The sequence below is a fragment of the Acomys minous genome (genome assembly GCF_964271855.1).
Source record: "Acomys minous genome assembly, chromosome: 12".
Lineage (NCBI taxonomy): Eukaryota > Metazoa > Chordata > Mammalia > Rodentia > Muridae > Acomys > Acomys minous.
This window is the reverse complement of record NC_140493.1, coordinates 107,411,268-107,515,086: the sequence shown is the minus strand read 5'-3', so window position 1 is coordinate 107,515,086 and position 103,819 is coordinate 107,411,268. Positions and strand designations below refer to the sequence as shown.

Genomic DNA, 103,819 nt, shown 5'->3' with positions numbered 1-103,819 from the left:
ATCCCCAGTTTCACCCCCTCATCATTAGATAGAAGAGAAAGAAAAGTGGAGGGGGAGAGAGACAGAAAGGGCCCCTGAATCTAATTTCTTTCTTCTTACTTCTTCTTCGCTTGTAGCTGGTCTTTGCAAATCCAACATATTGTGGATTCTTTTTTTCCTCATCCTTTATCTACCACTAGATAGATGGATGGGGACGGGGAGAAGAAGAAAAATCTCTCTCTTTTTAATTTTTTTAAAATTTAATTTATTTGCATTGGTGTTTTGCCTGCATGTATGTCTGTGAGAGGATGTGAGATCCTCTGGAACTGGAGTTACAGACCATTGTAAGCTGCCATGTAGGTGCTGGGAATTGAACTCAAGACCATTGGAAGAGCAGCCAGTGCTCTTAACTGCTGGGCCATCTCTCCAGCCCTCGCTTTTTTAATTTTATTTTATTTTATTTTATTTTATTTTATTTTTTAAAGATTTATTATGTATACAGTGCTCTGCCTGCGTGTGCACCTGCCAGCCGAAGAGGGCACCAGATCTCAGTATAGATGGTTGTAAGCCACCATGTGGTTGCTGGGAATTGAACTCAGGACCTTTGGAAGAACAGGCAGCGTTCTTAACCTCTGAGCCATCTCTCCAGCCCTTTTTTTTTTTTTTTTTTTTTTTTTGGTTTTTTAAAGACAGGGTTTCTCTGTGTTTCTTGGCTATCCTGGACTTGCTTTGTAGGCCAGGCTTCGAACTCAGTGATCCAACTGCCTCTGAGTGCTGGGATTAAATGCTTGCGCCACCACACCAGGCTGTGAATTTTCAATCGTTAATTCTGTGTTGGCAGAGAGCTAAATCCTGGCAGGATTTTGGTATTGTCAAAACACCAAATGTCAAAATGCCTCACCTGCCAAAGGGCAACCCAGAAGAGATGCATCACTTGCTGCTGATTGGCTCGCTGGAATTGTGTGACTTTTTGTGTAATAAAGAGCTGAGGGCCTAGAGCTGGGGCAGGAAGTATGGGGGCGGAACTTCCAGGCAGGCCAAGCCGCAGGTGAAAACGCTGAGACTCTGGCTGACTTGAGGGACGAGGAAGAGAGCCGCTGGGGTATGAAGAGGCAGGGAGAGACAGTATGGCAGAGAGTCGGGATACATTTAGGTAGCTAGCTGGGAGCCAGCCCCAGCACAAGGCCAACAGCTTTACACTATATAGAACTCTCCCTGAGTTAACTAAACTGTTCGCAGGATTCTCGAAAGCCCTGCTAGGTCAGATCTCCTAGAGCTGGAGCCAACCAGTGTGGGTGCTGGTGGCAGAGCCTGGGGTCCTATGCAAGGGCACACACTGCCTCAACCAGTGAGCCATCGCTCCAGCCCCAGAGTGTCTGTGTGTTTGTGTGCGGAGGAGTCCGGCTGCGGGTGGAGAACAGAGGAAAACCTTTCCTGTTCTGTTTTTCCAGGTTTGTGTTTGCTTGATTGACAAGTTCTCAAACAAGGTAGGCTACCCTGGTTGGTCAGAGCGCTGGGGGGGAGGGGAGGGGGCGGCTGCTTACCTCTGTGTCCCCACCACTGCCAGGGTTATAAGCACACATAATGAAGCCCAGGTTTTTGGGTTTGTGTGTTTGTTTGTGGGGGGAGTTGAGACAGGGTTTCTCTGTGTAGCCCTGGCTGTCCTGGACTCTCTTTGTAGACCAGGCTGGCCTCGAACTCACAGAGATTCGCCTGCCTCTGCCTCCCAAATATTGGGATTAACTTTATTTATTTAATTTATTTTTTTACACAAGGGTTCTGGGGTTGAATTCAGGTGCCCATTGCACAAGAAGCACTTGACCGACTGAACTATCACCCCAGGCCTGGTCTTTACGTCGCCTCAGTACCATTCACCAGCTCATCCTATGATCACCCTCAAGATACGGGCACATCTGGGGTCTCCTCTTGTGTGCCATTTTTCTCTCTAATTGAATAAGTCTACTCTCAAGGGTTTTTTTGTTTGTTTGCTTGCTTGTTTTTTGGGGGGGGGGTTCTTTTTTTTTTCTTTCCCCATTTGTTTATTTTGAAGACAGGGTCTCACTCTGTAGCCCAGGCTAGCCTAAAACTCACTATGTACCCCAAGCTGGCTTTAAATTCACGGCAACCCTTCTGCCTCAGCTTTAGGATTACAGGAGTGAGCGACCACATCTTCTGGTCCCTTAAGCTGACGAGCCCCATACTCCTGGTGTGTTCTCTCCTAAGGCTCGGCTTTTATTTATTTATTTATTTATTTATTTATATTTATTTGCTTGTCCAGCTGTTTATTTGGCATCTCCACTTTCATGCCTCTGCTAAGCAGCCAGCACATGGGTGTGCAGCTCACACTCATGGCTTCTCCCCTAAACGTTCTCTCTCCAGTCTCCTCCGCTTTGCAGAGGTGGCTCTGCAAACACCCAGCCCTGAAGCTGAAACAAGGCGTCTTGGCTTCCTTTCCTTCACTCATTAAAAAAAAAAAAAAAAAAAAAAGGAAAAACAGGAGACAAAAAGCCAGGCGTAGTGGTGTTTATAATCCCTGTTCTGAGGAGGCAGACAGCTGGATCCCTGAGACTCTTGGCTATAACCAGTCATTCTAGCCTGTTAGGTTGAGTTCCAGGGTGTTGGCAAACCTTGTCTAAAAAATAAAAATAAAAATAAAAATAAATAAATTGACACCAGAGGAACAAATGACACCCAAGGTTGTCCCCTGGCCTCCATAAGTACACTCCCACCCACACACAGGGACACACACAAAAGATCAAGGCATGGTGGCGCACGCCAATAATCCCAGCATTTAGCAGGTGGAAATAGGAAGATTCTCAGAAGAAACTCAAGGCTGCCGGCCACAGCTATCTAGGGAGTTTGTTTGAGACCAGTCTGGGCTACATGAGACCCTGACTGAAAAGAAAAGCCAAACAATAGAAAGATGCTAGTGGGCCTGTAGTTATCTGACAGCTTTTCCTGAAAGATAAAAAAGAAAAAGAGTTACGTATATGTCTACCCCATGCACGCAGGAGTCTGAAGTAGTCAGAAGGGGGCATCAGATCCCTTGGGACTGGAGTTCCGGGCAGTTGTAAGCCACCTAGGGTGGGTGCTGGAAAGTGACCCTGGGTTTTCTGTAAGAGCGGTAAGCGTTGTTAACCACTGAGCCATCTCTGCAGCCTCTGCCTGAAAAGGTGCCCTGAAAACCCAATGCAGTAGGATGACAGGAAGCCTCTGTTCCCGTTTTCATGGCCCCTCTGTAGAGCTGTTTGACCTCAGGACAGAGCTTCGGGCTCCCTTGAGAACCCATCCTGTAAGTGAGAGCGAACCAGGAGCTTCAAGGTATCAGCATCTGTACTAAGGAGTTACGCTCTGTCACTGGATGCAGAAGACCCCACAGAGTGAGGGAGAGGACCACTCAGCGAGGCAGTGCCCAGAGGCACCTGGTCTTCCCCCAGGCCCGGCTGTGTTTCCACAGTTCCTGCCACCCTCCCACGTGCTCCCCAGGTTCCCATCCACTGGCTTGTTTCCTTTTATTTTTAAATTTTATTTTATTAATTTATTCATATTACATCTCAATGGTTATCCCCTCCCTTGTATCCTCCCATTCCTCCCTCCCTCCCATTTTCCCCTTACTCCCCTCCCCTATGACTGTGACTGAGGGGGATTACCTCCCCCTGTATGTGCTTATAGGCACTGGCTTCTTTTCTTTTCTTTTCTTTTCTTTCCTTTTCTTTTCTGTTTTGCAGTAGTTGTTCCTACAGCCAGCCATTGCTGCCTTCCCCAGGAGTTCCCCATACTCAGAATTTCCCCTCTCGGAGAGACCTCCCTGACCTCAGCCCTGACATACCCCCCAGGCACCCTAGGACTAACCTTCTCTTTTTCAGCATACTGACCTCTGCTTGCCATATGTTTTTTGTATGTTTATGGGATGCATCCTGTTTCCCTGTACAGGGATCCAAACTTCCTATGAGCAGGAAGTCAAAATTGTATGCATTTTAGCGATTGCTCTTTTCTTAGCACTCAGAACAATGCCCGGTGCACAGTCATATAACTTTGGCAAATGCATCAGTAAAGGGCTTTCCTAGGTTGGATGCAAATGAAATCTACATGGTGGCTAACTCCTATAATCCAACACTTGGGAGACAAAAAGGCAGGAGGATTACTATGAGTTCAAGGGCAGTCAGTCTGGGTCCCATAGTGAGTTTCAGAGCAGCATGGGTTCCAGAGTATGACCCTGTCTCAAAAATAAATAATAAACAAATCCCAAAATAATGTCACCTGTCAACAACCAGTGTTCAAACACGTAGGGAGACCATCTTCATCCAGTCCACAATATCATGTGTTCCTCTGTTCTTTGCTACCTGTGGTCATCGCTTTTCCAGATGGACTTTGTTTTAATTTCCGCATACAGCGCCTGTCTGTCTGTGACCAGCTTATTTCAGTTAGCGTACTGTCCTCCACCTCAATTTTGTGGCACATGACAGGATTTCATTATTCTTTATAATTAATACCCCACATTTCCTTTATTAGCCAGCAGGCATGAGGTCGATTCCATGTCTGTTTGTTTGTTTGGTTGGTTTTTTGGTTTTTCAAGACAGGGTTTCTCTGTGTAGCCTTGGCTGTCCTGGACTCGCTTTGTAGACCAGGCTGGCCTCGAACTCACAGTGATCCACCTGCCTCTGCCTCCCAAGTGCTGGGATTAAAGGCGTGCGCCACCACGCCCGGCCAATTCCATGTCTTGACCCTGCATTGTTAACCCTTATTCTGATTTTTCCCATGTACTCACACTGTGTCCCAAATCTCTGTGTAATAACTGTCACCCTTATTTCAGAGATGAGATGAACAGCACACTCAGTGCACTGTGTGACAGGACTCAAGGCTGGGAGTGTCAGAGGCAAGCGTTGTTCATATGTACTGTGTGGTTGTGCATGTGTCTGAAAAACACCCTTACTGAGGGGTGGAGAGACGGCTCAGTGGTTAAGAACACTGGCTGCTCTTCCAGAGGATCCAGGTTCAAATCCCAGCACCCACATGGCAGCTCACAACTGTCTGCAACTCCAGTTCCAGGGGATCCAACACCCTCACACAGACATACGTGCAGGCAAAACACCAATACACATAAAAAATGAAAATTAAAAAAAATTTTTTTTTTTTTGGTTTTTCAAGACAGAGTCTCTCTGTGTTAGCCTTGACTGTCCTGGACTTGCTTTGTAGACCAGGCTGGCCTTGAACTCATAGCGAACCGCCTACCTCTGCCTCCCGAGTGCTGGGATTAAAGGCGTGCGCCACCACACCCGGCAAAACTGTCATTATTTCCTCCAGCAAATGGGCTGGGCCCACTTGGCAGTACTGGCTGCGTGATCAGTGTCAGTAATAAACACAGACACTTCCCTGGGAAAGCAGAGCACGTGTGCTCCTGGAAAGGAGAGCACGTGTGTGTGCTTGGGAGGACACAACAGCCAAGCCGTTTTCTCAGGTGAAAAGGTTAGCAAACATAGTTGTTGCCTTGGTTTTGTTTTTATTTTATCACGGGGTGTGGCTAGCACATTATCCAGAACTGCAGGACCTTTACAACTCCCAGTGTCTTTATTGGGCTGAAGTTCAGATCTGTTTACAATTCTGTAACACATCCTTGAATTTATACGCGTTGCATTTAGGTCCTCCAAAGCTTTTCCCCAAAGCCTGCTCCTCCCTTTATGTTGCTCTCCCAGGGACGTGAGCTGCAGATTAGTGACACAGAATCTGTGTTCTAGAACGCAGGAATGTGAGGCAGATAGGCCAAGAGCTTCACTCAGGTTCTCGGAGTAACTAGACTGTGGCTCAAAAATAAATGCTAAGCCCATCGCTCGTCACCCCACTCACAGTGGGAGAGGTCAGGAGTTGGTGTCTTCTTCGTCTGGGTTCCCAAGGGAAGGGGCAAGCTATTTTAGGAACAGGTGCATACCATACCCACCCTGGGCAATCCCAGCTGATTCAAGTGTGCCATTCCAGCTCCTATGCTACAAAGGAAAAGCCAAATTTATCCTGAAGGTACCAGATGCCACCTTGTTTTCTGGTTTTTGTTTGTTTGTTTGTTTTGTTTTGTTTTTGAGACAGGGTTTCTCTGTGTAGCCTTGGCTGTCCTAGACTTGCTTTGTAGATCAGGCTGGCCTCGAACTCACAGCGATCCGCCTGCCTCTGCCTCCCGAGTGCTGGGATTAAAGACGTGCGCCACCACGCCCGGCAGAAAAGCCTCTTCAGCAGAGGTATGTGTCTAGGGGTGGCACGGTAATTGAGATTTGGTTGGCAGTGTCCACGCAGAACCCACCAGGGTAGGGTAGATGCCCTGGAGAGAGACTGTGATGGCTGTGGCCACTATACAGAGCACTGGTTCAGGTCTGACTAGGAATGACTGAAGTTCTTGTGGGAGTGAAGTAGATTTTTCTAAGAACATAATGGCTGCAGAAAAGAAAACTGTGCGGGGCTCTGGTATATGGCGCATTGGTATCTTCTGGGGCTCATGATTTTATTGGAAAAAAGAAGCATCTATTAACTTCAGAATGAGACCTAGGAGGTCAAGTTTACGGATTCATTTAGTTTGTATTGTAGGTGTATAGAGGTCTTGCCTGCATGTATGTGTGTGTGCCATGTGCGTCCCTGGTGCTGGGGAGGCCAGAGGAGGACTCAGGAGCCCCTGGAACTGAAGTTACAGATAGTTGTGAGTTGCCATGCGGTGCTGGGATCCGAACTAACTCAGGTCGTTGACAAGAGCATCAGGTGCTTTTAAGCACTGAGCCAACTCTCCAGACCCAGCTAAGAAAGTTTTAGAGATATTGTTAGGATTCTGCTTCAGTCCGCCTACTTGTGATGTCATTGCTTACCAGCCATGGGGGGGGGGCATGCCCTTCGGGGGCCATATAAAAGGACACACCGTCCACATGCCCCTCCCCCACTTCCTTTACCCCTCTCTCTTTACTCCTCCCTCTCTTCTCTTCTTACTCTCTGAAGAACCTCTTCCCCCTTTCCTTCTCCCCCCCATGGTCATTTAACCCCTTTCCTTCTCTCCCCCCCCCCACCATGGTCGTTTAATAAACTCCTCTACGACATAATATCTGCTGCCTGGTACCTTATTACCTTATTATCTTATTACCTTATATTACTGCCTTAATTATTAAACATAAAAGATATCCCTATCGAGAGTAAGATGAGCAAGGCGTGGTGGCACAGGCCTTAGTCCCAGCACCAGGGAGGCAGAGGGACACGGATCTCTGTGAGTTCAAGGCCTGCTTGGTCTACTTAGCGAGTTCCATCCATCCAGAGCTACATAGTGAGACTCTGTCTCAGAACAACAAAACTAAATGGAGAAAAGACTAAATTGCATCATTGAAATAAGGAAAAAGTCACTAAACAAAATATTTACAGTCAATGGTTTTGGTTTTTTCCTATTCAGCATTGCAATGCCAGTTGCTGGATACAGCTCCTAAGTTTTGAACTAAAAATGATTCCTGAAGCCAGGTGTGGTGGTTCACACCTTTAATCACAGCACTCAGGAGGCAGAAGCAGGTGGATCTCTGTGAGTTCTCAGCCAGCCCAGTCTACAAAGGAGTCTAGGACAGCCAGGGCTACACAGAGAAACCCTGTCTTGAAAAAAAAACCTTTAAAAGTTAAAAATTAAAATTAGGGCTGGCGAGATGGCTCAGCCATTAAGAGCAAGTCTCAGCAACCACATAGTGGCTCACAACCATTTATAATGTGATCTGCTGCCCTCTTCTGGCATGCAGGTGTACATGCAGATAGATCACTCATACACATTAAAAATAAAGATATATATATATGTGTGTGTGTATGTGGTGTGTGTGTGTATGTGTGTATGTGTGTATGTGGTGTATGTGTGTGTATATGTGAGTGCATGTGTGTGTGCTCCTGTTTTGTATATGTGTGGGTGTGGTGCATGTGGAGGCCCAATGTTGATGTCAGGAAGCATCCTCCACAGCTCTTCTGCCTGTTCACTGAGGCAGTACCTGTCAATCAACTAGGAGCCCACTGATGTGGCTGGTCCAGCTGGCCAGCTTGCTCTGGGGATTCCCTGCCTCCACCTCCCTGAGGCTGGAATCGTAGGTAGGCCAGCCCGGCATTTCTGTGGGTTCTAGAGAGCTGAATTCTGGTCCTTATTTGGCTGCAGCAAGCAGTTGGCCCCAGAGCCGTTTCCCAGCCCCAAACCTCTGTGGTTAATTTTAGAACAATATGCTGGGTTGGAGAGATGGCTCCGTAGTTAGGAGCGCTGGCTGCTCTTCCAGAGGACCATGGTTGGATTCTGAGCACCCATATGGTGGCTCACAAAAGTCTATAACTTGAGTGCCAGGGGACTAGATGGCCTCTTCTGGCCTCTGTGGGCAGCCCACACACATGGTGCACAAACACACATGCAGGCAAAATACTCATACAATCAGATTTAAAATAATAATACTAACAACAACAACAATTAAGAACATTGTGAGCAGGGCGTGGTGGCGCACGCCTTTAATCCCAAGCACTCGGGAGGCAGAGGCAGGCAGATGGCTGTGAGTTCGAGGCCAGCCTGGTCTACAAAGTGAGTCTAGGACAGCCAAGGCTACACAGAGAAACCCTGTCTCGGGGGGCAAAAAAAAAAAAAACATTGGGAATGCAAACTTGGGAAAGGAAAGCAGAAGAAATCTCTTTCATATTTTATTCTGGCTCCAGCTGAATTACCATGATGTTTTCTTTTGTTTCATTGAGACAGGGTCTTTTTTTTTTTTTTTTTTTTTTTCTTTTTTTTGAGACAGGGTCTTCTTACCATGTTGCCCAAGGCAGCCTAAACCTCAGTATGAAGACTAAGCTTGCTCTACCTGCCTCTGCCTCCCAAGTGCTGGGATTAGAGGCGTGTGCCACCACACCTGGCCCGGCTCACTAAGACTGTTAAACTCAAGTATGTGGCCCCTAATACTCTACCCAGGACAGAGCCTGCTGACCTGGAACCTGCCCGCTGCTTCCTGGGTCTGCTCTTCAAAGGCAGCTTCCCTCCCCAGGCTGCTTGGTGAGATGTGCAGAGAGAGGTTATCCGTCAGCCAGACCAGGAGGTGGGTGGCTCAGCCCTTGCCTGCTCCGGGCATGTGGCAATGCTTTAGAATAATAGCCACGTCTATCAAGGATGTTCTTATAAAGCATCCCGCTGACAGTGTGACTAAACTGTATGTAGGAAGGTAGGATTATTTAAAGATTTCTAGATTCCTGTCTCGGTTGTCACTGCAAAGAAAAAAAAAAGGGTTAGCATAATTGACGACTGCTGATAAAATGCCTGTTCTATCTTGGGGTTTTGTGAGAGTGTATGAAACGCTATCAGCTGTTACTCCCCCTGGCCCTTACCCAGTCTCATCTCAAATTGCAGGCTGTGTGGTTAGTGTTTTTGTTGTTGTTGTTGTTGTTGTTGTTGTTGTTGTTGTTGTTATTATTGTTGTAATCTTGTCTTTTCTTCTTGTGTCCATAGAAACAACCAGCACTGCGGGGAGCGTGTCCTGTGTTGGGTCCCTGTGATTCTCATAGCTTTTCTCAGCGCCCAAGAGCTTGGCCCTTAAACCACAGGGCTGGCAGGTCTCTGGGTGGCGTCTTCTAGCTAAATCCAAAAGGTTCCCCCCCCCCCCCCCCCCCGTTGCCATTGAATGTGGCTTACAGTGTATTGAGAGGGTTCTTGTTCAGAATTCATTTATGTGTGGATCAGGGACCCCAAACTTCCACAGACTATGCATTCAACATAAAAAAACACACGCCCTGGCTTTGCCATCAAGCAAATTATGTGTGGACTTGACTGTCCTGGGACTCACTCTGTAGATCAGGCCGGCCTCGAGCGTGTTTCATAATTTTTTTTTTTTTCGAGACAGGGTCTCTCTGTGTAGCCTTGGCTGTCCTGGACTCACTTTGTAGACCAGGCTGGCCTCGAACTCACAGCGATCCACCTGCCTCTGCCTCCCGAGTGCTGGGATTAAAGGCATGCGCCACCATGCCCGGCTCGTGTTTCATAATTTAATGCTCTTTTTCATCTTGTTCTTTTTGTTTTTATTATTTATTTATTTATTTATTTTGGTTTTTCGAGACAGAGTTTCTCTGTGTAAGAGCTCTGACTATTCCTGTATTCCTGGACACTCTTTGTAGACCCGGCTGGCCTCGAACTCACAGAGATCCGCCTGCCTCTGCCTCCTGAGTGCTGGAGTTAAAGGCGTGCGCCACCACACCCAGCCATAAATGTCATTTTAAATGTATCATTTACTTTGGAATAAATAATGCATGCAATCAAATATTCTACAAATATAAAGAGGTGCCAGGCCCAGTAGCACACACCTTTAGTCCCAGCACTGGGGAGGAGGCAGAGGCAAGCAGATTGCTGTGAGTTTATGGCCAGCCTGGTCTACAAAGCCAGTCCAGGACAGCCAAGGTTATACAGAGAAACCCTGCCTCAAAAAGCCAAAAAGAGCCGGGCATGGTGACACACGCCTTTAATGCCAGCACTCTGTAGGCAGCGGCAGTCAGATCAATATGAATTTGAGGCCAGCCTGGTCTACAGAGTGAGTCCAGGACAGCCAAGACTACACAGAGAAACCCTGTCTCGAAAAACCAAAAAACAAACAAACAAAAAGTTAAAGGAGACTTGGGGTTATAACTCAGTGGTAGAGCACTTTTCCACCATGCCCAAGGCCGTGGGCCCCACCCCCTGTACCTGAAAAACAAGGAAATGCCTTGCTAAGCATATGGCAGCGTTTGATAGTAAAAACAGCTGCTGTGCAGTCAGTCCTGTCGGACCCTAAGTATAGGGGGTATTTTGACCGCGTATTTACTGCTCTGTGGTCTGTGCCAGACTAGATGAAATCTTTCTGGCTATAATAAGACACATGGGCCCAGAAAAGCAATATGATTCAGAAGCGGGGATCACAACTCCCAAAACAAAGAGCCCCTCGTTGGGAGTCTCCTGGCTTCCATCTTTCATGGCGGGTGTCAGGGAGGGGCTAAGGCAAGCATGCAGATCTGAGCTCTGCACTGCCGCTCATTCCCGGCATACTCCACTCGCCAAGCCCACATAGTCTGCATTCCCCTTGGCTTAGCTTCTCTTCTTGCCTCCCCTCCTGGACACAGATACTTGAGGTCACATAGCTTCTCCTTCAGCTGCTGGAGGGTCCCAAGGAGAGGCTTGAGGGGACAGGAATAAGAGACCTTATGAAAAACCCGAGGGTCCCTTTCTTGGCTGTTGGGTTCCATTGCGGCTGGGCGGAATGTGGTTCTTTGAGGAATTTTTTTTTTTACAGTGTGTGTGTGTGTGTGTGTGTGTGTGTGTAAGCAAGCACCACAACATGTGTGGGAATGTCAGAAGACACTTTGGCTAACTTGGTTTCCCCACCCACCCACCCACCGACGGTAGGGATGGAACTCAGGCTATCAGGTTGGAGGGAACGCGCCATTACTCGAGCTGTATTGCTGGCTTCAGAATGCAGATCTTTTTTTTTAATTTTAATTTATTTATTATGTATACAGTGCTCTGCCTGCATGTACACCTGCAGGCCAGAAGAGGGCATCAGATCACCTTATAGATGGTTGTGAGCCACCATGTGGTTGCTGGGAATTGAACTCAGGACCTCTGGAAGAACAGCCGGGGTGCTCTTAACCTCTGAGCCATCTCTCCAGCTCCAGAATGCAGATCTTATATTAGACGGACTTGGTGAACTTTGGCCGGTTTCAGTCCTAAGGGCATGTGTTCACTGGGCAAACAGGGCTGTCTGCTGTCGTGCTGTTGATGGGTCAGCTGCATGTATGTATGTTGATGGGTCAGCTGCATGTATGTATGTTGATGGGTCAGCTGCATGTATGTATGTAGGAGCTAAAAGGGTTCACGTCTCCAGTGTTCTGCCAAGGGAACAGTAACTAACCATCCCAACTGAAAGAGGGTCTGCAGCCTCAGAAACACATTGTAGTATTCAACGTTTATATTTTTTAAAAGGGAGAGGTAGGCTGCTGTGGCACATGCATACACACACACACACACACACACACACACACACACACACACATAGTAATAATAAATTAAAAGAATCCCTGGGGCTGGAGAGATGGCTCAGAGGTTATGATTACTGTCTGCTCTTCCAAAGGTCATGAGTTCAATTCCCAGCAACCACATGGTGGCTCACAACCATCCATAATGAGATCTGGTGCCCTCTTCTGGCCTGCAATCTTTACATGCAGACAGAACATTGTATACATAATAAATAAAGAAATATTTTTTAAAGATTTCTTTCTTTCTTTCTTTCTTTTAAAAAGTGGCTGGAGAGGTGGCTCAGTAGTTAAGAGCGCAGCCTGCTCTTCCAACGGTCCTGAGTTCAATTCTCAGCAACTGCATGGTGGCTCACAACCATCTATAATAAGATCTGGCGTCCTCTACTGGCCTGCTGGCTCACATGCAGGCAGAACACTATGTACATAATAATAAATAAATATTTAAAAAAGAGCTGGGCGGTGTTGGTGCACACCTTTAATCCCAGCACTCGTGAGGCAGAGGCAGGCGGATCGCTGTGAGTTCGAGGCCAGCCTGGTCTACAAAGTGAGTCTAGGACAGCCAAGACTACACAGAGAGACCCTGTCTCAAAAAACAAACAAACAAACAAAAAAGAATCTCAACAAAAGCCGGGGTCTGGTGGTGCATACCTTTAATGCCAGTACTCGGGAGGCAGAGGCAGAGGCAGGAGGATCTACAAAGAGAGTTCTAGGACAGCCAGGGCTATTATACAGAGAAACCCTGTCTTGAAAAATGAGAGAAAGAGAGAGAGAGAGAGAGAGAGAGAGAGAGAGAGAGAGAGAGAGAGAGAGAGAGAGAATATCCCAACAAAACAAAAACCCCAAAACAAAATCAGACCCACTAAGCTAGAATATGTCTAGTTCCCAATAAGAAACAGATCTCTGTGCGTTCCAGGGCAGCCTGGTCTACAAAGCAAGGTCTAGACCAGCTAGACATAGAGATATCCCGTCTCAAAAAACCACAACAGGAAGAAAAACAAAAAACAGTGGCGACCTTCTTTATCAATTACTTATCTATAGCATTATCTATTTATTTATTTGTGTATATATGTATGCCTGAGGTTAATGCTGAATGCCCTTTTCCTTCCTTTCTTTTTCCCTTTTTCAAAAATAGGCTATCTCTGTATAGCTCTGCCTCCCCTGGAACTCACTCTGTAGACCAGGCTGGCCTCAAACTCACAGAGATCTACCTGCCTCTGCCTCCTGATTGCTAGGAGTAAAGACGTGTGACACCACTGCCAGGCTGTGTGCCTGGATTTTATTTTGTTTAATTTTCATTTTATTTTATTTTTGGTTTTACGAGACAGGGTTTCTCTGTGTAGCCTTGACTGACTTGGACCAGGCTGGCCTCAAACTCACAGCAATCCGCCAGCCTCAGCCTCCTGAGTGCTGGGATTAAAGATGTGCACCACCACACCCAGCTATTTTTATTTTATTTCATTGTTTTTGAGACAGAGTTTCTCTGTGTAGTCCTGGCTATTCCTAGACTCACTTTATAGACAAGGCTGGCCTCGAACTCACAGTGACCCACCTGCCTCTGCCTCTTAAATGCTGGGATTAAAGGCGTGCGCCACCATGCTGGGCTGCCTAGATTTTTATATGTGATCCAAAGTCAGGCCCTCTTATTTGTGTGGCAAGCTCTTTTTACTAGCTAAGCCATCTCCCCAGACCCACGTTTTCTCTTTAATAAGGAAGTCTCATCCCAGTCCTTCCATCCTCCATTGCGGGTCATGTCTAACTCCTAACCCTAACTCGTGAGCTTCAGACCTGTCCTCCTCCAGAGCTCACTCCTTCCTTCCTCCCTTTGTTTTTTGTTTGTTTGTTTGTTTTGTTTTGTTTTTCAAGACAGGGTCTCTCTGTGTTAGCTGTGGCTGTCCTGGACTCGCTTTGTAGACCAGGCTGGTCTCGAACTCACAGCGATCCGCCTGCCTCTGCCTCCCGAGTGCTGGGATTAAAGGCATGCGCCACCACAACCGGCCTTCCATTTGTCTTTTTCTCCCTCCAGAACCTAATACCTAATGCATTCTAGACAAGTGCTCTACCACAGAATTACACCTTATAGCCTCCCCGACCCCAACACACACACACACACACACACACACACACACACACACACACACACACACATGAGTCTCATTGGATTGAGGCTGTAGAGATGGCTTAGGGGTTAAGGGCACTGGCTGCCCTTCCAGAGGTGCCAGGTTCAGTTCCCAACCCTCACATGGCAGCTCACAACTGTCTAGAACTCCTGCTCTAGAGGCTCTGACACCCCCTTACAGAGATATATATGCAGTCAAAACACCAATATACATAAAATAAAAATAAATGAAAAACAAAATAAGAACACTTGTTGCTCTTGCAGAGGACCTGGGTTCAGCTTCTAGCACCTACATGGTGGCTCACAGCCGTCTGTAACTTCAGTTCCAGGAGATCTGACACAGCTTCTAACCTCTGCAGACACCAAGCAAGCAGGTAATGAATGCACAGACACCCACGGACGCACAAACTCAGTAACATGAACACATCTAATAACTCACATTGTACGTCCCAGGCCAACCTCAAACTTGCCGCAACCCTCCTCTTGCCACAGGTCCTGAGTGATGGGGTTGTACGTGTTTGGCCCCATGCCTGCCTCCTTATAGAGTCATGTGCTATTTTTTGTTTTGTTTTGTCTCTTTAGGCAGACTGGATATGAATTTATTACTAGACATGACTTGAAACCGTCAGAAGTGCAGGGCGCCGCTTGTCCAGGGAGCCATGATTTCTCGACCCCATAGTTGCCAGGGGAAAACTGCTTCCTCGTCTCCTAAGTCCACAGGCTCCTCTACATTAAACTTGGCAACGCCTCACTTCCTTGAGATACTGACCTTCTGGTGGCCAGGGAACTTGACCTTGGTTCTACAAAAAGTCTCCGTTATATGTTTCTTTCTTTCTTTCTTTCTTTCTTTCTTTCTTTTTTTGTTTTTTGTTTTTTGAGACAAGGTTTCTCTGTGTAGCCTTGGCTGTCCTGGACTAACTTTGTAGACCAGGCTGGCCTCGAACTCACAGCGATCCGCCTGCCTCTGCCTCCCGAGTGCTGGGATTAAAGGCGTGCGCCACCACACCCGGCTCCATTATATATTTCTCATTCTGCAGCTTGATACAAGGAAGATGATGCCCTGGCCTAGCCATGGTGGCCTGGAGCTTCCAAAAGACGCCCCAAATACCTGTCTGGAGTCTAAATAAGGGGCAGCATTGTGATCAAAGGTGTGAGTATCCACAAAAAGACAAAAGAAAGAAAAAGAAAAGAGGGGTTGGAGAGATGGCTCAGCGGTTAAGAGCACTGACTGCTCCTCCAGAGGTGCTGAGTTCAATTCCCAGCAACCGCACAGTGGCTCACAGCCATCTATAATGTGATCTGATGCATACTGTATACATAATAAATAAATCTTCCTTAAGATTTATTTATTTATTGTGTATACAAATCTCGTTATAGATGATTGTGAGCCAACATGTGGTTGCTGGGAATTGAACTCATGACCTTTGGAAGAGCAGTCAGTGCTCTTAACCGCTGAGCCATCTCTCCAGCCCCGCATAATAAATAAATCTTTTTAAAAAAAAAAGGGGGGGGGGGCTGGAGAGATGGCTCAGCGGTTAAGAGCACTGTCTGTTCTTCCAGAGGTCCTGAGTTCAATTCCCAGCAACCGCATGGTGGCTCACGACCATCTATAATGTGATCTAACGTGCACTGTATACATAATAAATAAATAAATCTTTAAAAAAAAAAAAAAAGAAGAAGGAAAGAAAAAGAAAAGAAGAAAAAAAACAGTCTCCAAATCCCACAGGGCCGCCTGGACTGCCAAGGAGGCTGCTGTTTGCAACCATTGCATACCAGGCCCCCAAGAGGAAAGAAACCTGGTAGCCTAATTGGCTGCAGACATGGCCTGCATCTTCCTCATCTCTTTCATCTTCCATGTATGGAAGCTGCTTGCCCAGTGCATCTTTGCCTGTGTGTACATAAGCACAGCTATATAAAGCGAAAGCCTTTCCCCATCTGACATACATAAATATCAGGGTGAGTAATACTGTCCCTTCTGGTTGCCAGGCAGTTCTGGTATTTATATTGATTTTTAGCTCATGATGCTTATAGAGATTTAATTATCCTAAAAAAAAAAATCTAATGTTCGTGTTCATTTGGGAGAGGATAGCAGTTTCATTTCTTGCAGAGCCAAACATTTGAGAGCTGGTTGACTCGTAGCTGCAGAAAAAGCTGCCAGCAAAACCTTGGAGAAGGGATTCGTGCGTTTCCAGAGGCTTGTACCTGGGTGAAGCCTCCTAAGGCACCTAAAATATTCAGGGGAGGATTAGAGAATGAAGCCTTGGAGCTGATAGTAAGCAATCCTACTTGTGTTTTTCTTTTCTTTTCTTTTCTTTTTTTCTTTTTTTTTTTTTTGTGTGTGTAGCCTTGGATGTCCTCCAGGCTGGTCTCGAACTCACAGCGATCCGCCAGCCTCTGCCTCCCGAGTGCTGGGATTACAGTTGTGCGCTACCATGCCTGGCCCTGTGTTTTTCTTTTTGAAACAGGGTCTCATGTGGCCCAGGCAGGCCTTCGATTTAATATATTGCTGGGAGTGACCCTGAGCTTCTAATACTCAGGCCTTGATGCCTCAAGTGCTATACCTGCCTGCCTCTAGTTAGTTAACTTTCAAATGAAACAGACCTACAAAATAAATAAATGAATGAACAAAACAGGCTATACATGGTGTCCTTACCTTTAATTCCAGCATTCTTTTTTTTTTTTTAAGATTTCTTTATTTATTATGTATACAATATCCTGCCTGCAAGCCAGAAGAGGACACCAGATCTCATTATAGATGGTTGTGAGCCACCATGTGGTTGCTGGGAATTGAACTCATGACCTTTGGAAGAGCAGTCGGTCCTCTTAACCTCGGAGCCATCTCTCCAGCCCCAATTCCAGCATTCTCATCAGATGCAGGCAGGTCACCTTGAGTTCGAGGCCAGCCCTACCTATATAACAACTTCCAAGCTGGGCCCTCTGGAAGGCAGAGGTAGGTGGATCTCCGTGAGTTTGAGACCAGTCTGGCTCCAGGACAGCAATGCCTATACAGAGAAACCCTGTCTTGAAAAACCAAAATAGGGGCTGGAGAGATGGCTCAGAGGGTAGAAGCCCTGACTGCTCTTCCAAAGGTCATGAGTTCAATTCCCAGCAACCACATGTTGGCTCACAACCATCTATAATGAAATCTGTATACATAATAAATAAATAAATCTTAAAAAGAAAAGCCAAAATAAAATGGGGCGTGGTGGCACATGCCTGTAATCCCAGCACTCTGGGAGGCAAAGGCAGGTGGATCTCTGTGAGTTCGAGGCCAGCCTGGTCTACAAAGGGAGTCCAGGACAGCCAAGGCTACACAGAGAAACCCTGCCTCGAAAAACAAAACAGAACAAAGCAACAACAAAAAAAGGACACTAGTTGTGCTGGCGCAGGCCTGTGATCCCAGGGCTTAGGAGGCAGAAGCGAGAGAGTAGGAAGTCCAAAGTTGTCTTGAGCCACATAGCGAGTTCGAGGACACTCTGAACACATGAGACCACACCAAACAGCAGCCATCTCCACCAAGGGAAACTACAATATTGAGGCCAGTTGTTATGGGGGGGGGGTGGAGAAAGAGAAAGACTGACTTTTCTCAGAAGAGGAGGAAAGAAGGAAGGAAGGAAAGAACAGGGCACTAGATCTAGACCTTGCCCCTGTATCTTCCAGAACCTGTAACGGTTGAGACGTATAGAGAGCAAGTCTTGCTCTGGGCCCTAAAGCCAGAAAAGATCAAAGCTGTGTTTCATTCAACTCAAGAAGGCAGGATGGAAAGGCAGCCATGGAACTTATTAAATATTAGTTCTGTTCTTTTGGAACAGCAAAGTATTGGAATTTGTGGCGAACAAAGATTCTGGGGTGAGAGGGGAGGGCTGTTCGGTCGTGTTTCTGGTTTGGTTCCCGGGAAGTCAGATTTCCATTGCATGGGACGCAACTGGATATTTCCTCCGTCCTCCGCGGCTGGGACCTGGCAAACATTGTTTCCTGGCACTGGAAGAGTGGCAAGTCCCAGCAGCGGAGTTCAAATCCATTTTTGGAGCCAAACAGCAGCATTCCTTTACAGTTAGTTAGCTTTACAAACCGCCAAGGCCACTCCTGCCGGTCTGGTCTAGAGTGACCTCTAACGGCCACAAAGGGAACTGTTCCAATTTCCCTGCGCGCTGGCTGGATTCCCGCACATGTGTCTTGATTGTATCCTTCAGGAATTACTCTCTAATTGATAATGCCTTCGGGTTTTATGGCTGCGATGAAACACCATGACCAAAAGAAAAAAAAATTGTGGAGGAAAGGGTTTATTTGGTTTACAATTCCATATGTTTGTTCGTCGTCGAAGGAAGTCAGGACAGGAACTCAAGCGAGGCAGGAACCTGGAGGCAGGAGCTGATGCAGAGGCCATAGGGAGAAGCCGTTTAATGGCTCGCTCCTCCCTCATGGCTTGCTCAAGCCTGCTTTCTTATAGAACCCAGGACCGCCAGCCCAGAGGTGGCACCTCACGGGCTGGCTCCTCGCCGCATCAATGACAAATTAAGAAAATGCCCATGGGGAGGTCACACATCTAATCCCAGCACCTGGGAGAATAAGGCAGGCATATCTCTGTGAGTTTGAGTCTAGCCTGGTCTACAAAGCAAGTCCAGGACAGCCAGAATTACAAGGAGAAACCTGGTCTTTAAAAATAAATAAGGCCGGGCGAGTTGGCGCACGCCTTTAATCCCAGCACTTGGGAGGCAGAGGGAGGTAGATCATTGTGAGTTCGAGGCTAACTTGGTCTACAAAGGGAGTCCAGGACAGCCAAGGCTACACAGAGAAACTCTGTCTCAAAAAAACAAAACAAAACAAAAACAAAAACAAACAAACAAACAAACACCCACCAAAGGGGGCTGGAGAGATGGCTCAGAGATTAGGAGCACTATCTGTTCTTCCAAAGGTCCTGAGTTCAATTCCCAGCAACCACATGGTGGCTCACAGCCATCTATAATGGGATCTGTTTCCCTCTTCTGGTGTGCAGGCATACATGCAGGCAGAAACACTGTATAAATAATAAAAATAAATACATCTTTAAAAAAAAACACCAAAAAAACCCCCACCAAAATAAAATAAAATAAATCAGGCTGGAGAGATGGCTCAGCGGTTAAGAGCACTGACTGCTCTTTCAAAGGACCGGGGTTTAATTCCCAGCACTCATATGGCAGTTCACAACTGTCTGTAACTCCAAGATCTGACACCCTCACACCGACAGGCAAAACACCAATGCACATAAAACAAAAATAAGATCAAAATCAAAAAGGAAGGAAGAAGGCGCCAGGCGTGGTGGCGCACACCTTTAATCCCAGCACTCAGGAGGCAGAGGCAGGCAGATGACTGTGAATTCGAGGCCAGCCTGGCCTACAAAGCAAGTCTAGGACAGTCAATAAATAAAAAATAAATAAAAAGGAAGGAAGGAAAGAAAGAAAAGAAAGTCAGGCAACGTGGCAATTTTAATACCAGCACTTAGTAGGTTTGTGAGTTCCTGGCCAGCCAGGGCTGTTACACAGAAAAATTCTGTCTCAAAAAAAAATAAAAATAAAAAGAGGAAGAAAAAGAAGAAGAAGAAGAAGAAGAAGAAGAAGAAGAAGAAGAAGGAAAGAAAGAAAAAGAAAATACCCTACAGGCCTGCCTCCCACTTAATATTTATTTATTTATTTATTTATTTATTTATTTATTTGTGGTTTTTCGAGACAGGGTTTCTCTATGTTATCTTGGCCATCCTAGACTCGCTTTGTAGACCAGGCTGGCCTCGAACTCACAGCGATCCACCTGCCTCTGCCTCCCAAGTGCTGGGATTAAAGGCGTGTGCCACCATGCCCAGCTTACTTTGTTTTTTTGTTTGTTTGTTTTTTTTTAAAGATGATGTTCTATTGTTTTTCCCAGACTCCAGGACTCAAATGATCCTCCTGCATTCTCTTCCCGAGCATTCCGACGACCAGAGCCTGAGACAGCGGCTCTCAGCCTTCCTAACGCTGTGAGCCTTTAATGCAGTTCCTCTCTTGTCTTTAATCCCAGTACTCTGGGAGGCAGAGGCAGGTGGAGCTCAGAATTTGAGGTCAGCCTGTTCTACAGAGGTAGTTCCAGGACAGCCAGAGCCACTATTTTGTTCCTACCTCATGAGTATAATTTCACTGCTGTTATGAATCATGTTTCACTTAAGGCCCATGGCAACTCTGCGGAGCAGAGGGTTTGGCCTAGGCCCATTTTGTAGATGGGAAATTTACTTTGAGAAGCCTGGGTTCTTCAGCCCCGTCCAGCGTTACCACAGAGCATTGCCTACGATGAGAATGGAAAATAAGCCTCATGCTCTGTCCCAGCGGAGATCGTTGGTTATCCTGGCGGGGTAAAACATCTTCAGAGTTCAGATCAAAAAGGACATGGAAGAAAGACGACAAGATAAAAGCGAGGACACCGTGAGCCTGGAGAGGTGGCTTGGTGCTTGAGAGCACCTGTTCTTGCTGAGGGCCTGGGTTCAGGTCTCAGAACCCACAGAGAGGTTCACAACCATCTGTAGCTTCAGTTCCAGATGATCCAATACCTCCCCCTCCCCAAGCTTTACGTATTTATTTCTTATGTACACAATGCTTTGCCTGCATGTACACCCGCAGGCCAGAAGAGGGCACCAGATCTCACTATAGATGGCTGTGAGCCACCGTGTGGTTGCTGGGAATTGAACTCAGGACCTCTGGCAGAACAGCCAGTGCTCTTAACCTCTGAGCCATCTCTCCAGCCCAATCCAGTACCTTCTAACCTCTGCAGGCACCAAGCACACATGTGGTGCACAGACATACATGCAGGCAAAACACACACAAAATAAAGTAAATAAATGATTTATTTATTTATTTATTTATTTTTGGAGAATTGAGGACATGAGCCTGCAAGGACTGGACACTTTTCTTTCTTTCTTTCTTTCTTTTTTCTTTTTTCTTTTTTTGAGACAGGGTCTCTCTGTGTAGCCTTGGCTGTCCTCGACTCGCTTTGTAGGCCAGGCTGGCCTGAACTCACAGTGATCCACCTGCCTCTGCCTCCCAAGTGCTGGGATTAAAGGCGTGCGCCACTACCTCCTAGCCACTTTTCTTTTCCCTTCCTTTCTTCTTTCCTTCCTTCCCTCCTTCCTCCTCCTCCTCTTCCTCCTCCTCCTCCCTCTTCTTCTTCTTCTCTTTTTCTGGAGCTGAGAACTGAAACTCAGGGCCTTGTACTTGCTAGGCAAGTGCTCTACCCCTGAGCTAAATCCCTAAAACTACCCCCACCACCACAGCCTGGGCAACTTTTTTAAAGTTTGGCTGGAAACAGAACATTGTTTTGCTCGCTTAGATTTGGACAAAAGAATTTTTATTTATTTATTATTTTTAGTTTCTCCAAACAAGGTTTCTCTATGTAGCCTTGCCTGTCCTAGACTCACTTTGTAGATCAGGCTGGCCTCGAACTCACAGCAATCCTCCTGCCTCTGCCTCCCAGGTGCTGGGATTAAAGGTGTGCATCCCAGCCCGAGGAAAGAGATTTTGTTTTGTCTTGTTGTTTGTTTTTGTTTTTGAGACAGGGTTTCTCTGGGTGTAGCTCTGGCTGTCCTAGACTCACTTTGTAGACCAGGCTAGTTTGGAACTCACAGAGATCCGCCTGCCTCTGCCTCCTGAATGCTGAGATTAAAGGTGTGAGGCAAGATTTTAAATGTGAGATTACAGCATGGCATTTTGTATGTACAAAGAAGTTGCTAGAAGAAAGGATACAGAAAGTGAAGAAAATATTTGCTCTTCATCAGTTTCTGTGGACATGAAGCAGAGCGTGAGAACAGATGCAAGTCAGAGGCAGCAGCGGGGAGATGTCTTTCTACTCTTGTGACGGCTCTTCCTTCAGCTGACTGGGAGAGAGCGGTACCTATTGATAGAGCAGGAAGGTCCCGGGAAACCTGCAATCTGAGGGCCTGACACTGTCCTTTTAGACAGCAGAGGATTAACAGATTCACAAACATCACAGACAATACAAAGGTCCCACTCAAATTTGAAGTTGTAAATTTAAAATAAAAAGTAATTATTATCATTATTTTACTTTATGTGGATGGGTGTTTTGTCTGAATGTATGTCTGTTTGTTCAGATCCCTTGGAGGAGATCCCAAGTGGAGTGAGCTGCCATGTGGGTGCTGGGAACTGAACTTAGGTCCACTTACAGGAGCAGCCAGAGCTTTTACCCACAGAGCCCCCTCTCTCTAGCCTTCGAAACTGTACATTTAAAAGAGGCCATGGAAAGCCAGGCATGGTGGTGCACGCCTTTAATGCCAGCACTTGGGAGGAAGAGGCAGGCGGATCACTGTGAGTTCGAGGCCAGCCTGGTCTACAAAATAAGTCCAGAACAGCCAGGGCTACAGAGAGAAATCTTGTCTTGAAAAACCAAATAAATAAATAAAAAGGCCATGGAGCCTATTGAGTGCATTTTAAAACCTAGCTGTGGTTTAGAAGAAGAGAAAGAAAAGCAGGAGACAAAAGAAAGGAAGGAATCTGGCCTCAGTGTCCAAGGGCTACAGTTTCCGTTTGAGATGAGGAACGTGGCCTGAGCACTCCCCTGTGGTCCCAGTTACCCTGGGGAGGAAGGTCACTAGAGTTGAGTGCTTCACAGACTGGGGGTGTGGCTAGGTACAGTGCTTGCCTAGAATGCAGAGCCTGCTCTGGGCAGGTTGTGGTGGCACAGATGGGTGAGCTGAGCGTGATGTGGGTGCTGAGACCTGGACCCAGATCCTATGGGGCAGAAGGGGGCGCGGGGGAAGCAGTAGTTCCTCTCAGCCACTGAGCCATCTCTATCTCTTTAATGATCAGAATGTGTCCTAGGAGAGATGTGGACCCAGAAAGAGAAGGAATGGAGAAGGGCCAGCCTCCTCCCAACTTGACCTTGCAACCCCTTCGGAGAGCTGTCAAGACTAAAGTCCCCATGTTCACTTGGGCTTTTATGCTTTCATGAAGCACCAGCCAGCCCCAGGCCACACCAAAGTACTTTCCTAGCACCTCCCAGTTGCAGGCAGCATGAAGTCCAGGGGTTGGGGGGGGGGCAGAGAGGTGGGGGTTGAGGGACATGCCCCCAAGTTCCCCCACCTACCCAGGCTATTAACATTTTGGCTTCTGTAATGGAAGACACAGAGGATTCCCAAGAGTTATGTATTCAGAAAGCGTTGCCATTTAGGGGTGGCTCCAAAGGTGACAATCTGAGAGTCATTTGAAACTGCTTGTTTAAGGCTCATATTTCTGGGTCCTTCTGAGAATTAATGATTGGAAATCACTGGGATCCTGGAGCCCGAAACAATCACAGCCTATGTCCCCTGCTGGGATGTGCTGCTATTGACTTCTATTCTTCAGTCCTCCTAGAGCTTTGCTCTGCCGTATCCCACTGTTTGGAGGTGAGAGTTTATTACCACTACTACTAGCTTATAAAGTAATTGTGGACAGTGACTTACAGATGGCTCAGAGGTTAAGAGCACTGGCTGTTCTTCCAAAGGTCCTAAGTTCAATTCCTAGCGACCACATGGTGGCTCACAACCATCTATAACGACATCTGGTACCCTCTTCCTGCCTGTAGGCACACATGGGGGTAGAGTACTGTATAAATAATAAATAAATAAAATCCTTTTTAAAAAATCATAGAGTGGTGAGTTCGAGGCCAGCCTTGTCTATAAAGTGAGTCCAGGACAGCCAAACTACACAGAGAAACCCTGTCTTGAAAAACAAAAACAAAGCCGGGCGTGGTGGCGCACGCCTTTAATCCCAGCACTCGGGAGGCAGAGGCAGGTGGATCGCTGTGAGTTCGAGGCCAGCCTGGTCTACAAAGTGAGTCCAGGATGGCCAAGGCTACACAGAGAAACCTTGTCTCGAAAAAAAAAAAAAAAAAAAAAAAAGAAAAACAAAAACAAAAAAATCATAGAGCAGCTGGGGAGGTAGCTCCATGCATAAGAGCACTTTTATTTTATTTATTTATTTTTTTGAGACAGAGTTCTCTGGGTCACCATGGCTGTCTTGGACTTACTTTGTAGACCAGGCTGGCCTCGAACTCACAGAGATCCGCCTGCCTCTGCCTCCCAAGTGCTGGGATTAAAGGCGTGCGCCGCCACGCCCCACTGTGGTAAGAGCGCTTTCTATGCTTTCTATGAAATCTCCAGCAGCTATGTGAAAACTGGACATGTGTGTCTGTAACCCCAACTTTCAGGAGTAGAGCCAGACAGATCCCACAAACTCACTGGCCATCCAGCCCAGCCAAACTGAAGTCTTCAGGGTTAGTAAGCGACTCTGCCTCTAAAGGAAGGTGGAGAAGCCCAGAGGAGGATGAGGAGGGGTGAGTGAGCAGCAGCCTTACGATGGCTGAGCGATCAAGGCCAACTGGGAAAACGTGAGTAGAATTTTGAAGGAACCCCTAAACAGAAGCAAGAAGATGTGGATGTCTCAGAAGATGCCCTCTCCTAAGGAACTAAGTGGTCAGCAACAGACCGGCAGCCAAATAGTAAATTCCAGGGCAATACCCGGGTCTACCTGCAGGTGGCAGTATGATAACAAAAGTCACAGGCCGAATCCACTCCTGTCCTCTAAAAGTAACCCCGCCCCCGTCTACAAAATCAGCACAAGGGGAGTGGGGCGTGGGGGACACACTAGATGCTTTTGGTGATTAATTTTCGTTCAGAAGTGGTTGATTTGGTCAGCAATTCCTGCTACAGTTTTCACACCAGAGTGTCACATCTCCCTACCCACAATTGCAGCGGTTGGCCACAATGACCGTTACTTTCAAATAATATGTTCCACCGGTTGCGGCGGCGCACGCCTTTAATCCCAGCGCTCAGGAGGCAGAGGCGGGCGGATCGCTGTGAGTTCAAGGCCAGCCTGGTCTACAAAGTGAGTCCAGGACAGCCAAGGCTATATAGAAAAACCCTTTCTTGGGGGTAGGAGGAAGAAAAGAAAAGAAATTTCATATCTGGTGTATTTTCATGTATTTTTACACAGACACACTCAGAGTTGATTTTTTTTTTTTTTTGAAACAGTTTCTCTGTGTAGCCTTGGCTGTCCTGGACTTGCTTTGTAGACCAGGCTGGCCTCGAACTCACAGAGATCCGCCTGCCTCTGCCTTCTGAATTCTGGGTTTACAGGCCTGTGCCACTGTACCTGGCTGCAGCTACATTTTTATCTCTGTTTACCTGCTTATTCACTTTATAATTGGTACCAAGGATACAAACATGGGGGGCTCAGACTTTAAGAGCTGACTGCTCTTCCAGAGGTCCTGAGTTCAACTCCCAGCAACCACATGGTGGCTCACAAGCATCTATATGGTGATCTGATGCTCTCTTCTGTCCCGCAGTTGTACATGCAGGCAGAACACCGTATGCATAATAAAAAAAATAAAAAATAAATAAGCCAGGCGGTGGTGGCACACACCTTTAATCCCAGCACTCGGGAGGCAGAGGCAGGCGGATCGCTGTGAGTTCGAGGCCAGCCTGGTCTACAAAGTGAGTCCAGGACAGCCAAGGCTACACAGAGAAACCTTTGTCTTGAAAAACCAAAATAAATAAATAAATAAATTAATTAATTAATTAAATAAATAAAAAGAGAATACAAACATGAAAATGTGGAATTGTGTCTGACCCAAAGCTCCAGACTTGTGTGGAATTAATGAGATCAGAGGTATAATGGTGATTTCTTTTTTCTTTTTTAATTTTGCAAACATTTATTATTTTTAATTATGCCTATGTGTTGACAGGGTTTATGCATGTAAATGTGGGTACCCACAGAAGTCACAGGCTTCACATCCCCATGGAGATGGAGGTACAGGAGGCTGTGAGCTGGTCCTGTATCGATGCTGGAAGGCAAACTCGGGTCCTTTATGAGAGCCGTAAGCACTCTTCATCCGCAGCCATATCTGCAGCTCCGAGAAAGCGTCTGCGAGAGCTCAGGCAGGCCTTAACCATGCTATGTGCTGAAGGCTGCCTTAACTCCCTGCCCTGCCTCTGTGTGCTGGAAGTGTAGATGTGCACAGCCACACCTGGGCTTAACAGGAGTGTTGAAGAAAACACCGACATGGGCATCTAAATATAGGGGGGAAAAGGCCAACTGAATAGAGGAAATTGCATTTGCAGAGATATGGACGTTCAAAAGATATGGCACCTTCCGGAAACCACAGTAGTTCAGTGTTAAGGGAGTCGGTACTGGCTGTGAACTGAGAGGAGAGGGCGCCCAGGCAGCAATCTTTAAGAGTCTTGCAACAGACTTGAAATGTTCTTTTGTAGATGATAAGTATCTTAGTTCTAATTGATTTTTTTCCACTCTGCATTCACAGTGATAAAGTGGTTTGAAGATGAAAATCGGGCTGCGGCCAAGCCCTGCATCAGAGCGCCATAGAATGGAGTCGGCGGGCCTCTCTCTCTGTCGGACCCCATCCTGCGTGCTTCTGTATCTTGGTTCCCCCACTTCCTCTTACGCTAACCAGAGTTAAACCTCAGTTCCTCTGCCTTCCTTGGTTCTGGAAGAAGTTAAGTTCTCTGTTGTTTGTCCCCAAAGCCACCAGCACCACCTGTGCCACAGTCTTAGAACTACGCCTTCTACGTTCAGGCTCAAACTCTAGGCAGAACAGTCCTGCTCACTGCAGAAAGACGCGTAGTTCCCAGCGGTAGAGGACAAATGCAGGCACACTTTGCATAGGTCTACCTATCTGAGTCTTAGAGTGTTGCATTCTCCCTTCAAAAACCAGCTCACCAGCCGGGCGTGGTGGCACATGCCTTTAATGCCAGCACTTGGGAGGCAGAGGCAGGCGGATCGATGTGAGTTCGAGGCCAGCCTGGTCTACAAAGCGAGTCTAGGATGGCCAAGGCTACACAGAGAAAAACCCTGTCTCAAAAAACCAAACCAAACCAAACCAAACCAAACCGAAAAATAAATAAATAAAGGCATGTGCCACCACACCAGGCCACAAATGTAAATGTTAGAACAAGGCACAACTGGTTTAATTTTGGGCATATTATATTTTGTATTCCTTATTAACATCTTTTTCCTTAGACTCAAAACCCCTTTAAAACTATTTTATTTTATTTTACGTATGAGCATTTGCCTACAAGAATGTTTGTGTAGCGCGGCGTGGTGGTGCACGCCTTTGATCCCAGCACTCGGGAGGCAGAGGCAGGTGGATGGCTGTGAATTCGAGGCCAGCCTGGTCTACAAAGTGAGTCCAGGACAGTTAAGGCTACATAGCTACATAGAGAGACTCTGTCTCAAAAACAAACAAACAAACAAACAAGAATGTTTGTGTAGTACATGTATACTTGGTGTCAGAAACTGGCCTTGGGTCCCCTGTAACTGGAGTTAGAGATGCTTATTAGTGTCCTGTAGATTGCGGGAACAAAGCCTTCATCTTCTGCAAGTGTTCTTAACCACTCAGCCATTTCTCCAGCTCTGTCGACTCAAAAGTCTTGCTCCTCTTGCCTCTGACCTCCCAGCGAGGGGCTAACAGGTGGCGGGGCGCCGCATCTGCCCTCTCCTGCTCTGTGTCTGTGCATGAAATGAAGAAGCCATGCAGTCTACTGATCCTCCTCTTATTGTCACTTGCCACCGCTATCTACTTCAAAACCTTGAGGTCGCACATGCCCTGACCCCCCAAAACCTAAGATTTGCACCCTGACTTCACCTCTCATTACTCCTCCCCCAGACCCTGGCCTCTACCCAACGTGAGGGAAATACCGTTGGATTCTGCCTCTCTCCCTTCAGCTTTCGCGTTGCATGTCCAACTTCATCTTTCAGATTACTTCATCACCGAGTAATGGCTCCTCTTCTGTAGCTGGTCACTCTGATAAGACGGTCGGCGGTACTTAGGGCTGAGTTCTTCCCTTCCAAACCAAGTAACTCTGCCTGGATTGCAAACTGCTGGAAGCTGCAGCGGAGGCAGCTTCGGCAGCTCCCTCTGTATCTTCTTTTACCCTGAAAGACACTTTCAATGCAAATGACGCTCTGTCAACACTTGGTGAAAGAACAGTTCACTTCCCTGGTGTCCTCTACTGTATCAGAAGCTTGAGCCTCCAGAGAACACATTAACATTAGCTGCCTTTGCGCTCCCCTGGAACTGGAAAGGGCTTCTGGAACTGAGAGCTATTTCTCCAAGCGTCATCTCTCCCACTCCCCCACCGTCAGCAGCCCCACACAGCACAGGAATCTATGTACTTTGCACGGCACAGAACACGACTTTCGCACGCCTCCATTTCTCTTGTTCTTCTGAGCCATGGCTTTTGCGGGCTACGCTCTTACCCTGGCTCCTGAGCTGCGGAACTCCTACTCACCCTGCAGTAGCCAGCTTCTCGTCACCTTCTTTGTTAAGTCTTTTATGCAGTGGGCAGAGGAACAGAGCCAGACTTTCCCCATCTTTTTTTTTTCTTCTTCCTCAGCACTTCCCCCAAAGTGCTATAACACTACTGGGGCATTGTTTATTTATTTAAATGTTTAGAAAAGAGTTGTTTTTTGCTATCTTTAACTATGCGTGTCATAGGCATATGTGTGTCTGCATGAGGGTGTTTGCAGGTGAGTGCCTGTATTATGAGAGACCAGCCGCACTAAACCCTCTGGTCTGGAGTTCAGACAGTTGTGAGCCATCTGATGTGGGTTCTGGGACCCAAACTCAGGTCCTCTAAAAGAGCAGCAAATGCTTTTAACCTCTGAGAAGTCTCTCTCCAGTCCAAAACATTATATAGGCTGTTTTATTTTCTTTACCTACTACAGTGCTTACCTACACTAGATTTGTGGATCAGTCAATGAACAGACTAATCAAACAATTCATCGAACACTGCAAGTCGTACGAATCAGATTCTCAAACATTTCTACAATTGGTTCTCTATTCGGATCGAGCCCACCTGAGATGTCTCCTCCCTCTTCGAGGCCTCTTTTGCCTTTGTTTGCTCGAAAGGCAAGGAACACGAGTGTGGAAAGTGTTTTTCCTCTAGGGCAGAGATATAATTCATTTGCTCCGGCATCCAGAGGGTTACAGCGACCCAGGGGCGGAGCCGAGTCCGTGCCACCTGCTGGGGGGCGAGCTGACGCATGCGCAAAGCCATCCGCTAGGCTACCTGCCGGGCGGAGCGGAGGAGGAGCGCTTGCGCTCTGGGTCTTTTCCGCCGGGGGAAGTCTCGCGGGGGCGGGGCGCTGCGGGGCGGGGCCGCGTGGGGAAGTTCTCGCGGGACCCTGGCGAGGAGCGGAAGCTAGGCTGCTCTGCTGCTTCAGCGATCGGGCGGCGGCGGCGGCGGCGGCGGTAGTAGTGCGAGCGAGGCTGAGGCGGGCACGGCGGCCGGGGCAGCGGGCGCCGCAATCGAGGAGCAGCAGCGGGGTTGGCGGCCGCGGGCGGCAGCGTAGGGCGGGCCGGGCTGGGAGACTGAGCGGACGGCTGCGCCACGGTGAGTGTAAGAGAGCGGGCGGGAGGAGAGCGGGAGCTCCGTCGTCCCCGCGCCGCGGCGGGCATCCCGGGCCCGGTCTGCTCGGGGTTGCCGGGGCGGGCCGCTCGCGGCCCGGGGAAGGCACGGAGCCGAGCGCAGTTGCTGTGCCGCCGTCTCCGCGTTTCCCCTTTCGGGGCGCTTCCTTCCTGGTGCCAGTCTTCCTCCCTCTTGGGGCAGAGACCCGGCTCGGCGGTGAGGTCTCGTGCCGCGGCCGTCCGGCTTGGCGCAGAGGGAGCCCGGGGCAGCCGGGAGGCACAGTGTGCTGCTCTGAGTCAGGCTGACTGAGCCCGGGAGGCGGGGGATTCGGTGCCGGCTGCTAACGTGGTGATTGATGCTCCTTTGACCTGCAAGGCGACCACGTCACCGTCTCTTGGCATCTTGCGGTCGAATTGTGTGCGGGAATCCACCGTGAGGTAGAATGGTTGTTACCCGGACCCGTCGACGGGTCTTTTTGTCAGAGTTGGGAGCTTGCTTCTGTTTTAGAAGTTCTCGAAAAATACTTGGGGGAAAAAGTAGCAGCAGCTGATGAGAATGCTGGCAGGAAGGATTTCAGCGACAGAGCCCCGCTGGTTCATGCCCGTTCGCAACGCCCCTAATTCGTATGGGTTTTGTAAGCCCTATGCTATGAGCTAGAGTTTGTTTAGAAAGTGATTTGAGACTGTCTTCAAAAAGCTACAGCACTGCAGTTTGCAGGGGAGCCGAAGCGCGCTCAACGTCCATCCTGTGATGCTGTTGACGCTCAAAAAGAGTTTAGAGGAATTGTCTTTATTTTGACTTCCTCACCCCCTCTTTCACTTTGTTCTCTAGTTTTTGCCTTCTCAGTCTCCTTCGCACTCCACTAGGGACACGAAATGCCTTTGTAACGCTAGTCATTGGCCCCTCCACCCCCCCCCCTTTAAAAAAAAATAATCTACTTCCCCTTCTTGCTGGTCCTCCGCTATAATTTTCAAAGTTTCTGTTCTTTTTGGCACTGTTAATTTTCTCCGTCGTTCTAACATACCCTTTTCTTTTTCGGGAAGATATCTCCTTCCCCGTTTGCATTCCTTTACTTTTAAATGTCCTCTGTGTACTTCAGCCAGGCAGAAGGGCAGCTAGGGAGGCACGGGATGGGGCGGGGGTAATGCTTAAATTCTCCCCCTGGGAACTAGGAGACTCAAAGGGCTGAATTCATTCCGAAGTAATCGATAGTGCCACCAGATCACAAATGGCTTTTTGCCTGGTCGCTTGTATTTTAGTGTTCTCTTCACAGATCATGCTTCTGTGCCTAGTATTTTCTTTCTTTCTCACTCCTGTTTCTCATCACTGGTACTCAGGAAGAGTGAGTCAGTTTGGGAGCCAAAAGACTTCTTTTTAAGTTTTCAGTGTGGCAAACAATTGTTAAGTGAAAACCATCTCTGGAGTTTGTGAATTAAGATAGCTTGAAAAATACAAGGCAACACAACTTTAGGTATCAGTGAATTAAAGCCTGCCTACCCATCTAGCCACCGATCTAGGTCTAATCAGGCTTCTGAAAAGGATTTTGGCAATTTTTTTGGTGCTTAAGTGTATTTTGCCCGCATGTATATATGGGCACCACGTGCATGCCTGGTGCCCTCAGAAGCTAAAGGAAGACAAAGCACCTTGAACTGGAGTAACAGATGGTTGTCTTGGCTGTCCTGGACTTGCTTTCTAGGCCAGGTTAGCCTCTAACTCACAGAGAACCGCCTGCCTCTGCTTCCTGGTGTGCTGGGATTAAAGGCGTGTGACTGCTCTGGCTGCAGCCAGTGCTCTTGACAGTCTGAGCTGTTGTGTCTTTAGCCCACTTGTTCGGTTTTAAGCACTACTTGGTGGTGGTGCTGGGGTTTTTCTTCATGATTGCCATCATGTCATATGCGGGCAGCAACGCTTGTTATGGAGAGCTATGGAGACTTAGGAGAGGTGACTGCAGAACAGAGCCACCACTCTCCCCACAGGACTCAGAGGAGCACCACACCTTTGGCCAATGTTTACTGAGATTTATTGTTTTGTGCTTGTCAAAGTTGATTTTCCCCTGAGTTGTGCCAAGTCGAATGAATATATATCATTTTCATTTTGTTCAGACATAGTGTATTAGCTGAAATGCAAATTCTAAAATTTGCTTATACTTCCTTGATTCAGCACTGATTCTTACAATTTGTTTGTATAAACACTAACCTGCCAATTAATTTTTAAAATTTTGTTTTTAATTTTTTTCGAGACAGGGTTTCTCTGTGTAACAGAGCCCTGGCTGCCCTGGACTTGCATTGTAGACCAGGCTGGCCTCAAACTCAGAGATCTGCCTCCCTCTGCCTCTGCTTCCCGAGTGCTGGGATTAAAGGCCTGTGCCACCAGTCCCTGCTAAAAATACCTTTATCCACTTTTTTTGAGACAAGGTATTGACATATATAGTCCAGGTTGGCCTCAAGCCATTTATTTATTTCGAGGCAGGGTCTCTCTGTGTAGTCCTGGCTGTCCTGGAACACTTATTTGTAGACCAGGATGGCCTCAAACTCACAGATCCTCATGTCTCTGCTTCCCAAGCGCTGGGATTAAAGAAAGGTGTGCACCAACATACTTAGCCCTGGTTTCAGACTTTGAATCACCCTGCTCTAGCCTCACCCTAGTGCTAGAATCCTAGGCTTCTGCTACCGTACTTGGTAGGGGATCCTCTTAAAGTTAGGTTATGGCACAGCATAACTCCAGCACTGTTACGTAATGCTAATGTTCTATCCTGTAGGGAAGATCTTTTATTAGAAGGAAGGTAAACCACTCAAAATAGCTGCACGAAGTCCCCAAACTGACCAGATTCACTAGGCCTCTCCCTGGTAGAGTGAGCAGTGAAAGCAGAGTCCCTCTTAAACTAAGTGAAGCCAAGTTGCAAAGACTCTCGGACAAACACCGCTGCAAAGAAGATTCAAGACCAGGCCAGCTGCTTGGAAGAATCAGAAACAAGCTGAGCTGCCTGGAAGAGGTTTAGACCAGAGTCCCTTGGAAAGGCCAGTCTCCAACCTGCTGAGCTGCCTGCAGGCTGTGCAGGGTGCTCCAGGTTTCCCAGTTTTTGTGAGCTGTCAGCCATGCTGGGGTGGGACTTGGTGACACAGCTGTCTTTGAGTCATTTCTGTTCCTCTAAGTAACCCCTCACTCATATTCCTATAATTCACTCCCACAAAACTCACTGATTTCATCAGGTTGGACTTGGGTGGGTTCCCTGTCTGGTACAAGTAGAGGGGTGTGTTTCGTCATATAACAAGCACGCCCCCCACAATAAATGAGTCCCTGAATGGGCTGATTAAAAAAGATACACTTTTTAAGGTTTGCATATAGATACTTGCATTTTAAAAAATGCTCTCCCCCATTAGGAGGAATTGAACTAGGATCTCAAGCACATAATCTACCATGGATTCACTTCCTGGAGTAGTTAAACACTTATGTTTCATTTTGTGCTGGGGATTGATCTTGGGACCTTGCCTAAGGTAGACAAACTCTATACTACTGTGATACCTCAAGCCCATGATTACTTTTTTTTTTTTATTATTTATTTATTTTTGGTTTTGTCTGTCTACCTTTTTTTCCCCCTTTGAGACAGGATTTCTCTGTAACTTTGGCTGTCCTGGACTCACTTTGTAGAGCAGGCTGGCCTTGAACTCACAGCGATCCACCTGCCTCTGCCTCCCAAATGCTGGGATTAAAGGTGCGCACCACCACCAAGTCTGTTTACCTTTTGTAACCAGGCTAGTTTCAAGGTCATTATATAGTTGAGGAAGACATTCAGTTTCTGATCCGCTTCCACCAAGTGCCTGTGTAACCACTACACCCTGTTTATAGAGTGCTGGGGGTCAAAATCAGGGCTTTGTGCACACTAGGCAAGCACTCTACCAGCTAGGCTACATAATTATTACTTGTATATGTAAAGTAGTGTTAACACTGATGTGGGGTGATTTAACTGTAAAACATGCATGTCTTGCCGGGCAGTGGTGGCGCACGCCTTTAATCCCAGCACTCGGGAGGCAGAGGCAGGTGGATCACTGTGAGTTCGAGGCCAGCCTGCTCTACAAAGTGAGTCCAGGATAGCCAAGGCTACACAGATAAACCCTGTCTCAAAAAAAAAAAAATGTATGCCTTCCTGGCGCCATGATAGAGTTAAGCTTAGTGCATAGAGCATGCTAAGAAACACTTTACCGCACCTCATCTCCCATTTTATTTTGAAACAAAGCCTATCCTTAAACTTAGTGTATAACTGAGGCTGAGATTACAGGCATGTGACATCACATTGTGAACCCAGGGCCTTGAGCATGATAGGCAAGTGCTTTACTAATGAATGTCACTGATAGTCCCAGGCTCATGCCCAGTTTGTAATTAATAGCATTGTTAATGTATCTGTCATAGAGTCCTGAGTTTGTATATGTGGGTGCTGGTTCTAGATACTGTCACATGTAGATTTAGAGTTGAAAAGGGACCCATGCTACTAGTTAACATATTAATCATCAAAATGTTTCACTAGGCAGGTGCTGCTGTAGCCTTATTATCCAGTTGGAGGGTACTAGGATTTAGAAAATGTAAATGCTAAAGGGACAGTTAATCCAGGCCTTACACCAGAGTATCTATGAGGCCTTTCATTTGTGTTGTCAATACAAAGTAATACCTACTTACTGGGAAAGTAATGAAGGCACTGCACAGAAAGTAATAGTATTCTGTTATATACTAGTAGAGATGACAATTGATAGGCCTGGCATGGTGGCGCATTCTTTTAAAAGCCTTGCTCAGTATTGTAGGTGTAACTGATAGGATACTTGAATGAGTGACATTTCTTCTGCCTTCCCAGGCTATGAACACTTGGGAGGCAGAGACAGCAGGTATCTCTGAGTTCAAGGCCAGCCTGGTTTACAGAAGGAGTCCAGGATAGCCACGCTGCACGCAGAAACCCTGTCTCAACAAAATAAAACCCCCAATTGTTAGCATAACAATTTAAAGCATATATTCATGTGTTTTGTTGCTTTACACAAATTGTATGATGTATTATTGAGAGGCAGTGTTGGGATATAGCCTTGATATGTGTGGCTCCTGGGTGACCTGATGTGTACCTCAGGTGGCCTCAAAATTTTAGCAATGCACCTGCCTTAGCCTCTTTATTTTTGGTTTTTCTTTTTCTTTTCTTTTTTTGTTTTTGTTTTGTTTTGTTTTTTGAGACAGGGTTTTTCCTGTGTAGCCTTGGCTGTCCTAGAGTCACTTTGTAGACCAGGCTGGCCTCAAACTCACTGAGATCTGCCTGCCCCTGCCTCCTGAAGTGCTAGGATTAAAGGTGTGTGTACACCACCGTAGCTGGCTAAAGATTTTATTTATTTATTTAAAATCTTTATTATTTAATGTACATTGATGTTCTGCCTGCATCTATGCATGTCAGTGTGAGGGTGTCAGAGCCCCTGGAACTGGAATTACAGACAGTTGTGAGCTGCCGTGTGGGTGCTGGGAACTGAACAGTCAGTGTTCTTAACCTCAGAGCCATCTCTCCAGGCCCCAAAGATTTATTTTTATTCAAGTGAATATGCACATGTCTGTTTGTTTTCCAAGTTTGTGCAGGAGGATAGAAAGGTGTTGGCTCCTCTTGGAACTGGAGTTACATGTGGGTTCTGGGACTTGACGCTGGGACCTCTGTAAAAGCAGCAAGTGCTCTTAACCATTGAGCCATTTCCTTTTACATTTTCAAAATACTAATGTAGCAGAAGGATGTGCATTCTGTATCAGTCAGAATCTGAGACATCTGCAGCACAGCTGTACAGCTGTGAAAAAGCACAAGGTCAGGCTACGGGCAAGGCTTAATAGTACATGGTGTGTGTATGTGTGTCAAGATTGGATCCCTGCGTTACTTGAACAGGGTGTGGTGATACATGCACTTGGGAGGTCATCCTCTGCTCCATAGGGTTGGAAGCCAACCTGGGCTACAAGAGGCGCTATCTCTAAACACAAGCAAAAGCTGGGTAGTTCTCACTGCCTGCTTTTCTGCAGCTCCCTTCAGCTCTCCTGCAGCAGGTTCCTGAGAAGAGTCTTCTTACCACATAGCACTGCTTTATACCCGTCACTGTCAGCCTAACACCTGAGAGGCCATGGCTGAGGCGTGCTCCTGACCTCAGGACCAGTACAAGCCACTGTGAAACTTTATCTTAAAAACAAAACTCAAATGTCTAAACGTGTGAAAGTTGACACTGTTGATTCAGGAAGTCAATCACGTTAACAGAAAATCAGAACAGAGGCCTTTGAGGTGGCTCAGCAGGTAAGGGTGCTTGCTGCCAAACCTGGTGACCCGAGTTCTATCCCTGCAATGTACGTGGTGGAAGGAGAGAGTTGGCTTCCAAAAACCATCCGTTGACTTCCATATGTAGGTGCGCATGCGTGTGCAATCACAAAACTGTCCGTTGACTTCCATATGCAGGTGCACATGCGTGTGCAATCACAAAATTGTGAGGATAAATGTGAGAGGATCAAGTGAATACTTTTATGTCTGTAGCAAATAAAAGTTAGTATTTTGTTTAGAAAACCTGAAGGAATTAGATTGTTAGGTTATCCATAACAAAGGAATCCCAATCTTCCATTAAAAGTGGTAACAAAAATCCTATGCTCTACACAGCACTATTAAAGGAAGAACTCTGAAGGTAAACACATATACAGTGATTCTCGCTCACACACACTTTGCAGGGGTCCAGTGTGTTAAGCACATGCTTTCCCGCTGAGCTGTCTCTCCAGCTCCTGCACAGCTGACACTGCTGCTCTCCCCAAGAAAATGAAGTAGCAGGCCACATTAACAGTGCCTAATGAGAGTGTCTGTTAGTACGTGTCTCTAGAGCCCATCACACGCAGTAATGTCTGAGAAAATGCAGTTTGAATTGTTGAAGTGGTAGGGGAATTGTATCTGAAAGTGTACCTAAAGGACTTTATATAGGATTCTGTTCTCATTTTCTCTAAACCAACACACTGTCTCTCTTCCTCTCCCGCATTCATTCCCCCTCCCCCACAAGCTTAATGTTGATTTTTGTGGGCTTTTTTTGTTGTTGTTTTGTTTTGTTTTGTTGTTTTTGGAGACAGGGTTTCTCTCTGTGTAGCCTGGCTGTCCTGGACTCACTTTGTAGACCAGGCTGGCCTTGAACTCACAGAGATCCACCTGCCTCTACCTCCTGAGTGTTCATGGTTTGGGAAGGCAGGAGAAATTCCATTTATTCAAGTATCCTGTCAGTTACACCTACGATACTGAGCAAGCCTTTTAAACAAGACCCAGTTTTCTTACCAGAAAAATGGGATGATAGATACCTTCTATGATACATCGAGCATTAGGAGGGACGGGGACACACACACACACACACACACACACACACACACACACTGGAAGTTAAAAAAGAAAACATGAAATGCAAATCAAAGCAATGACGTATCAGGCATGGAGAGATGGTAGGAGTTTAAGAGCACTCATTTCCTCTTCCAGGAGACCCATGTTTGGATCTCAGCACTTATGTAGGGCAGCTTAAGGACACCTTTAATTTCAGCTCCAGGGGAATCTAACACCTTCTGATCTCCTAGGGCACCAGGCATACATGAGGTATACAGATGCATGCACAATCAAATCATCTATACATATTTAAAAATTCTTAGAATATTGTAGATCTGTTTTAATCTATGAAAAATAACTACAATGAGACCAGGCTGGTCTTGAACTCACAGTAATCCAGAGTTCTGGGATTACAGGCATGCACCACCATGCCTCCTCATCTTTGTTTTTATAATACTTTAATATTTACTAGGTTTCTTTTTGTCATCATCCTACACCCCCACCCCTTTTGAGACAGGGTTTCTCTGTGTAGCCTTGGCTGTCCTGGATTCACTTTGTAGGCCAAGCTGGCCTCAAACTCATAGAGAGCTGCCTGCCTCTGCCTCCCTGAGTTGTGCTATCATGCCCTGGTTCATTTCTTCTCTCGAGAGGCATAAGACTAGCTAAGGTATGGCCTGGAAGAACAAGCCATGGTGTGGCTTATTGGTATGATTGCTTTCAGATTTCCCTGGAGGACTTCCCACCAGGCGATCTCTTTCTCTGTGACAGCACTGATATAAATCACTTGGTCTGAATATTCTCATGTTTGCTGCTTTGGCCATTTGTACCTATGCTTGATTAATGCCCCAACTGTTAGCTTTAGAACAAAAGACTCATAGTTACTTGTGCCCCTCAAGTGAGCTGCCAGCTAGTTGGTAATTATCCAAGAAAGGTACCATTATAAGTAATCTGCCCCCACTATGCTGTGGCCCCTTGTTGTCTGCTATTGTTTAGTTTGTAAGAACTGTATCTGTAAACAGGAATGGGGCTTCATTTTCCCTTATGAATGCAGAGGTCACGGTTATGTCCCCTATTTATGATTACACTGCCCCAGTTCACTGTCACTGGATACACCATGGAGGAGTTGTGACAGAATCTTCTAGTTACAGAATGCCACTTACTTGATGTAGGACTCTCCTGTTTGAAGAAAGCACCGGTGAGGGGGAACCTGGATGAGGCTGGGGTCTGACCATCTGGCGCCCGCCTGTACTTACTTGTCTTCACAGAAAATACTTGAGGCAGAGGACATGATAGCACATACTTGTGGTCTCAGCACTCCAGGGGCCAACCAGGAGGGTCACCCCAAATTCTAAGCCAGTCTGGGGTGTGTGTGTGCATGGAGTTCCAAGTCAGCCATAACTACAGTATAGAAACCCTATCCCCCCCAAAAAAAATTGACAGCTCAGATATGCTGGAAGGGATTCCTTTAAAACATAAAATAGAACTTCCATCTATGCTATTTAGGAATAACGTAGAGGCTCTTTGTGGATGTTAAGCCTGGCCATTCATTTCAAGGAATACGCAGACCCAGAGGCGTGGGTGTCGGGTGCAAGATGGGTCCTCCTCCCCCACCCAGTACTGGGCTGAGTCCTTCTCTGATGACCAGATGACAGACTGGGCGTGAAGGATGCTGGTGCTTATTGTATTGCAGCCGGTGGAATTAAAATGCGGTTCTAGGCTAGCTAGCTCTACCATTTTTGAGAACAGATAGATCAAGGTTTAGTTTCAGTGGGGTAGTGCGGGAGATGTGTGAAGGGGTGCTGGAGCAAAGGCCCGAGACTGACTGAGGCAACTCGCCGGTTCCTGAGTTTAACCCTCAGGGAAGGAAGAGGAAGTGTATTCTGGAATAGCTTAAGCAGCTGCCGCTATTGGCCGCTGGGCTTGTCAGTCGCCTGGGGCTGAAGCTGAAAAGAGGAAGGAGAGCTGTTGCCTGGAAGGGAGGAGGAGGGGGCCGAGCCCTACGAAGCCAGGGGGCGTGGGGGCTGGGAGTGTAGGCCAATTGGCAGGGCGGGGCTGCCTTCGATCTGGCCACTTCTCTTAATCATCGCTTTTCTGATTCAGGGTGGCATTGTGTGTCCCAGTGTGCAAGAATAGCCCCAGAAGAGGAAAGGCTGAAGCCAGAGCTCTTCACAGGGAAGACTCCCTCCCCCCCTGCTTCAGGCTGCTGAGCACTGAGCTGCGCTCAGAATGGAAGCCATCGCCAAATATGACTTCAAAGCTACTGCCGACGACGAGCTGAGCTTCAAAAGGGGGGACATCCTTAAGGTGAGTGCTCATGTGGTGGCCTCCCGTGCTTGGCTGCCTTCCCTCACTGTGGTAACACACAAAGAAGCTGTGCCTGCTTTATCCTCAGTACACACGTTTAACATTTGTCACCAGCTTTGATTGCATGGCTTGCAGTAGATTCTCAGTGAATTTTTAAATGTGGCATGAGAGAGTTGGTGTGTGTGGTCCTTAACTGCCTTTGTGTGAATGTCTGTTTTTCTGTTGCTACAGGAAAAGTCAAAGAAAGAGATATGAGCAGTGGGTTTACCTTGTGAAGTTGTAGTAAAAACAAAAACACAGTATTAAAAAAATCCTCCATGTGGATTATTTATGCAAAAGCATTTCTCTAACCTTACTGTGCATAGCCAGAAGAATCTGCATTTTGTGGTGGGGTGCTAGTAGATTAGATGCTGAAGAGTTCGATGCCTTGATTTCTGAAAAACTAGTGGAGTTCTACATAGTGTTTAACTTGCCCTTAGACAAGTCAGATTTTGGCTTTCTTTAAAGGAGCGTGAGCAATACTGCACAGTAAAGTCTAAGCATAAAAAATTGATACAGTTTAGAAGTGAGTTGCTTTATGCTTTGCAGCTTATTGAGCCCTGCTATGACAGGAGTGCTGGCTTCCCACCTGGCACATGGTAATTTGCCCAGTTGGCTGGAGTAATTCAACCTTTGGGATGTCAGTTTTCTTTCCAAGGGTGAGTGTTGTCCAAGAGTGTGTGAACTTCAGCGAGAAAAGCTTACTTTGAGTGCTGCCTGTGCCTCAGTTTTGATAGTCTTCCCTCTGAGCCTCATTCCGGATTGTTGAGATTTGCCAGATACTTGTTTTACTACCCTGAGTGATAGACATGAAAATGTGGTTTATAGGAGGAACTATACGGAGTGAACCTAGCAGTAGTTTGCCCTTACAGTGAAGGAGTGCTGTGTGACAAGACTTTTGTTTTTGGTGTTTTTGTTTTTTGAGACAGTTTTCTCTGTGTAGCCTGGCTGTCCTGGACTCGCTCTGTAGACCAGGCTGGCCTTGAACTCACAGTGATCCACCTGCCTCTGCCTCCCAAGTGCTGGGATTAAAAGCATTCGCCTCCATCGCCTGGCAAGACTTTTGGTGAGGAGCTGCAGTACACAGGTCTGCTCGGCCCAGATAGGGAGTCCACAGGGACTGAAGTGTGCACACCACCAAAATCCAACATGGTGAACCAGTGAGTTTATTGGAGTGAAATACAGGAATAGGGGTAAGGGGTCACTTACAGGAGCAGAAATGACTGAAAGACAGCTGTGTCACTAAGCCCCACCCCAGCGTGGATGATAGCCCATACAGCTGGGAGCACCCTGCACAGCCTGCAGGCAGCTCAGCAGGTTGGAGAGTGGCCTTCCCCAGGGACTCTGGTCTAAACCTCTTCGAGACAACTCAGGGCTCCAGGCACCTTCTGCTTCCAGGAAGCTGGCCTGGTCGTAGAGTCTTTACAGCTCTTCCTCAGCGAGCCTCTTCCCACGGCTCAGCTGGAGTCTTTGCCTCTTAGCTGCTTGAGAAGGGGGCACAGAGCCCGGGGGAGGGCGGGGGCTAGTGAATCTTGTCAGTTCAGGGACTTCTGCAGTTGTTTTGAGTTGTTTACCTTTCAGTATAAAAAGCTGCTCTCCTATTTCAGTCTCAGAGGAAACTGTTAAGACGTTTTCCATACCAAATAACTGGGCTTTGAAACTATTACTAATCAGGGAGCTGGCTGACTTGGAAGTTCAGGGTGCGGTGCAGTCATTCCTCAGCCTCAGAAATGTCAGTTGAATGTCACATAAGGCAGCGCTAAAGGGCTGTTCCTAGAGTAGAAACCTTTGGGTTTTTGTTTTTTGTTTTTGTTTTTTATATTGAGACAGGGTTTCTCTGTGTAGCCTTGGCGAAACCTTTGTGGTGACACAGCTTTTTGTTATTTTTCCCTGGTTTGACGTGACAGGGTTTCTCTGTGTAACAGCCCTGGCTGTCCTAGATGCACTTTGTAGACCAGGCTGGTCTTTATTTATTTATTATTATTATTATTTTATTATTATTTATTTATTTATTTATTTATTTTTGGTTTTTCAAGACAGGGTTTCTCTGTGTAGCCTTGGCTGTCCTGGACTAACTTTGTAGACCAGGCTGGCCTCAAACTCAACAATTCGCCTGCCTCTGCCTCCGGAGTGCTGGGATTAAAGGCGTGCTCCACCACCGCCCGACTGACCAGGCTGGTCTTGAACTCACAGAGATCCTCCTGCCTCTGCTTCCTGAGTGCTGAGATTAAAGGCGTGTGACGCAAGTGCTTTAAGAGTGGAATGAAACAATCCTGGCTTTAGACCACCAGGGTCTTCTGTTATTGGCTTCTTAGAGTGGTAGAGCTCTGGCTGCTAAGTGACTGTGCCATTGGCACAGAGGTCATTTGCTCTGTGGTGACTGTGCACAGTAGATCATCCACTTGTGCTATCTTACAATGAGGCTGTTTACTCAGACACTCAACATTTGCAGCCTGGACAAAAACCCTTAGAACCAGTTGTGGTTTGTTTTGTTTTGTTTTGATTTTTCAAGTCAGGGTCTCTTTGTAGCCCAGGCTTGCTTAGAACTCACTATGTCGCCCAAGATTATAGGTGAAGTCCACCATGCCTGACTGTGTTTTCAGTATATAACCTTCCCATTTAACTAGCTCTAGTATCTTGGACTTGGCAGGGCTGGCAGTTCATATTCTTTTTTTTTTTTTTTTTTTTTTTTTTGGTTTTTTGAGACAGGGTTTCTCTATGTAGCCTTGGCTGTCCTGGACTTGCTCTGTAGACCAGGCTGGCCTCGAACTCACAGCGATCCGCCTGCCTCTGCCTCCCGAGTGCTGGGATTAAAGACATGCGCCACCACGCTTGGCTTGCAGTTCATATTCTTGTCAGTGTGTCCTAATGCCTGTTGACACTAAAGCAACAAAATCAGGGGCTCCGAGCAACAGCTCTCCTGACTACGGTCTCTTTAAGACTGTCTTGGACCTAGACCGTAGATGTCTGATAAGTTGTTAGTGTCCTGTATGTGGGGAGAGAAACCTCACACACTTGGTCCTTTCTAATTTGGTAGATAACTGGGATATGAAGTCATGATGCCATTACTGCTTTTGAACAGTGGCCATTAGCTCTTTGTTAGTACTCTTGTGGCTTTATTCCATAAAACGAGAAGGAGTGAGGTGCATATGAACATGTGTGCTGATGCAGTGGCTGCCCTTTGTCTATAGCTGTGACACAGCTTCGTGAAGAGGACATGCTCTCTGTTAGGGGCTGTCGGTAAGACACGCCGTTGCGTCCTTTCTGTGGGGAGTAACCCAGCCTCACCACTGCCTTGTATCATTTGGTAGTGCTTGTGAGCCCAGACATGATTAAAGGTGGATGGGACACTGAAACTTTGATTGAAATAGGGAGGTATTTGTCCTCCTTTTTATTCTCCTGTTTCCTGTTGTTTTTGTTTGGTTTGGTTGAGACAAGGTTTCTCTGTACAGCCTTGGCTGTCCTAGGACTTGCTTTGTAGATGAGGCTGGCCTCGAACTTGCTGAGATTCACCTAACTGCCTCTGGAGCCCTGGGATTAAAGGGCTGCGCCACCAGGCTCAGCTTGCTGCTTTGTTTCTCTGCTTGTTCTGTTTTGACATGATATCTGTTGTCCAGGCTGGTTTTAAATTCATCTGCCTTTGTTACTTGTCCTTTTATGTAAGCTTGTGTTTTGCTTGGAGAGCAGGGGTCCTGGGGCTTAAAAATGAAAGGACTCTTTCTGCAAGCGTCAGGCCTTTTCATGATTAAAATGCACTTAAGTTCCTCATCGCTGTAGTGGAGGCTTGGAATGGGCCCTGAGTACACGACTGGGGTTGCAGCTTAGTGGTAAAGGTACTTGCTAGGTGTGTGAGACTCCTTGTGTTTTTAGCTTTGGTCCACATAAAGCTGCCTGCCATGTTGCGATGTATGAGTATGCACCTGCTGTATAGGGATCCAAGGGGCATTTTAAGCCCACAGGCCTTTGTGAATTCTGATAGAGTTATTTGCCTTCTCTGCTTCTAGAAGGGACCCAGCATTATACTCATCCGTGTCTTCTGGCTGGCGCTCACTACCTTCACAGTCTTCATAAACTGCTTGAGAGATAGGTTTTGGGTTCATTTTCTGCTCTTTAAGCATCTGCCTGTCTCTGTTGCTTGGCCTGTAATATAGATGTGACACATTTACTTAGCATGCCTTGAACCAGACTCTAGGCTCATTGCCTTGGCTGTTGGGGAAGAAACGCAAACTACATTTTCTCTCTTCAGCAACTCTGAAAGAAAAACAACACATTACTGTACTAAGGTACTAAGCAGCCCAAGGCTGTTAAGTTACATGGTTTTAGAAGAGGAAAGGCGCCGGACATGGTGGTACACACTTTTATTCCCAGCAATTGGGAGGCAGAGGCCTTTTATTTACCTGCAGGGGAGTGGGCACATGTGCCACAGCATGCATGTGGACCAGTCTTTCTTTCCTCCCACTGTAGGTCCTGGTGGTTGAGCTCAGGTTAACAAGTGTGGTGGCAGGCCAGGCATGGTGGCTCACGCCTTTAATCCCAGCACTCAGGAGGCAGAGGCAGGTGGATCAGTGTGAGTTCAAAGTCATCCTGGTCTACAATGTGAGTCTAGGTCAGCCAAGGCTACAGAGAAAAACTCTGTCTCGAAAAACAAAAAAACAAAAAACAAACAAATTAATTACTTTTATTTGTCTTTTTATTACTATATGTTGTGGTTAATTTAAGTATGGTCTAAAAAATGTCTATTATTAGACTATAGTTATTACGGCGGTATTCTCTAACCCACAGTCAATCAATAAGAGAAACAGACATCTGTTGTATTTTAGAATAGTCTTGGTTCACCTGGGGTAGGGCAGATACTAATCCTCTAAACTATCTTTTGCTTCCCAAGACCCTGTACCATGGCATCTTTCTAATTTCTACCTGGGCTACCTCCCATCCATAATCCATAAATACTTGCTAATGTTTTGCATCTCTCCTAACCACGTTGATTGGACCGTGTGTTCTGTGAGGGTTTTATTTCCTCCTCCAGTCCCTGTCTGTCCTTCCTTCCGAAGATCCTCTCTGCCCCCAACCTGAGAACTTTCACTCCTCCCCTTCCTTCTGCTCTGCCCAGGTATTGGCTTTTTAATCAGCTAATCAGGAATAATTTCTAGGCAAGGTTAAACAGCAATATTTAGGGTAGGTGACAGTTTGCTCATAAACAGTAAGAATGTCGAGAGACGAGCAATTAAATATAAAGCACCAGACCATACTCCAACAACAATACAATGCTATGGAAAGCTGTTCTTAGTACGATGTCATGTGCTTTGAGCATAGTTTCTACTGTTAATGTGTTCCTTGCTCCTTGGACAGTGCAACCTCTGCTTTTATGCCATGGGTATATATCTGTGTATGTATATGGTTTTCTTTTTTTCTTTTGTTTTTTTGAGGCAGGGTTTCTCTCTGCAAGCCTTGGCTGTCCTGGACTCGCTTTGTAGGCCAGGCTGGCCTTGAACTCACAGCAATCTACCTGCCTCTACCTCCTGAGTCCTGGGATTACAGGTGCGTGCTCCTATATGGTTTTCTCCCCCACCCTTTTTTGTTTTGTTTATTGTTTTTTAATTTTTTTTTCAAGACAGGTGGTCCTAGACTCACTTTGTAGACAGAAATCCACCTGCCTCTGTCTCCCTAATACTGAGATTAAAGCCATGCGCCACCACGCCTGGCCTTGTATATGGTTTTCATGTATCCAAACTGTAGGACCCATAAATGAGAGAAAACACATGGCATTTGTCTTTCTGAGACTGACTCAATTCCTTTAATATAATTATCTATAGAGATGCATCCATTGTCTTGCAAAGGCTGTAACGTCTTTGGTTGAAAAACAGAAAACAATCCATTGTTTACATAAACCACATTTTCCTGGTTCTGTTTTTGGACGTCCATGCTGGTTCCATGACTTACCTGTTGTGACTGGTGCTGTGGTAAACACTGATTAAATACCTCTGATATTTGACTTGGAGTCTTAAGAAGATATGAGAGGAATGAGGTAGCTTGGTTGTATGGTCTGTTTATTAGTATTTTCTTTTTAAATTTATCATTGTCTTTAGGTGGTTTTTGTGTTTGTGTGGTGTCCATACTAGTGTCCCAGAGCAACACTCTGAAGTAAATTCTCTCTTCCTTCAGGCTTCTGTTTTGTTTTATTTTAATTCTATTTTTGATCATGTGTGGGTGCATTGTGAACATGTCACAGCATGCATGTTAAAGTCCATCATGTGGATCCTGGGGATTGAACTTGGGTCATCAAGCTTGATGGCTAGAGCAATCTCATTGTCTTTATCTTTAGTGTTTAAGCTAATGCTCATGCTGATTTCCATAGTGGCTGGAGTTGTTTGCATTCCTATCAGAAGTATAAAGGGCTGGGAGGTGGTGGCGGATCGCTGTGAGTTCGAGGCCAGCCTGAGATTAAAGGCATGCACCACCACGCCTGGCCTAGAATTTTAAATTTCTATTTATTTTCTGTATATGAGTGTCTTGCCTGCATGGGTGTCTTTATTCCACATGTGTACAGTGCTTGAGGAGGCAGAAGAGGACTGTCGTCACACTGCTGAGACATGGAATCTCTGTCGTTTTCATTGTGTTGTCAGAGCTGGTGAGGGGGAACATTTGTTCAGATTTTTGTTGACCCCTTGGAGTTTGTTCCCCTCATCTTTTGAGAGGTATCCATTTGTTGACAGGGAGAGTTGTTAATTTGTTTGCATGTTTCCTTTTTGTGTGTGTATGAGAAAGTCTCACTCTGGGACCTAGTCTGGCCTGGAACTCACAGTGTAGCCCAGGCAGCCTCAAACATGAGGTGTTCTTGTGTTGGCCTTCTGAGTACGGGGATGATGTGGACTGTGCCTTTTTCTTTTTCTTTTCTTTTTTTTTTTTTAGACACTGTCTCATTCTGAAGTCTAGGCTGTTACAGAAATCACTATGTAACCAGGCTGGCCTAAAACTCTTGCCTCTGCCTGTTAGGCTTACAAATATGAGCCACTGTGCTCAGCTTAATGTTTATGATAACCAGCTCGTTGTCTGAATTTTCTTAAGGCGAGTAGCTTTGTGAACCTTATGTTCACTTTGTCAGCTGAACTCAGAGTTTCCAAATCTGTGCTGAGAATGAACTTTCAGTTCCTACACATCCTGAGGAGCTGGGATAGAGACCTACTTCCCTCTTCTGGGAAAGAAATGACTGAGGACATGACATACACTGCTCCCTTGGAGGCTTCCTGTTGAGCAGACACCATTCCTGAAGCTCTTGGTGGGTGTCTCAACCTTAAGAGCGTCCCCATGTTTTCTGGCACCAAAGGACTGACACAATTGGACCCATCACGTGAGTGTAGACGTAGCTCAGAAACTAAGGCCAAGAGTTGCTTCCCCTGAAGCTGTGGCCACTCATGGGTCCTGGAAACCAAACTCTGGTCATGATGAGGAGCAGTTGACACTCTTAAGTGCTGCGCCATTTCTCCAACCCTGGTTTTAAACCTTTTAGGCTAAAATGCATTGTAGTTAGTGCTTAGTTTCAAAACTTTGAGACTTTAAAAAAACAAACCATGGGCCGGAGAGATGGCTCAGAGGTTAAGAGCACTGTCTGCTCTTCCAGAGGTCCTGAGTTCAATTCCCACAACCACAGGGTGGCTCACAACCATCAATAATGTGATTTGATGCCCTCTTCTGGCATGAAGCTGTTCATACAGATAGAGCACTCATATACATAAAAATAAATATTTTAAAAAACAAAAACAAAAAACAAACAAAAGCTAAAGGTGGCAGTGCACACCTTTAATCCCAGCACTCAGGAGGCAGAGGCAGGAAGATTGCTGTAAGTTCTGAGGCCAGCCTGGTCTACAATGCAAGTCTAGGATAGCCAAGGCTACACAGAGAAAGAAACTCTGTCTTGAAACCCTCCTCTCCCAAAAAAAACAAAACAAAACAAAACCAGACATGGCAGAGCACGCCTTTAATCCCAGCACTTGGGAGGCAGAAGCAGGTGAATCTGTGAGTTCGAAGCCAGCCTGGCCTATGAAGAGTCCAGGATAGCCAGCCAGGGCTGGAAAAAACAAAACAAATAAACCTTAAGTGACTGAGGAAAAATCTTTCTCCATTTGGCAGATACTCTGATTTTTACCACCTCCTGGATGTGGAATGAGAAACAGTTCGTCAGTATTTCAAAGAGTTAAGCTCCAGGCTAGCCTCTTAATCTTTTTTTTTTTTTTTTTTTAAGATTTATTTATTATTTTATACAATGTTCTGCCTGCATGTGTGCCTGCAGGCCAGAGGAAGGCATCAGATCTCAGTGTAAATGGTTGTGAACCACCATGTGGGTGCTGGGAATTGAACTGAGGACCATTGGAAGAGCAGTCAATGCCCTTAACCTCTGAGCCATCTCTCCAGCCCCCTAGCCCCTTAATCTTAGCTCTTCTACTCACTAGCCAATTGGGCTTATGATCTTGGACAGCTTGCTCAGCAATTTTACATTTGGTCCTCCCATCTGTAAAATGGAAATAATAATACCTGCCTTCCTAGGGCCGCCATAAAGTTTAAAAGAGCTAACGTGTCAGTGTGCTGAAAGCAGTGACTAACACTCATAGGCAGTTGTTGGCTAGTTGCTGCTAATTTCACCAATATGATTCAGGATTATAAGCGGTGTCAGGGAACTCCTAAGTCTTAGGCCTCTATTCACCAAACTGTAAGTGCCTCTCTGCTGTAACCTCAGATTCAGGATTGTAAAGCCCTGGCCCAGCTCAGCTGAAATATGGGCATTTGATTTTAGTTTTGGTTTGTTTGAGTCAGGGCCTCACTATGTAGCACTGGGTATTCTGAAACTTTTTGTGTAGACCAGGCTGGCCTCGAATTCACAGAGATCCATCCTCCTGTCTCTGCAGTGCTGGGATTAGAGGCATGTGCCACCACACCTATACCCTTTAAAGTTATTTTATTGTACATTATTAGAGAAAAATAGGAAACTTCAAATGCTGTATCAGTCCCTTTTAGTATTACTGTTTTAGAAATATGCTAAGCTTTATCACTCACAATGTAGGCCATGGTTAAAGATGCTTGCTGCCAAACCTTATGAGCTGAGTCCCATTCCTAGAACCCACATGGTGGAGCGAGGGCTGACTATTGAACGTTGTTTTCTGACCTTTTTACCTGTGCACCTTGCTTGGCAAGTGCATGTGTGCATGTGTGTAAATAAAAATATAGGTAGATGAAGATGCAGCTCAGTGGCAAAGTCCATGCCTAACACGCACAGAGTCTGTATACCTAACACACAGAGCCCTGTAGTCTCTGCATCACAAGGAGGAAAACATACCACAAAACCATTGTTTATTTATTCATAGTTTTTCTTTTCTTTTCTTTTTTTTTTCTGGTTTTGGTTTTGGTTTTTCAAGACAGTGTTTCTCTGTGTAGTCCTTCCTGGCCTGGACCTCACTGACTGGCCTGGAACTCACAGAGATCCACTTGCCTCTACCTCCCGAGTGCTGGGATAAAAGGCATGCGCCACCATGCCTGGCCTTTTTGTTTGATTTTGGTTTTTGGTTTTTGGTTTTTCTAGACAGAGTTTCTCTGTGTATTCTTGGCTGTCCTAGACTCACTTTGTAGACCAGGGTGGCTTCGAACGCACAGAAGTCTGCCTGCCTCCGTTCCTGAGTGCTGGGATTACAGGTGTGTGCCACCATACCTGGCTCTGAAACACAACGTTTAATTTTTGTACTTGCCATATTTTACTAATTATTTTTAGTGGTTACATAATACATCAAGATAATGTTCTATAATTGACTTTCCTAGTTCCCTGTTGCTGGGTTTCTTGATTGTTTCTATTAATAATTTAGTTCTTACACTCAAGGGGGACATTTGGTACTGTATTGTCCGTTTTCTAATGCCTGCACTAAAGGTTACCTGCTTTAAGACAGTCACAGAGAAGGGCCCCTAATTCTCAGCCAGAACACACCTACAAGTGCACCTTTGCCCCATTCTTAGTCTCCTGGTAACAGCAGGGCATTAATTTAGAGCTTGACACTGTGTTAGGAGACTGTGATAACCAAATTTGTTAAATGTGTAGACAGCTTGATATCGAAAATGCTCACTGTCTTCTGAGGCACATTTTATTTTGTGCTGTTCTTTTTTTTTTTTTTTTTTTTTGGTTTTTCGAGACAAGGTCTCTCTGTGTTAGCCTTGGCTGTCCTGGACTCACTTTGTAGACCAGGCTGGCCTCGAACTCACAGTGATCCGCCCGCCTCTGCCTCCCGAGTGCTGGGATTAAAGGCGTGCGCCACCACGCCCGGCTTTTGTGCTGTTCTTAAAGGTGATTATTCACCTTTATAGCTCTGTCATTAAGTTAATGAGCAATTCTGAGACTAGAGGAATTTGGCATATATTTCTAGATACACTGTACTTTGTTTTTGAGACAGGGTCTTGTTACATATACCTGGTTGGCCTGAACTGACCATGTAGACCAGGCTGGCCCTAATCCAAAGATCTGTCTTTGCCCCTGCCTCTGACTAAGTGCTGGGACTAAAGTTGTGTACCACCAATGCTGACTCTATACTGTGGTTTTAATTCAGTTTCCTTCTTTGAACCAAATGAATCTCTTCTAGACAAATTTCTAACTCACATCTAGAAAAAGGTGGAAAAACAAACTAGGTTTTTAGTTTGTGCTGCAAATGCTCTTCAACATTACAAATACGTGCTGGGGGATTTTAAGAAACAGGTAAATTTTATGCATGAGTGCTCTATCTACAGAAAAGAACACCAGATCACATTATAGATAGATGCTTGTGAGCCACCTTGTGGTTGTTGGGAATTGAACTCAGGACCCCTAGAAGAGCAGACAGTGCTTTTAACCACTGAGCAGTCTCTATACACACACACACACACACACACACAGAAAAACCCCTGTCTCGAAAAACCAAAAAAGGAGAAGAAAAAGGACACCCCTGCGTAGCCCTCTTGTAATCCTCTATGGCCTGAAAGTCACAGACATCCTTCTGCCTCAACTTCCCAAGGCTAGAAATAGGCATGTGTGCCTGTTATAGTGGCTCTACTAAGAATTCAGAAGTTTCCTTTATTTATTTATTTATTTATTTATTTATTTCAGAAGTTTCTTTATCCCATTTTTGGGGTTAGTATCTGGTTTATTGTATGACAAATTCTGGAAAATGTTTGGCTTTGAAAAGTAAATGATGATTTGAAATTATGTATGGCTTTTTAGTGTACTAATATATTTAAAATAAAGTGTGCTGTGCATGGTGGCACTTGGGAGGCAGAGGCAGGTGGATCTCTGTGAGTTCGAGGCTAGCCTGGTATACAAAGCAAGTCTAGGACAGCCAGGGCTACACAGAGAAGCTCTGTCTTAAGGGAAAATAAATAAATAATAAAATGCATTTCATTATTTTCAGAATGTTTATTAGAATCATTTAATAACAGAATATAAGGAAAACGAGGTTATACTCCCTCCTGTGGCCAGGTAACTTTTTTGAAATTAAGTAAGTCTCAAGTCTTCACTGGAAAGTTTATAAAAACTCTGCCTAGTTGAGTGTGGTAGCCCATGCCTTTAACCCCAGCTCTCTGTAGGCAGATGGATGTGAGTTCAAGGCCAGCCTGGTCTACAAAGTAAGTCCAAGACAGCTAGCTACCTGTCTCAAAAAACAAAACAAGCCCCCCCCAAAAAAAGCCCTGCTTATCCCAGCCCCCCCCCTCCTATTTTTTGTTTGTTTTTCAAGATGGTTTCCTCTGTGTAGCCTTGGCTGTCCTGGACTCGATTTGTAGACCAGACTGGCCTTGAACTCACAGAGATCAGTCTGCCTGTGCCTCCCGAGTGCTAGGATTACAGGTGTGTGCCATCATGCCCATCACTCGCCTCCAACTCCTATCCCCTAGGCCTGGCTCATTTTGATGAATCCTTAAAATGACCTACCTTGATGGCTTGCATCTACAAATACCAATAGATGAATAGGGCTGAGTGGGTAAAGGCATTGTTGCCAAGCCTGACAACCTGATTTTGATCTCTGGAACTCACTTGGCGGGAAAGAAGGTGCTAAGATGGCACATGCTCCATGGCATGTATACATATTGAACAATGTTCTTCTGAAAAGGCTTTATAAAAATCACCAAGTGTTTCTAAGTACTTAAATTTGTGCTGTCTTTAGTGCTAGGGTTGATACAAAGATCAGGTTTCAAGGTCTAAATAATACTTAATACCCTGCTGTAAGAGCTTGCTGAAGATAGTTGGATGTTTTGAATGACAAGTTTCTGAGTTAATTTAGAAGCGCTCAGGTCTGCATTTTGGCTGTGTAGCTATCCGTGGCTTACTAAGGACTAGCTTCTAAGTTTAGCAAAGCTCTGAAGAATTACTGGAGCTGTCCTAGAACACGTCAACTTGGAATTGTCTTTGAGAGGTGTACTTGGCACTTAGAAAGTAGATGTGAGCCACTGGCAGCAGCAGGGCATACCCAAGAGCGCTGAACTTACTAAGACTATTTTAGTTTTTGTGAAGTAATTCACAAAAGAGTTTTTAATTTGTGCCTTCAAATTCCATGCTCTCGAGCATGCTCACGCATGTACGCTCCCCCTCCCTCCCTCTCACTCTTCCCCCTCCTCCCCCCTCGATTTATTTATACAGTATTCTGCCTACAATTGAGCTAGCACACCAGAAGAGGGCACTAGATCTCATTACAGATGGTTGTGAGCCACCATGTGCTTGCTGGGAATTGAACTCAAGATCTCTGGGAGAGTAGACAGTGCTCTTAACCTCTGAGCTATCTCTCCAGCCCCTGTGCTCTCTCTTTAAGGTCTATATAGAAAATATAGACTAGGGCTGGAGTGATACCTTTGGGTTAAGAGAACTGGCTGGATAGGCTTGCTCCCTAGATCCCACTGTGGAGAGAGCATCAATTCTGGAAAGTTCCTGTGACCTCCGCACACACTTCATGGCGTGCACACATTCCTCCTTCCTAGCCACACACACTCACACAGACACATACATTTTCTTAGAAAAGAAAACATGGACTAGAATGCTTTAGTGAGCCTGCTGCTGGTTATTCACTTACTCACTCAGTGTGTCATGGGATTGGTGTGGAGTCCTTGTCTTGTGCGCCGTTTACCAGTGAGCTATATTTCTACTCTTGGGGCTGCTTTTAAAAACTGTAATTTTCTTTGTTTTAAAATTAGCTTACGCCACGTGTGATGGCATATACCTTTAAACCCAAGATTTGGGAGATAGATCTGTGAGTTTGAGATCAGCCTCGTCTACATAGTGAGTTCCAGGTCAGTCAGGGCTACAGGGCCCAGCTTGGATGTTATTTTTCAAAGTTAAAAACACTGAGATGAGTGGCAGTGAGGATGGGATTGTGTCTGTGGGTCAGGGGTGGAGCACTTGCCTAGCCTATGTGAGGCCCTGGTTTCTATCCATTGCAAAGGGAAAGCCCAAAATCACATTCATGAAACATAAAGTTTCATGCTAAGTTAATGTTATTTATCGTATATAAGCGCAGACTCCCCCAATGCCAAGGGCTGAACTACTGAACAGACCCACCCAGGTTCCCTGCTGCAGAAGTGTATTGTGTTATGAGTCTAAGGAGACTACCTAGTGCCTTGCCGCAGGCTAAGTACATGGCCTGTCACTGATCTGTCCTCACAGCACACCACTGAGCACCCCAGGTTTCCTTTTAGCTTCGTTGTTTCCCCCCCCCCCCCCTTTTTTTTAAATTTTGAGACAAGGCCTCTATTGTGTAGATCAAGCTGTCCTCAAACTCAGAGATCTACCTGCCCCTGCCTTCCAGAGTGCTGGGATTACAGGCGTGCGCCACCACGCTCAGCCCTGGCTGAAGTCTAGTACTTAATAGAGCTTGCTGTTTCCTGCAGAGGACCTGGGCTCAGCTCCCAGCGCACACAGGCCCACAACAGTCTGGAACTCCAGTTCTTGCGAGTCAGACTCCCAGTTCTGGCTTCCTGGCACCGGGCACGCTTGTGTTGCACAGGTACACATTCAGGCAAAATGCATAACATAAAATAAAAATAAGATCTTCAGTCATGCTGGCTGAGGTTTCAGTTCTTGATAGCTGGGTAGCTGTGGCTGTGTTAGTGCGCTGCAGATACAGGGGGTCTGCAAGGATGGTCTGCATCCTTACAGATGGTGTTGCTGTGGCCCTGCAGCTGTCACTGTCTCAGGCACTGGTTTGGAGTTTCACTCAAATCTGGGAACCATCCTTTCTCTAAGCACTGTTGGTGGTTATTCTAGACGTTAGAGGTGTTGCTGAGGACTGGGGGCAGAATGGGGGCGTGCTTTTTTCTTTCTTACAGGTCTTATCTTTGTCCACTCTCCTCTTTTCTCTTGGACTTCGGACTTTCCAAGCCCCCCTTTCTCAGCACTGCTCCCCTTTGTGGCCTGTTCCGTGGCTGGTCTGCAGACCTGTCATTACCTAGCTCTGTATCTTTTTTTTAAAAAAGATTTATTTATTATGTATACAGATCTCATTATAGATGATTGTGAACCAACATGTGGTTGCTGGGATTTGAACTCATGACCTTTGGACGAGCAGCCAATGCTCCTAACCTCTGAGCCATCTCTCCCGCCCTAGCTCTGTATCTTTACTACTAAATAAAGTGGCAAGATCAGTGAATGCTCCTGTGGCCCTCCTTGGGGTGGCCTCTTGTGCGGCCCTCCTCAGGTGGCCCGGGAGCACTGCCTCCTCTCGTTCAGGTGGCTGTGCGGACAGCAGCATCTGAGGCCTGTCCATAACGCAGAGGCAGCATTTCTCTGAATTCACCAAAACCATAATTGCTGTGTTTTCATTCCAGACCTGTTTACAAAAGCAGGGCCCAACATTACCTTACTGTAGAGTCATTTAGAGTGGGGTCTAACGTGCACGGAGATTTCGTAGTTTCAAATTCTCAACCAGAAAAACTGTTGTTTTACCAATCAACACCTTTGTCAGTAATTCAGAAACGGTGTGTCCAGTGATAAACACATACTCAGTTCACATCTAGTTTTTAGTTTCCCTGTTCACCAAGTGACAGTCCACTTCTGGTCTTCAGCCATATTGATTTTTTGCCTGTACAACCTCTTCAAACTGCGTAAATGTCCTGTATGCCAGAAGCTTAGCTTTCCCACAGCTAACGTACTATACCTTAGCCTCACCCTTCTCTCCCTTGCCCGTGTTGGCAGTGGCCTACAGGATTTCTTTTTTTTTTTTTTTTTTTTCCTTTAGCTGCCTCTCCACTGTCCCCAGTATGGGCATGCTTTTTGCCACAGCATCGGCTCTTTCTCTCTCCCTGGATGAGCATCTTCCTGTATGTGGGAGCTTGTTGGATACTTTTTGGCATAGTAGTGTAATATCTTGGAGGGAAGGAAAGTTGTGTACATATTTATCCTGTTCACCCATCTAGCATGAACAAATGTAAAATTGACACCATCTTTATATCATGCAGTATTGCCATCAGAGTTTGGGTTTGGTTTGAGTGGTACCTCCGCTGTTTTGCTGTTATTTAGGTACCAGACAAGAAATAAGAATTCTTTATTAACTTTTAAAGATTTATTTATTTATTATGTACACCATGTTTTGCCTGCAGGCCAGAAGAGAGCACCAAATCTCATTATAGATGATTATGAGTCACCATGTGGTTGCTGGGAATTGAACTCAGGACCTTTGGAAGAGCAGCAAGCAGTGCTCTTAACTTCTGAGCCATTTCTCCAGCCCTAAAATAAGAATTCTTGCTGGGTGTGATAATACACATCTTTAATCCCAACATTTGGGAGGCAGGCGGATCTCTGTGAGTTCAAGGCCAACCTGGTGTGTTCCAGGATAGCCAGGGCTATATAGAGAGACCTTGTCTTTTTTGTTGGTTTGGTTTGGATTGGTTTGGTTTGGGGTTTGGTTTTTGGGTTTTCAAGACAGGGTTTCTGTATGTAGCCTTGGCTGTCCTGGACTCGCTTTGTAGGCCAGGCTGGCCTCGAACTCACAGCGATCCACCTGCCTCTGCCTCCCAAGTGCTGGGATTAAAGACATGCGCCACCACCATGACCGGCGGGAGATCTTGTCTTAGTCCACCTCCCTCAGCCCCAAAACAAGAACTTCTTAATTTTCAGTGGAAGATTTCCAAGGTGTTTTTGAAGAATGGGTCTCACTCTGAAGCATAGACTGGCTTGGAGCTCCCAGCAGTCTTCTTGCCTCTGCTCTTGAGTTCTGGAGTTGTCGCCCTCTTCTGTTAACACCTTGCTTAGCTTCTTAGCTACTTTCCTCTTTTTTTTTTTTTTTTTTTTAAATAAAACACAAGTATGTTTTACTGTATTAATTACTAGCCAGATACGGCAATATAAACCTGCAATCCCAGGGCTACATGAGAACTAGTGTCTTTTTTTTTTTTTTTTAAGATTTATTTATTTATTAAGTATATAGTGTTTTGCTTGCTTGTATGCCTGCACACCAGAAAAGGGCACCAGATTTAATTATAGATGGTTATAAGCCATGATGTAGTTGCTGGGAATTGAACTCAGGACCTCTAGAAGAGTAGGCAGTGCTCTTAACCTCTGAGCCATCTCTCCAGCCCCAGAGACCTAGTGTCTTAACTCCAGTCCCAGGTGGTCTAAGACATTGTTCTAGCCTCTGTGGTTACTGCATTCACATCATGCATGGACATACATACATACAAAATACCATACAGATAACATAAAAATAAAATTTCTTCCTCCTCCTCCTCCTCCTCTTCTTCTTCTCCTCTTCCTCCTCCTCCTCCTCCTCCTTCTTCCACATAAAATAAAAATGAAATTTCTTCCTCCTCCTCTTTTTTTTTTTTTTTTTTTTTTTTGGAGACAGGGTTTCTCTGTGTAACAGAGCCCTGACTGTCTGGCCTCATTTTATAGACTGGGCTAACCTGGACCTCATAAGATGTCCACAGGATCACAGGGATGTGCCACAATGCCTGGCTTGAGGCTTTTTGTTTTTTTAAAAGATATATTTAATTATGTGCCTCTGTGTATGACTTTGTGATTGTGTGAGAGCTGATGCACTTAGAGGCATTAAATCTCCCTGGAGCTGGAATTATAGGCAGTTGTGAGCCACCACTTGAGTTCTCTATAAGAGCAGTACATCTCTCTAGCCTCTTGTTGTGTTTTTGTTTTGAAACAGGGTTTCTCTGTGTAACAGCTCTGGCTGTTCTGGAACTCGCTCAGTAGTTCAGGCTGGCCTTGAACTCATAGAGGTCTGCCTGCCTCTGCCTCCCGAGTGCTGGGATTAAAGGCGGGTGCCACCACCACCCAGCTTCTTGGTTTTGTTTGTTTGTTTGTTTTGTTTTTAAGTAGATATTTTATAAACAATCCCAATTTTCATTAGTTTTTATTTTGAACATTAGTCCAAAATAGTGGCAGCATTTTGTTTTAGTGGTAGTCCAGTATAGGTGAGAAAATACCACTATATACCAAGACTCTAAAATTTAGCCCTCTCCCTCATTTTATCCTTTAGGTGTAAACAAATAGAGCAGTCCAAGGCGATTGAGCCTTTGCTGATGTGATTGGTGCAACCCCGAAGTTTCAGGGGAGGGCAGCTATGTTGAGACTGGGCGGAGGGAAGAGGAGTCTTCAGCATACCATCCGATGTTTACCTCATGCTTTGAATAGCATAGGATTTCTCAAGCCAGAATGCTGAGCTTAACTGGCAGCTGTTTGAATTCTGGTTTGTGCCCCTGCACTTGCAGGAGGTGCCCTCTGACCTCTAATTCAGCCAGCATTGCATGGTCTGTGGTGCCAAAGATAGCTGTAGTCAACCTGGACTGTGTGCACAGGAAACAAGATACTGGAATCAAGAAAGGACAGGTGGCATACATTAGGACATGTTCAGTGACAGTCACAGAGATGCCTGACGCGCTTTTCAAAATTTGTGTATAAATTTCAGTTTTGATTCCTGTAGACAGATTTCCTGCTACAGGAGACTTTTCTCAGTCTTTTCTAGAAGCCAGTGTTTTGGGGTTTGGCTGACGAACTTGGAGCTCTAGTGCTTTGTCAGTGAGTGGCCTGCATCAACATGGCTCCCACGTCGTGATTGGCAGCTGTAGGTGGACATTGATTGCAGGAGTCAGTTTAAAGGGCAGTGTGGGGCATCTGTTTACTTTGAGTACCTGCACCTCGTTGTTGGAACTGTGTTGGTCCATGCTGCAGTGAGTGAGTGCTCCACCTCTGATGGCCAGGCTTGCCCTGAGCGGGCTCACACGGTCCCTTTTGTTTCAGCCTCCTCAGTAGCTGGGGCTCTGTTTAAATTGCTTGGTGTTTTGTTTTGTTTTGTTTTGTTTTGGCTCAGTGGTCTTGTGATGTAAAGACATGTTGAGTTGAGTTGTGCTTTTAAGTTTTCACTCCTTGTTCTAGCTAAACCTTACTAAAATAAATTATCCTTGATATGGGCGCCTCTTCCCCATCCCCCAAGATTGAGCTGGGGGCCTCACACATGTTCTCTCCGATGAGCTCAGCCCCAGCTGGAGACAATGACTGGCAAGTCGATGTGAAATGAAGAGTCATTCATTGCGTAATACATTTCAACGATTGTCTTTTCATGTTCCACACGTAAGTCAGTCAACAAGTTTTGAGTCTGCTAGGAATTTGGAGTAAAACCGGGAGACTGCATGCATCCCTGTGACACAATATTTAAGGGCTACATACACTGACTTGGAGAATTTATAGTAAGAGTCAGTGACCACCAGCTATAAAGTGACTTGAACTCCTTGCCAGGAAATGCTTCATGCAGTGGCAGTTTCCACCTGGCTAATTAGAACCTTGGGAAGATACGTGAGTGTAAGTGAACTTGGATGTGGATACCCCAATGAAGCAAAGTCCTCATGAAGAGCAAGAGTACCTGCACCCCGTTGTTGGAACTGTGTTGGTCCATGCTGCAGTGAGTGAGTGCTCCACCTCTGATGGCCAGGCTTGCCCTGAACGGGCTCACACGGTCCCTTTTGTTTCAGCCTCCTCAGTAGCTGGGGCTCTGTTTAAATTGTTTTGTTTTTGTTTTTTGGGGGTTTTTTTAGTTTGTTTTGTTTTTGTTTTTTTGTTTTTTGGGGGCTCAATGGTCTTGTGATGTAAAGACATGTTGAGTTGTCTATATCATATCATTTATCTGGTTCAGGTTTGAAAGGTGGCACATCAGAAAGCAGGAGGACCAGAAATTCAGGCTGATTCTCTGGTACATAGTGAGTTTGAGGCCAACCTAGGCCATGTGAGATTCTGTCACAATAACAGTAACAATAGTAATAATAATAATAATAATAATAATAATAATAATAATAATAATAGCAAGTATCTTTCTTGTCTCAAGCAAGCTATTATAGAGGTTAGCAGTAGAGAGGGCTACAGAAGAGGCTCATCCCAGTCCCTGTTTTCCAGTGCCACACAGAAGCTTGCGCCATCAAGAACTCCTGTTGCAAGAGCTCTGACAACCTTTTCAGTCCTCCCTGGGCATCAGGCATGCATGTGGTATGGGCGTACACGCAGGCAGAATACCCATGCTCATAACATGTGTATGAGTGCTTCATCTGATTGTATGTATGTGCACCATGAGTGTGCCTGGCACCCTGGGAGGTCAGGATGGAGCCTCTGGAGCTGGAGTCAACCGAGGTCTTCTGGGAGAGCAGCGAGTACTCCTGCCTCTTGAGCCATCTGTCAGCCCCACACATGGATGTTGGTGTTAGCATGTGTTGCCTCACACTTAGGGTTGTGTGCCTGAGACTGTCAAGGCAGATCTTGAATAACCTCCCTAGCTGTCCCCATGCAGGCTTCAGTATTTAGCGTATACTGAAGATTATAAAACTTGCTATTTCCTCAGAAAAGGATGCCTTTATTGTCATGCCATTCCTGATGAAGTACAGTTGCGGCATATGTACGGTTTTGGAATATGGTGAATATAAGGGCTCTGTTCACAAAGAGTTTAAATGCTCGTAAGTTTTTTTTTAAAGACCTACAAACAGATCTAGTGTCACAGGCAGTAGTTTCCGGCTTCTCCATGGACCGTTTCCAGTTTCAGCGTGAGCGTCTGGATGGGCAGCGGGTGGCGCTGTGGTAGGGTTGGTGTCAGAGCTCACCTACTCTCATTATAGCAATCCCTTCTTACCAGAGTTGCCAGAGTGGACAAAATAAAAGGTGGCCAACAGAGAGGAAAAGCCAACAACGTTAGTTTCATCCTTTTCTGGGATCTGCTGTGAGAAGATTTAGGTGCATGGTGAAAACTACCAAGAACAGCAAAAAGGCTAGGCTTGTGGCTTGCTCAGCTGACTGCGTGCCTAGCGTGCCTGAAGCTCTGAATTCAGTCTCCAGCACTGCACAGACCAGTCACACAAAACTCCAATTCTGATATATTTTTAGAGTGATCTACCTTCCAAATAGTAAAACGAATACTGCCCTTTCAAGTTGGCCTGAATAGTTGATAAACATGTATGTATGTGTCATGTCTCCCACACACCCTCACACCCACACCCATGACTCAAAATGACTTGGCCCCCATGCTTTCTTCTTGGGGGAGTTTCTGTGTTTGCATAGAATGGAAAAATAGGGCTGAGACTCGGACACTGACTTGCAGTGTCATTCCAGTTACATGGAGTTAATCTCATAGGACTCCCAGCTGCAGAAAATATAACTTACCAGAAAACCAGCCAGATGACGTGATGACCAAAGGACTGGGTGACCTGTGGATAAGCCTGCTGTTGTAGGTGGAGAAACTGTGACACAGCACCTGTGACTGGTGGTCAGAGCTTGGTTTCCATTTGCATCTCCCTTTTATAAGTTACTGGGCCTCTCTGGAAGAACCTTCTATTCCTTCTTTTTCTTGTTGCATTTTATTTATGTGTCTCTCTGGTAGTGTGTGTGTGTGTGTGTGTGTGTGTGTGTGTGTGTGTGTAAGTAAGTACATATGTACTTTAAGTTCACCCAATTCTCCTTGCTAAGTACTGGAATTACAAGCATGTGCTGCGACCATGCCTGGCTAAAGTGAAACCCAAGAGAGAATTGTGGGCTGGTGATGTGGCACTTTTGTGTAGTGAGTGTGAGGCTGGACTTACAAGATAAAAAGAGCCTTCAGCCAGGAGTGGTGGCGCACACCTTTAATCCCAGCACTTGAGAGGCAGAGGCAGGCGGATCTCTGTGAATTCAAGGTCTGCCTCGTCTACAAAGTGAGTCCAAGACAGCTAAGGCTACACAGAGAAACCCTGTCTCGAAAAGCTGGGGCGGAGGGGAGGGAGAATAAAAAAGAAACACAAAGAGAGCCTTGAAGAGTGCTGAGCATGTCAAGAGCTGAGTGGTACCATGCAGTATTCCTCCTGACCCTAACCTAAACAGAACACTAGGTCGTGTGACACTTCGGTCATCTCTATCAAGTAGTTTTCTGGTCACACGTCACAACGTCCCTCAACGGCAAGCTCGACAGAAATTCAGACATGTGGTTTCATAAGAAGACTGAGATGTAGTGATGCGTTTAGCAAACGTGACAGTCCTCCTGTTGATGGTGTTTTGGGATTCCTAGAGTAATGGCCAAGTGGTATTTCACTGTCCTCGCCACAGTCCCATGTAGTATGTATAAGTGGAAACAGTACTCCAGTTAAAGGCTTGGTGATTAAGAGCACTGGCTGCTCTCCAGAGAACAAGAGTTGGATTACCAGTACTCACATGACAGCTCAGCTCTGTCTAGGACTAGTTCTAGGCCCCACACTCCCCTTTGGATACTATGAGCACTGGTCATACATGTGGTACACAGGCATCCATGCAGCAAAACTGATACACATAAAGGCCTCATTTTTTTTTTAAAGGCGGGGGGGGGGGGGGGGAAGCAGAAGTGCTGCTTTAAGGGAAACCAGAGTGACTTCCCCTTTCCTACTAGTTTTAGAGTTCACCCGAAATCACATGTTTATGGCTGAACTTCATGGCACACTTTGACCAGATGAGAAAACTTAGTTGAAGCAGTATGCTTAAAAATCTTTGCAAGGTCTCTTGACTCTTGAATTAGAAAACCAAGTCTGAGCTGGGGAGTGGTAGCACACGCCTTTAATCCCAGCATTTGGGAGGCAGAGGCAGGTGGATTGCTGTGAGTTTGAGGACAGGCTGGTCTACAAAATGAGTGCAGGACAGTCAAGGCTACACAGAGAAACCTTGTCTTGGAAAAAAAATAAGAAAGACAGCCCAGTCTATGCATGGAAAGTCATTTCTCCCTCAAGAACCTGTTTTGTGATGAGGATAGAGTATGGGTTGTGTTGTCCTAGACACGCTCCATTGGGCCTTTTTCTTTTCTTTTTAAAAGATTTTTATGTATTATGTATACAGTGCTCTGCCTGCATGTATGTCTGCATGCTGGAAGAGGGCATTAGGTCGCATTATAGATGGTTGTGAGCCACCATGTCGTTGCTGGGGATTGAACTCAGGACCTCTGGAAGAGTAGTCAGTGCTCTTAACCTCTGAGCCATCTCTCCAGCCGCCACCACCCCATTGGGCTTTTAAAGGGGAACAGTGGCTGTGTTTTCTTTTCTTTCTTTCTTTCTTTCTTTCTTTCTTTCTTTCTTTCTTTCTTTCTTTCTTTTTCTCTTTTTTTCGAGACAGGGTTTCTCTGTGTTAGCCTGGGCTGTCCTAGACTCACTTTGTAGACCAGGCTGGCCTCGAACTCACAGCGATCTGCCCGCCTCTGCCTCCTGAGTGCTGGGATTAAAGGCGTGCGCCACCACACCCGGCACTTCTTCTTTTTTTTTTTTTTTTTTTTTTTAAGATTTATTCATTTTATTTATTGCATATGAGTGCTTTATCTGCAGAAGAGGGTATCAGATTATATTATCGATGGTTGTGAGCCACCATGTGGTTGCTGGGAATTGAACTCGGGACCTCTGGAAGAGCAGGAGGCACTCTTAACCACTGAGCCATCTGTCCAGCCCAATGGCTGTATTTTCTGTTGGGCACACAGAGCAATCACTTTATCACACACACACACCCCACCGTTGTCTTTTAGTATCTGTCTCATTCTCACACAGCTCTCAGTTTCTTTCTGTCCATTCCCTAGATTTACTATTCTATTCTTTCCTTCCTCTACCCCAATGTGGGAGCCTCAGCATTTAACGTGGTACTTTAGCTGTCAGCAGTTGTCACATTAGCAGTTGGGTAAGCCCAGCTGGAGGTGGGGGGCTGCTCTGCCCTTTTGAAGGTCGGATCCCACACCACTGTACTTAGGTACCCACGCTGCAGCAGAGGCATCTGGCTGGATCCTGAATTCAGATGTTTGCTGCTGTGTGGGAGCTCATAGAGTTTAGAATATTTAAATGCAGGACAAAGCCTGTGTGCACCTGATAGCCTGGAGGATAGACTTTACAGCTTTTGTTCCTGGTTCTTTTGTCTTTATACCCAGCAATTTACAGGGCTTGTAAAGTGAAAATTATTCAATACTTGTATCACTAGCATCTTAGTCAAATCAACAGTTTAAAAATATCTGCAGGCTTCCATAGGAGGCCTTCTGACTGCTGTGTGCACGAGTCATTGGCAGTGAGTGAGTTGGATCTCGCTTTCTTGGCTATGGTTGATATCTGGTTCTTAGAGTTTGGAGGTAGGGGAAAAAGATTCATAAATAAATAACATCCAACAGTATAAAAACAGATAAGCTATATGTCCCTGATAGCTTGTTTGTTTGTTTGTTTGTTTGTTTGTTTGTTTGTTTGAGACAGGGTTTCTCCGTGTAACAGCTCTGACTGTCCTGGAACTTGCTTTGTAATCCAGACTGGCTTCAAGCTCACAAAGATCCACCTGCCTCTCCCTCCCAAGTGTTGGGATTAAAGGCACGCACCACCACCGCCGCCGGGCTGATAGCTGATTTTATAAGAGATGGCCCAGCATTCAGGAGGTAGAAGCAGATGTTCTCTGTGAATTCAAGGCCTTCCAGGGCTACATAGTCAAATCTTGTGTGGTGGTGCATGCCTTTAAGCCCAGCATTGGGGAGGCAGAGGCAGGCAGATCACTGTGAGTTGGAGGACAGCCAAGGGTACACAGAGAAACCCTGCTTCAAGAAAACAAAAAAACAAAACAAACAAACAAAACAAAAAGATTTTATTTTATGAGTGTTTTGCTCAAATTTATGTCTGCACCACAGAAGTTAGAAGACAGTACTAAATCCCCAGGAACCGGAGTCATCCATAGTTGTGAACCACCTTGTGAGTGCTGGGATTTGAACCTGGGTTCTGATTCTCAGCAAGGACAGAAGGTTTTCTTAACATCTGAACCTTCTCTTCAGCCCTTGAAGATGTATTTGTTATGTGTTGGGATGTTTCACGTGTAGGTCTGTCTGTGTACCACATGCAGTGCCTAGGAGGCCAGACGTATTTGTTATGTGTTGGCATGTCTCACGTGTGGGTCTGTCTGTGTACCACATGCAGTGCCTAGGAGGCCAGGACAGGACTTCTGATCCTCTGGAACTAGAGGTACAGCTGCTGGTGAGCTAGAGTGGGTGCTGAGAGCCCTGTTGTGTGTGGTGATGACCTTAAAATGACCAAGGTTATTCCAAACATACATAAAAACTGATTGCCAGGGCTGGAGAGGTGGCTCAATGGTTAAGCACTGACTGCTCTTCCAGAGGACCTGGGTTCAATTCCCAGCAACCGCATCGTGGCTCACACCATCTATAATGGGATCTGTTGCCCTCTTCTGCCATGCAGGTGTGCATGAAGATAGGGCACCAACATGGATAAAAAAAATAAGTAAATCTTAAAAAATAAAACTAACTTTTAAAAAGCAAAACTGGCTGAGCACGGTGGCATGCACCTGTGATCCCAGTACTAGAGGAGGCAGAGGCAGGGTGATCGCTTTGAGTTCAAAACCAGCTTGGTCTACAAAGTGAGTCCAGGACAGCCAGGCCTATACAGACAAGCCCTGTCTCAAAGAAAAAAAAAAAAAAGACACCCCCCCCCCCAAACAAAAACAAAACAACTGACTGCCACTGGGCACCAGTGACACACACCTTTAATTCCAGTGCTCAGAGGCAGAGGCAAGTGAGTTTGAGGCCAGCCTGATCTACACAGTGACTTTCAGGACAGCCATGCCTACACTGCGAAACCCTATCTTAAAGCCAAACAACAACAACAACAAAAAAACCTCAACTGATTCTCATGGTCTGGAGTTGGTTTTTGAAAGTAGTTGAATTCAGAGAGATTAGAGAAGATGGGTGGAAAGTCTATTGAATCCATGTATTTGAGATTTAAGCTGTGGAGGCATTTCCTTAGCTGTAAATAAAATGAAAATAAGGTGTAAAAATTAGCATTTTGGCATTTACACTTGCCTCACCTTGAGGCAGCAGGATCATGAACTTATTTACCTTTGGAAGACAGTTAATGGGTGTGCTCTGCCGCCCCAACTCCAGTATGTGTGTGTTTAGATGTAGCTCAGATTGGCTTTGACTTTCTGGTGATTCTTCTGTCTCAGCCTCCCAAGATGTACACCATACCTGAAAACTGTAACAGCTTGAGAATATAAGGCCAGGGGGAAACAAAAACAAAAACAAACCAAAAAACAAAAAAACATGGCCATTCAAAATCCTTAAAAAGCACAGAAGGCCACCTGCTAAATGAAGCACAATTTAAAAAACTGATAAACTCTTTCCCCCTCCCTGCTGTAGGCTAAGAGTTTAATGATGAAACTGAATTGAGTTTTCAAAAGTAGACTCTCATGACACAAAACTCTTAGTGTGTGGACGGAGGATTACAAAGGCTGAGCAATTCTGTTGTCAGCATCTGGACACAACAGTCTGATCCTTATAATTGGGAAACTACTTGATTTGGGTCAAGAGAGTGAATTACTGATACCGGTCACCCTTTGCTTTTCGGGTAGCAGTTGTTCTGTGGAGCACTGCAGACTACCCAAAGCATGATTTGGCACACACAGAGCGACAGGAGATCAGGATGCTGTTCTTCTGGTCTAGAATTGCAGGTCTGACACACCACTGTTTACATTAACACCTCCTGTTATTAACGCTTCTAATCCTTGACTTCTCTGTGGGTTGTGACATTTCTGTGCAACCAAAGTGCTGATTCTCTACGCTGCACAGTGTGTAGGTGCTTAGAGAAAACCATAGCCCAAGCCGAGCTCGTTGTCTGTGGGACATGCCAGGTGCAGTGTGGTGGTTCTCTGCTGTCCCTGCCCCCAGCCTTGTCAGGAACTTTGTTGCTTCCCAGCCTTCTGTCCCTGCAGCTGCCTAAAGGAGGCCCTAATGTGGTAATTAGCAGGACCTGCCTGCACTTCAGCAGTGAAACGAGGTGTAATTTAACCTGCCTGGTGGTGCTTATATTTGCCTCCAGTCCCGTTGGAGATGCTCAGAGAAAGGATGGTTACAGCCTGAATTTCCCTGCTCATCTTCATGAACAGGGTCTGTTTTCATGGTTTGGTAATAAGCCTTGAATGTCACAAGGCACACACATGAATTAGGGTATGCTAGTAAAGTGGAATATTCCAGAGATTCTAAAGGATTTCAAAGTACGTTGCATCTTTGATTAGTTATTTTTGAAAAGCAGTGTCAGGGCTGGAGAGGTGGCTCAGTGGTTAAGGGCACTTGTTCTTGCTGGGGACCTGGGTTCAGTTCCCAACACCCACATGGATGCTAGTAACTGTAGCTCCAGCTGCAGGGGATCTGATGCCTTTGTCTGACCTCCTCAGGCACCACGAATATACATACATACATACATACATACATACATACATACATACATACATACATACATACAGGCAATGTACTCATACACATTAAAATCAAGAAGAGGAAGAAGACATAATAACAAGGGTATAGTGGGAAAGTTCATATGGCCCACCCCTCCCTGAGACTTCATGTGAGTAGTTGCTAAGGAGGAAGAGACATTTTCTTTAGTGCTGTAGGCCCTGTAAGATGCCCAAGCTCCTGTGAACCAACCCTAGTGAAACTCACTGGGTCACATACACACAAACCCCCTTCCCTGGGAGAAAAAAAAATAAGTAGGATTGGGGTTGGGTGGTGTCATGGTTAATGTCATTTGTCAGCTTGACACACCTGGGAAGAGGAAAGCTCTGTTGAGGAACTGCCTCAGTATATCCTGTGTGCCTGGGCTGTATAAGAAAGGCGACTAAGCAGTATTCCATTATGATCTCTGCTTCAGTTCCTGCCTCCAGGTACCTGCCTTTACTTGATGATTGACTGTCTCCTCTCCAAATTGCTTTTGGTCAGTATTTTATCACAACAAAAGGAAAAGCAAACTAGGACAGCAGGGAGGAAAAAGGAGGGAGCAGAGCAGAAAAGGGGCTGAATATGACCAAAATACATTGTTTCCCTGTATGAAGAAGATACAGGAGGAACCCAAGATTATACATAATTAATATGTGCTGATTTATTTTGTAAAATACAGTGTTTTTAAAGCATAAAGGAGAGTGCTGGGGACAGACTCTTAGCACAGTGGGGGAGCATTGAGTGTACACTGCCAAACCCCTTCTTACCCAGGGACCTTTATTTGGGCCCTTCTGCTGTTGTAACCTTTCTCTTTGCTCTCACTTGAATTCTCAGTCTTCGTTGCCAGACCGAAACTAGATAAGCCCTCCTCCCGGTGTCTGCCCTGCAGAGACTTCTTTTGACTCCCGTCTCTGTGTAATAGGGGCTGGTGCTCTCTCCCCACTGCACCCTGCCCTCTCATTACAGAGCTCATCCCACCTGAAGGGCTCTGTTTCTTTATTACTAATTATCACTTGGGGTGATGTGTGGGTGTGTTGTCAGCACACACTCTGTAGAATCAGTTATCCTCCACCTGTGTGCACTTGAGGGGTGAGAGTTCCAGCATAGGGCTTTCAAAGCGAGGACTTACATGCTGAGCTCTCGCTGGCCTCTCAAGTTGTAATTGCCTTTTTCAAATTTGTGTGTATGGATGTTTTGCCTGTGTGTATATCTCCACCACATGCATGCCTGGTGCCTCAGAGCTATAAAAGAGCTTCACATCCCCTGGAACTTGTACTTACAGACAGTTTATGAGTCACAATGTGGGCACTGTGGAATTGAACCCCAGTCCTCTAGAACAGCAGGCAGTGCTGTTAACCACAAAGCCATCTCTCCAGCCCCAATTTGTGTTTGTTTATTTGTTTGTTAGTTTGTTTTTCCAGACAGGGTTTCTCTCTGTATCCTTGGCTGTCCTGAACTCACTTGTAGACCAGGCTGGCCTCAAACTCACAGAAATCAGTCTTCCTCTGCCTCCCAAGTGCTGGGATTAAAGACCACCATCACCTGGCTCAGCCCCAAATTTGTATTTTCTTGTCTTTGTACTACCAGCTTCTAATGAGCCCTGTCTAACTTTCTATAAAATTAAACGTACATGTGTACATGCACACGCGCAAGTGCACAAACACACACACACACACACACACACACACACACACACACACTTTAATTTGTATGAGTTGGAGAGATGGCCCAGCAGTTGAAAACACTTTCTGGTCTTCCAGTTTGCTACCCAGCACCCATTTCAAATGGCTCACAACTGCCTATTACGCGGTTCTAGGAGATATATAATTCCCTCTTCTGGTTTCTACAGGCACCTACATATACACACAGGAACACACCCATAAATAAAAATACACCTTAGCCATGCGCAGTGTCGCACGTCTTTAATTCCAGCACTGGGGAGGCCAGAGGCAGGCAGATTGATGTGAGTTTGAGGCCAGCCTGGTCTACAAAGCAAGTCTAGGATAACCCAAGCTACACAGAGAAACCCTGTCTTGGGAAAGACAAAACATAATAATGATGATGTGTGGACACACATGTACACATGCATGCCACAGTGCATATGTCTAGGTCAGAAGACAGCTTGCAGAAGTGTTCTTTTCCTTCCACCATGTGGGTCCAGGGACTCAAACATGTCTTGAGGCCTGACAACAGACAGACGTTCACCATGGAACAGTCTCACTGGCCCGCATACACATCTATGTCACTGATTATTGGTTTGTTTTCCTATTTGCCTTATCCGTGGGGGACGAAGCGCTCTCAGGTGTCTGAATGGTGGAAACAGATCTGAAGTGAGCTCCTTTATCCAGACCAGACTGCAGGGAATGGTGCCCTTGAAGTTTTCAGGGCTGTCAGGCATAAGGATGATAGCCCGTCTGTCAGGCAGTAGCACTTGTGCAGTGGAGTGACATCACCAGCTGATCATTTGTAAGTGATGGCCGCTTGATTCAGTCACAGCCAGCTGTCCAAAGGCATGTAGTTAATATTTGTCATTTAAACCCTGTATGGCTCTATCATACCGTATGTAGCTTGGCAGAGAGCAGTGAACAGAATGTGGTCAAACAACTGTGTCTTCTTTCCACCCAGTTAAAGCGCTAGAGCAGTGCTTCTCAACTCTGGAATTGTAACCCCTTGTGGGGGCAATGACTGGGACCCCTGAGACCATCAGAAGACACTGTTCATATCAGTAGCCAAAGTACAGTTACAAAGTAGCAATGAGGCCAAGTGTGGTGGCACTTGCCTTTAATCCTAGCACTCAGGAGGCAGAGGTAAGTGGATCGCTGTGAGTTTGAGGCCAGCCTGGTCTACAAAGCAAGTCCAGGACAGCCAAGGCTACACAGAGGAACCCTGTCTCGAAAAAGTAAATAAATAAAATAAAGTAGCAATGAAAATAACTGGTTGGAGGTCAGCACAACTTGAAGAAGTGTATTAAAGGGCCACAGAATTAGGAAGGTTGAGAACCACCGCACTAGAGGGATGGATGACTGTTCCTGTACCTCTCACTCGCGCTGAGCCACTCTCCCTCCGTCTCGCTTGGTTTTGGACTACTTCAGGTTGGTCCTACAGACATCTGTGGCTGATTTGGAGTCATTAATGTGGATTCATGTTCAGGTCAGGCTCATCTTTAATTTTATTTTTTTATTATCTAAGTATTTCTGAAAGAGAGGATTGGCTTTTCTTCTTTCCCATTGCAATTTCCTAAAAACAAAATTCTTGAGGGTGTTAGACAACTAAATATTAACTAAATATAGCCCATACTTACCCTAATCATGACCCACATGTGCACTAAAGTGCTGTTGTCTTTCCCTGTTACACTGTTTGCACTCACCTCCACCATGGGGGAGGGGTAGATACCCCACAAGCAGTGATCTGGGTTAGTGCATGAACACAGTGAATCTACACTAATTTGTTAGTATACCCCCCTGCTTCATCAGAAGCCCAGGCTAGCCTAGAGTTTACAACTTCCCCCCCCAGTTCCTGGCATGGAATTACTCTGTGTCTTTGTTATGAGTGATGGCTGCTAGGCTTAAAGACCCTCATCATTAAGTTTTTCACTGTAAATCAATGGAATTTATAGCTTGCACCTTGAATCAAGAAGAGTCAAGAGAGCTTGAGAGTTGAACTGAATGGACTGTTTGTGTTGTCGTTAATGTGTGGTCATGGTTAGGTTAAGTACGGGGAGGGCTCTGCAGGGTGGTAGAAAGTGAGTATATCTTGAGCGGAACCAACTAACAGATCAGATGTCAGGGTCAGAAAAGTATGCTTGTTTGCCTTAACTCAGTCTCGAAGTTGTCTTGTATTTTAAGACAAGAGAGTTTAGCATAAGATGAAAATCAAGAAGACAAAAAACAGTAGCTAAAAATACACCATAAAAGCTCCGGGCACACACCTCTGATCGCAGCAGAGGGAGGCCAGTCTCTGAGTTCCAGGCCCGCCAGGGCTGTTAAAGAGTTAGCTGTAGTTCATTTTTCTTATTTCATCAGTTAGGAAGCTCTGGCACTATTTGTTAAGGAAATTTAACCTGGTTTCTGCTAAGTTTGGCTAAGGGAACAGTGTGTACTTCCACTAGCTGGACAGCCAACCGAGGAATCTGCACATTCCTTCCACTGGACGGCTCTGCACGGACTGAGCAGCAACAGCCCAGACTGTAGCCGCTGCACCCATTACTGCATGCACCCTCCTGGTGCACCTGGTAGTGTGTGTGACTCTAGAGTCCTGGGACATGTCCCTTCTGACACTTCCCCGCAGTCTGGTGTGGCGCTTGGGTGTGCAGCTCTTGTCTAGTACAAGCTGTGGTGAGATGGATCTTCAGACTTTGAGTCCTGAGGACTGAATGCAGCCAGCCAGTCACTGAGCTGTAGCCCTAGGCCCTGACTTTCCCTCAGGTACATTTTGTCCTCCCAGGTGTCTGTTGGTCGCTGTCCCCACTGGTGCAGTTGAAGCCCTAACATTCTGAGAGTGGTTCTACTTGAGTAACAGGCCTTTCAGGAGCTACCAAAACAAACAAACAAACAAAGAAACAAAAAGCCAAGCACCAAAGCCAGCTACTTTGAGTGGAAACTCTTTGTAAAAAGTCTGCTCTCCCGTTATTGTCTGTGCCTTTGGGTTTTGCTATCTGCAGATTTCTCTGTGAGGACTAAAATTACAAATGCTAACTACTTTCCTGTTGGGTTAGGTACCACGAACAGCTTTCCTAAGTGACAACTGAGCCAGGAGGAGTTGAAGGAGATGGCAGTTTATATTTTGAGTACTAAACTGTTTTCTCAGAGGAAGAAATACTCTGTGATTTGGTAACTTTTTTTCTGTTATGTTTATTTTAATGATACATTAAAACTCAGATGGGAGCCTCTGGGCTCAGCAGCTATTAAAGAGAGGCCCGCCCAGCGTGGCACACACCTTTAATCCCAGCACTAGGGAGGCAGAGGCAAGCAGATCGCTATGAGTTCGAGGACAGCTAAGGCTACACAGAGAAACCCAGTCTTGAGAAAAGAGAGAAAGAGAGCCGGCGTGGAGGTGGGGGGCCAAGGCCTACCTGAGGCAGCACAAGAAGGTCCCTCTTCTATTTCTTTATGTAAAATCAGCATTGGGGAGCCACCAAGAGTCAGGGGCACAGAAACTATCCCAGACAGCTCAGAGGTAAAGGCAGTTTGCATGGTGGCAGCAGGAAAGTTAAGTCAGTGAGTGCCCTAGCCCTGTACCCACACATGCATGATTGAGCGTGCGCGCACACACACCACCTTTTCCTCTCTCTACAATCTGTGTCTAGGACCTGAGAAAAGGGAGGCCTCATGTTCAAACCCCAACCCCACATTCTGCCTGGTATGAAGTTGATAATCCTCAGTCTGAGTGATATAGTGGACCCAGGGTAGGGCCTGGTATCCACTTTCCTCAATGATCTTCTAATCACAGTAGAGGCTTTTCCCCCACTGAGATAGAGTTTATCAGAGTAGCCTGGGCTGTCCTGGACCAGCCTGTGTAAGGCCCTGTAGCATTGAAAAACAAAAAAAGAGGCTGGAGAGATGGCTCAGTGGTTAAGAGCACTGCCTGCTCTTCCAAAGGACCCGGGTTCAATTCCCAGCACCCACATGGCAGCTCACAACTGTCTGTAACTTCAAGATCTGACACCCTGACACCAATACACATAAATTAAAATTAAATAAAACATTTAAAAAAAAACAGAAAAAGAAAAACAAAAACAAAACTGCAAAAGCCAGTCATGAGTAACAATGCAGATAGAAGAAGAAGATGGCATCTTTAGGTTTCCAGGAAGCACCCTGCCCCAAAATGAAAGTGGAATTAGAATTCTGCAGAAACCAACACACTTCTCTCCTAAGCCAGTCAAGGCATTGCCTCCTCTATCCAAGCCATGACCACGTGTCCCTCCCATGATCACACCTCCACCCAGACACCCTTCTGTCTCAGAGACAGTGCCCACAAGCAGCCTCATGGCAGGTACATGGTGACTTTTTGAGAGTGACAGGAGGGCTGACACCTGACTTTATGTCTTCCTTTATGGCCGTGGTGGTTCAGATAGCCCTGCACTTGCGAGAATGAAGCGAGAAAAGTGCTGTGAATTCAGGGCCAACCTGGGCTACATGACAAGACTCCATCTCAAAATCTCTCCCTCACCAGCCCTGGAAAAGAGAGTCTTGTTTTTTGTCAGCTAATGAAGAGTATGTGCTATTCTTTGGGTAATCCATCGGTCCCACTTGTTCTGTTGGGCTGTGGGCATCACTCAGAACAAAGCTCATATATGAGTCACTACCTCAAAATATACCACATACTATTCTGAGAGGAACCTAGTTGAGTATTGGGTGTTGAACCAGCTTCAGGACACTGACAGGTTAGTTTGAGAGAGGCCAAGGCCTGGCAATACCCACTACAGAGCAGAGGAGACAATCTAAAGGGTGGTGTCACTGACTAGTCCTCTACCTGCTGTAAAACTGAAGTGGAGAGAGGAGGGGAGCTAATGTTTTATGAGCTCTGGAAAGACCTCACTGGCTAAGAACAAGGAAACCACACACAGGACAGCATAGAGGTGCTGTGTGAGAGGTTGGTGAGTTAACTAGTTTGCCTGAACTAAGAGTTCATTTGGAGAGTTAGTGGGTAAAACAGGAGTCTTGGTCAGTGTTCTGCTGCTTGGTGGAAAAGACATGACCATGGCAGCTCTTAAAAAGGAAAACATTTCATTGGGGCTGGCTTACAGTTCAGAGGTCTAGTCCATTATCATCATGGCGGGAAGCATGGCGTGTGCAGGCAGACATGGTGCCGGAGAAGGAGCTGAGAGGTCTGCAGCAAGTCTGGGCCTGGCTTGAGCTCTTGAACCTCAAAGCCTGCCCCACAGTGACACACTTCCTCCTCCAAGGCCACACCTACTCCAACAAGGCTACATCTCCTAAACCTCCTCAAGTAGTGCCACTCCCTGATGATCACCCTTCAAATATGTGAACCTATTGGGGGCAGCTTGGTCTTGCACTGTCATGCCTGGACATTGGTAGGCCTTGCTGAACTGAACCTAACTAAACGGGCTGCTTAGGAAGGTTACAGTTGGGGAAGAAACATTTGAAGAATGCTTTTACCAGTAAGAGGCTGAAGAACGGGGCATTTCCTCCCACCTTTCTGGGCTCCCTTCTTTGTTACTTGACAGCATTGCATAATTACCTATTTTAGTTTTTGAAAATTACTTAATAAAGCAACAGTGTTTAGGAGAAAAACCGCTATAGTTGCATACATACATTATTAATACCACAATTAGTATAGGTTGGTGAGGCTTTTTTGTTTTTTGGGGGGTGTTGTTTTTTAATTTCATGAAAGGTCTGGCTGGACTAGGAAACAGTGCTCTGCGAGTTATCACAGAACTGTGGCCTTGCAGCAACTGTCCTGAACCAGGGCAGACTGGAGGTGTTGATGTGATGGTTATGTGTTTAGTGAGCAGATGGAGGCTTCTGTGGAACCAGGAACCTTTCTGGTGTATGGTTTGTTTGTTTGTTTGTTTGTTTGTTTGTTTGTTGAGACAGGGTTTCTCTGTGTAGCCCTGGCTGTCCTGGACTCACTTTGTAGACGAGGCTGGTCTGAAACTCAAAGAGATCTGCCTGCTTCTGCCTCTCGAGTGCTGGGACTAAAGGTGTGCGCCACCACTGCCTGGCTCCAGGAACCTTTCTTACCCAGTTTTTCTAAGGTCGTTATAGCCTGATGAGCCAAGCTGCTGAGGATTTCGCCTGATAGGGCACAGAGGCAGCCAGACCTCAAGGCTTGCTAGTTCAAAGCATATCTAGTGCATAGCCGGACTGTCTTAGCTGGGCAGTGGTGGTGCTCACCTTTAATCCCAGCATGTGAGAGGTAGAGGTAGGGGCAGACAAATCTCTGTAAGTTCGAGGCCAGCCTGAACTACAGAGTGACTCTAGAAGAGCCAGGTCCACACACACAGAAACCCTGTCTCAAAAAATAAAATAAAATAATAAAATAAAATTTCAAACAAGGCTCTTTTCTTCAGAAGGAAAAAAAGTGGTAAAATGGAAGGAGGAAAAAAATAGAAAAGTTCAAAATGGCTTATCTGTAACGTGGGTGTTTTTCATGGTTTGGCACACAGAATAACAGGCAGTGTGGCCAAGATGTTTCTCCTGCAGACCAAAACCTGCAACAGATGGACGTGGTGATTGCAAGGCACTTACTCAGAGGGCTGGTAGTGAATCTGTGTGGCTGAGGCCTGAGTCACGGCCTGTGCTCTCTGTTGGGAGGTTGGTGAGCATTCCTATCATTTCTATGTAATACATGATAGCAACTGAAAGGAACTAACTTTAAATAGCTCTTGGGACTTTTTCCCTTGTGAGGGGCCCACAGAGTTTGCTTTTAAGAGTTAAAGTCTTTTAAAAGTGTGTTTGTGTTCTGTTGACAGTATATGATAAGTGAGGTTGTGGAGATGGCTCAGTAAGTGAGAATGCTTGCTGTGCAAGCCCACAGACCTGAGTTCAAATCCCCAGCACCCCACATAAAAGGTTAGGCATGGCTGTGTGTGTCTGTAACCCTAACACTGATCAGCAGCAACAGGAAGATCAGGGAGGGGGCTGCTGGCCCACTAGCCAGCCTAGCCACAATGGAACACTTTGGATTCAGTGAGAGACTGTAAAAGGAGGAAAATGACAGATGACAGAGGAAAACACTGGTGCCGTCCTGGACTCTGCATATCTGTACGTGTGAGCGCATGTGTGTATGAATGCATGTTCACACCCAATAAGTATCTCTAGATGTCATGGTAGTCAATATTCTGTTGAGGTTGTGTAATTGGTTGGGTCATCAATAATAGATTGACTGAACTTCTGATGTTAAATTTCTGCAATTCAAGGACTGCTGTACCTGATATTTTTAGTTTTTATCGATGAGGAGATTAAATAGCTTCACTGAAGCTGGCTCGTCCTCCTTTTTACAGTCTCATCTCTCGATCAGCCTGCGTCCCTTGAACCAAAGTGCTCATGTGGGGCGGGGCTGGGGGTTGGAGCTACTGAATCTAAGTCAAAGCAGTGTAGAGAGGCTGGACAGATGTGTAGCTGTTGGGTGTGCCTAGAGACATTCCTTGGAGTATTCAGAGTGGAGTTGAGCGTGGTGGGCTGGTGAGGCCACCTGTTGAGGCCTTAGATGAGCCGTCCATTCCTGCTCTCCTTCTCGGGGTTCTGACAAGCTGAAGACTGTGAGGCCTGTGAGCATTCTGCTAGAAATAGACTTGCGGACACTGACACCCCTAGGTGCTTGGGCTGCCCTCTACTCCACTCCATTTTTAAACTCATGCTGATTTGTCTGTTCAGACTTTGGACAAAAGTTCATTTGGAGCTGGGCATGGTAGCACATGCCCTTTTCAAGGCCACCTTAGTCTATGGAATGAGTCCCAGGCAATGAGGGCTATGTCAAGTCCCTGTCTCAAAACAAGCAAACAAAAGTTAATTTGGGGGGCTAGAGAGAGATGGTGGCTCAGCGACTGAGATGTATGTATTGCTCTTTCAGTGAACCACATTGGGTTCACTACACCCACATTGGGCAGCTCAACTACCTACATCTGGGGGACAGGAGGAGCAAGAGAGTGGGAGTGAGGAGGGAGAGAGAGATCTCCCCACCTCCTTTCCCCCCCATGTTTTACTTGCATGCATGTCTGTGCACCACATTTATACCTGGTGACAGCAGACTCCAGAAGAAGGCATTGTATCCTCTAGGACTGCAGTAGTTACAGGTGGTTGTGAGCATCCATGTGGGTGCTGGGAATTGAACCCAGGTTCTGGAAGAGCAGCCAGTACTCTTAACTACCAAATCATCTCTCCAGCCTCAAACTGTTACTTTTTGAATTGTGCTTTTCCAGTGTCCAGCTTCTCTGTGTAGAACAGGGACTCCTGACTCTGTCTCCCAGGTGACTCTCCTGTGCTTTCCCCCAGCAGAGCCAGGCTGTTCTAACATAGAGTACAGACAGTAGCAGCCTGACTGGCTCGTCTCTTTAGATACCTGATATTGTAACTGTTCATGTGCAGAGCATCATATTTCCCTGCTGTCTGGGAGACAAAAGTGTAGTGACACCAGATGATGGTTTGGTACCATAAAAAACCATGGCTGTAAACTGTCCAGATCTGGGAGCTGCAGAGCGATACTTCTTAGGGAGACTGACCACTGTCTTGATGACGATGGCAACAAGAACATGCAGCTTCAGGGACTCCTGGCATGTCATGGACGTCTGGGTTTTTTGGGTTTTTTGTTTGTTTGTTTGTTTTGTTTAGTTTTGAGACAGGGTTTCTCTGTGTAGCTTTGGCTATCCTGGACTCACTTTGTAGACCAGGCTGGCCTCGAACTCACAGCAATCCACCTGCCTCTGCCTCCCGAGTGCTAGGATTAAAGGCGTGCGCCACCACACCCAGCTGGATGTCTGTTTTTTACATGGCAACTGGCCTTTGCTAAATGAGTCCCTTAGCCTTTTATGATGCACAAATAGGTCACAGTCAATGCCTTGTCAGCCTGGTTCATCTGCTTTCCATGAACTCCAGAGTTGTGGGTACATCCCAGCAGTTCTTGCCTAAGCTTACTGTCATTACTAGAAGGTTGTCTTTCACAAGATATGTGTGTGGCCACTTTTTTCTTGAAGCCCATATTTTTGGTTGATAGCAGTACTGGCCTTAAGCAACTTAAAAAAGGAGGAAAAGAAAGGAAGTGGCACCTCTCCTTAGGGGGCTGCTGAGAACTCTGCTTCATAGATGGGCATTGTGGGTCAGTGTCCAGTGTTGCGTGTCTGTCTTGAGCAGCAGAATGCCTCTGCTGGCCACTGCATAGGTCAGTATTTGCTAATGAAGGCTTTGTTGTTGTTGTTGTTGTTGTTGTTTGTTCTGTTTTGTTTTTCGAGGCAGAGTTTCTTCTCTGTGTAGCCTTGGCTGTCCAGGACTCACTTTGTAGACCAGGCTGGCCTTGAACTCAGCGATCTGCCTCTGCTTCCCGAGTGCTGGGATTAAAGGCGTGCACCACCATGCCTGGCTATGAAGACTTTTAAATGATGCATGTCGGGCTGGAGAGATGGCTCAGCGGTTAAGAGCACTGAGGCTCTTCTAGAGGTCCTGAGTTCAATTCCCAGCAACCACATGCTGGCTCACAACCATCTGTAATGTGATCAGATGCCCTCTTCTGGCCTGCGGGTGTACAAGCAGGCAGAGCACTCTGTATGTAATAAACAAACTTCTTTTAAGAAATGACGCATATCAGCACAAGCTTTAGTGAAATGTGAATGAATTTTCAAAGATATTTTATGTATGTGCCTGGGTGTGTGTGAATGTTCACACACGTGCAAATGCCCTTGGAGGCCAGGAGGGCTTCAGGTAATGTGTGAGCTGCCCAATGTGGATGTTTTTCTTGTTTGTGTTAGTTTTGAGACTGGGTCTCTCTGTTGTCCTGGAACTCACTATGTAGACCAAGCTGGCCTTGAATTGACAGAACTCTGCCTGCCTCTGCCTCTCAATAGTGCTGGAATTAAAGCATTTGGTTCTCTTGTTCTAACCCAACTAATTCTGGAGCTCCAGCTAATCAAGCTTGCATGGCAGTCACTCTTACTCCTAGAGCCATCTTGCCAGCACATAAAAGGGTTTTTGTTTTGTTGGTTGGTTGGTTGGTTGGTTTTTCCAGACAAGGTTTCTCTTGTAGTCCTGACTGTCCCAAACTTGCTGTGTAGACCAAGGTGGCCTGGAACTCACAGAGACCTGCCTGCCTCTGCCTCCAGAGTGCTGGGATTAAAGGCGTGCGCTACAACACCCGGTAGATGAGTTTAAATGTTTAAAGGGAAAAAAATTAACAATAAGTTTTAAGTCTGGTATGCTTCTAATTCCAGTCTACAGGAAGCTGACATAAGAGGATTGCCCTTAGGACCAGCCTGAGCTGTAAACCTCTATCGAATAAAAACAAAACGAGATAGAAATTTGTCAGTGTTGCACTGTGGTTGTGTAAGGCTCAGTGCTTACTGCTAATATATTAGCTTTTGCAAAATTGGCCATGTTAGCTTTTGTTTTCTTTTGGGGGACAGGGTCTCATTATGTAGCTCTGGCTGGCCTGCAACTCTGTATAAACCAGGCTGGCCTCAAACTCATAGAGATCCATCCACCTGCCTCTAACCTCCTGAGTGCTGGGATTAAATGCATGTGTCACAACACCTGGCCCACACACTTAAAGCCAGTGACTGCCGCCTGTGGCTAGAAGCTGGCCAGCTTGGCAGATAGGCAGCCACATGATGCAGCTCCTCAACTTGACGCCTTTGTTGAGATGTACATGGTCTCTGTTGCAGCTAACAGATTGTTGCCTCTTTGATGTTTTATGTCACTTTGAAATGCCAACATGCAAATATCAGCCAGGTTAAATTATTCTGGCTTCTGACTTGACTGATGTTTAACGTCTCAAAGTCACTTGTAAAAAAAAATCTTGCCAACTTCCGTTTAGACCTTCATTGTATACGTACTCCCCAGCACTGTCTTAGTCAGCATTTCCTTTGCTCCCCATTTTGGAGTTGAACTCACACCTATATTTTCTCTTCCACCATTTGTTCTTTTGAGACCTCAAAACTTCAGCAAACTGACTGTGCTCCACTTCTGGAATTAGAAGTTGAAGCTACCGCACATTTATCTTTCCTTTCTCCCTCCCTTTCCCCCCCCCTCCCTTCCTTCCTTTTTTTTCTGAGACAGGGTTTCTCTGTGTAGCTCTGACTGTCCTAGAACTCACTCTGTAGACCAGGCTTTCCGTCTCAGAGACCTGCCTGCCTCTGCCTCCTGGGTGCTGGGATTCAAGGTGTGTGCCCCACCTCCCTGCTTCATTTTCTTAATACCAGCCTTAAACCAAGCATGGCAGTACATACTTGTAATCCTGGTATTTGGGAGGTTGAGGATTAGGAGGTCTAGGCAGCCGAGTCTATAAGGTGAGACCCAATCTCAAAAACCAACCCAAACCATCCACATACATGCTTGTAATCATAGCACTTGGGAGGTGGAGGCAGCAGAATCAGAAATTCAAGGTCACGCCCCAGCCGTGAAGTTCCAGTCTAAAAGAGATACTAGCTTTATGCCCTCTGCCCTCTTTCAAATCCTTGAAAGTCTAGGATTTGCTGAGTCTTGAGCCTGAATTATGCTGGTCAGTCTGCCTCCAGGTGTGCCTAGCCTGGACACAGGGTTGTAGGAGTTGCTTGCCTGGTCATTAGAGTAGTTTCCTCTCCAACACCCCACCCCACCCCCAGCTGCATCTAAGAACAGCAGCACTTGGAGCTGCTTGGTGGGGACCTGCAGAAAACCTGCTGGAAACCTGACGCAGCTCAGGCTCCCTGTGCTGTCTGATACCACCAGCATCTCAGTCTCCTGGAGATGGTGGCGCACACCTGTAATCACAGCCCTCAGGAGGCAGAGGCAAGTGGATCTCTGAATTCAAAGCTGGTCTACAAAGGGAGTCCAAGACAGCCAAGGCTACACAGAGAAATCCTGTCTCAAAAAAAAAAACCAAAACAAAGCACTGACCTAATACACCGCCATTCCTTCTGCCTTCCTGCTGAGGGTTTAATTTAGGTGTTGAGAAAGAAGCCTGACCTTTCATTGCCAGAGTCTTTTTCTCTAACTTTCAGTTTAATATGTAATGCTGACTGTTGAAGTTAAAAGAATTCTGATACCCAAATAGGCCTCCACGAACCCAGAAGACATGGCTGCGGCTGCACTTGTAATAGAGGGAAAATTGTTGATGTCTTCCCTTGTCTTATTATTTTTCAGGTTTTGAATGAAGAATGTGATCAGAACTGGTATAAGGCAGAACTCAATGGCAAGGATGGCTTCATTCCCAAGAACTACATAGAGATGAAACCACACCCGTAAGTCTGGCTCCTCAGCAGGGGGCTCACTCGCTTGTCTGAAGTACTATTTTCAGTTTGGATTTTGGGACTGGGGAGTGGGAAGGACAGGGTTTCAATATGTTTTGGTTTTTTTGATACAGGGTTTCTCTGTGTAGCCTCGACTGTTCTAGACTTGCTTTATAGTCTAGGCTGGCCTTGAACTCACAGCAATCCGCCTGCCTCTGCCTCCCTAGTGCTGGGATTAAAGGCGTGTGCCACTACTCCCGGCTCAAGTGCTTAAAGTCTTAATGAAGAACCAAAACACTAAACATTTAAGTGCTATATGCACATTATATTTATTCCTGGACCTCTGTCCATGTTGCCTGAGATCTCTGTAGCCTAAGAGTGGGGGCCAGTGTGCAGCTGGCCCAAGTTCCTGAACGGCAGGCTCAAATGGGGTAAACCTGAAGAAGTTCTGAAACTATTTTATGCATGAGTTTCTTACAGACTCCTGTGGTGTTAAGAAGCCTGCTTTGCATTCTTAGTTTTTTTAGTCTTTTTTTAACCCCTTCAAGAAGTTGTGTGGACTTTTCACAGAGTAGTTGTATACTGGAGAAGCACAGAGCATTGGGGAGGATGCCTTGGATCAGATCACCAGCCATGTCTCACCCATATAAGACAAATCATCTCTGCACTTGTGTTCCCTTCATCCATGCTTAGTAGTGTCTATGCTGCACATGGCAGCACACACCTGGAGTCCCAGCATTTGGGAGGCAGAGGCAGGAAGATCAGCAAGGCGGACCAGCTTGGTCTACAGTAGCAAGGTCGCTATCTTCTGAGACCCTATCTTCAAGAAGAAAGGAAAGGAAAGTGTGTATGAACCAGGTGTGGTAGTGCACACCTTTAATCCCAGCATTTGGGAGGCAGAGGCGGATCACTGTGAGTTCCGAGGCCAGCCTGGTCTACAAAGGGAGTCCAGGACAGCCAAGGCTACACAGAGAAACCCTGTCTCAGAAAGAACATGTTTCTTTAAGTGGTAATCCCATCTCTTGAGGTTGGTGCAGAACTATTGGGAGTTCAGCCTGGACATTAAAGGGCCTGAGGGTGTTAGCTCAGGGCTGGAGCACCTAAACAGTACTCGCAAGGCCCTCAGTACACCCTAGGTAAACAACTAACTAGGAAGTAAGTGTCAAGGTGCAAGCTGGCTGAAGGACAGTCAGTGCCCCTCCACTCTCAACTCTGCACAAGAAACCACTCAGGAGCCTTTCTCCAGGTCTCACTGTTGTGAAGGCTGCTGCTGCTGAGTGCTTGTGGCTGTTCCCGCGCTGGGACTGCCAAGTGGTTGAGAATACCTGTTGCTTAGTGTGGTGCCATATCATGGTGTACCAGAGGCTAGCCTTCCCCTACGCCCTCTCTTTGGAGAAGAAGAGGGCCAGTTACCAATGACGCTTTTGGGTCCACATGAAGACTCACCACAGTGGCTGCCACCACAGCGCTGCAGCAGGAGCTGTGTGTGCCCAGAAGGTCTCCATGCACTCTTCATAGTAATAAGTGTGTGTGGGCGGGGCCTATGGCGTGCTATAAATAATACACTGGAAAATACGTCTCTCCTCCCCTTGGCTCCCTTGCTTGCTATTTTTGAGGGTAGTACAGACCAGTCCAGTCTTTTTAAAGATTAGCGAACATTTGTCTGTAGGCATGCAGCGATACATAAATATCACCATTAAGAGTCCTGTCTGTCAGGCTGGGAGTTAGCTCAGTGGTGGAGGACTAGCCCAGTGTGCACGCCGCCTGGCGCCTCCCTCTAGCACTGCAAACTAATACTTTTAAAGAAGCCCATGGGGTTTGTGCATAGGCTGTGGAGGACCATCCATGACTAGGTGCTGAGTGCTGTCCTCCTGCTGTGTGCACACCAAGGCTGTGTGCACTTGAGGAACCAGGAGCAGGTGTACAGGGAATTTTTGATCTGTGAAATGGCTTTTTTCTACTTCCTCCTCTTTCTTTTTGGTTTTTCCAGACAGGGTTTCTCTGTATAGCCTTGGCTGTCCTGGACTCACTTTGTAGACCAGACTGGCCTCTGCCTCCCTCATTTTCTTTTTCTTTCTTTCCTTTCTTTTTTTTCTTTCCCTCCCTCCTTCCTTTCCTCCCTCCCTTCCTCTCTTCCTTCCTTCCTGCCCATCAGAACACTTTTTTTTTCCTTGATGGATTTATTTTGTAAAAATTCAAATTAGAAGTGCTGGAGAGATAGCCCAGAGGTTAAGAGCACTGACTGCTCTTCCACAGGTCCTGTGTTCAATTCCCAGCAACCACATGGTGACTCATAACCATTTATAATGTGATCTGATTCCCTCTTCTGGCATGCAGGTGTACATGTAGGCACAGCACTGAATATATAATAAATAAATCCTTTTAAAAAATTTTCTGTGCTGGGATTAGAGGCATGCGTATCGGCACATGCCTTTAATCCCAGCACTCGGGAGGCAGAAGCAGGCAGGTCGCTGTGAGTTCGAAGCCAGCCTGGTCTACAAAGCAAGTCCAGACAGCCAAAGCTACACACAGAAACCCTGTCTTGAAAAACAAACAAATAAACAAACAAAAAAATTCTATCCAGTCCTTTAATGCCAGCACTTGGGAGGGAGGCAGAGGCTGGTGGATGGCTGTCTTGAGTTCAAGGCCAGCCTGTTCTACAAAGTGAATCTAGGATAGCCAAGGCCACACTGAGAAACCCTGTCTCAAAAAAACAAAGAAAGAAAAAAGGCATTTTTCCCACCTCAAGACAGTTTGTCTATGTAACAGCCCTAGCTTTCCTGGAGCTCTTTCTGTAGACCAGGCTGGTCTTGAACTCACAGCAATCTGCCTGCCTCTGCCTCCTAAATGCTGGGATTAAAGGTATGCGCCACCATGCCCTGCTCTATTATTTGATATTCTCAAAGAATTAATTTTTTTAAAAAAGTATGTGCTAGGTGGCAATAGCTTAGGGTCCAGAAAGGGAGAGAGTGGCTGTTGAGAACATTTACCCCTGCCTCCTGAGGTGGAGGTGAGGGCGTCAGCCTCTCGCCGTGGCCAGATATAGGTGTACCATAAATACAGTGAGCCCTTAAAGTACCAGAGACCATGGAAGGCGGACTGTATCCTATATCCTTGGAGCTTCTGGTCTCTTCTGAGGTGATTTTGTCTGGTAGTAGGAATTTCCCTTGTGTGGCCTGCTTCCAGGGCACTGCAGGCACCACTCCTGAGCATCTGTAGAAGCAGAAGGGTGAGTCCCCATAGCCTGGCATCAGAGCTTGCAAAGTGAGAAAGGCAGGAAATTTAGAACTGGCTCCGTCCAGATTCATTTGAGCAGTTTCTGGGGGTACCCCTCCTACAGCTTCATGCCTTCTGCCTGAATTTTAGTTTTTTGTGTTTTCCCGAGACAGGGTTTCTCTCTGTAGCCTTGGCTGTCCTAGTCTTGCTTTATAGACCAGGCTGGCCTGGAACTCATAGCGACCTGCCTGCCTCTGCCTCCTGAGTGCTAGGATTAAAGGCATGCACCACCATGCCCAGTCTGAATTTTAGTTTTAATCTGGCAGAATGTTTTTAAAATACCTTGCAGTGTGGTTTTGTATAAGACAGCCATGAGCCTTACCTGTGGCACATGCCTGTAATTTTCAGTACTTGGGAGGCCATTGTGGACCAGACATGAAACCCTGTCTCAAAATAAACATTCACCTTGGTGGCCTCACACTTAAAATTCCACCTTTTGGAGAGCTAAGTAGGAGTGAGAGAATTCAAAGCCAGCCACCTTAGGCCACAGACTTTCAGGACAGCACAGGCTAGCATATGAGGCCCTGCCTCAAAACAGCTCAAAAGACAACTGTAGGCCCAGCAAAACGTCTCACTTGTCACATAAACAACATGACCTGAATTTGATCCCTGGAAGCCACAAAAGACCGTTAAAATATGATTATAAGGTCAGGCATGGTAGCAGACGCCTTTAATCCCAGCACTCGAGAGGCAGAGGCAGGCGGATCTCTGAGTTCAAGGCCAGCCTAGTCTACAAAGTGAGCCTAGGACAGCCAGGGCAACACTGAGAACAAAAAACAAAAACAAAGATTATAAAAGTTAGCCTTAGGTGGCAATAATAAATAATCTTGTAATTTTATATGTATGGGTGTTTTGCCTATGTATATGTCTCTATCACATTCGCATGCCTGCCAGGCGGGGTGGCTCACACCTGTAATCCCAGCACTCAAGAGGCAGAGGCAGGCAGAACAAAAAACAAAAAAAAGTTTCTCTGCCGGGCGTGGTGGTGCACGCCTTTAATCCCAGCACTCGGGAGGCAGAGGCAGGCAGATCACTGTGAGTTTGAGGCCAGCCTGGACCACAAAGCGAGTCTAGGACAGCCAAGGCTACACAGAGAAACCCTATCTCGGGGGGAAAAAAAGTTTCTCTGTGTAGCCTTGGGATGTGCCACCACACCCAGCTTTATAAACCCAACTTTCATAATCACAGTTTACATTTTTATTTCAAGTCAGAGACAGCTCAGCAGTTAGTTACGAGCACTGGCTGTTCTTCCAGAGGACTTTGGTTGCCAGCACCCACATAACAGCGTACAACCATCTTTAACTCCTGTTCTAGGGGATAATTTTGGCCTCTTTAAGGCATGCAAAATTTTGTGAGGGGTTTGTTTTGGTTTTTGTTGTTGTTTGTTTGTTTGTTTGTTTGTTTTCCCAAGACAAGGTTTCTCTTTGTAGCCTTGGCTGTCCTCAACTTGCTTTGTAGACCAGGCTGGCCTCAAACTCAGGGTGTGCACCCTTTAATCTCAGCACTCAAGAGGCAGAGGCAGGTGGATCTCTGTGAGTTTACAAAATGAGTCTAGGACAGCCAGGGCTATACAGAGAAACCTTGTCACAGGGAAAGAAAGAAAGAGGAAGAAGGATTCTGTTACTTACCAGGGTCTTATTGAGCATGCATGAGGCCTGAGGTCAGCACCCAGCATCACATAAAACTAGTCACACTGGCACAATCCTGTGGCCAAGCACTCCATACAGGAAGGTCAGGCTCATCTGCTGTGTAGCAAGTTTGAACCAGTCTGGGAAACTCAAGTAGGCTCACCACTTGCACAAAAGAAATTAACAGACCTGGATTTGGTGGTGCATGCATGTAATCCCTGCACTGGGAAGTTAGGCAGGAGAATCAGAGGTTCAAGGCTAGTTTCACCTACATAAGGAGTTTGAGGGCAGCCTCCAGCTTCTAGGCCCCCCACCCCTCCCCTACACTCCTTTTAAGAAATGACTTGGAAAGGCCTGTCTCCCCCTCTGCCCTTCATCCTGGGCAGCAGGGCTTTCCTAGGTGCCTCCTGGTGCGTGAGTGAGGGACAGGAGGCTTTGACTTCAGAACCCTGCTTTCTGTGACTGCAAGTTTGGCATGGCCTCCTTGTAGACTTGAAGAGTGGCCTGCCTTGCTTCCTTAAGCCTTGATTAGAAAGTAGAGTGGGTGGAGCTTTTTGAAAGCATGATCTCTCAGGAAGGCCCTGAGCCAGACAGAGTTGGCCCAGGGAGCCTTAGGTAAGAGACAGTGGTTAAGCTCTGCCCTCTTCCTCCAGCAAGGAGTGCTCTCGTTTTTACTCGTACATCCGTTTCTTTGTGGGGAAGCAGATGTTGACTGGCTTGCCTTCCTTCCTTAGGTGGTTTTTTGGCAAAATCCCCAGAGCCAAGGCAGAAGAAATGCTTAGTAAACAGCGGCATGATGGAGCCTTCCTAATTCGAGAGAGTGAGAGTGCTCCTGGGGACTTCTCCTTGTCTGTCAAGTAAGTATTTCCTGCTGGAATTGTCCACAGAATCTGCTGCCATTGACTGGATTGATTGATCGTAAAGCTATGGAGAAAGTGTTAACAGATTCTTTTCATGGAAATCCTAGCGTTTTGCTCTAAAGCCTAGTTGTAGCAGATCTGAATTTTAGCTTCCCAGTGGCCTGAACATTCAGGAATAGCACTCAGGGCCAGTTTTCTTTTCTTTTCTTTCTTTCTTTCTTTCTTTCTTTCTTTCTTTCTTTCAAGGGGAGGGGTTATTTGTTTTTTGGGTTTTTCGAGAGACAAGGTTTCTCTGTGTAGCCTTGGCTGTCCTGGACTCACTTAGCTGGCCTCGAACTCACAGCAATCCACCTGCCTCTGCCTCCCAAATGCTGGGATTAAAGGCATGCGCCACCATGCTGAAGTTTTTTATTGAATGTGTGTAAGGGTCTAACAGCATCCTAGGCTGGGTTTGCAGAATTACCACTTTTATGCTTCTCAGTAGCTGTGTGTTGTCTGCTGTCCTTGGCCTACACTGCTCCAAGTGGCGGAGACAAATAGTTAATCAGTGGGTAGTGGCCAGGCCCTGAGCAGAGTGTCTTCTGCAGACTAGCCTGTAGGTTAGACACTGTCATCTCTGTACGCGCTCCTGCTAAAGACACCAGGAAGGCTGAGCTATTCCCTTCCAGCAAAGGAAATCTTGTAGAGGATAGAGATCCAGGGCAGGAGGGAGAGTGCTCGCTTAGCGCCCCTGAGGCCTTGGGTTCTGTTCCTAGCACAAGCACTGCCTACAACTAAGTGTAATCCCAGCACTCGGAGGTTGTAAGTTCTAGGTTATCCTTGGCTACACAGTGAGTTCAAAGCCAGCCTGGGCTATATCAGACCCCGGCTAGAGCCATGGCTCAGTGGTGAGTTCTACAAGTTGTCTTCTGACTCCGTGTCCATGCCCACCACACACATGCACACGTGTGCGTATATAGAGACGTGTAATTTTAAAATTAAAGAAGTTAATGTGTTATCACTTTAGGGATGAGCTATATGGCGGGATGTGCACACATGAGGACCTGAGTTAGGATCCACAGCGTCAAAACTGGTGGCAGGGGAGAGAGAAGGAAGGAGGGAGAGAGGCTGATGCCTGGAGCTCTGTGGCCAGCTAACCCTGACTAACCAGTGAGCTCCAGGGTCAGTGAGGCCTACTTCAGAATAAGATGGGAGAGAGGCCACCATTGGCAGGAGGTTCCCACATACATGCCCACATGTGCGTTCACACCCCATGAACGAGTACACACATACGGGGAAAACGTGAGGGCTTAACAGCACCAGCCTCTGAAATAGCGCACTAGTTTCAAGGTCTTTGGAGTCTGGTGACAAGTGACCCTGCGCTCTGAATCCATGTGCATCACGGAAGGACCCTTAGGCTGTAGGAGCCAGCCTAGTCCTCTCAAAGCCTTCGCTTCTCACTGAAAACAATGAAGTCATCTGGCCACTGTGGTCTCGCTTTCCTCCATTTCAGTTGCCAGAGGCCAGCCAGAAATTCCAGAAATAACTCCTGGATTTTAAATAACTTTCATGATGGCATATTGTTGTAATTGTTTCCATGAAAATTAAGCTTTATCAGATTATATGTGTCTATGGGGAAACAGTGTGTCTGGGGTTTGTATCTGGTTTCAGACTGGCCCTGGGTGCTGGGCTCCCCAGCTAGAAGCTCAGGACTGCCATCTGCTGGACTGCCCTTAGGGCACCTTTACCTCCTCTAGGCCTTAAGACTGAATTTGAAGGGTTGGCAGTAGACAAGAAGCAGTGTTCTGTCCTGATCACATTTGTCAGTCTTGTGCGTTGTCTAACGGTGGAATGTTTGTTTCTTGATACTTAAGTCTCGTTACCCAGAAAAATAAAAACAGTATGAAAATTCCTCAGTGGAAAGCATTAATCCCACCAATGGGGGGTGCTGGGAAAATCATCGTGAGTTGTAGACCAGCTTAGCCAGTTAGTGAACTCAAAGCCAACCTGAGCTAATGTTGAGTGTCACAGCACCTTTTCAGCCTTTAAGGCAGGTAAAGCCGTATGAGTAGATCCACAGGCTCTTAAGAGTTAGACTAGTGGGTAGGCTTCCCTCTGTGAGGGACTGGTGGCCAGTAGTCAGGAGAGCTCTAGGGGAGGCTCTGGAGATGCTCCCCACTCCCTCCAGCTGGAGACTCAGGGTGGTGTGCGGCTACTGTGTCCCCTAACTCTGAAAAGCCATGCCAGATGAGTGGACTCCCTTGACACCTTCGGGTTTGGGACAGCCCTGCAGAGCCTGGTGGCTGCTTCATGCCTCTTCTCCCCATCCTCAGGTTTGGAAATGACGTACAGCACTTCAAGGTGCTCCGGGATGGAGCTGGGAAGTACTTCCTGTGGGTGGTGAAGTTTAACTCTTTGAATGAGCTGGTAGATTACCACAGATCAACATCCGTGTCCAGGAACCAGCAGATATTCCTGCGGGATATTGAACAGGTGCCACAGGTAAGCCAGAGAGCTTTGGCTCACTTCCAGCAGATGAGAGGGGCTCCTCCAAAACACAGGTCCTGGCATGGCCTGGCATGGCACAGCCCTTGTGCGTGTTTGCAAAGCAGACCTGTCTGTGCGCCGCAGTCAGATGGCTGTGTCCCCAGCAGCCTGCGAGGGGTGCTGTCTGTACTCACTCCTGTTCCTCACCAGCAGGAGTTCTGGTTGAGACTCTTCGTTTGTTTTTTGGACTTTTGTTTGTTTGGTTTTTGGTTTTTCAAGACAGAGTCTCTCTGTGTAGCCTTGGCTGTCCAGAACTTGCTTTGTAGACCAGGCTGGCCTCGAACTCACATCAGTCCACCTGCCTCTGCCTCCCGAGTGCTGGGATTAAAGGCGTGTGTCACCATGCCCAGTGGGGACTGTTCGTTTTATGGAAGCTCTTTGGCCTAAGTGACTGGAACAGACATTTTCAAACCTGTTTAACAGAACTCTAGCACACACAGCTGCTCCCCACTAGCTGATAATGGCCTATTGGCCATCCTTGGCAACATAGATGTATATACCCCCTGTGGGTTTTGAACATTAATAAAGGAGTACTCTAAACCTACCTAGGAGGACTTAGAAACGTTTCAGAGTGGAGGGAGGAGGTGACTGCTGCTGTGGGAAGTGGTGGGTCTGCATGTGCTCACACCCCCAAAGCTTACAAGGAGCTGGCAGCATCAGGAACACCATTTCCCTGCTTCTCTCTTGCAGCAGCCAACGTATGTCCAGGCGCTCTTTGACTTTGACCCCCAGGAGGATGGTGAGCTGGGCTTTCGCAGAGGAGACTTCATCCACGTCATGGATAACTCAGATCCCAACTGGTGGAAGGGGGCCTGCCATGGGCAGACCGGCATGTTTCCCCGCAATTACGTCACCCCAGTGAACCGGAACGTCTAAGAAGCAAAAGAGATTATTTAAAGAAAGTGAAAAAAGTTGAGACCACACACAAGAGTTACACCCACATGCTGCCTGTCACAGCCTGTGAGGGAATGCAGAACACCTGGCTGGGTCCCACTGGGACCCTCTCACTTAGGTTGCAACTTTGGGGGGTGGGAAGGGGCGTTTGATTTCATAATGCCAAAACTTAACCTATTGAATTGAATTATGATTTTTATTACAGAATCTCGCCGCTGCTCCTGTTCCCCTCCCGTGTCCTTTTTCTCATCCTTTCTTTCCTGTCCTTCCGTGCATGACATTTAAGGCCACATATAGCCCCAGCTGATGCCAATAAAAGAAAAGAAACCAAGTGGGCTGGTATTTTCTCTATGCAAAATGTTTGTGGAGATGGATGGACTAAAAGAGCCGTAGTCTTCACACAGGGGTGCCCAGGGCATCTGTGGCCCTTGGTTGGGCTTCTACCAGAGATACCCAAGGGCATCCACCTGCAGCTGGGAGCATTCCATCGCAGTTGGACTTAGGGGAAGGAGGCCCGCCGCCCACCTGTGGTCTCCTGAGAGTCAGACTGCAGGCCTGCGCCTCTCTATACTGTTCCCTTCGGGTGTTGTCAAGATGTTGTTTTCATAGTGCCTTTTTTCTTATTTCAAGGGTGTTTTATGAGTGGTGTTTTTACTTTCTTTTTTTTTTTTTTTTAAGTAAGTTAAAGACAGTCCAGAGCTTTCAGCTGATAAGTCTCCTGTCCTGTGTAAATACTTTCCTCTCAGGGCAGGGGAAACAGGATCGAGGAAGGAGCCGCTAGAAGCAGAGGTGTTGGTATTCCCCATCTGGGACGGGCTCAGCTTTGTGAGCTGAGACACTTTGTTGCAGCTCACACTTACCAGGCCTCAGAATGCCTGGCCTCAGGTCTCACTTGTGGCCTGCCCTTCTATGCCTGGAGCAAGTAAGTATCAAACATACAGAAAAGTTGGAGGAGCAGGCGTTGCCCAAACCGCCTTCCCCCTGTCCCAGGCTGCACTCGGATGGGAGTTGAGGATGTTGGCTTTTTGTTTTTCTTGCTCTTAAATTTTTAGGTCCTTGTTCTCAATTGTGTATTTTCCAGCCTGCCTAGGATGCGAACAGCAGGGCTGTGGGGTTGGTTACATCTCTGTGCACACTGGGTTGTGTTGGCAGCGGTTCTGCTGTCCCCATCCCATGAAGCCTTGCCAGGCGGGAAAGACCAAGACCAATGCAAAGCTTTTTTTATCTGTCTCCTGTGCGCCCAGTCCTCCAGTCACGTGCCTGTCCACCATCTCTCCACGCAGCCTCCTTCCTCCACAGAAACAAGGCTGCTCCCCGTCTCTCCCTTGGAGTTGGTGGCATCCTTGGGCGTGGGGTCTCCCCTGGACTCTGGTTCTGAGATGGACTTAGCGTGGAGCACCCCTGCAGCCCAGGAGGCAGCCTTCTGTGGAGCGCATTCCCACCCTGCTGGCTCTGCTTCTCTCCCTGCTGACAATAACAGTAATCTCTGGAATTACACCTGGGCCATTTGATTGTTTTGTTCTGGAATTGGTGTATATCATGAAGCCTTGCTGAACTAAGTTTTGTGTGTATATATTTAAAGATCAGTGTTTAAATAAAAAGACCTATGTACTTACTCCTTTAACTTCTGCAAATAGCAATTTGGTAGGTAGTGATTAACTGTGAATAAACATACAATGAATTCTTCACTGTGTATCTTTATTTCTCCTTGATGATGTCTTTTTTAGTAGACACGGTCTCTCACTATGCTGCCCTGGCTGGCCCGGAACTCAGATCCACCTACCTCTGCCTCCCATGCTGGAATGAAAGGCGTGGAGCGTGGTAATTCAGGCTGCCACATCCAACCCCTCTGATCCTAGGACGAGTGATGTAGGTCATCGGCCAGAAGTTGGTTTAGATCAACTTTGGGGGACCCAGAGCTGGACCTGTAAGTCTCAGCCCCCTTTGAGCTGAGTGTGGAAAGACCCATCTCTCAGGGAGTCGCTGAGACACTGGCTGTGACTGCTGCTGGGAAAGCGAGGCTAGTAGAGAACCACACGGCACTGGCTACAACACATACGCCAAGGGTAAAGCTTGAACGAGAGAAACTGCACAGAGCAAACAGCCCTCCCTGCCTTGCAAGAGGGATCTGCGTCTGTCCTGCCCAGCTGCCTCCAAGTCCCTGCAGACCAGCTGCCTTGAAGCTAAGCAGAATTTCCCAAGGTGGGGCCACCAGAGTGAAAGGCAGAGACTGACACTGAACTCCATGTATGTCCTTGCTCACTTTGACCCCTTCCTGGTTTTGTTTTTGGGACATGGCGGGGGGTGGGGGGGGCAGTGTCATTTTTTTCCCCAGTGCTGGGAACTCAAAGCCTTGCACTTGCTAAGCAAGCAGTTTCGCTGAGCTGGGCCCCAACACCTTGCCCTTCCCCCAGCACCTTGGGAGTTTAGCATCAGGAGGAATGGTATAACCTGCTTTCAAGTGATCATGGTGAGTCACAGATTTCCTGATGCGTGTGTCCCTGCCTCTCCCATGGATCAAACTCCTGGGAATCAGGTCTGCGTGTTTGTGTGGTCAGTGCTCCCTGGAATAGAGCTTGCCTGTGTCAGGCCTTGAGAATACCCTTAGTCAACCTGGCCCATCATAGTGGCCCTGCTGAGCCTATAGCTCCTGGTCCCAAGACTCATGCACCAGGAGTGAGGTGTGAAATGAGATCCTGAGGGCTGTGGTGGGCAGCTACATGCTTCTGTCCCATCGTACAGCACCAGCCAGCTGTCTTCCTCTTGCCGCTGGCCCCTGGCCCTCCATATAGGCTAGGTTACCTTCAGGGCCAAATAAATTTTTTTTTTTTTTTTTTTTTTTTTTTTTTTTTTTTTTTTTTTGCAACAGGGTCTTGCTATGTAACCCTGGCTGGCCTCGAACTCAGGAGTCATTCTCCCTCCAGATGCTGGCTTTTGTTTGGGTTTTATTGTTTCTTTGTTTCAGTTTTTTAATTTTTTTTTTTATGTGAATGGGTGTTTGAATATATATCTTGTACCATTTGAGTATGGTGCCCTAGAAGTCCAGACCTAAAACTGGAGTTTAAAAAAAAAAAAGAGATTGTAAACTGCCATGTGGGTCCTGGGAACTGAACCTGGATCCTCTGGAGGAGCAGCCTGCACTCTTACCCACTACTGAGCCATCTCTCTCCCCGACGCCTTGATTTTTGTCTTGGAGGTAAGATGTCATATAGTATAAGATGGCTGTATAGTTGTACCGGAGGCTTGGCTTGTATTGCTTCCCTGTCCCAAATGCTGGCATTATACCCACGGACCACTATGACCTGCTCACTTAAGATCTCCCAACTGGGGCTGGAGAGATGGCTCAGAGGTTAAGAGCACTGACTGCTCTTCTAGAGGTTCTGAGTTTAATTTCCAGCAACCACATGGTGCCTCACAACCATCTATAATGTGATCTGATGCCCTCTTCTGGCTTGTAGGTGTAATGCAGGCAAGGTACTGTATACATAATAAATCTTTTTTTGTTGGTTTTGGTTTTGGTTTTTTGTTTTTTGAGACAGGGTTTCTCTGGGTAGCACTGCCTCTGCCTTCCTAGTGCTGGGATTAACAGCGTGTGCCACCACTGCCCTGCTTAATAAATCTTTTTTTTTTTTTTTTTTTTTTTGGTTTTTCGAGACAGGGTTTCTCTGTGTAGCCTTGACTGTCCTGGACTCGCTTTGTAGACCAGGCTGGCCTCGAACTCACAGCGATCCGCCTGCCTCTGCCTCCCGAGTGCTGGGATTAAAGGCGTGCGCCACCACGCCCGGCGCTAATAAATCTTTTTTAAAAGCCTATAATCTCAGCACTCAGGGAGGTAGAGGCAGTTCAAGGCCAGCCTGGTCTACAAAGTCCAGGGCAGCCAAGGCTACATATAGAAACCTTGTCTTGGGGTGGGGAGCCCCCTACCATGAACAGCTTTTTGTTTGTTTGTTTGTTTCAAGACAGCATTTCTCTGTGTAACAGCCTTGCCTGTCCTTGACTGGCTTTGTAGACCAGGCTGGCCTCCAACCCATAAGAGATTCACCTGCTTCTGCCTCCTTGGGTGCTGGGATTACAGAAATTTGCCACCTCACCCAGCAGTCTTTTGGGTTTTGTCTTAAATAGGGAAAGAGGCACATGAGATACTAGGTCATGAATTCCAGCCCAGGCTGGCCTTGAGCTCCCCCTGGTTTTCCTGCCTCCTACTCCCAAGTGCCAGAACTACAGGTATGCACTATCAGGGCCCTGGGTCCAAGCCTTAGGACCATCACAGTCCTAAGGACAGCAGGGAATGGCAGCTCACACCTTGTCACCCAGCACTCCCCAGGCAGAGGCAGGAGGATCAGCTTGCATTGCAGGTCACTCTATGTTCCCAAAGAAAATGTACTTAGGGTTGTTCTGATGGTTAAGATGGAAAAGTACAATGCCCTGTGCCTGTGTTACTTAGTCCTGTTGTTGGCCAGCCCACTTACCAACTCAAAATTAACAATAAACACCACATTACTGGAACAGAGGAACTGACTGTCACAAGCTGCCTCTGACTTCTATACTTACACCACGGCCGTGGCACTTGTGCCCACACATGCAAAACATTAAAAAAAAAGAGTATACAATTGCCAAGCATGGTGGCACACACCTTGAAGCACAGCACTCTGGAGGCAAAAGTGTGGGGGGCCATTTTTTTTTTTTTAAGTTTAAATCCAGCAAGCTCCCTATATCTACTTTCGGGCCAGCCAGAGCCACACAGAGAGACCTTGGCTATAAGTAAGTAAAGGCTGGAGGAACCACAAGAGAAGGCACTTGGCCAGTGATCCCAGTAATGAAGAGGATGGAACCTTTCAGGCCAACCTGGACTACTTGATGAGACCAGGTCTCAAAAGCACAACTTAACAAGCTGGCTTATAAGGCATACACCATGCCCTGATCAAATGGAGACCACTGAGGCAGGAGGTCCCGACTTGACTCTGGCGCAGCTGTAAATACAGTTTGGGGTTTTCACGACACAGCCTAGTAAGCAGTCTTGGCTTGGGGGTTAGAAAGCACAGTCGTCAGTTGAGTCAGCACTTTGACCTGTCTGCCTCCTCGTCCCTTGCCTGTGCTGCCCGAGGTATGAGGACCTGACCCGGGGGTCAGCCTTTTCCCATCTCCTTGAGGCATCTTCAGGACCTGGTGAGAGCATCCTCCATAGGACACATGGCCTCTTCTGCTCTCGAACCAGGGGGCTTCCTCCATGAGGAACAAGAGTGAGGAGAGCCTCGTCCACGCCCCACAGATCAGCTGCCTCCTCCACTCCTGCCCTGCAGACATCACTGAGTCATCCTGAGACTGGAAATTACCACATTGCGGTCTTCTACCGAACTGCTTAGGGAGGTGTTCTTCTGCCCAGACTCACTTCGGTGTGAGCCATGGGCTGGGTGAATTCAGAGAGGAAGTGGGGGACAACATGCAAATGGGGTAGGGATGGGTGGTTGGGGAAGAGGGGCTGGTACCATCAGCGTGATCTCTTGGTATAGTTACTGGGACGGTTATTAATAGGTGGGGCACATGCGTAGTATGGGCGAAGCCCTGCACAAAATAGACAACAGACCCACAGGGCAGGCGGAGCAGGGTTGGTGGTGGTATACAGGTGAAATGGCGGCGTGCCTTGGGCCAGCTCAGAAGTGTCCTCTGCAGCCCTCTGCAATGTAGACAGGCTGAGACAGTGGGCTCTGAGCCCAGCTCCCTCGGTGTCTACTGGAGGCTTCCTTCTGTCCTGAAAAGGGCATCAAAGTGGAAGCTGAGTTCTAGAATGCCTGGTTCACAGAACAGAGTCAGGGAAGCCCACAAGAGGCCAATGGTGGCCTTAGCTTAGAAGGAGGGAGGGAGTGGAGCCTGCCTGTCTCCTGGCCCAGCTGTCTCTTCTGGGTGTCCTTCTTGGGATCTGAGTGACAATGTCCTGGGATGCTGGGGTGGGGGAGGGAGTGGGGACTGGGGGGGCATGTTTAGGGGGGTGACTCTACTCTTGTTTCTTTTGCTTATGACTGAACTCAGGAGAACCAGCAGAAGAAGGCTGCCACCTCTGAGGTACTGCATCATCTATGTAGGTGTCTTTTTTTTTTGTGACAGCAGCTACCTTGTCCAGGGGCCACAGTAAGAAACCTGAGAAGAAAATAAAATAAAATAGAAACCTGAGAGGTCCCTTCACAAACATTAGATGTTAAACCAGGTGTCATAGCTGGGCATGGCTCAGCAGTGAGGAGCACTGACTGCTCTTGCAAGGACCCAGGTTAGAATCCCAGCACATGGTGGCTCACAACCACTTGTAAGCCCAGTTCCAGTGATCCAGTGCACTCTCTGGCCTCTGAGAGCACTAGGCACACAAATGGTGCACAGATGTACACACAGCGTCAAGTCCAACATCAGCTGCATAAGGAGTCTGAGGCCAGCCTAGGACACCTGAGATCCTATCTCAAACAAGAGAAAAAAAGTAGGGGGAGTAGCTGAAGCCAAGCGTGGTGGCACACTCCTTTAATCCTAGCACTGGGGAGGCACAGGCAGGGAGATCTCCGTAAGTTCGAGGCCAGCCTGGTCTACAAAGAGAGTTCCAGACAGCCAGGGCTATTACACAGAGCAACCCTGTCTGGAAAAATGAAGAAGTAGAAGAAGAAGAAGAAGAAGGAGAAGGAGAAGAAGAAGAAGAAGAAGGAGAAGGAGAAGGAGAAGGAGAAGGAGAAGGAGAAGGAGAAGGAGGCGGCTGAGGATGGTAACTTAGTGGTAGTGCATTTAGCCAGTATGTTTAATGTTTAAGGCCATAGGTTTCAAAATAAAACAGTCAGCCAGGCAGTGGTGGCGCACGCCTTTAATCCTAGCACTCGGGAGGCAGAGGCAGGCGGATCGCTGTGAGTTCGAGCCCCGCCTGGTCTACAAAGTGAGTCCAGGACAGGCAAGGCTACACAGAGAAAGCCTGTCTCAAAAAATAAATAAATAAATAAATAAATAAATAAATAAAGTCAAAATCAAAGGATATCAGATTGGTAGCTTATGCCTACAATCCAGGAAGGTGAGGCAGGAGGATTGCTGCTCATCTGAAGGCAGCCCAAGTTACATAGTAATATGGAGGCCAGCCTAGGTTGCAGGGTGAGGTCTTTTCTCAGGAAGGTAGAACAAATCAAGTGGGATGGCAACGGCCACCCGTTGGCGCTGTGTACAGGCGTCTTGTCAACGGCGCTTACGTGCCATGAAATGACTCCGTCTTGGCTTTCAGTCAGCACCTGGAACAATTCTCCCTCCCCCTCCCACTGCCAAGTCCTTCTGAGCCTAGGCTTGGCTGCCTCCTCTCTCTCTCTCTCTCTCTCTCTCTCTCTCTCTCTCTCTCTCTCTCTCTCTCTCCCAGATCCTGCCTCCTCTGGCTCTGTCCTTCCTCGCCGACCCTCAGGCCCCTCCTGCTGCTCATCTCCAGATCCATACATAACTGAGAGCTCCGCCCCAAGAGACTCCACAGAACGGTTGCTCCCCTCCCGTCTCCAACCCCCGCCCAGCTGTGTGTCACTGTCAACTTCAAAGCCCTGCTTGACCTGTGTCCTCTATCCCCTTGCTCCCAGAGCCCTCTGCCCTGCATCGGCAGCTGGCTATCTCCATCTGCAGTCAGGGGCAGGAGGAAAGCATCAGGCCCCAGCCTCGGCCATGCCCAAGGCTTCAGTTCTGGGTCTGCAACCTGGAATATGTGATGTTCCTAAGGTTCAGGGGAAGGAACTTCGGTTGATAAAAGGACTGAGTGTGGCTTTACAAGGTCACACAGGTTAAATTTTGTGATGTCACTGGCAGAATGTGGCTCATCTTTGCTGCAGTAAGTCACCTTGTGGTCAGCTTATGCCTAAGCCCCTGATGCTGTCACCCCTAGTTCATTTCTTTCTTTCTTTCTTTCTTTTTAACATTTATTTATTATTTATACAATATTCTGCCCGCATACCAGAAGAGGGCACCAGATTGCATTATAGATGGTTGTGAGCCACCATGTGGTTGCTGGGAATTGAACTCAGGACCTTTGGAAGAACAGACAGTGCTCTTAACTCTGAGCCATCTCTCCAGCCCCGGTAGCTTTAATTTTTGAGGCTTTGCTGCAAATTTGGATGGGAATCCTCTTCCTTCTCAGAATTTCCCTGGCTCAGAGTGCGCATGCTTTCAATATAAACTTCTTTGCCTTGTTCCAGAAGTAAATAAATAAATAAAAGATCCTCTCAGTGGTTTTGTTTGGATATTGTGAAATTTATAAACTGCCTTCAGAAACGTGGACAACTTCCTGAAGCTGGGTCTCCCATCTGGAAGCTTCGCCCAGCCCTAGCCAGGGTCACGGCCTTAGGAACCATCTCAGAATCACTCTACTGGAAGGCTTGCGTGTTTCTGATGAGCGCCACACACACACACACACACACACACACACACACACACACACACACACACACACCGCCCTGCCCCCACTTCCCCCTCCATGCGTGTCTGATCTGATTTGTCCGGCTTTCTTTTCTCCTCTGTTGTTTGGGACAGGGATTCACAGGTCGCCCAAGCAAGCTCTGAACTCCTGAGCCTCTTGTCTTCACCTCCCAAAGGCTGAGGTTGCAGGTTTGCACTAGCACACCCAGCTTTGCCGGTTCCCCTTTGACATCCTGCAGTCAGCTGCTCTCCAGTACAAATGCAGCCTGAATGACATGTCAGGTGAGCTCCACAGTCCTCTGAGGAAGCTGTTTAAATCCCATCAAAAATCTCGGACAAGAGCCAGACGTGGTGGCGCACGCCTTTAATCCCAGCACTTGGGAGGCAGAGACAGGCGGATCGCTGTGAGTTCAAGGCCAGCCTGGTCTACAAAAGTGGGTCCAGGACAGCCAGGACTGTTACACAAAGAAACTCTGTCTCAAAAAAAATTTTTTTAAAAACTCAGACAAAATATATTTTTCTCTAGAAGAGATAGTTATCTTAAAAGAGGATCCATAGCCTTCACTTATGTGAGTGGATGGTACGTCACCATTGTACGCCACAAGCCACCAGCTAAGTCAGATGACAGGAGCCAGTTCTCTCTTCCCACCTTGTGGGTCCCAGGGATTGAACTCCTGCTGTTGGGCTTGGTGGCAGGCCCCCACTGAGCCACCTTACCATTACAAACTGAGGTGCCCTGTTTGTTTGTTTAGTTGGTTGGTTTTCGAGACAGGGTTACTTTGTGTAGCCTCGGCTGTCCTGGACTCATTTTGTAGACCAGGCTGGCCTCGAACTCACAGCCATCCACCTGCCTCTTCCTCCCAAGTGCTGGGATTAAAGGCATGCTCCACTACACCCAACTTGAGGGGCTTTTTTTTGTTGTTGTTTATTTTTGGTTTGTTTTTTCTCCCCCCCCCCCCAAGACAGGGTTTCTGTGTGTAGCCTTGGTTGTCCTGGACTCACTTTGTAGACCAGGCTGGCCTCGAACTCACAGCAATCCACCTGCCTCTGTCTCCCAAGTGCTGGATAAGAGGTCTATAAGCCCCATAACTGGCTCTGAGTTGTATTCTGTAGTGGATGTACACGTTTTAGTTTTGATCCCAAGTGTGGGATGGGGAACGGACTTGTGAGAGAACAGGTGATGTTTATCCAGTTGAAGATGGACCACCTCGTAGTCTGGGGGTGGGGCCTTGGTTTTTGCCAGCTGAAACACATCTTAGTACAGACTCTGAGAGAAGATATATATATATGAGCCCAAAACAGGAGGTGGGGCTTTTTGGGGCTTGGTGTTGTTTGGCTGTTCATCCCTCCACTTTGAGACGCTTCTAGAGAGAACCGCTCCAGAGAACGCTTGGGGGCTCTGGGTTCCGGCTGCTGTTCCAGGTTCCAGCAGCAACTTTGGTGGAATTGCTGGTCTCCTGAAGTCCTTCCGACTCTGCCAGGAGACTCATTTCCAGGAACAGAATCCAATAAGGTCTACTTCTCCTGTTCCCATGAACCTCTTTTCTCTCCTATCTAGGGTAGGTGGGTTGGAAGGGAGGCGTAAGCATTAAAGAACCCCAAATAAAGTAGGTTTGGGAAAGGCCGGAGCCTGCAACACTCTTCCAAATGGTTGACGCTACTGTAACTCAGTGGTCGTAGCAGAATTGCTTGCCTGGCACGCACAAGGCCCTGGGTTCAAGTTGCTAATACCACAAAAAGATCATTTTAACATCCCACAACAAAATCAATAAGTAAAGCTGGGTGTGGTGGCACATGCTTGTAATCCCAGTCCTCTGGGAGGCAGAGGCAGGCGGATCTCTGTGAGTTCAAGGCCAGCCTGGTCTACAAATTTAGGCCAGGACAGCCAAGGCTACACAGAGAGACGTTACTTCAAAAAAAAAATTTTTTAAAGGAAAATTCTTTTTTTTTCTTAATTAATTACAAAAAAATAAATTCTTAAAATTTCTGTTGAGCCAGGCATGAGTGCGGTAATGTGTGGCTTTGAGATACAGAGGCAGGGGAATAAACAGATATTCAGAGCCAGATAGGGCTAGAGTTCTGACATGTCTCAAAAAATAAAGACATTCTTTTCAAATCCGAGTAGACTGAGCCCTCCCCGCTCCTCCAGCTGGTCATCTGTGACCCCCTCTGGGCTTCCTGGCCAGGCCCTGCCTAGGAAGCTCAGTGTGTCGATGGAGAACGGTCATCAGGGGTGCTCTCCAGATGTGTATACACAGCTGGGAAGAAGCCAAGAACATGTCAGCTGACCCAGCCAAAGGGAGATGAGGAAGGGACTGACCTGAGAGACTGATAACATGGGGGCAAGGCTGCAGGGAGAAAGGCAGGGGTCTCATACAACGCCCTTGTTTTAGGAGGAACATGATTCCCCGACCTAGTAAGGTTTCAGGAGCTTGCAGGCTATGGCCTCCCTTCGTGTGTGTGTGTGTCTGTGTGTGTATGTGTCTGTGTGTGTGTGTGTCTGTCTGTCTCTGTCTACCCTCCTGTCTCTATCACTTTACAAGTGCTAGGATTTCAGGCCTGTGCCATCATTCATTATGAGACCCAGGCTTGAGCCCAAGAGCTTGTGCCTGCTAGTTCCAGCGACAGGTCAGAGGCTCTTTTCCAGGACTGTTTTCTCTGTCCCTCTTTATTGCCAAGGAGTGTATCCCAGGTCTCCCCCACCACTCCCCACCCTCCATCCCCCTGTGATTACCTGGATATGGCTAACAAACAAACCCTGCTTCTTAGATTTGGAACAACTCCAAAGCAGGTCTTGAGATTTGGGGGAGAAGTTGTGGGGAAGACAGACAACATGGTCTGTGGCTGACCTGGGGCCTCGGGCAGGACCACGTACCGCAGACCCCAAACCTTCTGTGCTTAAGCTCTTCCTCTGTACCAGTGGAAAACACCTTAGGAACTCAGACATGGCGATGAGTGAGGTGCTGTTACCCAAAAGCAGATCTGAGAACTGGAAGCAGAAGCCTGGGAAGTGGGACACCCTCCAACACTGGCTGCCATCATGAGTGACCACTCCCCTGCCCCCGCCGCCCCCACTGCTCTGCTGAGGAGGTGGAAGCAGAGGGTCCGTGCTTGACCATTACTGGACAGTGGCGCCCTTTATTTCTTTATAAGTTGTCTGGGTTTTGAGCCATGTGTGAGTGAATCTACAACAACAGAAAAGGAACCCTAAGAAGTACTTCTATAGGGCTGGGTGTGGCAGTGCACGCCTTTAGTCCCAGCACTCGGGAGGCAGAGGCAGGCGGATCTGTGAGTTTGAGGCCAGCCTGGTCTATAAAGAGTCCAGACCAACCAAGGCTACACAGAGAAAGCCTATCTTGAAAAAAAAAAAGTACTTCTAGTCTTATCCCTGGTGGCCAGGACAACTTCCTCTAGAACATTCTGAGAGTGTTGGTTTCTTCATGAGTTTCTTAGTAAATTTGCCAATGTCTGAAACAAAACAAACAACACAAAAATAAGGACACACAACCATGCAAACATCTGCACGTGGAGATTTATTAACAGTTAAAATGAGGCTGGGTGTGGTGCACGCTTTTAATTGCAGCACTCGGGAGGCAGAGGCAGGCGGATTGCTGTGAGTTTGAGGCCAGACTGACTGGTCTACAAAGTGAGTCCAGGGAAGCCAAGACTAACACAGAGAGACTCTATCTCGAAAAACCAAAAAAGGGCGGGAGAGATGGCTCAGTGGTTCAGAGCACCACCTGCTCTTCCACCTGAGATGGAGTTCAATTCCCAGAAACCACATGGTAGTTCACAACCCCCTGTAACATGATCTGATCCCCCTCTTCTGGCCTACAGGTGTACAGGAAGGCACAACACTGTATACATAATAATAAATAAATAAATCTTAAAAACAAAAACAAAAACAAAAAACCAGTTAAAAATGTTACATTTAATTGTGTGCATGGCAGTGCGCACCTGTGGAGTCAGAGGACAACTTGCAGAAGCTCTTCTCTCCTTCCACCTGTGCATCCCGGGAACTGAACTCATGTTATCAGGCTTGGTAGAAAAATAAAATAAAGCCAGGTGGTGGTGGCGCACACCTTTAATCCCAGCACTTGGGAGGCAGAGGCAGGTGGATTGCTGTGAGTTTGAGGCCAGCCTGGTCTACAAAGTGAGTCCAGGACAGCCAGGGCTACACAGAGAAACCCTGTCTCGAAAAACCAAAAAAAAAAGGAAGAAAAGGAAAATGAAATAAACAAAAACTACTGTTCTTGCAGAGGAAACACATTCAGTTCCTGGCACCTGTAATGACAAGTCACAATAGTCTAATTCCCACCCAAGGCATCTAATGTGCTCTTCTGGAGTCTATGGGAACTACACTCATATGTGCAAATTTCTAATCTGCACACACACACACACACACACACACACACACACGTGGGTGCCATACACTTACTTACAAATAAAACAGTACATTGCAAGGTTGTGATGGCACACACCTTTAATCCCAGAACTCAGGAGGCAAAGGCAGGCAGATCTCTGAGTTTAAGGCCAGCCTGGTCTACAGAGTGAGTTCCAGAACAGCCAAGGCTACACAGAGAAACCTTGTCTCAAAAAAATAAAAACAGATGGCCGGGCATGGTGGTGCACGCCTTTAATCCCAGCACTCAGGAGGCAGAGGCAGATGGATTGCTGTGAATTCGAAGCCAGGCTGGTCTATAGAGTGAGTCCAGGACAGCTAGGGGAACACAGAGAAACCCTGTCAAGGAAGGAAGGAGAGAGAGAGAGAGAGAGAGAGAGAGAGAGAGAGAGAGAGAGAGAGAGAGAAAGAAAGAAAGAAAGGAAAAGAAAAAGAAAAAGAAAAGCTCACCCAGATGGAGAAACTGAAGCCAAAGACACACACCAAGCTTGCTTCCACTGCGCTCTTACTGACCTGTCCCTGACAGAAGAGTGCCGGGGCAAGTTCCCCTCCCCCAGCGCAGCTCAGCTGTGAGATGCCAACTATTTGTTCAAGGCCATATGGGGCGTTTATTGCCTGCGAGGAGGCGGGGGAAGTCCAGACGGGTGTGTAATAGGTCTGTTTAGGAGTGACGAGGTCACACAGGCTTCACTTCCCCACACTGCCAGGAACAGCTATATTTCTGGTTTATCTTTTCACATGACTGTACTTACTAAATATATTGAACCTAAATGACCAGGCTGCAAATATGCAAATATTGGGGTACAAACTCAAGAAAACTGGCACCTGTTCAGGGGTGTGTGTGTGTGTGTGTGTGTGTGTGTGTGTGTGTGTACACTGCTTATCAACATATACTGAGTGAAGAAAGCAGAGTCAAACTGTACATACATGCAAACCAAGTGTTTCAACACAGGTAGAAAAGGAGACCCACTAGAGAAAAACGGGAGTATTCGACAGGAGCAATAGTCCATACGCTGAAACAACTGACATCTAAACCCAGGGGCTGGGGAGAAATTCAATCCATATCTCACCAACACAAACATTAACTCACATCGGGAATACGAAGATGGCTCAGCAGGTGGTGGTGGCACAGGCCTTTAATCCCAGCACTCAAGAGGCAGGCATATGGCTGTGAGTTTGAGGCCAGCCTGGTCTACAAAGTGAGAAAACCTGTTTTGAAAAACAAAACAAAACAAAACAAACAAACAAACAAAAAAGACACAGGCACATAAAACTGCAGTACATGAATTAGAAAACATAGCAGGGGGTTATAAAGGTTTTACCACAGGGTTAGTTATATGAGTCAAACTGGAATTGGCTCTGAACTTGAGGTTTTCCTGTTTCTGAATTCTGGCATCACAGGAAGATGCTAGCACGCCTGCCTGGAGAAAAATCTTTACAAACCTTTGGCTAGGCATGATCTCTTCCTCACACTCAAATAATCTGACTAGATTTCATCAAAATCAAAAACTTTAGCTGGAGCAGGGCATGGCTGCACAGGCCTGTAATCCCAGTTCAAGGCCAGCCTGGTCTACAAATTGAGTCCAGGATAGCCAAGGCTACACAGAGAAACCCTATCTTGGAAACAAAACAAAACAAAATAGTTCTAGGCCAGGAGTTATGGGTCATTCACAGTCCACAGTCATGGAAAAAGTTTGAGGCTGCACGAGAACCTATCTTTAAAATAAGTAAATAAATAAAATTATGGCCGGGCGTGGTGGCACACACCTTTAACCCCAGCACTCAGGAGGCAGAGGCAGGCGATTGCTGTTTGAGGCTGGCCTGGCCTACATAGCAAGTCCAAGACAGCCAAAAAAGAAAAAAAAATATCCATTTCTGCTACCTGAAGGCTGGTTTTGGAGATGACTGGGAGTAAAGGTGCCACCTAAATTCAATCCCTAGGACACAGTAGGCAGAGAGCTGACTCTTGAAAGTTGTCCTCTGCCTCCCCCTTGTGGACACACGTAGTAAATAAAAAAACAACGGAACAGCTCCATCTTTTCTGATAT

General features: G+C 46.7%; 1 protein-coding gene across 1 annotated transcript; it reads left to right on the top strand.

The window, feature by feature from the left end:
* The first annotated feature begins 29,361 nt into the window (after positions 1 to 29,361).
* Positions 29,362 to 89,294, top strand: GRB2 (growth factor receptor bound protein 2). Its single transcript, XM_084747824.1, has 6 exons — positions 29,362 to 29,513; positions 38,965 to 39,168; positions 79,694 to 79,791; positions 85,418 to 85,540; positions 87,856 to 88,024; positions 88,760 to 89,294. Exons 2-6 carry the CDS (start codon positions 39,091 to 39,093, stop codon positions 88,943 to 88,945), a joined length of 654 nt encoding a protein of 217 aa, XP_084603950.1. The 5' UTR covers positions 29,362 to 29,513; positions 38,965 to 39,090; the 3' UTR covers positions 88,946 to 89,294.
* The last annotated feature ends 14,525 nt before the right edge of the window (positions 89,295 to 103,819 follow it).

What these genes read in the sequence shown, in the direction of transcription:
- GRB2 (XM_084747824.1), top strand. Translation starts at nt 39,091, where the DNA reads ATGGAAGCCATCGCCAAATATGACTTCAAAGCTACTGCCGACGACGAG. An exon ending in ATAGAGATGAAACCACACCC is followed by an intron (nt 79,792 to 85,417) that starts GTAAGTCTGGCT and finishes TTCCTTCCTTAG; the next exon opens with GTGGTTTTTTGGCAAAATCC. An exon ending in GACTTCTCCTTGTCTGTCAA is followed by an intron (nt 85,541 to 87,855) that starts GTAAGTATTTCC and finishes CCCCATCCTCAG; the next exon opens with GTTTGGAAATGACGTACAGC.